The sequence below is a fragment of the Carassius carassius genome, chromosome 15 (genome assembly GCF_963082965.1).
Source record: "Carassius carassius chromosome 15, fCarCar2.1, whole genome shotgun sequence".
NCBI classification, from domain to species: Eukaryota; Metazoa; Chordata; class Actinopteri; order Cypriniformes; family Cyprinidae; genus Carassius; species Carassius carassius.
In genome coordinates this window covers 24,879,313-25,023,491 of record NC_081769.1, presented here as the reverse complement: position 1 = coordinate 25,023,491, position 144,179 = coordinate 24,879,313, and the positions used below count along the sequence as shown (strand labels likewise).

The following is a 144,179-nucleotide window of genomic DNA, read 5'->3' as shown; positions in this document are numbered from 1 at the left end:
AGATTAAACAAAGGGGATATTGTGCAAGAAACGAACAAAGGCAGGCTAATCCGTTGAAGTGATTCGTTAAATATTAAGTATAGGACAAACTTGTCATCTTAAATATGACCTGACAACAAGTCATCACTCGATGGTTGAAAATAAACCTCCAGCCCTTGTGTCTATCCGATGGGATTCAGGATCTCATCTGGAGACAATAGATGGCCGAGATACACCCTGAACCCCCATTATAACAGCCCTCAAAAATCAATGATAACTACAAACTATACTATATTACGTATCAATAAGACCTTATTAATGTTCAAGGATCATGTAAATATGGAATGAAACGCTTACAAATAACGATAGAGGTATTGCTGTCTCACGCATTTCCAACAAACCTGATCACACCCATCTCTCTCATTTCATACCAGACACAACTGCACTGCCCATTGTACAGAATAATCTCAGTGTTGACATGCAAAATTACGGTTCTATGTCTTCTAATCGATGTAATTGATATAACTGAAAGTAAATAACATTATTTGACAGCAAAGTTGGTGCACACATGCACACATAACGAAGACAAAAGGCGTCGAGACCCATTAGATCACCTGTCACTGTACTGTGGGCTATATTATGGAAATGTTAGGATTTTAGGTAAAACAGAAACAATAACTAAGAATATAAGTGATTTGCACTAAAAACAAACCGCAAAATTAACTAGCAGAGCTCAACTAAACGTGAGCCAGTTCGCTAATGTTGAGCTCGACCGTCTGCACAATTCCCTCCAGATGAAACAATAAACACAAAACATTAATGGTCGCGCAACGACAAGCATATTTAGATAGCTCTGCGTGCTGCTATTTTTTAATTACTTATTTAGTTATGGTTAGTTAATTCTCTAACCATATAGAATATTCCAGATGCCCTTGTCTATAATCTACATCCCCTCCCCAAAAAGGGAGGTAAATAAGGGTGTGACTGAAATTAAAATCGCAATCATTTGAATTTTTATACTTTAGATGTCTTCTCTTCCTGTCACCTCAAACACGGTTGAGATGTATTGCAAACATACATTCAACAACAACAAAAAACCCACCTTTAGTTGCAGTTAAAATTAAAGCTGGAGTTCTCCGCGCGCGCAGATTCCTCTCTGCCTCAGCATCAACCGTTCGCGCAAAAGAGGACCAAATTGTGTTACATCATATTTGGACGTGACCAATGAGCTTCGAGTAGAGAATTCTGGGATATGTAGTACGCGATGGAAAAAAATATCTGATTTACTTTTTATATTATTTGCTTAATACATAGGAATGCATTCACATTAAGAATGTACAGTGATTGTTTCTCAAAATAAATAGTCATGCATTATAAATGGATAGCCATTAAACAATTAATTTCTTTTAAATCTTTTTTTTTTTGTATTATGTTTTTATTGAACATAACCATTTTTATTATTTCCACTAACCACTGAACCACACATACAGAACTGTGGGATATCATAGCAAAAGATACATAAAACTGACCAGATATACAGTTTACTAGTGTACAGTGAGTATACTAGTATGCTAGTAGCATATACTAGTTTAAATTACATTGAAAGCTTAATTTAAAGTAGTAAAATTTGACAGCTTGTGACTAGGAAATTATTTTTTCTTTAAGATGAGTCTATAATGGAACAAGCGAGTGCTGACCTCACCCCTATTGTTAGTCATCTCACAACTAGTAGACTACAGCCCAATAACAAAGCAGCGACACGTCTGTGATCTCCTTTAGAAGATGTTTTTGGAGCAAAGCAATATGGCAATTAACAGTTCACTTGGCATTAGTGATTATTTTGCTTCTGTGCTTCAAATGCCTCAGTGAATCCTCTATCAGTGTATGAACTTTAGCTAAATGGCAGAGTTGTTAGTCTCATAAAATATCTCTCTAATATTTTCCTCGTAGGCCTCATATCTGTCCAAAAGTAGCTGTATCATCCTCTGCCAGTCTCCTCCTGCCCCACCCAGGATCTCATTCATCCTGTTTGAGGGGGGAGACATTTTGTAAGCTGCCCAAGGGAAGGGGGAGCAGATGGCACTTAGATGCCTCGCCCTGTCTAGGGTCTCTGGTGTCTTACACAAAGACACAAAGGGAGCTGAGAAACCCCCTGCCAAGGACATATTTTGGCTGTTATCACTGGGGCCAGAGGGTATCATAAAAGCTATATTAAACTAAATTTAAGTGAGTATTAATAAGTTCATCAGCAGGCCTTCTATAACTATAAGATATACTTGCTACACATTTTGCTTCCCACACATGTTGCTGACTGTTTGGAATTAAGCAAAGAATTGTAACACAGACACACATGTTTTATTTTGTGAAAAGTGGGGACATCCCATAGGCATAATGGTTTTTATACTGTATAAACTGTATATTCTATGGCCCTACACCAACCCTACACCTAAGCCTAACCCTCACAGGAAACTTTGTGTATTTTTACTTTCTCAAAAAAAACCTCATTCTGTATGGTTTATAAGCGTTTTGGAAAATGGGGACATGTCCTCATAAGTCACCCTCTCCTTGTAATAGCTGTGTCATACCCATGTCATTATACAAAGTTGTGTCCTGATATGTCACAAAAACATGCCCACATATGTGTGTGTGTGTGTGTGTGTGTGTGTGTGTGTGTGTGTGTGTGTGTGTGTGTGTGTGTGTGTGTGTGTGTGTGTGTGTGTGTCTAAACTTTCTGACAATCAGTCAGACAATGGTAGAGTATAAAAATGTCAATACATCCAAGCATTGATTTTCCTGTGTTATGTGTCGTCCTTATTATTAGTGGGCTAGACCCACTTACAACAGGCTGACACTCGATCTGTTAATATGTTTTTAAAGCCACTTTATCCAGAGACAGATGTGCACTTTGATTGACCCACATGGGCCAGATGTGCATCGATGAATGTATGCTGGAAGACTTTATGGCAAAATATTTTAAGATAAATGCACTGGAAAATCTATTGGCTAGATTGTGGATCGTTCTGCCTGCAGGCAGGCAGACAGATACTGTGTATTTCATTTCCCACTGCTGACAGTGACCCACTTTACAGAACCAATGTGCGACAGATAGACTGCCTCTCTCTCTCTCTCTCTGTGAATCCACACTAGCCTGAATGGGTTGAGCATAAAACACCTCTGCTTGAATGCTAGTATGCATTTAATATGCAGTGCTTGCTTTTTTTAAAGGATTTTCTCCGGCCGTATAGGCTGAAGTGATCTCATTTTTAGTTGGATGCATGGATGATGTCATAAAACGTAATGCCATATAGTGTTATGTAATGTTTCTTCTCTTTGGAGTGGGGGCTGTTATGCTCCTGTAAGAGTGAAGCTCCACCCCTATTTTAGCCACAAAACCATACTGGTTGCACATGCTTTTACACACAAACACATCCCCTCCCAATGTCTCTCTTCTCTGTCTCCCAAAGCCTTTAAGGTAAGTCAAAGGAAACCATTATCTTATTTTGAACCAAAATAAAACAACAAATAGATAAGCCACCTATCTTTGCATATTTATATAAATATGTATATAAAATAAAATGTTACGTGTATATAATATATCTACAATATATGCATATAGAATCAAACTGTCAAAATGTCTGATTTGATCATCATTTCTATATACGTATATTAAAATCTAAATGTTTGGTCTTTATAATAAACTTTATTTTTCTCCAAGGCAAAATATCTAAATTGATCATCATTTCTATAGTTAAGAATTAGTATGTGAGGGCCTGTCAGACTGGCTTTATCACAGTCATCCGTCACTAATATATTAAGCAGTTAATGCAGTGTGAAGCATTAGTTTGCCATCCCATCACTAGGATCTAAGTTTAACATGTGCTCTCTGCCGCCTCCATTAGAGGCTGAATAAGCTGGTGATGAATTATAAATAAATGAAATCTCTGAACTGGATCTTCCAGTCACTCTCCAGTATCTTTTTTTCATTTTGCCCTTGTGACCTAAGTTTAAACGGCTAACCTCCAGTGGATAGACTATGATGTTAAATGTTTAATTAAGGCACATACAGTCAAGGTTATTGTATATTTTGATGCTTATGTAATATGTAATTATATATGCATGACAGCCCAACAGTATTTTTCCCTTTCCCTCTCTTCTGTCTGTGCTTGCAAGGACTAAAGCATGTTAACAAAGTGTTTTTGAAATTGGTGTAGATTTATAATGTCACACATCTGGTGTTATAGAGTATTCTTGATGCTTTCTGTTATTTTCCACACACATCTGTCTCAATATAAAGTAATACTTTAAAATCAGTGAGATATTTTGTCAGAAAGTATTTGATGCAAATGTATGCAGCTTTTTTTCTCCATGCAAGTTTATTTTAGACCACTGCATATAGAATCCCATTTCCACCACAGAAAAAAAAAAAATACAAATACACAATAAAAATTTATCTCACTATTCAGACTTTTTTCAGAAATGGAAGTTTGCATCTCACAATACTGAAATTTTATTTGAATTTTGATATTATGAGAAATTAGTCTCAAAATCTTTAAGTAAAGTTTGAGAAAATTTTATTTGGACAAAATTGAAAATTGAGAAAATTCGATAATTTGAAATGTTAAGTGAAAACTGTTAAAAAAATGTGACCTTTTAAATTGTAAAATATACATAAAAATTTTAAATATCACCTTATGTTTGATTAACTATTGTGGATAATATTCATCCCTAGGCACAATCATTTAGAGGATTTTTACCATAAAGCAGGCTCTTCCACAATCAGATTAAAAATGATATTACACCCAACAATGAGACTAGTCTCTTCACAAGCTAAACTCTACTGCTCTCCTTGGCACTTTTCCTTTTGTGTCTCTCCTAACGGTGCCCAAGTGGAAAAATACCAGCATCTCCTAGGAGGGTGTGCTGAAAGGCTGACGGTTGCTCCAGTATAAAGTTGTAATGTTGGTAGGCGCCTCTTTCAAATTGCACAATGGAGAGGCAGATATCAGCTGCCTAGTTTTCCTCAGCCTAGAACGGCTCGCCAACATTTTAACAAAAGATCTGATTATAACGGTCAGAAAGCGGGTGAGCTGAATACCCGCCTAGTCGGTCACAAGGGATGGGGTAAATAAATTCTGTTAAATCTGTCTCCTGGTTTTTCATCCCTATGCAATGAATGACACCAAACACACTGGAAACCTATCAGGGGACTATACTGTTCTTAACATACAGTATGATAGTAACACCAAGAAATGCTTAAGGCATTTTTGTTTTTAGTTTAACAAAAACACAAAATATCATGCAAAAAAGACACTTAATAATTAATAATAATACAGTCTGTGCAGTCAGATACTGAGTGGAAGCAGAAACCACCGGTGTTCTGAACGCACACATTTGAAGCATGTGCACAGAAGGCTGTCACATGGCATGTGCATAATAAACTAATTTCTCTTTCATGTCTTATTGTGCTTAAACTGTCAAATACAAGTTTATGACATAAAGACTTTGGCCTTTATTGTGATAGGACAGTTAAGTACTGACAGAAAGTGAAGTGGGATGGAGAGCAGGGGAAGGGATCGGGAAAGATCCTCAAGGCAGGATTCAAACTCAGGATGCCCAAAGCACAGCTGGGCTATATGTTGCCATGCTGCCCACGAGGCTATTGGTGCTGACTTTTGCTTGTTTTTAATGGCTTCAGCAGCTTGCTTACTTCATTGTGCTTGACATTCACAAAGTATGTGGGTTGCCTTGGAATAAAAAAACCTTGACCTTGCCACTGACAATGCCATGGTGTTGCTACTCAATTCCCAGAACTCAATTTCCATTTAAATAAGCTGTTGACATACAATTGTCAGTCTCCTATGCTGGGCCATTCAGGCTGTTACCAACTTGAAGCTGCCCTTCTGAGTCAGAACATCAAGTGTCCAGAGGACAGGTCATCCACTTGTGTTCAGTGATTATTTTCAAATGATCCACTCATTCGTTCTCTTTGATGTCTGAAGATATTCAAATCACTGGTTCTCAAATGCAGGTGTACGGAGAAGAAACGGTACTAAATGCAATTAAACAAAATATAGTGCAAAAAAAGAAAAACACTTAATATTTAATAATAAAAAAGTACATTTGATTATAAATTATTATTATTATTTATTGAAGCATTTACATCTGCCTAATTAACTAGTAAATCCTATTTCTTATTGTAAAACCTGCTCCAAACCAGTGATTTAAGCTGTTACAAATTATAAACCAATGAAAAACATTTCCCATCTTGGACCACTATAGCTCAGTAGTAAATCACATATAGGAGTGCATTGAAGTTTTCGCCAAGAGGTATTACTTAATGTTTGTCTGCATGTCTTTTTCCATTATTGCACCTCTGTCTCACTTTTGCTCTCCCCTCCATCTCTTACTCTCACTCTCTCCACCTCAGGCAGTCTGACTGGCACGTTAAACGGCATGTGCCATGCGTCTGAGTGGGTACTGCCACCCCACGCCCCTGAGCTGTAAAAGCTGCCAATTATTTTTCATTGGCTCACATCAACACATCCTCATTTGAGACGACACAACAAATTCCTCTGCCCCACTAGAGCCAAACAGCCACAAAATATTATTAGGCTCAGCACCAAATAAAAGGTCACCCCTCAGTTAAGGTCTACACCTTTATTACGGAAGATCAGAGGGTGCTGTCAACTGCCTGGGGTTGTCACTAATAGCTGTGCTTTGACACAACATGTAGTTATTAACTAATGAAGCGTGCTTCTTGTCTGCGCATGTGGACAGATGTTATAGTATCTCGCTGCTGTGAGGATTTAGCCTTTGTTTTTCAGCTTTGCTTTCACCCTTTCCACACTGTGTCCCTCCATGTTGAGCTTCTGTAAATATGAACAGAATCACGTGATTCATGCAGGCTGCTCTTAGTGTTTGGCCCTCGTCCTAGCAAGATTTCCAAGTAGATCATATAAAAACATACATACGTTCAAAACATATAAGATCGTCACATCTGTAAGTGAGCTTTTTTAGCAATGTGGTGCATTTTCATAGCTGAGCCGGTTTCCTTGGCAACGTGTTGCCATAGCAACGGCACAGGCACCATTTTTCGTTGGCTTGTTATATAAGTGTGAGGCGGGGGGTGGGACTACACTCCCCCACATCATATTTTGGTGGCTACATGCAAGCTAACACCATGATCAAACAGCCAGACACAAAGTCAATGAGTGTGCTAGATGTGCCAATCTGCCATGTTTATCCCTCATATAAATAATAATAGATGCCGCTGACATTTAAAATATGGTGGATCTTGTCATCCATTGCGAAAGTTTTGCCATGGCAAGCACTATATAATGCAATAATATTATACATATTATATGTATGTGTGTGTATGACCCTGGAGCACAAAACCTTAGTCTTAAGTCTTAAGTTGCTGGGGTATATTTGTAGCAAAAGCCAAAAATACATTAGATTTTTCTTTTATGCCAACAATCATAAGGATATTAATTAAAGATCATGTTCCATGAAGATGTAAATTTCCATGTAAATTTCCTACTTCAAATATATAAAAACTTAATTTTGATTAGTAATATGCATTGCTAAGAACTTCATTGGGGCAACTTTAAAGGCAATTTTCTTAATATTTAGACTTATTTGCACCCTTAGATTCCAGATTTTCAAATAGTTGTATCTCGGGCAAATACAAACCATACATCAATGGAAACCTTATTTATTCAGCTTTCATATGATGTATAAATCTCAATTTTGAAAAATTGACCCTTAAGACTGGTTTTGTGATCCAGGGTCACATACATATTGCATTATATAGTAAATACAAAATATCCATAACATTGATTTCTCCAGTGAAAAAGTAATCTAATCTGATTTTAGGAAAGAAATATTCACATATCAAACACCATTTACAAGTGAAAGCAGTCCAAAACATGTATTATTATGTATTATGGTCAGAAGCAGCAATCTTAAAACAACTTGATGGATTTGTTTCTTACAAACACAGCTTTTCTGTCACTGGAATTTTACTGAAGTTGAATTGGAGACATGTGGAGTACTTTGGACAAATTATTAGAATGTTTTTTTATCAGCTGTTTGGACTCTCATTCTGATGGCACCCATTCACTGTAAATTATCTATTGGTGAGCAAGTGATGTAAATTTCTTTAAATCTGTTCTGAACTTTTCCTTTTAGGAACATTTTAATAAGCAAATTCATTAAGTGGTATATGTTGTGGATTTTAGCACAGCTGGAACAATTGTGTTGACCACTAAGAAGCCTCAGAAATTGGATATAGACTTCAGCCCATGCAGAATCAAATGAGTTTATCCAGTACTAACTCTGTTTTCTTACCCCAGAGGGAAGTTGTACTTCAGCTTACTGTTATGTGATACAGTGGAAGCAGATGCTTAATAACACATACACAAAATGTAGGCAACATTGTGTATCACTTACATTATGCATTTTGTTTGGTACTGTACTAATTTGACGGATTCAAATTCGAAAATGATTTAATAGATGAATATACGTTGATAATTAAATGACCAAGGCCAAACTCAAATTCTTAAGCATCCTTTTCATTGCAGATTCGTCACAGATGTTGTCTCAAACTGTCAGATGGGCAGGTGTTTAATAAGATCATGATTAGATCATAATTAGAAGTCTCCTTTAAGCTTGATTGGATGGAGTCTGGATGTTGTCCTCACCAAGCCTGCACTAGAGCGCCAAGAGTAGGAGGGACTCTGTTGTCAGCAGTATGTCACTGTCATCTCAGTTTAGTAATCAGTCAAAGTGAGACTGTATGATGAGCTTTATATGAAGACATTAAGGACGATTAACTAAGAGTGTGACAGAAAAAATACTGAGCAATGTCAGTGGTTTTCTATTTTTCATCTGTTTTGACCTATTAGGCCTGTAAAAAGAAAAAAAAATGTATACATATTTTTATTCAATGTTGGAATTCATTTTTTTTAACAGTAAACTTCTGTTGTGCAGCACTTGTTTGCAAAAAATAAAAGGGTTTACTTTAATTTGATTAGGATAAATTAATGTTTTCTGATTAAAAAATAAGAAGAACATTTTATAGAGCCCTATTGTTTACAAAAAAATTATAGGTTTAAAATACAGGCCTGTGGCTCTTAATTTCTTTTTATTAATTCACCATTTGTAAACTTATGTTTACTGTTCATGTTTTAGAAATATCAATAGCATTTTTATTAAAACTATATTCACTGAATGTAATCAAAAAAATCAAGAATCGAACCAAGAATCAAATCGAATCGGGACATCTGAATCAATACCCAATATTATGCACACACACACACACACACACACACACATATATACACACACACACACAAAATAACAGACAGAACAAAATTTAAGGTGTTTTCTATGGTGTACCATATTCTGGGGCAAATTATTCCTTCAAACAGTTAATGAACTTTTCACCACAAGACTTTTCTCAGAAGCTGCACTGTTGTGACTTGTTTCCTTCAAATCTAGATTAACTTCGACTGCCAGGCCTCACAAAGCACTCAGCGATCTGCAGAGCATCTCTGCATCAGAGGATTTTTTTTCACCCTGACTTACATGTTTATATCCACTGCTTGGATCCCTTACCCAGAAATAAATTGCTTTTGACCGTAGAGCCTGCTAAGATCAATCCATTTGTATTGATTGTGTACTTAAGAACAGCTTCGCATGCCTCTTTACTTCCTGTAAAAAGCCAAGCTAAATATATTATGGCATATGTGTATGACATTAGACGTTTATTGCATTGAAACACATGGTCACCCTCTTATTGTTTCATATTGACAACAAATAGCATGTAGCTTGCAATGTCCACGCGTGAAGAGTGGCTCCACCTGGTGGTGAACAGCAAGACGTAATGCATTTAAATGGGTTCTGAGGTACGGCAGGTTTCAATTGTTTTTCTCATACTGGCCCCTTTCAGTATAATACATTTTTGATATTTGTGTGTATACAGGTACAGCTTCACTGACTTTGTAATGTTAGATACAATACACACATTGTGTGACTTCATCGATGAGTTTTTAACAGCACAGTTACTGTAGTGTAAAAACAAACAAAGAAAGGCATTTGATCCCAGTTTGGCAATTACAACATATTACACTGATACATTTACAGTTATCAGTGAAGAGTATAAATAGGACGATACTGTAAAATAAACACAGAGTATTAAAATAGACAAAAATTGGAATCCCAAAGCACCCCACACTTCATAAATAATTACCAGTTTCACATGTATTTTGACATAGACACTAAAAAAGATCTCTCTGGACTTGTCAAACATCACAGTCATATCCCTCTCATCAGTTTGCATGTTTAGACTATATAGACCTTTAAAAGGCTATGGCTCTTAGACATCCTCACACCACACATTCAAAAAAAAAAGGTACAAGTACTCTTTTTTTTTATCCTATAGTTTGGATTAGCTCAATTATTCAAACTCGAGTTTGAATCAAATTGACATCAAAGATATACTAAACATAAACATATATTGTACACTCCGTTCGGTAAGCACACTCTATACAAAACTCTGTACAACACATAAAGTATGAGAGTTTATAGAGAATACAAAGAGGACCTTTTTTTTTTTTTTTTTAATAAAATCCTTTGGACACTGAGATTAAATTTGTTTAGCATTTTATTTATTTTAATACACTGAACCATTCAAATTTAGATAAAAAAACCTGTCTGTAAAAGGGCATTTTGAATAATTATTAAAACACTGCTAATTAGTTTTTCCTAGTACTGTATACTCTTAATTTTATGATTAATTATACTTCCCTTTCTGATTTATCCTTTTTCATACCGCATTTCATGTTTGGCAGTTCTGATATTTGTATTTGTAATTATTTGTATTTCAATTTTTTTTGCAAAGTAATTTTATGTTCTTTTTCAAATGTATTGTTATTATTGTTATTATTATTATTATTCTGAAGGCTGAAGATAATGCTACATGATGCTTGAATAAAAAAAATAAAAAAAACATCTGTTCATATTCGTTCATGGTTACCCTTTCCAAAAACTGAGGCGATATTCATAGACAGATTACTAAGATCACATAATATCATACAATATCAAACCACAACTGAATGTACACATAACTCACAATAGTTATTATTGGATAGAAAGCTCATAAAAAGAACAGCATTTTGTCAAACAAATGCGTCAAATTCCTTAAAGCATTCCCAAGCAGGTCCCCCCATGTTTTGGCTTGTCTGTGTTAAAAAAAAAAAAAAGTGAGGATTGCTCTTCCACATCCTCTTGCAATATTCTGCATCCTTTCCTGTTTTTTGGACATTCTGTTTCTTTTCATTGCACCGACCCTTTGAAGAACTTGTCCTTCATTTCACATTTTAGCTGCCCTCTGTTGCTTCCTATAATGCAGTCTGACAGGCATCAGGAACAGTCGGTAGAGGATGAGCTCCAGGGGAGAGGCGGGGGCGGCTGAGGCCCCATCTCTGCGGTCTAGGAGTCGACTCAGCCACCTAGGAACCCTCTTTCACCTCTGGGCTCTCTGTAGGAGTGGGGGGTTCCTCCGTAGACGGGGACTGAGCATCACCTGGACCGTCTGAAACAAAGAGACGTAAAAAATGACTGAGGAATAAAATATGTTTTTGTTGTTCATTATTGAAATTATCATTACACCTAATAACAGTTCACACACTTTTTGAATTTCCTTCAGATTTCCAATCAGTTGTGATAATTGGATAAGGATAATAATAATTCAAAGAATGTGTGATTCACTAATGAATCATTTGTAAACTAGTTTGATCAATTCATTAAGAAGAACTGACTCTAAACACTGATTCATTTTAGATGGAATAGCTAATTTTACTCTGTACAAGAACAACAGTTTTCGAATACATATTACATAACTAAACATAATTAGGGGAAAAAATTATTCCTTTCTGTGACTTTTCCAGACTGCAAAATAAATATTTCCCGGTTTACCATGACTGAGGAAACCCTATGTAATTAAGTATATGCATCAATAATATAATAATTGTTTACAATATTTGTAATATTTACCTTATTTTCACATTTTCAATATTTTTTGTCCATTTAGAGGTTATCATAAAAAGCTAATAGTCTAAATGTCTATAAGCCTGTATATAATTGCATACACATGCCATTCAAAAGTTTGGGATCAGCAAGAAATGTTTTTTAAAAGAAGAATCTTTTGCTCATCAAGGCTGCATTTATTTGATCACAAATAGAGAAGAAAGCAGTAATACTGTAAAATATTACTCCATTTCAAAATAAATGGATAAAAATGAATAAAATATATTATATTCCTGCGATCCAAAGCTCATCAACTGTTTTTTCATCAACCATTACTCCAGTCTTCAGTGACACATTATCCTTCAAAAATCATTCTGGTTTATTATCAACATGCTGATTTATTATCAGTGTTGGAAACAGTTGCGCTGCTTATATGCTTAATACATGTGATACTTTTTTCAGGATTCTTTGATAAAAAAAAAAGCATATTCAAAATAGATATCTTTTCTAACAACATACCTTAACTATAACTTTTTTATCAATTTAACACCTCCTTGCTGAATAAGTATTAATTTCTTTCAATTCTTAAAAAAAATTATCCCAAACTTTTGAACAGCATTGTATTTTTAAAATAAAATATTTTAGGATTGAATTCAATAAATGATTAGAAAATATTCTTATTTAATAAAAATGATATATACAGTACTGTTCAAAAGTCTTAGGCCAATATTATTTTCACCAACAAAAAAAGGTTGAAGTCAGTTATTTCTATCGTTTGTTGTTGTGTGTCAGTAAGAAAATATCAGTTTACATTTCCAAACATTATTTTTGCCATTAATTGTAATAATCCAGTGAGATTTTTGTTTGCACAAAGAGTCTGACAGCAGCCAGTGCTCCACACAGAGATCTGATCTGATCATCATCCAGTCCGTCTGGAATAACATCAGAACAAACTGAGACAGACTAAATCCAGAAGAACTGTGGCAATGTCTCCAAGATGCTTCAAGAAACCTACCTGCAAAGCTCCCTGAAAAACAATGCGCAAGTGCACCTAGGACAAAAGCTTTTTTTAATCGCATAGTGTTGTCACACCAAATATTGATTTAAAGTAGTTAAGTTAATAGAAGTTAATTAATAAAATCTATTTATAGCATTATTTTTGACGGCATCCTCACTTTACAGCATTTTTAAACAAGTGCATAAAGCTTTGCACAGTACTGTAGCTTTACAGGTTTCTTGAAGCGATCGTCCCACAGTTCTTCTGGATTTAGTCTGTCTCAGTTTGTTCTGTTTCTTCATATTATTCCAGACGGACTGGATGATGATCAGATCAGATCTCTGTGTGGAGCACTGGCTGCTGTCAGACTCCTTATGCAAACAAAAATCTCACTGGATTATTACATTTAATGGCAAAAATAATGTTTGGAAATGTAAACTGATATTTCCTATTGACATATTGGCACTTTTTTTATTGGGTTAAAATACTAGTGGCCTAAGACTTTTGCACAGTATTGTATGTAATAAAAATTATTTATAATTAAATATATTTATTATAATGATTATATAAACAATCATTCATTATAATACATAAATTATATGTTTATTTTTATAATTATATACATTTTTATAAATTTTTATTTTATTAAATATTTATTCTCATGTATTCTTATAAATAATATACATAGTTGAAAAAAGTTACCTGTGAGGGATAGTTCTGCCAGTTTAAGAGGCAGGTCAGGTGGGACTCCAACAGGAGACCCCAGGATGTCGGGCAGTGCGTTGCGACGCCCAGAGCGGCCCGATGAGGCAAAATCCAACACCGGCTCCACTTCAGTCATCTCTAAAGAAAACACAGAGCTCACATGAGGCTTGCAGTCAATACATAACACATATTTATCCAAATACTGTACATGCATTGTCTTTTCTGACCACTAGATGGCACCCCAGAAATTGTTTCTCACCCACAGGAGGAACAACAGAATTATATAAGCAAACGTTTTTATGCTTGACCCATCTCGATTGTTCCACCGTGGCCCAAGGCGTGTCTTTCACCAGCACAAATAGGCCACTCAACAGAACGCAAAGCCTTCCCAAATCACTCTCCATTCTCTCTCAGTCAGGAAGCAGTTGCCTTGGCAACAGGATGGATCACCTATATTGCATAGCAACAGGTAATCTCTTCTGACAAACAGTGCTGAGATGCACTTTTGCTCTGTTTTCTTTTGACACAGCTGTTGCCACAAGTAAGCTATTTTTCCACGTGAGCCCAGTCTCTGTATATGCACTCACATGCATGTGTACGTGAACACCTGGGTGACTTGACCATATGCATGCATTCACTTGCACTTGCTTGCCCAAAAATATGTCTGTGCATAAATATAACAAAACTTGCATGCCACGAGTGCATCTTCAGACCATCAGGACAAGCATCAATCCCCTGATTACATCAAGGCCTGTTCAACTGGTTTATAAGACCTGGTCAGGTCACACACTCTGTCAATGCAACTTTAAAAAAACAGCCCAATAAACGAGTGTGTATATACAGTATAAATAAATCATTAACACCTAAAGCCATGCTGAACAGGAACTGAAAATTGAAAGTAGGTCTTTAATGCAGAGATTGTCTTTGACACATATTACCAAAGATAACATATCTTTATGGGAGACATAAAACGTCACACTTCATTTGTTTTGATGGCATGATTCAAGTGTTTATTACAGTGTAAAGGTAGTATAATTTACACATAAGTTTTTATACACTGAACCTTTGCCCTCTGAGCATTGCAATTATTGTTTATACTTACACATAAATATACACCATTGAATATCGCATCATGCCATTTTATTATTTTCCTAAGCACCTTTTTGGCTGGTGGAAGATAAAACAACCATACAACATTGATAAACTAAATATAAATGTGGCCATAATTTTACAGCCTACTACTAATGGTCAAAAATGTAAATTCAAGGCTCTCTCAGCCAAGGAGCTCAAAAACTCTTCTCAGGCTATTAAAGGAATAGTTCAACAGATTTGGAGACATGGATCCAGTGGATCCTCTGCAGTGAATGGGTGCCGTCAGAATGAGCATTCCAACAGCTGATAAAAACATCACAATAGTTCATAAGTAATCCACATGACCAGTCCTTTAATTAACATTCATTAAGCACTGTTTACATGTAAAAACAGTACAAAACTGTTCTAAACAAATGAGGCTGTAAATTTAGTTTTAGGAGGACAACAGAGGATGGACCTTTTCACAAAAAAATAAGTGTTATTATGGATTTTGGCCAGAAGCGAAAGTTTAAAGTTAAAACACCTAAATGATTGGGTTGTTCTTACAAACATGCTGCTTTTCACTTCACAAAACATTAATTGGGAGACTGGAGTCCAATGTGAATTGCTTGTTGCGAATGATTGTGGTTTTTATCAGCTGTTTGGACTCTCATTCTGACGGCACCCATTCACTCCAGAGGATCCATGGGTGAGCAAATGCTGTAATGCAAAATTTCTCCAAATCTGTTCTGTTAAAAAAAAAAAACTCATCGACATCTTAAATGGCTTCAGGGTGAGTACATTTTCAGCAAAATGTCATTTTTATAATATATAAATTCTATTCACTGGTAAAAGCACAGCTAGGCATCAGTCCCTCTCTCATTCTGTTGGCAGGGAGCCTGACTAGCTGTGGCTCTTGTAGTTTTATAATCCATATTGTATGAAGCTGGAGGATTACGGATGAGAGACAGCACTGGAGTGGATCCACTGCACTCTCAGCTACACTTCGTATTTATTATTATTTATTTAAACGCCTTTATTTAAACTTCTCATTCTCACTTGCTTAACCACAGATTTTCAACTAAACTAGATGTCATTGCCTTAACGTGTAAGATACAAAGAACATTTTCTCTTAATTTCATCCAAAAACTCACCCAAGAGTCGCACACACTTTTATACTAGTAGATAATTAGATGGAAAATGTATAATCTTTTGCTTTCGGTAAGTGTGTGCCTGTTTCACGCAACGGCAGGAAACAGAGAATAAACAAAGTTCACAGTCACTGATTAACATTTTATGTACAAGTTGGAGAAGTGCAAAAAAGACAACAGAAAAGATGATGTTATGTGAAACTAAAAAATAAAAGAGTTTAATGTTTTTGAAAGAGGTGTCCTATGATCATCAAAGCTGATTTTATTTGATGTTGTGAAATATTATCAGAATCAGAATGATCTTTATTGCCAGGTATGTTTACACATACGAGCAATTTGTTTCCATGATAGAAGCTCCGCAGTACAACAGAATGACAGCTACAGAACATAAAACACATAATAAAAGAATAAAAAAAAATACAAATACAAATAACTAGGTAAGGAATGACAATATACAAATTGACAATTGTAGGTAGGTATATTACAAAAAGCAGTTATGTATGTACAGGTATTTTATGTGCAAAATTTAAGTGTACAACTAAGTATGTGTGTTAGATAAATAAGTGTATGTGTATATAAATATAAAGTGTAGTGTGTTCCACAGTTATTATCAATTGTTCATTAGATGGATTGCCTGAGGGAAGAAACTGTTCCTGTGTCTGGTTGTTCTGGTGCTCAGTGCTCTGTAGCATCGACCAGATGGCAACGGTTCAAAGAGGGAGTGTGCTGGATGTGAGGGGTCCAGAGTGATTTTGCCAGCCCTTTTGCTCACTCTGGATAAGTACAGTTATTACACTTTAATTAAAATGTGATTTATTCCTGTAATGACAAAGCAGACATTTCTGCAGTCATTACTCCAGTCTTCAGTGTCATTGTTATTATGTTATAGAAAAGTATACAATTATTATAAATACTTAATATTTTTGTAAAAGGTGTGATATGTTTTTTTAAGGATTCGCTTATGAATAGAATGTTCAAAAAATAAATTTATTAGAAATAGAAATCTTTTGAAACCTCTGTTAATTCTGATCAATGTAATGTGTCCTTGCTGAATAAAAGTTTTAATTTCTTACTTGCTTACTTAAAAATTTGAACATTAACTAGAAAACGAATTAACCCAGTTATCAAACCAACAATAATACTGAATATATCTTTAAAAGATATGTTTTGTACTTTTAAATCATACTGTACTGAAAAATTTGATGCCAACAATGGCTTTTTTATATAAGGTTCATTATAGAAATATTTACTCCTGTGATGGCTATTTTACCTGTGAACCTGTTTGTCCCTGACAACTTGGTTTTTGCTTAAAGATAAATCTGTAAATAACTCTTCGTTTGAGCAGCTTGTGCAAAATTACACCATCTGTACTTGTTTGCTTTCTCACACAAATAGTCAAAGAAAAGCAAAACACAATCTGTGTTTCGGTAAAAGAAACTAACCTGCTGTATATGTTAAACATGGCGCAGGTTGAATGCACTTTCTTTGGATGATGGGTTTGTTTTTCTATCAGACTCACATGATCAGTCACGCAACAGCTGGGAGCCCAAAGCAATGACCTTCAAACTGAAAACCTAATTCTGTTAGAGGAGACAGAATGCACCCAGATTACTGATGCTACATTCTGTTGAAAGATGTCATTTCGTAATTGTTCTATAGCCACAGAAAAGCAAAATATCAAGCCAGATATCCATCATTGTTAGTGTCTGTCCAACAAGAGTGCAAAGAGAGAGTGTTGCATAAGATGCACGGGAAGTGACAGACTTTATTTGACAGGCTATGTTAACAAATAGAGGTGGACCGCAAGGGTCACTTCACTTCTCCAAGCATTCACACTGAACAACTCTGGCCACACTTTGGGCATGGCCTCATAGTGTCGACACATTTAGACACTGCATTAGGGCAATCTTAGTATAACAACAAGGGACGAGACTAAAGTGATGTTAAGAACTGTAAGAACTTAAGATTTTTCTTTCGCTTAATTTCCCTGTAATCGAGTGTCTAGATGAAAATAACATAGAACATTTTAACTGTGAGCGTTATATTTTATTTAAAATTCAGGCCTTCAAAAATTGATCTTAACTCTGACAGAGTGAGGACGTGAATCGGAGCTTAACTGGAGCAGATGATGTCATGTTAATTCTATTAATTATGTTTTACCATAAAAAAAATCTAGTGACAATGCCTCACTGGCCAGATAATGACTTCTCAGGTGGTGTTGTGTATGAAGGTACTTCCTCTACTGGTTTCACACAGACTTCCAATGCATCATAATCCATTGTCTAATGGTCTGGAACTAATTCATGTGAGCTTTCGAAATAATTAGGCAAATTCCTTGCTAGAAATAGAATCATACATTGAAAAAAATTAAACAATGAATCAGTTTACTTCTTTCGGTTGTTCCAACGTGCAGGACTGTGGAACATTATCAACAAAGAAGGATATACAGTATGCTGCCCCTAAAAATCTGATGAGATAAAAGCATCTCAGTAAACAGTATGTTACACAAATATTGAATACGGTTATGGTTTGATCCTTACAGCCAAATACTGTTCATCAGCACTGACTGTATATTTGACAGTTTCTAACTGTATTTCATGTCAATTTAATATACAAACCTATTCAATCTGCAATCCATTTCTAATTATAAAAAAATGTGTGATGACGCAAATGGGACACATGATGATTTTAAAGTTCAAAATGGGCCTCTCTGGCAATTGTATCCAGCAATAAATTAAAAACAGAGCACAGTGTTACCTAGAAACACAAAATACAAGGTAACGTGCAGGATAATAAAATATGAAATAGCTCTTGTTTTTTTTTGTGTTATTTTTTTCATACATTTAAGCAGGTAATTTTTGTGTTATCTTATGAGCAGGTTTTTTTTGTGATATGTAAGATAAAAATTAAATTATAAAATGTTCTAAATTATTAGGTGATTATTGCTTTTTGCTTATATATATATACATACACATATACATATATATATATATATATATATATATATATATATATATATATATATATATACATATACAGTATATATATTTATATATACATACACGTTTATATATATATATATATATATATATATATATATATATATATATATGTGTGTGTTTGTGTGTGTGTGTGTATATAAGTAAAAAGCAAATGTTTTTTGAACATTTTAGAATTTAATTTATATATATATATATATATATATATATATATATATATATATATATATATATAAACCAGTTATATTCATTGAAGTCTACTCCAACATTTTCTTTTTTCATTTTTACATTGAATGTATTAAAGTTGCCCTCGGGTTACAGCTGAAATTGATCTGACAGCAGTACGTGCACATGTAGAAACGTTCATGTTGCACACGCGTCCCCTGATACCTCACATTTGCGCTGATATATCATCAAATATCGCAGTTCAACAGTTTTAATCTTAATAAATGCGTTTATTTATATATGTATAACTGTGCTGTCATCCTTATTTGATTTTATTCAATAAAAGGGGTGTTTATTCTCCCGATAAATCACAATACCAGAATTAGTCTTGAATGAATTTCAATGCAAATGATCGTTATAGCAAAGCCTCGAACAACGTCAGTGTTTCACCTTAATAATGATAATGAATGGATTTCATACACTGTGATGAAACACTAAGCTCGTGCAGAGCTCAAACAGCGGAAGAGGCGAGAACTTACCAGCAGCGTAGAAAGATATCCACAATATCCCTGACTGATGCAGATTATTCACGGCACTGATACATTAATGCACCGTTTTTACGGGAGACGGTGTGTTTTGAAAGCACCTGTCCCAATCCTCAGATTTGACAACATTTCGGCTCCCGTTTGCGATCGTGATTTTAGAGAAATAATTGACAGAGAGGCAAAGAGGACGATACCAATAATTATTCGTAGGGGAGACGGTACACTGCACTGAGAATGAATACTGGATAAAATCGTTGTTAATTCAAATATCCATGGCGTTAAGATGGCAAAATAACGATATTCTGATTATTGTTTATTATTTATCATATATGTGTTTTTTTTCTAAAATCGGATTAACGTTAGATTGATTCATAAAGTCAGAGAGGTGGGCCCGTGTTAAATGAAGCATACTCTACTGCAATTTATTATTATTATTAATGTTGTTGTTGTAAAGCCGTTTATATTTTGTTCTAAGCTTACATTTCAAAAAAAATATTCATAACCGATATTAATAAGAGATTAACAATATTAAAATACTTTATTTTAGGCTGCGTAGTTATATTATATATATATTATATATTATATATTATAACGTATTACATTATAATAGCCATGTTTGCTTTTTTGCATATGGACTTCAGCAAAAGCAGGAAACTAATATAAACAAGCCTTAGCTTAAAATCCTTAAGTAATATAAACATAGTATTTCAGAATACATAACATGCCACAAAAATATTGCATTTATACATCGATGTGTTTTTTTTTATTATTATTATTATTATAATTTTTATTTTTATTGTTTTGTTCAATATATTAGTTTATGGAGGAATCGCGAAAGAAGGACCTTTATTATGAAATATAACGCATTGCTCGTTATATTATATAGAGTCGACACCTTCAAACACCGGAATGAACTGACAGAACGAGAAATAGCTACTGCTGTAACGTTAACTGACTGTCAGTTAGTTCGTCTTCTGAAAGTGGTTTGGAGTCGTTTGTTTATTAATACAGAATGGGAGCCTGTATGGCGTTGTGCTCTCTTGCGAGCTGTGTAAGTGTTCTGTTTTATTTTTGAATGTTAAATTTTTAATGTTTAGCAAACCGAGCTGCTAACGTTAAGTTACCTAACAGTGTCGCTAAATCATTAACGTTAAGTGAACCGAAAATAGAGAACAATATAACTAAGACAACATATTTATAAAAGGTTAACGTAATGGACGGCGATATTTAAATAGAAAACGTGTGGTTTCGAAGAGATGTTCGCTAGAAAACAAAAGCACACGGAAGTGTACTTACATTAAACGTTATATTGAGATTAATCATAGCAGAGATCATCTATGACTTGCTTACAGATAACAGTCATTTAAAGAAAGTATACAGCAATGCAAGGGATGATAATCCCAAATCAGATATTAATGGTTTTTGTATTATGCAGTATTTGGTGTGATTTATTCTTGTAGCTTCGATGTGTTTTATTTAAGATGATTAGTTATATAATCGGGTTATACAGGTTTTCAGTTTTCAGAGTCAGTTTTTGTAACTGAGAATAAGAATTTGAGAACTTCGTTCATTTTCAGAGAACTGAAGCTTAATACTTAGAAGTTTAATACTTAAGTGTAAAAGTGAAGGAATGTAGATTAACTGAGATTTGTTAACAAGCTGAATTGCTTTCATCTGCTGGTTTTCAGAAATTTGGTATATTCAGTTTTGCATTTGTAACCCAAGCCATGCTGCTTGAGCCTCTTTCTGTAAATGTTTATCTACTTGCTGGTACAGCACACACTCCAAGAGAGTCAGATCTACTCTAAGTACAGTTCAAATACAAATACAAAGTACAAATACACTTTACATTATGGTTAAGATTGGTTATGATGTGTTGCAAAAGCAGTGTTTTTATTGGATGCTTATCATTTGTGCCAGTAAGACAGACTTAGTCTTTTTTGTCTTCAGTACAATCTTCCTTTTTGCTTGATCAATAGAAATATGAAATGAGTGACTATATATATATATATATATATATATATATATATATATATATATGTGTGTGTATGTGTTTGTGTGTATTTATTTATTTATATATATATTTTATTTATTTTTATTTTTCTTGTTAGATTTCCTCATTGGTTAATCAGCTGATCAGACACTCCTAGCATGAGTAATGGTCATGGTGATTGTTAAATGAACTTTTATTCAGTGCACATGACTGGATTTCTTAGGATCAAAGTCTTTAATGATGATTTCCTCACTGTTTCATGCAACAGAACAATCCTTCTTCCTGCTGCAGTCATATACTATTTAGGCCATGAATGGAATACTTTAATGGGGGTAAATCAATTATATCCAATAAAATGATTTTTCATATAGCCCATGAAAAAATTATAGTAATTTCTTTACTAGTCTTTGAAATGTAATTATACATGGTTCATATTTACACACCCTGTAGGTTCTCATAATCCCCAAAAAACATTTTGGGCAAAATTAAATTTTTATTCATTCAGGTTCACCAAATAAAATGATTATACATACATACATATAGGTGACCCTGGACCACAAAACCAGTCTTAAATCACTGGGGTATATTTTTAGCCATAGCCAAAAAAAAAAAAAAGAAAAAACTTGTATGTATCACAATTATCGATTTTTCTTTTATACCAAAAATCATTAGGATATTGAGTAAAGATCATGTTCCATGAAGATATTTCGTAAATTTCCTACCGTAAATATATAAAAACGTAATTTTTGATTAGTAATATGCATTGATAAGAACTTAATTTGGACAACAGGCGATATTCTCAGTATTTAGATTTTTTGAAACCCTCAGATTCCAGATATTTAAATAGTTGTATCTCGGCCAAATATCATCTGATCCTAATAAACCTTACATCAATGGAATCAATATTCCACTACACTTAAGACTGGTTTTGTGGTCCAGGGTCACATATATATATATATTATGATTTTTACAAACATTTTAAGCAGGACAGCTTTCAGCATTGCTAATAAGATTTTTTTTAAAGCATATTACAATGATTTCTAAAAGATCATATGACACTGAAGACTGGAATAAAATTTCATCTTTGTAGTCAAAGGAATAAGTAATATTTTAAAATGCAATAAAATTTTAAACATAAAATATTTACTTTAAAAGAAAAATATATATATATTTTTAAAAACTCTTATGACTGCAAATGATCTTTCTTCAGTGCTATATATATAAAATTGTAAAATGTTTTGGATATTCTTTTGTGAACTATGGCAATTAAACAAGAAATGCTTGAACTGGTGAAATGATTGCTCTTTCTCTCACTCCCTCCACGTTACAGGCCTCGTGTTTGTGTGGCTCCGCACCATGTCTCCTCTGTGGCTGTTGTCCTTCTTCCAATAACTCCACAGTCACCCGGCTGGTCTTCTCTTTCTTCCTCCTCCTGGGGACACTGGTGTCTGTAATCATGATCTTGCCTGGCATGGAGACGCAGCTCCGCAAGGTGGGCCCCCCATCAGTCTTTATCTTCCTCACTTGTGCTTTCAGTGCATCTGTTAATTGTCTGTTTTTAATGTCTCTTCAGATTCCTGGCTTTTGTCAAGGAGGAACCACAATTCCAGGAATCGAGAACCATGTTAACTGCGATGTGGTTGTAGGCTACAAATCAGTGTATCGCATGTGCTTTGCTATGGCATGCTTCTTTTTCCTGTTTTCCGCAATCATGATTCGTGTAAAGAGCAGCAAGGACCCTCGTGCCACTATTCAGAATGGGTAACCCTGATTTATTATTTGTGTACCATTATATAATTATGCTATTGTTACTGTATCCTTTACTAAATGAAATGAAATTTGCTTTTTTTTGCTTGACTATTTTGTCAGGTTCTGGTTCTTCAAGTTTCTGATACTTGTTGGCATCACTGTTGGAGCCTTTTTCATCCCGGATGGAATGTTTCATGATGGTACATTTTAGGTTCAACTATTCTGTTAACAGCACATAATAGAACAATTTCCATTTTCATATATGCACTTTGGGAAATACATAAAAGCAATGACAACATGACAATGATGTTCAGCTGTAAATGCAGCAGTAGTCATGATAATGTTATTCTGGGAAGCCATTGTCATATCGCAGGACTAAATTCCAAGGGATGCAGAAAACGCCTGGTCTTCTGCAGGGAAGAAGTCAATTACTTTTTAATGACTATTTTGAATGTTATGAGATGCATGGGAAAAGACCTTATTGAAATTGGAATCAGATGTTATTATTTTTTCATAGCATATTGCATTACTGTCTTGCCAGAATTCTCATGGTGTGGAATTAAAGATGCAGAACATTGTGTTTAGAGATCACGGTTAACTTCAAAAACAAGATCTTGACATTAGTATGTTTCATTGTGAATTTAAGTATGAAATTAAAGGCCCTTCAGAGATGCATGTTTTATTAAACATAGTTCTAAATGTAGTTTAAAGTGTTCACCAAAAAACTAAAATTCTGGCATCATTTACTCCCTCTCATGTCTTTCCAAACCTGTAGGACTTTCCTTTTTTTGTGGAACACAAATTAAGATATTTTGAGAAATGTAAAGAAAAAGTAACAGTAAAACAGTAAAAGTCCGTTGTCACCAGAAGTGTTTGGTTAACAACATTATTTTAAATATCTTTGTTTGTGATTCACAAAAAAAAAAAAAAAAGTCATACAAGTTTGGAACGACGTGAGGGGGTGTAAATTATAACAGAATTTTCATTTTTGGCTGAACTTTTTTTTTGTGACATTTTGATGAAAGAAAAAATAATAAGCACACACATAAAACCATTCAAAAGTTTTTTGAAAGAAAATATACTTTTATTCAATGCATTGAATTTATCAATGTTAACAAAATATTTATATTTTAAATAAATGTGGTTCTTTTGAACTGAAACCTGAAATAAAGTACAACGGTTTCCACAAAATATTAAGCAATACAAGTATTTTCAACACTAAAAATAAAAATATTTATTTAGCACCAAATCAGCATATTAGAATGATTTCTGAAGGATCATGTGACACTGAAGACTAGAGTAATGGCTGCTGAAAATTCAGCTTTGTCATCACAGGAAGAATTACATTTTATTTCACAGTTACTATTTTTACTGTATTCTTAATCAAATAAATGCAGCCATGGTGAGCATAAGAGATTTCTTTCAAAAACATATAAATCTTACTTATCCCAAACATTTGAAGATCATTGATGTTCATTTATTAAGATAGTAAAAAGGCTTGTTTTTATGTTTTATTATATTTTATGTTGAGGTTAGGCACATTTAACCAGTATGCTACTGAAGCATAATTTTTCTTCTTTTTTTTAATCACAGTCTGGTTCTACTTCGGTATTGTGGGCTCCTTCATGTTCATCCTGATCCAGCTCATCCTCCTGATCGACTTTGCCCACTCCTGGAATGAGGTGTGGGTGAGGAATGCTGAGGAAGGCAACAGCAAGTGTTGGTTCTCAGGTACGTAGAGAGCAGATACAATGAAAGACACCCTGTTCATCCCAGTAGGTTTACAAACAGGTGTGTCCAAATCCACTCTTTTCAGAGAAAGAAACCTGATACTGTTTTCTATGTCCACAGGTCTGTTGTCTTTCACTGTCCTGCATTACGCCCTGGCCTTTGCAGCAGTCGTGTTGTTTTATCTCTACTACACCAAACCAGACAACTGTACCGAACACAAGTTCTTCATCAGCTTCAACCTTATTCTCTGCGTCATCATATCTGTGGTTTCAGTTCTGCCAAAAGTGCAGGTAAAAGGGAAGTGCTAAAGCAGGTTTAGTGCTTTTCCCGTCTCAACTCTGCACCCAATTTCAAAACATTGATAAAAGGCCAAACAACTCCATCAACCCTCTACAATGTCAGTGCAAGGTTGGGGGTTCGATTCCCCGGGAACACATGATAGGTAAAAATTGATAGCCTGAATGCACTGTTAGTCGCTTTGGATAAAAGCATCTGCTAAATGCATAAATATATACATATAATATACTATATAATATATATAAGGTCTGGCAAGTAAACTAAAATATTTACTAGCCAGTGGCGATTTGGCTATGGTTGTCCATATTAAGATATGAAGAAGCATTAGGACCTTGAACTTAAGCAGCAAACAGGAAATGCTAAAACTGCTTTAACTAGCTGTTCCACATCCTGACATGAATGCTGATTTAAAATAATGTGCATAAGAAAACAGCCTCTCCGTTGTACTGAAGGTCATCTACAGTTTACATTAGCCTCCAGCTTTTGTCTTTGTAAGGAAACTTCTTTGTTTCCTTCTTTGCATGCAGAACATCAGTGCTGGCCTGCTACAACAGACAAGCTTTCTTTACTGTGCCAACCATTATGAAAATCTGAAGTTTATATAGGGTAGTTTCTTACAAATGTAGACAAAGTCTGATCTGTGCTTTTTTAAAATACGTTTCTTTATTTTTGTATGTGTTTTCAGGATGCCTCACCTCAGTCTGGTCTGCTTCAGTCCTCTATTATAACTCTGTACACTATGTACGTCACCTGGTCAGCCATGACCAACAATCCTAGTAAGTTACACATAAAAAATATATATATATTTACTGTCTGTCTCTGGTTTCTCTTTTTATTTTATGAGCTTTCCTTTTGTTCCTGCTCAGGTTGATGCAATATTTGGTGAGTTTTGTGCTGCCATACAAACCAGATGCTCAACCTTTATAGTCTCCTGATGCTTGTTACTAAATAAAGCCAAATTAAATGCTAGAATCCAGATTATCAATGTTAACCCACTATTCCCACAATCTGTTATGGTCTATTAAGTATACCTATTAGCAGCATATAGATTATCTTAAAAAATGTAATTAGCTGACCATTAGGTGTGATCATAGTCTTTAGTAGTGACGTATGTGATTAATTGGCGTATATATTATGTTTCTGTATGTTCACTTTAAATCTTGGCTCCACACACAGATCGTGAATGTAACCCTAGTTTGCTCAGCCTGGTGTCCAATATAAGCACAACTGAGGCCATGCCTACAAGCTCCCCTGGGATGGTGCAGTTGTGGGATGCTCAAGGCATTGTGGGATTGGTTATCTTCCTCTTCTGCACCTTTTATGCCAGGTACATTAAGCAAAACTAAAAAATATTTTTGAACATTTGAGTAACTTGTAACTGTCAGTATTTGCCTTTAAAATGTATAAAGAAAATCTCAAGTGCATTTCTTCATCAGCTGCTGTAGTTAACTGGTGTGTTCTATGCTTATTCATTGTACATTTCAATTTGACATTCACAACCAGCTGCGCAGAGGCATGGGTTGATTGATTGATTAGTGGTGTCAAATGAGGACACCTGTAGGCAGGGTCCAAAATTAATATTTGCCAAGCAGCAACTGTGAGCTCAAATTGGCCTTGGCTAGAGTCGCCAGTTAAAAGGTAACTTTACCATTTTCAGTGTCATTAAATGTGATATTTAATTAGTTATAGAAATTGTGATTCTTAAATATTGTGCTTCCTAAAATTTTCAACGTTTATGTCAGCATTTCTTTAGATTTTACAGAATCCAAAAGCTTTTAATAAAATAAAAGTTCAAAGGTCTTTGCAGGTTAAAATTTTCTTTCAAATCAGATTTGTATTCATTTTCATTCAGTTTTGAATGGCACTAATATACAGTATATACTTTTTCAAACGTTTGTGGTTGGTAAGATTTTTTTTCTTTTATATAAAAAAAAAAAAGTCTATAAAGCTTAAAAAGCTGCATCTATTTGATTAAAAACACAATAAAACAGTATTATTGTGAGATATTGTAACAATGTAAAATAACCTTTTTCTTTATATATATTTTAAAATGTCATTTATTTCTTTGATGGTGAAGCTGAATTTCAGAAGGCATTACTCCTGTCTTCAGTGTCACATGATCCTTTAGAAATTATTTTAATATTCTAATTTGATTCCTAAATAAAAATATTAACCTTTGACATCCAAATTTCCTCAATTTGCAATCCATTGGTAAGTGTGAGAAAATTATACATTATGCCATATCATAGCTCATCATCAATTAAATATGAATCTGAGAGAAGTAAACATCATTCTCATGCTAGTGTCCATATGATGTCTTTTCTCTTTTCAGCATCCGTTCATCCAGTAATGCACAGGTGAACAGGCTGATGCAGACAGAGGAAGGGAAGGGTACTGTGGGAGGGGAGGAGGTGGGCGAAGACGGAGTGCGGCGTGTCGTGGATAACGAAGAGGACGGCGTCACATACAACTATTCCTTTTTCCACTTCCACCTCTTACTGGCCTCTCTCTACATCATGATGACACTCACTAACTGGTACAAGTAAGTGCTCATTCTTCCACGGATTGAACCAAAAAGTTGGATTGGATTAAACCAAAAAGTTCAGCTATCATAGTTTAAAGGAATATCACTTATGCCCAATAATATTGTTCCAGACCTGTATGACATTCTTTCATGCAGTCACAAAGAATGCAACAGAACTGCACCACAGACTAGCTGAGGTCTAAATATTTTTTTTTATGTTTTCTGCCTTTTCCTCATATCTGTCTTCAGACCTGATATAACCACTCAGGCCATGCAGAGCACTATACCTGCAGTGTGGGTGAAGATCAGCTCCAGCTGGATGGGTCTGGGGTTCTACCTTTGGACGCTTGTGGCTCCTGTCATTTTACCCAATCGAGACTTCAGCTGAGCTTGAGTGGGTGAGACTCTGTCACCTGTACAAGCTGGCCATGTTTGTGCTATGTTAGAAATATTACAATCTCCAAAAACCATTAAATAGCCAAGACTGTAAGCAATTAGAATCTGAAACAGACTATTGTTATCTAGTCTCATAGACCTAGTAGGTACTTGCACATTAAAAATACATAGACAAAATCAAAAATATATGATGCCATGACAAGTATTTAAAAAAAATTATATTTAAGTCTGTTTCAGCTCTTTAGTAAATTGACACATGATGTGAGGATTACTGTTGTGCAGAAAGTCACCATTCACCATTAGCATACCTGAAGCATACATATATGTGTATATATATATATATATATATATATTTATATTTATATATATATATATATATATATATATATATATTTTGCATGCCCCTCCAAATTTTTTTTTTTTTTTTTATTTTTGATGTAATGCTCGAGTGAACACCAAATTCTGTTTTGCTTTGATTCCTCCATTCTTTTTATCTCATACTCGCATCCTTAAGATTAAAAAGCTAAAATGTAGGTAAAGGTAAGGTGGATGGACAATTAAGGAAATGAGAAGCACCCTTTTTGCTAAATGAATGATTCACTGCTCACTCATTTCTTACACTACCGTTCAAATGTTTGGCTTCTGTAAGATTTTCAAAATGAAAGTAATCTCTTATGCTTACTAAAGCTGCATTTATTTAGTCAAAAATACAGTGAAACCGTAATATTGCGTAAAAATGTTACAATTTAAAACAAATGTTCTGTTTTATTATATATTAAAATGTCCTTTATTTAGTGACAGCAAGGCTGAATTTTCAGAATCCTTTATTCCAGTTTTCAGTGTCACATGACCCTTCAGAAATAATTCTAATATACTAATTTTGTGCTCAGGAAACATTTCTTATTATTAGCAATAGTGAAAATAGCTATGTTGCTCATTTTTTTGGAAAAGCATTTATTAAGAATTTATTTGAAATAGATTTTCTGTGAATGCCATTTTGATCAATTTAATGCATCCTTTCTTAATGAAATTATTTTATGTAAAAAAACAAACAAAAAAAATCTTACTGACCCCAAACTTTTGAACAGTAGTGTACTTGGAGTTGCTGTGACTCCACACATGAAGGAAAAATTAATGAAATGAGTTATATAAATATTCGCTTCTACCATATTGTCGATATCCTGAATAATTCACATGTCATGGTCCTTAAGGGTTATTTTGCTGTCGTCTCTAACTCATTATGGCTGTTAAGTATATTTTATAAAGTCTATATTGCTCGTTTATCTTGTTTAGCACTACTCGCTGGTTTAACAGGTGCAAGCTACTCAAACCTAAAGCCACACATTTCCAGTTTGACACATACACACAATAACTGTCCTACAGACCATCAGCGTAGTGGTCCTAGCCATGAATTCAAATATGCATGATACTGCTGCTAGAAACCTACTCTACCTGAAGAAGAAACCTTTTTTTGTTTTTTTACAGTGATAGCATTTCAACTTCAGGGTTCAATGCATTGTACAATAGACATTCTATAATATACAATTTCACTCCGATTTAGCACTTTTTTTCTCAAGCAATGGGGAGAGAGGGTCATCTGAAGGGCTTAAAGAGGGGGCCGTTTTCACTCCATGTGTTCTGTAGAGCCCCTGGAACTTATGCATCTAGCAGATAAACCCAATCCGACACACCCTTCCCCCGTACAACTCACTACACCACACTCTGACCAGGGTCTACCACACTGCCATGAACAACAGACTGTGCTGTAATATTAATCGCTGATCCAAATTAATATATTATGGTGCTGTCAATCCATTGGAGGCACATGTTAGCATATCTAGCTTGTTGTTTGGCTGAATAGTTTGGTGTGGCAATAGATAATTTAGTGTAAAATAATACATTTAGATAGCACTTACATACAGTTTAAATGAACAGTTCAGGGCTGGTTAATATGTTGAAGTTGATATATTTAATCTGTTAATGTTTCTGAAAACTGAATGTTAATCCTTCCACCTGTGACACTTTGTGTTTTTTTTTTTGTTAATTTGTAAGCACATGCTGGAGTAAAATTGCATCAAGAAAATGTTCTAAAAGTGACCATACGTTTAGTTTACATTTGTGTAAAATTGCTAAAAAAGCTGTGTATGCAAAATATGAAGTTAATTTCATAAGGCTAAAAAGCTGTGTTATGGAAGCAAAATGTTAAATTCATTTCGTAAGGCGAATTTCAAAACTCTAAGTATTGTAGGTGTGTCTGCCTCAAGTCATTTGGTATTGCTTGTGCTATGCTTGTGACATTGGAGGAAACTGATTGTGAAGTATACTGTGTATTTAAAGTATATTTGAACTTTTCCCAAGGTAATACTTTGACAGAAGCATGACGGTTCATCTGTAGTCTATTATTAGGAGCAACATGCAAGATTAGTAATTCTTCATGTGCCTTTCTATGATAACTTCTTATCAAAAACGACCAGGTTTTTTACAGACCTATAAAAAAGTGCCTTTGCTGTTTTATAACATTTCATTTTTCACACCATGGACAATATTTCTCTTTTAGTTGTTTCTGTAGAAGTAGTTTTTCAGTGATATGGTGTTGTTCAGTATGTGCTAATGCTGTGTATATTTCAATAAACTGATGTAAACTGTTGCTTAGTCAGTCTTTACAAATCAGCTGTATTGATCTGACTGCCAAACCAAAAATTAAATGTCTTGCACTTTATTATTGGATGTAGAATTTATAACAGAGTTTAAGTTTGTTTAGGGCTAAACTACAATATATATATATATATATATATATATATATATATATACAGTCGTGACCAAAAGTTTTGAGAATTACATAAATATTAGTTTTCAAAAAGTTTGCTGCTAAACTGCTTTAAGATCTTTGTTTCAGTTGTTTCTGTGATGTACTGAAATATAATTACAAGCACTTCATAAATTTCAAAGGCTTTTATCGACAATTACATGACATGTATGCAAAGAGTCAGTATTTGCAGTGTTGGCCCTTCTTTTTCAGGACCTCTGCAATTCGACTGGGCATGCTCTCAATCAACTTCTGGGCCAAATCCTGACTGATAGCAACCCATTCTTTCATAATCACTTGTTGGAGTTTGTCAGAATTAGTGGGTTTTTGTTTGTCCACCCGCCTCTTGAGGATTGACCACAAATTCTCAATGGGATTAAGATCTGGGGAGTTTCCAGGCCATGGACCTAAAATTTCAACATTCTGGTCCCCGAGCCACTTAATAATCACTTTTGCCTTATGGCACGGTGCTCCATTGTGCTGGAAAATGCATTGTTCTTCACCAAACTGTTGTTGGATTGTTGGAAGAAGTTGCTGTTGGAGGGTGTTTTGGTACCATTCTTTATTGATGGCTGTGTTTTTGGGCAGAATCGTGAGTGAGCCCACTCCCTTGGATGAGAAGCAACCCCACACATGAATGGTGTCAGGATGCTTTACTGTTGGCATGACACAGGACTGATGGTAGCGCTCACCTTTTCTTCTCCGGACAAGCCTTTTTCCAGATGCCCCAAACAATCGGAAAGGGGCTTCATCGGAGAATATGACTTTGCCCCAGTCCTCAGCAGTCTATTCACCATACTTTCTGCAGAAGATCAATCTGTCCCTGATGTTTTTTTTGGAGAGAAGTGGCTTCTTTGCTGCCCTTCTTGACACCAGGCCATCTTCCAAAAGTCTTGGCCTCACTGCGTGCAGATGCACTCACACCTGCCTCCTGCCATTCCTGAGCAAGCTCTGCACTGGTGGCACTCCGATCCCGCAGCTGAATCCTCTGTAGGAGACGATCCTGGCGCTTTCTGGACTTTCTTGGACGCCCTGAAGCCTTCTTTACAAGAATTGAACATCTTTCCTTGAAGTTCTTGATGATACTATAAATTGTTGATTTAGGTGCAATCTAAGTAGCCACAATATCCTTGCCTGTGAAGCCATTTTTATGCAACGCAATGATGGCTGCACGCGTTTCTTTGCAGGTCACCATGGTTAACAATGGAAGAACAATGATTTCAAGCATCACCCTCCTTTTAACATGTCAAGTCTGCCATTCTAACCCAATCAGCCTGACATAATGATCTCCAGCCTTGTGCTCGTCAACATTCTCCCCTGAGTTAACAAGACGATTACTGAAATGATCTCAGCAGGTCCTTTAATGACAGCAATGAAATGCAGTGGAATTTTTGGGATTAAGTTAATTTTCATGGCAAAGAAGGACTATGCAATTCATCTGATCACTCTTCCTAACATTCTGGAGTATATGCAAATTGCTATTATAAAAACTTAAGCAGCAACTTTTCCAATTTCCAATATTTATGTAATTCTCAAAACTTTTGGCCACGACTGTATATATGTTATGTATGTCATTTATATTTGAATATTTTTGTTCCTTTATTTTTATGTTGAGCTGATACAACACACTATTATTATTGGTTATATTTTTTATATTCATTTATATTAATTTTTCACGTTCATTTCGAACTCCTTAACGTTCTGAATACTTTTGTAAATGTGGTTTAAATGTAACATATATTTCATTTTATTTCGTCTAAATAACGAGACTGTCCTCCTCCTAAAAACGACCACATATGTCGTTTGTGCAAGCATCAAGCGCCCTCTAGCGGCCTTATGACATTCTCGTTTGTCGGGTGTGTCGTCACCAAATGACCTTTGACTGTCGTTACCATCGTTACCACTCACAAAAAGGAGGAGTGACCCAGAGCCATATAGAGGGAATTACAGACCAATAGCGCTTACATCAAATTTATGTAAGGTGATGGAAAAAATAATTGTAAACAGGCTTAATTATATATTTGAGAGCAAGGGAGCCTTGACATCTAATCAATATGGTTTTAGGAAAGGACGATCAACATTGGATGCATTAGTAAAACTGGAAACCGATGTAAAGAAAGCTATAGCGGTTAAAGAGGGATTAGTGGCCGTTTACTTTGATTTGGAAAAAGCATATGATATGTTGTGGAAGGAGGGATTACTTATTAAAATGAAGAGCATAGAAGGAAGAATGTATAATTGGGTTTTAAGTTTTTTATTTGACAGAAAAATTCAAGTTGAAGTGGGTGGTGAAGTATCTCAAATTCTAAGTGTGGAAAACGAACTCCTCAGGGAAGTGTGATTATTCCTATAATATTTAATATAATGATTAATGATATATTTGGAAAATTGGCTCCGGGAATCAGCACTGGGTTATACGCAGATGATGGTATAATGTGGAAAAGAGGATGGAATATATCTTTTAATATGAATAAAATTCAAGAAGCTATAGAAGTAGTTGAAAAATGGTCGTTAGAATGGGGATTTAAATTCTCAATATCTAAAACATGTTACCAGATATTTACAAGGAAGAAAATTAAAGAGAATCAACTACTTAAATTATATGGGTCTTCTTTAGAGAAAGTTTCAAAATTTAAGTAGGAGTATGGTTTGGTGGCAAATTATCATGGAAGGACCATGTAAATTTTATATTAAAGAAATGTGGAAAATTTTTAAATGTAATGAGAGCAGTAGCAGGTCAAGATTGGGGTGCTGATAAACAGTCATTAAAGAGCATTTATGTTGGGCTTATGCGATCAACCCTAGACTATGGATGTATTGTTTATGAGTCGGCATCATCAACGTTGTTAAATAAATTAGATGTCATGCAAGCTAAAGCATTAAGACTAATTTTAGGAGCAGTTAAAGCCACGCCCATTGCAGCATTACAAGTAGAGACATCAGAAATGTCATTAAGTATAAGAAGACAGAAACTAGCAATGGCATACTGTGTAAACCTGCTAGGACAAAAAGATAGTCATCCTGTAAGGGAAGTTCTAAATGATTGCTGGGAAATTTTAAATACAACTGGTAAAGGATTTGCATGGAAAATAAAGGAGTGGGTTAATGAAGCTGGGCTAGAGTCAATATCATTTGGTCCAATAGTGGTAGTATCCCCAATTCCACCCTGGATAATAGATCAACCGGAAATAGACATAAAATTACATGAAAACAGAAGGGAAATGAATGACTCAGTTAGGTTAAATACATATGTATATGAGTATATAAAAAAATCATACTACACGTTTCTTCAAATTTATACAGATGGGTCAAAGAGTAAAGAGACTGGAATGACAGGGGCTGCATTCTATGTTCCAGAGTTCGAGGTGAGGAAGACTGAAAGGATAACAGATGGTGCATCAGTATATACAGCAGAGATGATAGCTATTTCAATGGCACTCGAGTGGTGTATGAAGTTAGACCTGATAAAGTAATATGTTCTGATTCAATGGCAGTCCTTTTGAGCTTACAATCATTGGAAACAAATAGAACTGACATTTTAACTGAAATCATGATTAGGTTATACGGTTTATGACAAATGAGAATAATAATTACATTTATGTGGGTACCAGCACATGTGGGAATTCAAAGTAACGAGGAAGCAGACAAGATTGCCAAAGAATCAATTAAAATGAAAGAACCAAAAATAAAGATTGCACTCAGTAGATCAGAAGGAAAACATTTAATTTTAGAAGCATGCGATAGGAAATGGCAAACAGTTTGGGACTTATGTGATACAGGTCGACACTTGTACTGTTCTCTATATATGTTTGCTTTCGAAGTGTGAATATATATAAACAGCAAGCCAAACTCTGCTCAAGAGCCAGGATATGAGCGTCTTGCTCCTTTAATAGTATTGCAGTTTACATGGGCAAAAACACCGGCCATTGAACCGAGTAAAACTGTAAATAAATGAAAGAAATATAAAAAACTTAATATAAATCAAAATGACATACTTATTAACAATGTAACAAGTAAAATGTATATAGATACATTGCTAACTCAGGTTAGAAGCATTATCAATACAGCGCACTAGCGCCAATCTGCAATAACATAAACATTTAAATATCACGTTTAAACTCCTGCAATATACACTAAACAGATAAATGATTCAAATTAACTTACAGCCAATGCTTACGGCAGGGATTAGAAGAAAGATTGACGCAAATGCAACAGAAACATCTCTCACGCGTTCACTGCACCATGAGCTCGTTATTTCCTGTTACCCGATGCGCATTGCTCGTGGAAACACGTCAAAATAAAAGTCCTAACATAGGAACTTGCATAATAGCGGCAAGTAAAATGAAACTTATACAGAATATTAAACAACTACGAAATTATAATATTCATAAATGTAAATGTACATCGTAAATTATACACAGCCTCTAACAGAGGCAGAACAATACTATTACAAGGTTCCAAAAACCATAAAGAAAAGCAAAATAATTCACAACTTAAGTAGAAAAAAGCTAGTTATTTTCAAGCATTTACGAACAGGACATAAATCACACTTTACACATTATAGGGAAACATGACACAGGTCTATGTGATGTCTGTTCAGTAGAGGAAACAGAGCATGTTATGCAGATATGCAAGACTTATGAAATACAAAGGAGGATTCATAAGGAAGAATTACAAGCAGTAGGATGCCAAGAATTTAATATAACTAGCTTATTAAATGATGGTCCAAATTCAAGGAAACAAATGCATGCAGTCATGAGATTTATTAAGAATAGTGGTCTATATAATAGGATATATTCATTATTTTTACACTCCATCACAGTAGGTGGCGGTATGCACCTTGGAAGTTGGTTCGCAACCCGGCATTAAAATCAAAGAAGAAGAAGAGCCATATGGCTAGCTATGTGGCTCTGGACTGACCCAACATTTTACCGAGCGTCGTTGTCCAGGTGTGTAAACTATTTTATTTTATGCTTTGTTTTTTAATGTACTGTTCTGATTCTCTGCAATTAATGTCAAAGTAAATGCAGTTTGACGTTTTCTTTTCAAATCTGTTGCGAATGGCAGTAAACGAATGTGTGTCAATCGCAACGAATGTGACCACAACACTTACCATATTATTTACCATGATAACTGTTTTACTGTGGTATTTATAGTTAGAACACATTAACCACAATGCCATGGCTTTAATACCTTTTTTGTAATGTAATTGTAATTCAGTGTTTTTCTTTTATTTTCTGTTTTGCAGTTTCTTCATATCACACACATCTCCAGCTCCTACAACAACATTCAGTGTCCATCAGCTCTTTATGAATCTCTCTCTCTCTCTCTCTCTGGTAAATGGTAAATTCACCATTTAATTTTGTAAACAACACATATAATCACAATGGTTGTTTTAATTAAGACATGAACATTTAGTCATATTAATTAAATTCAGTTAGATGAAGAGCAGGCAGAAAGCTGCATTAGAAGAGAATGCATGGACTTCATGCACAACTGAAGGTGATGAATCAAGGAAAGATCAACATGAATCCTGTTCTGTATTATAATGAAAATGATAATACACATTACTGATGTCTAGCACCTGAGGAGGACTAAGATGAGACATTCTTTACAGAGATTTATGAATTAGGTCTTTTATATTATGATTCTTTGCATTGCATGAATTGTATGACCTTTGCACCATAAACTGCACACTATCACACATTGTCTTACTGAATGACACATTGGCCTTGTATGAAAGTACAATAAGTGTCACAATATGTATTTGTTGTCTTTGTTTACTGTCAGCACTGTATTATTGCTCTTAATCTAATGAAATAAATTGAGCCTTTTCCAAATGGGCGCTTATGTAGATTTTCTGATGTCTTAATACTAAGATAAGTATGACGTCCAACTTACATAATGGTATGTTTTTGCTAAGACAATCTAAAAATGTGTCTCAACAGTTTGTTGCCAATGATGAGAATAGAGCTATGCATTTTTTCCCTGCCCTCCCATCCCCAGGGGCCCATGAGTCCACCGGAAGAGCAAAAAAATAACATTTCAAATGGCTGTCAATCAAAATCTGAATATAGTTTCAAAAAGAAAATTGGCAGGACAACTACTTATTAAACTAAATAATGTTGGGCACAGCTTTCAAACATTCATAGAAAAGTTCTATAAATGTGTTTAAAAAGTACTCTTAGTAAAATACCAAATTTCAGCCTGCCTCTCACATATGTCATAGATGTCTGCACAATCAACATGCTTAGATATCCCTTTGTTAAAAAAAGATAGTATTTTTCACAATTTCATTATTAAACATTTTAAACTACATTGCCCATAAACCTTAGCCATTCTATCGATGGAAAGTGAAAATCATGGCGCTCTTTTTTTGTAGTTCAATTAAGTTATGTTCAGGATTAGGGTTAGGATCTCGGTAAAGAGGTAATTTCTCACAATATAGCAATACATCATTGTTAACTGAAGATATTACTGATGTAATAATAACAGCAAAAATTACTTTGCAACATTCAACTTTTTTTTAAATTTGGGTTAAAAGAAAGTCCAATCACAGCGAGTCCTGCGAGTGCCAAGTGTACTTCAAAGCCAATGGCAACCCAGTTGAGCAGAAGCGTCACACTTACTTGTCCATATATGGTCATCCATGACAGGCTCTTCCAGGTTCTTGTGGTGAATGGAAAGATTCAGTTTATTTCCCCCCACTAAATATAAAACTAAAAGTACAGATTTGCATTGTGGAGTGAACCTGATTCAGCAATAGATTTTTTGATTACAGTTGTTTATTTTCAAACAAGGGCCTAATATTTCCCATTGTACACATTCTTTACACTAATATTAATTAATGTATAATATTTAAGCTCAACATTTTTGCATATATTGTATAAAAAATGTATTTATAGTGTATTGAATGTATACAGTCGTGGCCAAAAGTTTTGAGAATTACATAAATATTAGTTTTCAAAAAGTTTGCTGCTAAACTGCTTTTAGATCTTTGTTTCAGTTGTTTCTGTGATGTACTGAAATATAATTACAAGCGCTTCATATGTTTCAAAGGCTTTTATCGACAATTATGCAACATTATGACATTTATGCAAAGAGTCAGTATTTGCAGTGTTGGCCCTTCTTTTTCAGGACCTCTGCAATTCGACTGGGCATGCTCTCAATCAACTTTTGGGCCAAATCCTGACTGATAGCAACCCATTCTTTCATAATCACTTATTGGAGTTTGTCAGAATTAGTGGGTTTTTGTTTGGCCACCAGCCTCTTGAGGATTGACCACAAGTTCTCAATGGGATTAAGATCTGGGGAGTTTCCAGGCCATGGAGCCAAAATTTCAACATTCTGGTCACCGAGCCACTTAGTTATCACTTTTGCCTTATGGCACGGTGCTCCATCGTGCTGGAAAATGCATTGTTCTTCACCAAACTGTTGTTGGATTGTTGGAAGAAGTTGCTGTTGGAGGGTGTTTTGGTACCATTCTTTATTGATGGCTGTGTTTTTGGGCAGAATCGTGAGTGAGCCCACTCCCTTGGATGAGAAGCAACCCCACACATGAATGGTGTCAGGATGCTTTACTGTTGGCATGACACAGGACTGATGGTAGCGCTCACCTTTTCTTCTCCGGACAAGCCTTTTTCCAGATGCCCCAAACAATCGGAAAGGGGCTTCATCGGAGAATATGACTTTGCCCCAGTCCTCAGCAGTCCATTCACTATACTTTCTGCAGAAGATCAATCTGTCCCTGATGTTTTTTTTGGAGAGAAGTGGCCTCTTTGCTGCCCTTCTTGACACCAGGCCATCTTCCAAAAGTCTTGGCCTCACTGCGTGCAGATTCGCTCACACCTGCCTCCTGCCATTCCTGAGCAAGCTCTGCACTGGTGGCACTCCGATCCCGCAGCTGAATCCTCTTTAGGAGACGATCCTGGCGCTTGCTGGACTTTCTTGGACACCTTGAAGCCTTCTTTACAAGAATTGAACCTCTTTCCTTGAAGTTCTTGATGATACTATAAATTGTTGATTTAGGTGCAATCTAAGTAGCCACAATATCCTTGCCTGTGAAGCCATTTTTATGCAACGCAATGATGGCTGCACACGTTTCTTTGCAGGTCACCATGGTTAACAATGGAAGAACAATGATTTCAAGCATCGCCCTCCTTTTAACATGTCAAGTCTGCCATTCTAACCCAATCAGCCTGACATAATGATCTCCAGCCTTGTGCTCGTCAACATTCTCCCCTGAGTTAACAAGACGATTACTGAAATGATCTCAGCAGGTCCTTTAATGACAGCAATCAAATGCAGTGGAAAGGTTTTTTTGGGATTAAGTTAATTTTCATGGCAAAGTAGGACTATGCAATTCATCTGATCACTCTTCATAACATTCTGGAGTATATGCAAATTGCTATTATAAAAACTTAAGCAGCAACTTTTCCCATTTCCAATATTTATGTAATTCTCAAAACTTTTGGCCACGACCGTACATTTAATCACTTCTGTGTTTATTGGAGGTGTATGTCAGATCTTGCCATTCTTAGCTCTACCAGTTGAACTACAGGAATAAATAGTAAAATTATAATAAAAAAGAAAAATAAATACAATTTAAAAAACACAGGCATAAAAATAACACACATTTGTAGTAATTTCCATATTAGTGTTTATTTATATGCCAAACTTTTCAGACAAACATAATGCCCATAACACCATTCTCTCTCTCCAGTTTTTGTGTCACTATGAAGAAATAAAAACAAAAAAGTAGTAATTATAAAAATTATATTATAGTGGAATATAACAACTTTTAAAAATTACTGATTGATAAAGTAACTGATACAGACAGGAATATGTAACAGAAAAACCTCTTTAAAATAAAATGGGTTAATATTGAAAATAAATAAATACAAATTTTCAATTTGTTTGCAGAGAATGTAAGATAATAAGATGCCAAATAATATTTTTACAAACCCGATTCAAAGGTCATTTGGTGACGACACACCCGACAAACGAGACTGTCATAATAAGACCGCTAGAGGGCGCTTGATGCTTGCACAAACGACATATGTGGTCGTTTTTAGGAGGAGGACAGTCTCGTTATTTAGACGAAATAAAATGAAATATATGTTACATTTAAACCAAAGACTATAGAATACCCGTATGACTTTGACTGCATTCCAGCAAAAAATCCAGTCAGCATAATCAATTCCAGCAAAAAATCCAGTCAGCATAATCAAAGCATGATTGGTGTGTCGAGCATTTACAGTAGGCTATTATTTACAAAAGTATTCAGAACGTTAAGGAGATCGAAATGAAGGTGAAAAATTAATATAAATGAATATAAAAAAATATAACAAATAATAATAGTGTAATAATAATAATATAGAAATAATACGAGGGAAAGACGATCAGTTAGTTAATGGACTCACAAGACAATGATCAAATATTTTACTTGTAGACCTATTTTATATTATGCACTTTATATAACATTTATTCATGATAAACTTAATTTGAATGCTGACAATCGCATACAGCCCGGTAGACAAGGCCTATGGTCATTATAATAATTTAATAATAAATTCTTAAAAAAAAAAATTCTATAATATAATAATGTCTTAATTCAAAATAAAACATTAATGAATCCAACTCTGACAATACCTTGTTGTTATGGTCTCGAAGGTTTGTTTACGCATGAAACTCGTGGCCATGACATAATATCATATTTCCACGAGTTATTATGTCGTGGTGGTCATAGGTGCTACATGGTGCTACAGAAAAAACGTTAGATAGCAGCTAAAATTAACAACAACTGACATCATGTAAACTGTACCACACCACTGATCTATAATAGAGAGTGTATCAGACACATTTCTTCAATGAAGCTTAACAACATACAATTAAAATGTGTCGTTTAAACAACATAACATCCCTCATTATAACCGAGTGGAAAAAAAAAAATATATATATATGTATGCGGCAGCCATGCCTTACCGTAATAGCCCATATATAGCGGACAAAGCATTACAGACTCCTGCCCTGTGAAGTGAGCACACGCTTTCGACGTGCCATTTTGAAAACACTACGAGAGCGCACGTTCCTTTCGCCTGTTTTGATACTTCAAAAGAGTTTGCACCGCCAGTTTGGTTGACCTGTTTACACGTTCAAAACGTGCGTTTTGTTCGACTCAAAACGCACGTCTTGGACGCCCATTTCTATTATGATAAACGCGCGTCTTTGGTGACTCCAAAGCGCACGCTAAGAACGCGCGTTTTTACAGTAAATCACACGTTGAGGACGCGCGTTTGGATTCACCAAAACGCGCGTTTGTGGCGCGCGTTGTCCACAATCCCAAAGTGCACGCTAAGAACGCGCGTTGTTATGGCAAATCGCGCGTCAAGGACGGGCGCTTTGCTGTTAAATCGCACGCTTTTGACGTGCCAAGATGCAATCAGACGCCCGAGCAGGCGCTTGTGACTACTTTGGCTTGCCAGTTATTTCAAAGGTATGCGCGCTCATAATGGAAGCGACGCGCACGCGGTGCGACGAGCTCGTTTTTTTCCAGGCGCGTCCGCACCGCATCGAGTTAAAAACATCTTAACTTTTCAGAATGCCGCAAGCGCACTGCAGGTCATGTAACTTCCTCACCTTTTCCGTAACAACGTTGAAAGCTCAGCCAAGATGAAGGAACAGCTGATAGCTGTATGTGGATTTTTAAATTAATTTAGTAGCAGTGCTACTGCAAGCAGTTTTTAGTGCTGCAAATCCATTTATCCATTGCTGAAATTTCCGCGTCTTCATGGAGAGAGCAGGTCATGGTTGCTTAGCAACGGCAGACTCCTCAGGAGCGCAAGTGCCCGAAGGCTTTGGGGGGAAAAAATCTGAAAGCGGCGCACCTAGCGTTTTCCACACGTTTTTATACGCGATATGTGAACGGCCCCTTATAGTACGAAAACTCCTGCGTAATACAAAGAGTGACGATGGCGGAGACAGCAAAACGTTCCAAAGTGTGGTTATACTTCACTAGAGTTGATGCAGACAACGCTGGTTGTCATAAGTGCAACAAAAGTTTTGCATGTAAGGGCGGAAACACAAGCAATCTGTCAAAGCATCTTTCAAAAGTGCATTATGTGCAGACAAAGAAATGCAAAGTTTTCGACTGCCTAACACAACACAAAGTAACACAACACAAAGTACCGATAAGAAAACCGTTAAAGTACCGGACCGTTAAGCAGTATCGGTAAGACTAGTAATACCGTTAAAACCTTAAGGATACCCATCCCTAGGTGGAACTGATGTTCTGTTGATTCTATCTTCCTGTCATGGATGATATTCATTGTTCAATCCTGATGGTCATCACTGGCCAAGTAATGTAGCCTTTATTGACTTGATACTACTCCAGTTATGTAATTTCATATCAGCACTTTTTCATAGAATTAAAAAAAAAATCACACCAGTGATATTGTTTTTACCTCCACCAATGTGTCATGCAAGCGCTGTTGTTCCTGTTTCTCCGTCTATGTTTATGCTTTTTTTGTTTTGTTTACCCATTTTAGTCTCAGTGCACTAAACTGGCCTCTCTGACCATAAAACCCTCTTCCAGTTACAAGCAATTATCACGCTCACAATTGTGTAGCCTTTGGCAGCATTTGCAGCAAAAACTTTACTTTACTCTAGCCAGAGAAAACTAAGAAAAGCAGGCCTAGAGAAAAGCGATTCCAAAAGGGAGCGTGTTTGGTGAATTCCTCTCAGTGCTGGAGATGTTTTGGGAGACTTGTGGATAAGGAAGATATTAAACATTAAGTGCTTTGGGGTCCTGCAAATCAGGCCCCTCTTCTCAAATGTGTGGTTTATCAGTTGGCAGCTTGACTAAGCATAGATAAAGCTTGCTTATACAAGAGTGTTTTGCTAATAGTGTTGATATGTTTCTGCACACTTGTGTAACACTAGCGCAGTCGAAAGGATGGCTGAAGTCTGTATCTGTAGGCCAGGGTTCCATAACTCTTATGATTTTCCTTTAGAACCAGGTGGGTGTGTAACAGACCCTAAAGATGACATCAAGAGCTCAGCGGTGCTTTATTTACCATCTCTAGGCAGGCTATGGGTTATTTCATGTGGTTTTATGAGAGCATTGAAGTTTAAATATTGAATGGCATACTATGCAATATTTATGATAGTTACCAGTTGATATTTAATGCAATTTCTAGGATTGGCCTTGCTCTTAACCCAAGGGTTTAGTACATTAACTAATGGTCTGTAAGATTTTCTTGCATCAACCGTTCTTACAACTTCGAACATAAAAGAGAGGAGATGTTGTTCCTAATTTTATTTTGTATGATTTATCATTCACAAAGAGCAAACTGCATGCCTGCAATATTTTGATATTTCATAAAAAACAATGCTGAAATTACTTTGCTTTTCTGCTAGAAAATTTTGGGCAGGGAAAATAATGTTGAAGAGAGAGAGAGAGAGAAAAAGTCTATTTAGACAATTTTAGGCCCATAGGTTTTTAACCAGGGTTCTGCAGAGAATATACAGTAGGCTATGTTTATAAAACGCATTCCATTTTCTAAAAGAATTATGATGTTTATAGCTATTTGGATGAGTTGATTGTGAACTTGCTTTTAGGTCTCAAATCTGATATGAAACACCTTTCATAATCAAATTAGCTCCAGATAAATAAAATCAAGTCTCTCCCTATTATTATTATTATTATTATTACTATTACTACTATTACCATTTTTATTATTAAACATTTAGGGTCAATTTAATTATTATTATTATTATTATTATTGTTTTTTTTTTTTTGAAGGAAATTAATATATTTATTCAGCAACATTGTTCCCAGACAAAATCTATTTTAAATAAATGCTGTTCTTTGACACGTTCTATACTTCATCCGGGGGGGGGGGAAATGTATCATGGTTTCCACAAAAATACTAAGCAGCACAACAGTTAACAACATTGAAGATAATAGTAAGAAGAAATGTTTCTTGAGCACCAAATGAAGGATTGTGTGACACTGAAGACCTGAGTAATGGTGCTGAAAATTCAGCTTTGCCATCACAGAAGTAAATTACATTTTAAAAGATGTTAAAATAGAAAACAGTTACATGAAAGTGTTGTAATATATTACATTTTTACTGTCAAATGCAGCATTGTTGAGCATAAGACACTTCTTTCAAAATCTTACTGACCCCCAACTTTTAAACAGTCACATTACTGAAGTTAAAATGTTTGCAAGTTTCACTCTGACTTAAAATCAAAGAGAGTTAGAGGATTGAAATAGCCATAGCTATATTTTACCGAACAGCCAATGAGGAGAGATAATAATGACTCTGATGCTGAGTAATAAAGACAGAGAGCTAATGTGTGTTTGCAGAGATAAAGCATCCCAATTAGCAAAGAGATATTGACTGAAAGCGCTGTAGGACATTACTTTTGATCCACAGAGCTGCTGTGTCACAGAAGTCTCTCTCAGCTCAGCTACCAGAATGTAGAGTTGATTTTGGCTGCTGTAGTGGAGTGTAACATTTCACATTGTCTTTGTCCTCATTTTAATCAGGTCTGTCACGCAGCTGATGCCAGAAACCTTCGGTTTCTTCTTGTTAGAGTTCAGCATCTTGGGACTCTGCCTAGTATGGGACAGAAGTTTTAAGAAATATGTACTTGGTGCCAACTCAAAACCAAAAACCAAAACTCAAAACGGTCGGAGGATAATAAATGTGTCAGGCAGGGTGTGTTTCTCTCTTTCTGCTTTTCAAATGGAGCTTTGCAGCTGTCCAGTGCAGGAACTATGTGTCTTTCTCCATGCCAGACTAAAACAAACATGATATTAGATGAAATCAGGGTAAGATTGAAGCATTCTTCTACGTTTTTACTATTAGAATGACAAATGACAAATGTCCCTTTAATGATGCCTCAGAATTAAATTCTACAGGAAAAACTGCTTTGCTGGTCTTAACTGGTTTTTGATAGTCTCCCAGTCCTGCCAACCTGGTGTTTAGATGGGTGGCCATTTGGTCTCACAGCTTGAACCCTCTAAACCAGAAAACATATCAGAGGTTTAAGCTGGTTTAACATGTAATTTTATTTATTTATTGTATTTTACAATACTGTACCTCTGAACCCCAAAAATTTGGGTTCAGCATGATATTTTTAAAAGAAAGTATTATTTTTATTCCTCAAGAATGCTTTTAAATTATCAAAAGTGACAGTAAAGTCTTATATGGTTGCAAAAGTGTATGATCAAAAAAGGCTGTTCTTTTGAACTCTCTATTTATAGATATCAAAACCAAATATTAAAAGAATAAAAATGCATGGATGAACTGGATTAGTGGCTTCTGAAAATTCAGCTTTACCAGAATAAATTAATTTTAAATTATTAAATTTTAAATGTATTTAAGAAGAAAGCTGTTGTTTTAAAGTGTAATAATATTTGTTTTTATTCTATTTTTGATCAAAAATGCAGCCTTCGTGAGTGATAGATTTCTTTCAGAATCAAAAAACCATACCAACCTCAAACTGTTGAACAATGATGTATGTCTTTCCTGTTTTCTTCTTTAACATTTTAGAAACACCAACCTAATATGGTTAGCTGGTATTTCTGGCTGGCCAGCAGGTTTATTTGAGGAGTTTTGGGTGCTTTTTAGCTCAGGAGACCAGTGTAAACCAGCTAGGACAAGCAAACCATGCTGTTTATTCATCAGGGACATTGTTGAGGTTTAAGTCTGTGTAATGCAGTGTTCTACCCTGAATTCTGAAGTAATGTGTTCTCACTGTATCATTTCCCAGCCCACTCTTCATCTAAAGGCTTGTGTTGTTCTCTCAGAGCTGCACTCATAATATCTTATTGCTATATGAGAAACAAACTTTGGAAGAAGCATAAAAGAAAAATAACTCCCCTCATCAATTCATATAAACTACTTACTCCTGTCTGGAAACTCTCCATCTCTGGCAGTCTTGCCTAACAATGAACAAGGGAGAGAGACACATCAACAAAATGATCTCACTCCCTCAGCACCAGCACACACACACACTGACTCAGCAGTGCTGCAGGATGTTCTGTCTCTGCTTTGACCCACTCTGCTCATGAGCTCCCAGAGCCAGACTGGTAAGTGTATCTCCAAGGATCCCTTTAACCCAGTGTGAAATCACAATGCTGATACTTGACCCACTGTCAGTGGGATGTGACGTGCAGTTGTGAATTATAACAACATTAGTTTTGCTAAAGAAATTCTGCATTGGTCATTGTCATCAACATCAGTATATAATTTAAGTTTTCACAAACCAAACTTATGCAGAGTACCATAGTATGTTATTCTGTTTGATCATCCGAACAACCAAAATAACAGTAAATTGTATATCTTTCTATTTTATTCTATCCGTCTATCTATCTATCTATCTATCTATCTATCTATCTATCTATCTATCTATCTATCTATCTATCTATCTATCTATCTATCTATCTATCTGTCTGTCTGTCTGTCTGTCTGTCTGTCTGTCTGTCTGTCTGTCTGTCTGTCTGTCTGTCTATGCATGTATGTCTGTCTGTATCTGTCTGTCTATATCTATCTGTCTGTCTGTCTATCTGTCTGTCTGCATCCATCCATCCATCCATCCCTGTCTGCTTGTATCTATTTATCTGTCTGTCTATCTGTCTGTCTGTCTACCTATCCATCTGTCTGTCTACCTATCCGTCCGTCTGTCCATCTACCTATCCGTCCACCTATCCGTCCGTATCTATCTATCCATCCAGCTAGCTAGCTGTCTGTATATCTATCTGTCTGTCTGTCTGTATTTTTGTACCGGTCTCTCTGTCTGTCTCCCTGTCTCTGTCTATCGTCTGTCTGTATTTACTGTAAACATATTTACCCACCCAATAAACTGTGATTGTTCATGCATCAGTCAGATGCCCCTTTCGTGTCTAAGTGGAGGGTTTACTCCAGGATAAGCTGCAGTAAGATCTATTGATTGGCTTTGGGAGGCTACTACGTTCCTAACATGCTCCAGGACTTACACCACAAGCAGAAAGAAGATTTAAAAACAATACGTTTTATTTCCTGGGAGTCTCCTGTTTTTATGTGACCATTTGAGTCTACAAAACTAGATGTAACTGGTTTTTAGAACAAAATTTTTTGAGAGGAGAAAAAAAATCATTTTGAGAGTAACTGTACTCAAAGTGGCAGGAGCTGCTCTTATAGTGAAATGACTGAAAGCGGCTGTCAGAGGTGTAATTGCATTCTAAGTGTAAAACCCAAGCACATTGGATTACACGGCAGTATGTTGCAAAGCTAATTGAGTTTTGGTCCTGCTGGCACATGTGTGCTGGAAACATTTACCCAACATTACCACCCATTAGACTCCACACAGCCCAGAGTCTGGCAGCATAGTGGCAGAGGATTGTGATGCCTTCCTGCAAGGGTGGATTTATCTGCTCTGAATCCCAAGAGCAACCGCCTCTAGCTTTTGCTGCACTATGCAAAAATACTACATTAATTATCCACATGTGCATGTGACAAGAACAACTTCTTAGGGATTATAAAGGTCATAAATGAAAACACAAGAATACATTTGGGACAATATGAACTCCATGTAGGGGAAGGGGAAGTCGTGGCCTAATGGTTAGAGAGTCGGACTCCCAATCGAAAGGTTGTGAGTTTGAGTCCCGGGCCGGCAGGAATTGTGGGTGGGGGGAGTGCATGTACAGTTCTCTCTCCACCTTCAATACCATGACTTAGGTGCCCTTGAGCAAGGCATCGAACCCCCAACTGCTCCCCGGGCGCCGCAGCATAAATGGCTGCCCACTGCTCTGGGTGTGTGCTCACAGTGTGTGTGTGTTCACTGCTCTGTGTGTGTGCATTTCGGATGGGTTAAATGCAGAGCACAAATTCTGAGTATGGGTCACCATACTTGGCTGAATGTCACTTCACTTTTCACTTTCACTTTAATGGGGAAGATGTACGTGGTAGTTCAAGTAATGAACAGTGAAATATCAGATACTACAAGGGTGATGGTGTACATTACCAACCAAGTGAGATATATTATATATTGCAATCTATTGATTTTACTCTGAGCTATTACGTTGCATGTGTATCAAAATCAAATATTTACACACATGATATTTGGGATCATACAGTATATAATATCTCATGTCCTTTACAGAAAGTACTCTGGAAGTAAGGTTTTATCAGTCTTGCCATTGTTAACTAAAACTAAAATGAAACTGAAACTATGAAAATTGTTGATTTGTTAATCATTGACAAATGTTCATTTAAATAAAAATTACAATTAAATAAAATATAAATATTAGATGAAAAACTTAATAGAAATGTCACCATGGTAACTAGCTCAGATAAAATAGATTTAAGTTGAAGTACTAAAGTTTCTACAACTAAAACTGAAATAAAAATAAATTAAAGGTCAAAATAAATGTAACAAATATGAAATTAAAATTACCTAAAACATTACCTAACAAACCTACTAAAACTTAAACTAAAGTTAAATAAAAAAAAATGAAATTATAGCTGAATAAATATACAAATTAATATATTATATAGTATACTATAAAAGACAATTACATACCGATTTATTTAAACCTGGATCAAAAACTGAAAGTCGGGGACTTTTTTTTCAAAATGTAACCAAATTTTTTATATAATATAATATAATATAATATAATATAATATAATATAATATAATATAATATAATATAATATAATATAATATAATATAATATAATATAATATAATATAATATAATATAATATAAGTAACAGTCCTGGACTCTTTGACCCTACTGTCTGCAATGGTACTGAATAATTTCTGAGTAACAGTATTGCCATTGTATGTACATGCCCCCTAAACAATGGTTCAAACTATAGTAATACCAAAATACTTTTTTGTTTGCATTAGCTTGATTATTTAATGCATTACTTTTAACATTAACCAGCTGATAGTATCCTCTTCCGAATGTTTTCTTTCACTCCTGCATTATCTTTGACTCTCTTTGTGTTCCTGCAGCAGGCAGCATTGTTTCTCTCTGTCTCACTCTCCATGTCTCTGTCTCTCGCTCTCTTTGGCAGGCTGCTGTGTGCCGTGCACAGGCACAGGCCAGCTCTGTGGGGAGGCTGATCTAGTTATATAACAGTCGGTGCAGCCGTTGTCTGCTGGAAGACGAGCATGCAGGCATCCCTGTTACATAAGCCTGTTAGGATCATATTGTCACACTGTGGAGCATTCACAATGCAGTGTCCTTGCTACTGTGCTTCCCTCTCTCACTCTCACTCTTGGGAAAGAATAGCCGACAAAAGGGTGGTCCAGTGCAGTTCAAAGAGCGTAAACTTTGCAATCACACGTCGACCAATCAAAGCAGACCTCTCTGCATTGCCTAAACCACCTAAAACCCCCACCCACGCAGCTGTCACGCACCTCACAGCCTCACGCCCAGTCAGGTGTCCTGCTTGACTCAGGCGAGGACGGCGGCTGTCATGACGATGGAGTCAGCAGCCCTCTCGTTCTCCATGGGGAGTCTGAATGACAGTGGCATGCAGTGACAGGATCAGGCAGCAGTGGGCAATGACTCATCATCTGAATGCCAGGTGAACTTTACGGGACACTCAAGAGTCTCCAGGAGTCCGTCTAAGCCTTCTAAATACACACCGCTGGCCCCACTGAGTTGTTGAGCAGCTCACCTTATCTCTTCGCTAATTTTAGAGCCAACACGTTGACCTATTCAACAGCAAGACATTCAGTCCGACATTATCATGGCATCACTGGACATTATGGTGAGAAACCGAACAATAATGGGCTGGTTTTATCACGCAATGTTGCTCTAATTGACCCCACGGTGACCTTCTTACGTTTTCAGGTTTTGCTAGTTTTAACTCAGTTTCTCAAGCAAAACTTTTGTGCTTCCTTAAAAGTAATTTGACTCTTTTTAAATAAATATTAAAAAGAATAATAACAAGTTAGAGGCCCGTAACATTTTTGTTAATTGAAACACAGCTGAAATAAAACCAAATATGAAAACTTGAACTTAATTAAAAAAATAAACAAAAACCTATTTAAAAAAGGTAACTTGGATTGGTAGCGTACTAAAATGACTATAATATAATATAATATAATATATATGGTGACCTTCTTACGCATTCAAGTTTTGATAGTTTTTGCTCAGTTCCTCAAGCAACACTTTAATGCCTCTTAAAAGTTATTTGACTCTTTTGAAATAAATATAAAAAAGAAGAACAAGTTAGAGGCCCAGCAGGGATACAGTTGAACTAAAAGTAAATTGATTCTAAAACTATCAAAAAACATTTCTGTTAACTGAAATAGAACTGAAATAAAAAAAAAAACTTAAAAACCTATAAAAAAGGTAACTTCACTTGGTAGTGTAAAATGGCAAACACTAAAATATATATAAATGAATAAAAATAGTATAAATTAAGATCGATTTACAGTGAATAAAAAATAATAAAAATGATAAACACATAACAAACAAAGTAAAAATCAAATTGAAAACTTTTACTTTTATAAGTATTAATAAATACTATAATATTATTTTAAAAAATCATCTTAAAATAACACTGAGTAGGATCAGATGTCATTTGATGGTATTTGGTATACAGTGGAGTCCAAAAGTCTGAGACCACATTAAAAGTCTGCTATTCAAAATCTTTGGGGATTTTGAAAATTATTATTATTCTTACGCATTCAAGTTTTTGCTCATTTCCTCAAGCACCACTATTGTGCTTCCTTGAAAGTAATTTGACTTGTGAAATAAATATAAAAAAGCATAATAATAGGTTGGTGGCCCAGTAGGCGTAGAGTTTAGAAAGCTATATTTATGCTCAGTAATTAAACTGTCCTTGGGGTATCGACCCAGCACTGTATTTGCATCTGTTAAACAAAGCATTCCTTTGTCAACCGTTTGTCATATAGTAGTCAGGGTTACTGTGTTTAGATTCATAGAGTGTTGTGAATACTATAGTATATTCAGAGACAAACAACAGAACAGATGCGTTGAACTCAACTCAACACGGTCTGGGAATTTTTGAAGGCTAAAGGGTGGGTCAATGAGGAAGAAATCTGTTTGGAAATATAAATCCAACAGGAAAAGTGAAAAGACAACTTATTCCCAACAGGTATGGTGTGGCTTTGAGCTTTTTAGCACTTTTTTTTCTCAGGAATTGGTATACAAAGGGCTTTGGAAAGTTTGGGGAAAACACTGAGTGATAATTTGCTACTTGGGTCTGTTTTTTATGATATACTTGGGAATAATCATTTCCTGGGAGTTTAATAATGTTCTGGTTTACTTTTCCTCCATGCCCCTGGGAAAGGGTTAAATGAATTAAAGTCCACACTGATGGTTGTTAACCCCATTAATAGTCCCCATGTGGGCCATGCTACCATTAGTCCAAACTGCTCCTTTAAAATATTAATATATACAAAAATATATAGGAGAAACAAGACAAACACAGGAATATTGATTGTTAAAAATATCAACACAACTTTTTCAGGGTCCCCTTGAAATGAAGAATACCGTGACAAGGAATTTTTGGAATGTTCCATGACGTCACCTCGCAGTGGCTGACTGAGAGGAGGGAGCTAAAAATTAAGGTACTTTCTTCGGCCAATGAGCGTCGCTGAAGTATACTACCTCATGATTATTAATCATCCCTAGAACTGTGAGAATATGGGAGGGGGCGGGGCCCCCGGGGCGTCGCGTGCAGGGTGGTGTGGTGTGGTGTGAATTGTTTGCGTTGCGCGACACTGTGGCTGTTGTTGTTGCGCTGATCAGCTGAACGCATGATTGCGCTTCTAGTTTGACAAGCAGGAGGGGAAGCCCTGTTGGCTCGCGAGCGTCCAAATAACACCGAGAGAGGCGTCAGCAGCGATTCCGTTTGACAAGCGATGGGATGCAGACCACGGCACGCTGCCCTGGAGAGTAAATGGCCACAGCAACGCCAACAGCTGTGTCAGGTATGTTCTAGCGCGTAAATGTTTTGTGTTTTACATATACGTCTTAGTCGAGACTGAATTAGTAAGCATATTTAGAAAGTATTTTCCGTTGATGTCTCGATTAGGCAGTAATAACATTTTATGAAGTCTCTTAGTAAAACTTAGACGTGGCGTTTTGCAGGAATTAACCTACTATTTTAACTGAAATTCGTAGAAACTGTTGCACTTTTCGTATTTTGAATATGAAGATTTACTTCCTGCAAACAATGCGGCACAATAGGAGTCAAATCAGCTGTCTGGGTTTTTCAAACAAGTTGAGAAATGTAGCGCAAGCACACATTTTCAGTCCATGGTTTTGTCCCGACGGTCAGCCAAGAATAACGTTTTGCTACATTAGAGTAACATGGCAAACCACTCACCGCAGGAATCTGACACTCTTTCCTAATTCTTGGAAATGACAGAACATAGACGGAGTCCCCTGTGTGTGGGGTAAACAGGGAGCACTGGACGTTTGCTCACGGAGAAAAGATGCTTAAAGGAGAAGTTCACTCAAAAACTGCAAATGCCGTAATTATTCACCCTCTTGTTCGAATTACTTTCTTCCGTGGAACACAAAGCGAGATATGAGCCGAGGCATGATGTAAGGGGCTGACAGCCTCAGTCCCCACTTCCATTGCATCTTTTTTCCATACAGTGAAAGTGAGGCTGTCATTGTTCCTAACATCTCATTAAATAAACTCATACAGGATTGAAACAAGGTAAGGCTCAGTAAAATTTAGGAGAATTATTTTAAATGCTCATTTCCATTTTTCTGATAGATTTCTCAGAGGAACAGTTCAAAAACGGCTTGAAATGAAAATTCACCCTTATGTTTTCTAAATGTTTATATTATTATTGTGATTGTGTACCATTACTTTGCGAACTATCTGTGTGTTAAATTTTTTAGAAATGTTTTGACCACATAATTAATGAAAATGTCATAATTTGACTTTTTATGCTGACGTATGTGGGATTTATCCAATCATTTCGTCCGATAAAACCCTGCCCCTTCAAGCTCATGTTCATCTGCCTCCACTATTCACATCTCAAAATCTTAAGCATAGAACCAAGTTTCAGCCCTACATTTTTCTTTTTCTATAAGCGAATCGATCTCAGTGTTTTTGCCGGTGTCAGTGTTTTCATGCATTTGAAGTATGTTCCATATGCACTGTTCTTGATGTCAGCATTTGATTCCGGCTGGTTTTGTTTGGAGTCAACTCTCTAATGTGATGCAAACAGTTTCCATCATATCAAGTAACTTAAAAAACTTGGCTTCGTTTGCCTCCGACACACTTGGCTAGAGCTAGTTTCTTTTAATGCAGTGTGTAGTGGTGAGGAGGGAGAGCTTAATGATATTATTTTTGAGTGTATCAGCACAAAGCGAAGAACTCTGCGATTGAGACGTGTTATTGCTTGAACTAGAGCTTGAGCAGAATCTGAAGGGAGGAATGGTGTTGGCCTCTTTCCTTTTTTATTTACCATATTGTCACAATTGTTTGAGTATATCATGAGCAACAATTTTTTTAAAAGATGGACAGTTTGTTTATCCGATACCTAGGAAAAATGTTTGCTTTTAGCCTGCTAATTTGGAGTTACACTGCAGTCTGCATTAAATAATCCATCTTTTTAAAACTTTAATCTTTCTTAAATGGAGTAGAGACTAAATTACTCATTGTCTCTGAATGGCACTATATGCAGCGCATTAAGTTAGTCTGCTTTTCATTTTCATTATGAATACTTGTTTGCAATTTGGAAATATTTTTAAGTGATTTTTTGGCAACAGTGACTGAAAACTATGTGTTGGTAGCTGATGTGAGCAAACTTTCAGGTGTGATCATGGAAAATATTTATAACGCTTGGATGAGTAGTTCACTCAAAAAAATGAAAGTTCTGTCATTTATTTACTCCCCTTCATGTCATTCCTAACTTGTATGCTGTTAATTTTCCCGTGGACTAGAAAATTATTTATTAAAATCTTGCAAATGGTCTTTTTTCCATAAAAAACAGCTCATAGTGACCAAAATTTGTAAACGAATCGGTAATTGCATCAGAAATGCATACCTAATTACTTGGAGAGTAATAGGTAATTTGAATTTAAATAATTACTTTTATTTTTAAGATTATCTTTTATGAAGTAATGAATGTAATCTGGATGTGCTACATTTTTTGTTGTCATTGTCATGTGACCTACCGTGTAGTGTCCGTTGTGGTGCTTCACTATTCAGATATCTTCACAGAAAAGGTAGGCCATCTGGGTATTTTTTGCATAATGTTAAATGCATGGACATGCAGCTCTTTCACATACTTTTTTAACTACTATTTAGTAGGGAATTTTGTAGGGCTGCAACTAACGATTATTTTGATAATCGATTAATCTGTCGATTATTTTTACGATTAATCGATTAATCGGTTTATGTACTTATATTTTAGTTTTTCCCATTTTTTCCCCAAGTAAATTATTAATAAATGGTCTTTATCCTTCAGCATAGATTTTTAAGAGATTTTAACCATTTTGCACTGTCATATCCTAATCAAAAATATACCTGGAGTTGTTTTATTGTGTTAGTCATCCTTTGTCGGCCTTTGCTAAGCAACCATGACGTGTTCTCTCCTTGAAGACGCGGAAATTTCAGCAAAGGATAAATGGATTTGCAGCTCAAAAAATCGCTTGCAGTAGCTCTGCTACTAAATTTATTTCAAAATGGAAATCCATATACAACTATGATCAGCTGTTCCTTTCATCTTGACTGAGCTTTTAACGTTGTTACGGGAAAGGATGAAGCTGATTGGTTAGTTCTTGTCACATGACCCGCGATGCGCTTGCAGCATTCTGAAAAGTTGAGATGTTTTTAACTCGATGCGGTGCGGTGTTGGAAATAACGAACTTGAGCGCGCAAAAGACGCGATATGTGAACGTCCCCTTAAACAGTTCAGTAGTGCAGAGTTTACAGGTTACTCTTCTTTTTTGAAGGCTCAAAGTAAAGTACTCCCAGTCTCCCACATCCCGCTAAATGCTGCAGAGACGCTGTTCGGGAAGCACGTGACATAAAACGAGGCCAGCTATTGGCTATTCGCTACTTCTCCTGCTGTACTGGCTGAGTAAAACCTCCGGTGGCTCATTACTGCCACACTTTGATCACCGCAGATTTGAAATATGCACGAAATGAGCCGCTTATGGCAAATAAAAGTTATTTAGCAACGAATCGATGACTAAATTAGTTGACAACTATTTTAATAATAGATTTTTATCGATTAAATCGATTCGTTGTTTCAGCTCTAGAATTTTGCATATTTGGATGCAGCCATTCTGATTTATGAATTGTTCATTAGTCTGATTTTTGAACTGTATCAATTGATTTGTTGAAAACAACTCATTCAGTATGCTCCTTGCATTTGAGAATGCTTACTTCACTACTATGCATACTATAAAGTGTATATATATATATATATATATATATATATATATATATATATATATATATATATATATATATATATAGTTTGCAAAAAAAATTATATAATGGTCTGTACTGAATACACAGTATTTATAAATACCTAAATAAATACTTCCACAATATAGCCTACTATTTTCCACATAGAAAATAAAGTTTGGAATGACATAAACATGAGTAATTGACAAAATATAGATTTTTCATTGAACTGTCCTTTTAATAATTTTCATAGATGGTTCTATTATGTTGAAGTAAACTATATTTCTAAAGAAACAGAATTTTTAATTGCGTATCTTCCTTCTAATGGTTTTATTAGAAATGAGCATGGCAAGGTCCAAAAAAACATTTGTAACTTTTGTAGTCAAACTCTCTTTAAATCCACTGAGGTTGCCTAGGTTAACGGCCGTGTGTCACCAGTAAGTGTGAGAGAATCTTTAATGACCATAGCATACCTCGTTAGGCAGGACACCGCAGCACCTGTGGTGCGCTCTAACCATCAGACTAATGAGCTGTTGGCGGAATTTCGTCTTGAAGTTTTCCCTGGCTTTAACTGCTCCATTTTCCATTTCTTTCACATGTAAAATGGAGGACATGAAAGATTTGTCTCAGTAAAACAATGGCATTGAAATTCACACTGTGAGGGGAAAAATAATGTTCTCTACTGATGTTAATGTCCTTTGTTTCATGCCAGCATGCCACACTGGCACCATCAGTGGCGGATGGCATGAAGTGTTGTAGATCTGAGGAAGAGCTCACTGGCCATTATCACAGTATGTGTCTAGTGCCTTGTCCTTATCAGCCCTCACGGCTTCTCTTTTTCCTTTTCACCCCATCCTCAAATGTGTTCACAAACAGAAATGCACTGGCTTGACATCAAGTTCACCGCTTGCTTCTCTGCCCACACTCTTTTAGCAAGGGGTGTTTTTATTTTTATTTTTTTAATTAGAACAGGCTTTCTCTACCTAAGACAGGCTGAATTAAAAATACTTTTACAATTTTGCTTGAATACAGAGATAAATTCCTCCAAAATAACAATTCTTAAAAAATAGTGGTCCATGAAAAAAATCTGTTCTGATTTTGACACTGATTATTTAATTTTTCAGCAGGTCCATACTTCTGGTAACAAAAATGTTTTCTTAAGTTTTTATTTTTAATTATAATATCCCTGTTTAACAGGGTCACTTACTGTAAAAACTATCGCTGTACATAATTGCAGTTAATTTATCATTTATAATAAGTTCTGATCAGTTTTTCCCAAGCAGAATGATATTGCAAAATTGATCAAATTTGGTCAGTGTAAATGAAAAGACATTGTGTAGAAATGTAGAGTACACTTAACTTGAACACATTTTACTTTATTTAAATGCAAATTTCTGTATTGCATTAGACAGTAAAAGTTATAATAAAATCTGTAATTTTAATATTGTATTACATTTTTCAGTACCGGTATTTATATTTTAATAGAAGTGCAATAATGTAAACAATTCTGAATTCTTAATGCTATTTGGATAAACTGAAAAAAATGGACTCTGGACTCTCTAAATATGGACTCTGGATGCTTTATATACAAACTGCTGGGTGGTTTGCAACGGTTTACATTTTGTTTAGAAATCTTCCAAATATCTGAAATGTAGGAAAGTGTTCTTTAGGGACACTGTATCAGCAGTGCAGTAGGAAAACAGAATCATCATCCTGTCATGTATGTTATTGCAGATAGATAAGAACTTAGCCGTTATCTTAAACAACCCAAACTGATTAAATGGCCAGTCATCACACCACACTGTTCCCTACTGAGGGTCCTCCAGTGACATATGGCAGCCTGCGAGGAGAGGAGAAATGAATGGGAATGTCTGGAAAGGGCAGCAGGTGCTATAATTCCACAGTGAATGAGCCTGATATCCCTCGTCGCCCATCAGTCAGGGACTCACTCTGTGTTTGCCATGCCACAGGGAAAAATGTCACCTGAATGCTCACTCCCTGCTCTTTGATTTACTGCCTGATGAGTAGCAAAGCTCTGGGAGATCCACTGATCACTGGGTTTTCATTTTTTTTTCTCCACCTTTCACATCCACCAATGCTGAGCATTTTATTCTTGTTTTCAGTAGCAGGAAATTACAATCTTCTGTTTTTCGCTTTCATAAGAATGTGATGCCTCTGGTGTAGTAATGTAATGGCAAGAAGGACAGGAGGTGATTGTCACCATAGTCTCTAGTCTGGCACCTCCCTCATATTGGCATCCTGTTTATGAAAGCATTCCTGCTGCTGGAGAAGCACATATAACGTTGGGCCAAAAATCTGAGAACAAAGCTAAAACTATTTTACATTTTAATTCAATGTTAAAATGCATTTTATATTGTTGTTTTAAAGGAAAACTAAATGTAATATTTAATTCACTTTTACTTTTATATTTCCGGTTACCTCTTTGCAATTTTAGTTTGTTTTAGTAATTTTGTTTGGTTTTTTGAGTAATTTTAGAATTGTAACTTTCAATTAATAAAAACGATTTTTAATAGCTTTAGTTTTAGTATACAATGACAACACTGACTTCCATTGATAAGATTATACTATAAATAATATAATTTGCATATATAATATAATTTGAATATATTATATTTATCATCCAATTTATGTTTAATTAGAAAATATTGCAAAATATTTTGTTCAGCTAATATAATATAATATAATAAACATCGAATTTGTGTTAAATTAGAAAATGCTTCTTTTGGATTTTGGACCCTACTGTATTTGCATGATGTGTATTGCATGCATCACCGGTTGTCTTTTTCTGTTTCCTTTGAGAATTTAATCCACTTTTGGTCAGTCTACCCCAATAGATGCCATTTACACACAATTACTGCACACTTTGGTGTAAATAAGCATGTGTGCCCACAGCTGCAATGGTTTAATCATTAGTCCTTCCACAACAGTTCCACATACCAGTTTGGGTGCCGTCACATACTTTACTTTCCACATTCCAATTACTCTCTCTGCATTAGGGCTGGGCGATATACAAAAAAAAAGATATCTCGATATTGTCACAATTTTTACGATATTCGATATATATCTCGATATGTTTGCATTTGCATTTAAATAATAAAAAATAAAACATGATTTTCTTTTGCCCATTAAAAAAAAAAAACTATTTAGATTAAATAGCTAATTTAAGCAGTTAAAAAATCTAGACCAAGAGATCACTTACTGCTTTTTATTAAATGAATACATGTAGGCCTATATGTAACTGAAGCAGTGCAAATTAAGTAACAGTTACAGAAAGTGCATTTTTCTTTTTAGTGCATGCAATTCACAATTTAAACTATGCAACTGGGATAAGTATTTTATTTAAATTTTTTAACAAGTTTTTAAGCTAAGAACACAAGTCTGTCAACTGTCTGTGGTTTTAAGAGAAGCTCTGTGGCATGAAACTATGGTCCTACTGACACTAAAAACCCTCTTAGATGGGGAGCTAGTTGCTGAAGCACATAGCTTTTTCTTATATATATAAATGAATACCAAAGACTTTTGCATTCTCTCTGTCTATATTATGGAAACTGGTAAACATATCAGTGATTCCAAATGGCCATAGCCTATGTTTCTCTATTCAAACATCAGCGGTCGAGTAAGTGCATTTATTTTGCGATCACAAATGCAAACAATACAGTTGAGATCTCACGACAGAACACAGACCGGCTGAACGACGCTTTCATTAAATCGCTCAATTCCAGCTTGTTAGTTTATTTTTTTTTTTTTTCAAGTTTATTTATTTGTATAGCGCTTTTTACAATACAAATCGTTACAAAGCAACTTTACAGAAAATTATGTTTCTACAATATTTAGTAGTAGCTAGTAGTTTGTGCACGTTTGACAGGATTTTAGAAAAATAAAAATAATAATAATAATACAAGACGTAGTCAGCTAGATGATGAACTATCAATATTATTAATTAATAGTAATTATATGATGCAGTCACACATGTAGCAATAATTGTTAGTTCTGTTTGTTGATTCAAGGTTAGGATCATCTGGGGTCCTCTGAGGGTCAGCATCATCTCTTCTCAGGTGTTCTGGATCCAGACTGGAGCTTGTGTAAATCCTAGTTACCACGGGATGTAAATCCCGTGGCAAAACATAGAAACAAGATAGAGACATCATTAGCATAGCTGCTGATCCAACAAAGTAAAATTAGTTTAACCCAAGCTAAAGAATAAAAATGCAGATGCAACTACACTCACAATTTAAGAGATACATTATTCGAATGCTTGGCGAAAGAGATGTGTTTTTAATCTAGATTTAAACAGAGAGAGTGTGTCTGAACCCCGAACATTATCAGGAAGGCTATTCCAGAGTTTGGGAGCCAAATGTGAAAAAGCTCTACCTCCTTTAGTGGACTTTGCTATCCTAGGAACTACCAAAAGTCCAGCGTTTTGTGACCTTAGGGTGCGTGATGGGTTGTAGCGTGGTAGAAGGCTAGTTAGGTACGCAGGAGCTAAACCATTTAGGGCCTTATAGGTAAGTAATGATAATTTGTAACAGATACGGAACTTAATAGGTAGCCAGTGCAGAGACTGTAAAATTGGGGTAATATGATCATATTTTCTTGACCTGGTAAGGACTCTAGCTGCTGCATTTTGGACTACCTGTAGCTTGTTTATTGACGAAGCAGGACAACCACCTAGAAGTGCATTACAATAGTCCAGTCTAGAGGTCATGAATGCATGAACTAGCTTTTCTGCATCAGAAACAGATAACATGTTTCGTAGCTTGGCAATGTTTCTAAGATGGAAGAATGCAGTTTTTGTAACATTGGAAATATGATTTTCAAAAGACAAATTGCTGTCTAATATAACACCCAGATTTCTGACTGTAGAGGAAGTAACAGTACATCCGTCTAGTTGCAGATTGTAATCTACAAGATTCTGTGTACTGTTTTTTGGTCCAATAATTAATATCTCTGTCTTATCCGAATTTAATTGGAGAAAATTATTTGTCATCCAATCTTTTACAGTTTTAACACACTCTGTTAGCTTAGATAATTGGGAAGTTTCATCTGGTCTCGTTGAAATATATAGCTGAGTATCATCAGCATAACAGTGGAAGCTTATTCCGTATTTTCTAATAATATTACCAAGGGGCAACATGTATATTGAAAATAGAAGGGGACCTAGGACGGATCCTTGTGGCACTCCATATTTTACTGATGATAAATGAGATGACTCTCCATTTAAGTAAACAAAATGGTAGCGATCGGACAGGTAGGATCTAAACCATCTTAGAGCCTGCCCTTGAATACCTGTATAGTTTTGTAATCGATCTATGAGTATGTCATGATTAGTGTTTTCAGATTATCGTCAGCGGCTCTTTCGCAATGAGGAGTGAGCACGTGCGCATGGTTGCCAGATTGCTTAAAATAAGCAAACACCGGGCAGAAAATGTATCCTTGTAACAGTGGAGCTCTGATTCGGAGATTTAAACTCTTGTTATCTGGCAACCGCTATCATTACAGCTCTCGTAGTAGAGGGGCATAGAGCAGACAGCAGTTACAGGTTCCTTTTTTGGACATTCGGCGCGTTCTTTTGGGAAAGTATGCTTGGATTTGAAATATTAGATATTCCCGATATATTCAAATTGTATATCGTCGTCAAAATTATTCCGATGTTATCGCTAATATTCGATATATCGCCCAGCCCTACTCTGCATCGTACTTTAACAAGTCAACGGCTTTAGCTTCACAATGCATTACATTAATGAGATTTTGTGTTGATCTTCTGGGTTTCAGAGTGTTTGAAAGCATATTTTCAGTTTATAGTTTTTGTATTGTGTTGGAAGTTTTTCTCTTCTTGGTTCAGCCTTGATAGTAAAATTTAAGGAATAGTTCACTCGGAAATGAAAATTAATTAATTACTCACCGTCAAGGCATCCTAGGTGTATATGACTTTCTTCTTTCAGATAAATTCAGTGGGAGTTATATTACTCCGCTTGGACCTTAGTCTGACCAAGTAAAGCATTTATATTATTTAACTCGACACATAATACATCATGGTCTTTGATCTTTCAAACTGGTTAATGGCAGTCAGCAGGTGTTGCGGTGCATCAGTCCAAAAGAAGTTAAATAAAAAGCCACACATAATAAAAAGTGTCTCACACGGTTCCGGGGGTTGAACAAAGGAGTCCTATAGCGAATCGATGCGTTTTTGAAAGAAAAATATCCATATTCAAAGCGTAATAAGTACTTTAATGTGGCTTGCGCCAACAGTTGTACACGGAAGCAGCTCTAAGAGGATGAGAAAACAAATGTTTGTAAACAGGAGCAAAGGAAGCAATGTTTCCTTATTTTAGCAGAGGAAAACCAGTCTCCTCTTGGCTTATGAAATCCTCCCATATTCTTCTTTACAAATCCTTGTTTTGTATTTCTAATTAGTGACCGTTGTTTTGATCTCTTTCTTTTGCTTCCATGTTCGTCACTTCACCATGCGCAAAGCTAACCTCATACGTCATCTGCCCGGAACTGCTTCCATTCACAACAGTGAGCACAAGCTTGATTAAATTTATTATTATAGGGCTGCACGATAAATCGCATACGATATTTAATGTGCATCTTGTCAGTAAAGCCGGTTCTATAATCGTTTGGAAAATCTCCATCACTTGAGCATTTACTTCTCCATGTGAAACCACACAGGTGATGGATATTTACAGCTGATTACAGAACCGGCTTTACTGACAAGATGCACATTAAATATTGCATGTGATTTATTCGCATTAAACCAGACCTCATTTTTACACTGTTGGAATAGTTCCCCGTCGTCTACATTGTGCACTACGAGCCATTCACTGTACATTAAATTCTACACTGTGAACAACTGACCGCTCTCAGCCAGTGCTTCAGCATCTATTTATAGTGCAGGGGGCAGGCGCTTCAGATTGTAGAAAGCATTTGATTGGTCAAAAGATTTGATGAAAAGATGAAGTACGATGCAAACTTCAAAAAAATAGTTGAGCTGTTTTGGTGGAAGTGATGAACTGGAAAGCTTTTTCTTGTAAATGTGAATTTTGTCACCGTTTTGGAGCACACTGCCTTATAGATAACCTTAAGACTTAAATATTGATACTAACACCCAAAAAAGTTATTTACACATAGGATTACTTTAGGGTGAGTAATTTATGTACAAATTTTCATTTTTGGGTGAACTAACCTTTAAGATGGTTTTTTATGAAATCCAATAGCTTACTGACCCTGCATAGACAGCAACGCAACTACCACATTCAAGACCCAGAATGGCTGTAAAGACATCATTAAAATAGTCCATGTGACATCAATGGTTCAACCATAATTTTATGAAACTATCGTTGTGGTACTCTCGTGAACACGCATTCAAGACTGACACGGAAAAGAAGAAATTGTTGAAAAGTCTTTTTTTGTTTTTGTTTTTCTTTGTGCGTAAAGGTATTCTTATACCTTTATACAATTAAGGTTGAACCACTGGTGTCTATGACTATTTTAACAATGTCCTTGATACCTTTCTGGGCATTTTAACGGGGTAGTTGAGATTTCATCAAAAATATCTTAAATTTTGTTCTGAAGATAAACAAAGGTCTATGGGTTTGGAATGACATGAGGGTGAGAAATTAATGACAGAATTTTCTGAATTTTGAGTGAACTATACCTTTAGGGCCTTTGTTTATCTTCGTCTTAAAAATATCAACGTGACTATTGTTCATATGTTGGTCTGACAAAGTGAGTCAGAATAAAATGAAGTAATTGATTTTCAGTGAGAGTTAGCAATGTAAGAGGGGATTGGCAACCATTGGTGATGCATTGGGGGCATGCCCACTGTGGAAAAAGTTTTGAAAAGTTTAACTTTATGCAAACGAACAACAGAAAACCTTTGGAGTGCAATTGGGGTGAGTTTGCTTTATGCCTTAAACAGCTCATGACTTTAAATTGCATCATTCTACGCACAAACCTTTAGTCGTATCATTTAGCAGTGTCTCATTGTGCAAAATTTGGGTCAGGTGTTTGTTTGCGCTATGCAGTTGTTAAACATCATCTGGCATGATCCCAGGGAACTTTTGGCTACCACTGCTGATGAGGATTGCATTTCCTTGTCTGGTACTGGCAAGGATGGCCAGCTCCCGCATTGCAAATAACTATGAGCATATCCATCACTAATGACAGTCTAAACAATAACACATCATTGCTTTCTATATTTTGTGTTGCATGTTTATTAAAGCAGGCAGACGTAGATCAGGAATTATAGCTAGGAGTTAATGAAGTAGGAGCAATCATTCCTCACTCTTCCCTCAGGTCTCTTGTTATTTTATTACTGGTGTTTTTTAATGGTTCATATTTTGTCCTGCAGTTTCACAACATCAAATGGCTCTCGTTTATCAGAGGATATCCTAGACCATACCCCAAAAAATACTTCTATTGGCAAATGTAAAATCGTCACCGCTTATGCAGTGTAGTGACAACCAACTAAGCTGTAACAACTTAATAATATTAAAGGAATAGTTCCAAAAGTGAAAAACTGATGGAAATTTACCCCAAATCTGTTCCAATGAGGAAACAAACTCATCTACATTTTGGAGAAATTTAACATTACATTACTTGCTCACCAGTGAATCCTCTGCAGTTTATGGGTGCCATCCAAACAGCTGATCAAAGCATCACAAGTAATCTGCATGACTAATGTAAAATAATTAACGTCTTGTGAAGCGAAAAGCTACATGTTTGTAATAAACAAATTCATCAATTAGGGATGGGACGGTATGAAAATTTAATATCACGATTATAGTGACTAAAATTATCACGATTATCAATATTATCACGGTTTTGTTGAAACGAGATGAAAGTGTTCAAAAATAGTTGATGCTCACACTGAAAACATTTCAGCAAGTTTTATATTTAATAATCAACAAACAACTAATAAAACAAGCAACTCTATGCACTTAATTTAAAGAAAGATTAAATTCTGTGGCATTTCCTTCCTTACAATGAAAAGTGTAGAAGCATAGAAAAGCATAGAAAAGTCACTGACTTTCGCCATTCCTTCTCGAAAAAAAACAAAAAAAACATTGTGCGCTGCGCTTGCATCAGACTGTTGCTGGCTGGACATGATTTAATAGTGAGTTATTAAAACCGCGACAATCAAACACGGTTTTAATGATAATTCATTTTTAAACGATATTACTAACCTTCAGCACATTTTATCACGGTTATCAATAAAAACCGGTTATCGTCCCATCCCTATCATCAATAAAACATTCTTAAATTCCTTTAAGCATTGTCAAATTTTTGCCAGACTAAAATGGAGATACTTGGTGTTTTATGTGTTTTCCCAACAGTAAATAAAATGTAATGTGGAAAGTTTGGTGTGAATTTGACTTAAAAAAAGTAAAAAATTCATTGCCACAACTCATTATACATTTTTATTATACCAGTGGATAGATCTCTTGCTCAGTTGACCCTTATGTAGTCTGCATATAAATATTTTGGTTCAAGGACAGAATTCAGTCCAATAGGGTTTTTGGATTGATGTACTTTGGAATAGCTTCCAGACTGACTTTGTTAACTGTCAAAACGTTACCCAAAAGTAACTTTTCAGTTATTTAGATTAGCTACAGCTGTGAGATTTGCTGGAGTGCAAAGACATTTGTCTGATGGGCTTTTGTCCGATGTTTGCGGTTTACTTGCATAATTATTGATTGGTCTGAAATGGATCGTATTGAACGGGAGGAGAACACTTGGCTCTTTCAGGTCTACACTGTTGTACTGTGATATTTTAAACTGTCTTATCTTGTCGCTCTTAGGGTCAAATGTATACAATTTCCCAGGATCTGAGTGCTGACAACCAGGATCGGCTCTTGACTTCAACGTCATACAGAAATAAGATTCTCTACCCCAAGGAAAGCCGATACAAAATCTCTAAGACTTCTCCGCCTCTTGTCCTTTTCTCCCTGAAAACATGGTTATCTGCATGTGTCTTCATGCTTGACCTGGCCTAACTACTTCTTTGAATATTGGAGAGCTGTGTGTGTGTGTGTGTGTGTGTGTGTGTGTGAGAGAAAGAGAGAGAGTGTGAGGCGCTTGACCACGGCTGAGCTCAACAGTCAGAGACAGACTTTTACTGTCTGCTTCACTCTCACACACATTCCTCCTCCCTACATCCCTTGCGGTCTTGCTAGGGATGAAATAAACTGTGTTTTCAAAATTTACAAAGTACAAATTACGTTTACATGCACAGTTTAATCGTACTACAGCTAATGCATAGAGTGTATGTCACATAGAGTTCGCCATTCTAATTGCATCAGTTCTGCTAAAAAAAAAAGTCAACTAGTTCATTATCAATCAGTTCTTACAATCTGATGCTTCTAACACCTCTGTCCTACAATAAAAGAAATATGGTGTAGGATTTACATTTGAAACAATTTTCACTCAGAAATTGGTAGTGAACATCTTTGAACTATCATTAGTCAGTGGCGATTACAAAATGGGTAGGTGTGGCTCTGCCGCCTTTGACATTGGAAACATTTCTTCCATTCAGTCCATCTATTTCAGATGCGATTAAAAACATGAACACAATTCAGGGGCTTTGTAGTAGAAAGTGAAGTTGTAATTCTAATGGAAAGCAACACTGACACTGTTTTCACAAATCTGCAACCTACTGTATAAAGTGCAATATAAATAAACGTGACAACTTGACAGTGGCAAATTGTGGAACTAGTGCAAACATATCCAACTATGATCAGATGCTTTCTTAACTGCTGTTTTCACTGGCATTTTGGTTATGTGTTTATTTTGTTATTGAGAGGAAAGTGCGCTTCACATATTTACATATTCATTTAAAGGGGTGGTTGATTGCGATTTTCACTTTTTTAGGGCCCTATTTTAACAATCTAAACGCAAAGTGTAAAGCATACGGCACAGGTGCACTCTGGGCGTGTCCAAATCCACTTTTGCTATATTAACGATGGAAAAACGGTTGGCGCGCCCGGGTGCATGGTCTAAACAGGTTGTCCCTCTTCTCTTAAAGGGTTAGTTCACCCAGATAGCAAAATTATGTAATTAATAACTTACCCTCATGTTGTTTCAAACCCGTAAGACCTCTTTAATGAGTAATGAGTGTTTTTTGGGCGTAACGTGGAATAAACCAATCAGAGTCTCATCTTCCATTCCCTTTAAGAGCCAGTTGCGCTCTTCCATGACAGATTTGGTATTTACATGGTGGAATTTGGCAAGCGCAAAGACAGAACGTGTCTCCGAGATGAAACGGAGCTGCTCGTGTCCGAGCAAATAGCCTAATTCTGATACGTGATGACTATCCATTATGACATGTAGGCATATATATATATGACTACAAAAAAAATCTTAAGCATTGCAATCCTTTAATTTTTTATATTTGGCATGTTTGTGTGCTGCTGTGCATTCCTGTGTTTAATAAGCAGCGTGTACGCTCTTTAAATAACTAAGAAAAAACATTGCCCCAGACTTTAGACCAGGTTTGAGCTGGTCTATGGTGCAGTCTATTTTCAGCTCCTTAAAATAGCGTTGCGCCAACAATGCACCTGAACACATCTCTTTTTAGACCAGCACGCCTATGGGTGCAAAAATGAGCGCAAATACATTTGTTAATTAAACGACGTGGCGCTGGATGGGAAATATACAAAAGGCGCCGGACTGAAACTAGCAAACACACTTGCGCTGCGCCTTGCGTTTCAGCTCCTTAAAATAGCATTGCGCCAACAATGCACCTGAACACATCTCTTTTTAGACCAGCACGCCTATGGGTGCAAAAATGAGCGCAAATACATTTGTTAATTAAACGACGTGGCGCTGGATGGGAAATATACGAACGGCGCCAGACTGAAACTAGCAAACACACTTGCGCTGCGCCTTATTCTCTGCATCGTTTTCCATCGTTAATTTTCTACCTATTAGATTGTATTTTATTAATGTCTACACCTACACCTACCCCAACCCTAAATCTACCCTTTACAAAAATGGAAAAAAAATAAAAAAAGTAATTATTGTTGTACAGTGTGACAAAAATTATGCTGTATTGCTGTAAAGTAAACAGTCTGTCAGAGCACAGTTCGTCACCCCACAGAAGAGAGGGGAGGGGTGAGCAGAGCTCATTAGCATTTAAAGCAACATTCAAAAAACGGGTTGATTTCTGCAGAGCTGATTTTGACAAGGTAAAAAGGTTTTTTTTACACTACCATTGAGAAATTTTAACCAAAGTATGTTATAGACTTTTCATTAAGACCATAAAGAATCATATCAAGTTGTGGAAAATGGGCATCCGATGACCCCTTTAACCAGAACATGTAGCAAAGGGGGCGAGGCCATGTTGTACTGCTTTAGAGAAGTGGAAGAGAAAACAAAGGTTGAATGTTGAAAAGAGTGGAAATGGAAAGCAAAGAATGGAAAAACTTTGCCAGTATATCTGGAGTTATTAGTAAATCATCCAAAATAGATAATAAATGAGCATAGAGGAGAAAAGAAATATGTATAATTTGACTGATTAATAATATGTTTTAGTTCAGTGGAAAGCGGCGCACTGATTTGGTGCGGGGCTGGTGATCGGCCATGTGTCTAGAGCTGCTTCTTATCTCTTTGCTCAGATGGAAGGAGGAGTTTAGGGGGCTTTGGTTGGTAAATCCCCAGGCGCAGAGGGGATCAACAGCACCAGGCTGAGCTCCAGCAAAGCATCTCTGGCATCAGCACTGTCATTAGCATGGGCCGCTTCAATTCCCTAAATCTCTGACAGGCCTCTCAGCGTGATCTAGTTGTGATATCCCGCACCTGTGATTCTGAGTTTTGCCTGCCTTTAAAGCTTCAAGACGACTTGATTTTTGCTGTGTGCACAAGTATGGTACTGTGGAAAACAGTGGTTAGGATTGCAAAGTGGAGAACAAATTGCACATTCTCTGAGAACATGATGTTTTATCCATTAACCTACTGCACAGGTTGCTGGAGCATCTCTGGGCCACCTTTGCTTATTTGTATCAAGTGTCAGTCAGTTCCTGTCCTGGTTGCAGAGCCACTGATGTTAAACTAGTCTGAAATGATGTTGATTGTTACATAACCACACGTCCTACAAGTCGCTCGTTGCTGCAGCTGTCTGCCCAGCTGCCAGCAGTCAGAGAGCTGCCAAACATCCTCACAGTTCAACAGAAGCTGCCTATCGCATAGAAGCTGACTTTACACCTTCATTTGACAATCCAGTCTGTCACATCTCATGCCTTGTTTTAATGAATGATCGGCCCAGAAACACTTTCATTTAGTCATTATTTACTCAACCTCATGTCGTTCCTGACCAGTGTGAATTTTTTATTTTTTTCTTCTTCTGTGGTTGATTTGCTCTTTACTGTGAAATTACAAGCATTGTTGACCAAAGCTTTCAAGTTTAAAAAACATGATAAAATTGTTCTATACAAATTTTTATGCTTTATTACAAGTCTTTTGAAGTCATATAGCTTTGCATGAGAATCAGAATGTAATTTAAGTCATTGACTGTAAACTGTGACATCTGTTCTAGCTCTTTTAAGCAAGTTCACAAGAGAAGTATAAATGTGTCATTTGTGAAATTATCGGTTTTTTTTTCAGTGAATCAATCGTTGAATGTTTAGATCACAAAGGAACTGATCCAGTTCAAGTGATTTAGTTATTCGGTTAAGTTTTTCCCCTGGCAGCAATGTTGGTTTAGTATTCAATATACATTTATAGTTTCAAGTAATATTATAAATTATCATTTATTTTTATATTTTTAGTTTTCATCCTAATTTATTTTTCATTTATTTATTTTTAATAAAATGTCTGAATACTTTTATAAGTCAGTTTTAGGTTTTCGGTTTTAATTTTATTTCTCCTAGTAATTTAAAATTTTCCAATTGTTTAGGCTTTGTCATCTTTTTTATATTTTATTTTATTTTTGTTTCAATTAACCAAAATGTTTTGTTTGAGTTAATAACACTTTTTGGAAGGAGTTTCTTTGTAAATATTTCGTTTTTTTTTTTCTCACACAAAGCTATCAAACGACCCTTGGAATTGCATGAAAAAAAGCAACCATTTATGTTCTTCAAACTTTCTTCTTTCATGTTCCACAGAAGAAAGATTTGGAGCAAAATTATAATGTTTAATTTTTGTAAGCACCTGGTAGAAAAAGATACAAAGTAAATACTAGCTAAAAGCAAATGACAGTATTTTGTGATTTGCACTTAAGCTCAATAAATGTGTACTGTACAATGGATTACCATAATGTACTTTTGTTTGCATCATCCATCACATTGCTTGGTCACAGGAGCAACAAACTTGTGACTTGTGTTTGTCTGAGTATTTACACTTTAGTGTGTTTAAAGATCAGTTATCAGTTTTTGTGTAATGTTGTTATCGACTAAGTGCGTCCTCCATCAGGTCAAGTCATACTCATAAAAAATAGTGTGCGATGTCCTAAGAGTAATGTTGTGGTAATTTCCTAATATCCTTTCAATATTTAAGGGTAGTGTACTTCCCCCATGGCTTGCGTCAGCACTGGTCAATGCATTGATTTCTATAAAGTGAAGCGTCATCTTCAGTTTTTGCCCCTGTTGTTTTTCCCTGCGTTTACCTCTCATGTCACTAGCTCCGCCCTTGCACCATAGCTTGTGACTGGAAGAGAAGAGGAGTAATTTTTAGGGGGAGGTTAATATTATTGATTTAAAGATTACTAGGGCACATGAATTAAATAAAAATAATGAAGTGCACAGATAAATTATTTATAATAAACACAGTATTTCATTAAAAAATAAAAATATTCAATTTTGATTTCATGGTGACTTTAAATGAGGGCTAGCTGCCTCTTGACATAGTACAGTCTGTTTGCAGCTGTACTGTCTGTTGTTTTTTGTGTCGGCGAGTGAGAGGGAGAGAGAGAGGGCACATTTTCAGACTGTGCCACCTCACGCATGTGCCAGACTACGAGAATAACCTGATTTGGATCTACATGATTGGCAAACAAAGCCAAATGACAACAAATTTCGTAACCATCTAGTTAGCATCCTTTTTATGTTTTGTCTTTGTTGTTTATATGTTGAATCATTAGCATGTTAAAATGGCCTGTGTTTTACATTTTATTTTTAGTGAGATACAATTTTTGAAAACATCACATTGGAATCATGTAGCTTTTCTGTTGCAAATTTATAGTGAACAGTGCTGATTACTGATGCACTTACATCATCATATATGAAATAAATATAAAAGGAATTTATCCTTGCACTTGTTATGAAAATGTGAAGACATCTAGTAGGGCTGGACGATTATGGCCTAAAATCAAAACCTCGATTAATTGAACATTTTACCTCGATTACGATTAATGAACGATTATTTTGTTTTGGTTTTTTTTTTTTTTGCCCTCATAGTTCAAGGTTTGTACTGTAAATATGATTGACTATCAGCAGTTATTTTATCTATGTTCGTAACATTTCTTACTAGGGTTGGGTATCGTTTGAATTTTATCGTTTCCGATTTTTATCGATTCCTAGTTTCGATTCCAATAAGATAAAAAATCCAATATAAAAAAAATTAAGTCAAACATTTAGATGTCAAACATTTTTACAAAGCATTATGTTGCACCTGAATAACATGTGCAAAAATAAGCAGCCTACAAAACACTGCAAGAGGAATTTTGCCTGTGATTAAAAAAATACCATAGCAAAAACAACTAGATTAATATAAATTTCAAATATTCAAGTGTTAAAGACAAGTAATAAGATAGGTCAGTAATAAGAAAGGAACAAAAAAATCAATACGCAATATCATAAATAAATACAACTAAACTAAATTTCAGGTACAGAAACTATAATTAAAAGTTTAAAAACACTGCATAGTTTTCTTTTTATAAATAAAATAAAGATTAATCAAGTAAAGTTATTAAATATATTCAGTCAAGATCAGTGAATGATTTTCTTTTGTTCTTGGATTAACATTAATGACAGGCAGCGCGTTTATTAGGCTGTTGTCTTTTTAAGTAAAAATACTGCACATGTGTGATTTATGTAGAGTTAAGTGGATCTAACTTAACTAATAAACACAGAGACACAAGTCCAACATGTGCTCTCTAAGCATAACTTTATTAAAGTGCTTATTTTACCACTTCCCCCACCTAACCACAAGGGGGCAACGTCACATCATGTGTCCTATAAAATCCATTACCACTACATCCCCCTTTCTAAGATCAGTAGTACTGATATATAACTCAAGATTAAACTAACTATATCAAAAGTTAAGTGTTCCCAATTCAAACTGTTGCACTATGCATAAGACAACATGACCCATTGTCTTTTTCCTCAGATATTCCTGTAAAACTGTAAATCATATGGTATCTTATGAACAATAAGCAAATGAACATTAACTTAAAATCTAAACTAAGAAGGTGGGGTAGACTACCCGATTTTTCTACTGAGTGTGGGGGTTTATTCTGCCCAGTAGAAACCACTCAGTCTCACCAGGGATACCCGCTATTTAACCACAAAGTCCTTCAGGTACCCTGGAGGTCGTCTCTCTCTTGCAGGGTAACGTGCCAGAGGCTCAGGACTACATGGTTGAACTGGGCCCTGCTCTGCATGCTCTAGCCTCACTGGCTGACCAGTAGATTGCTCTGGCTCTGGTAGGATGGTCTGCGCTGCTGGCGCCACTGGCTTACAGACAAGGTGCTTTCGGTTTCGGCGCAGGTTTCCTCTGGGAGTGTCAATGATGATTGACCTTGGAGCTTCCACCTGTCTTATCACTGTCTCCTTCTCCTTTGTGTCCTTTACCGAGACATGGTCACCTGGAGTCAGTTTTGTGATCTGTTGAGCTCTGTGTCTTTTGTTGAAGTTCCAACTCAATCTCAGTCTCTTTTTCTTTTCCTCCTCTTTGAGTTTGGTTATGTCAGTCCAGCCTGGGTCGAGAGATGACAGAGTGACCGGAACTGTTGTTCTGAGCTGCCTGCCCATCGACAGCTGTGCTGGACTGTACCCGTTAGCGAGTGGTGTGGCTCTGTAAGCCATGAGTGCCAGAAATGGGTCTTTCTCTTTCTGGAGGAGGCCTTTAACTGTCCGCACAGCTCGCTCTGCCTTTCCATTGCTCTGAGTGTATCTGGGGCTGGACGTTGTGTGTGTGAACCCCCCCTGTTTTGCGAACTGAGTGAAGCATTCAGATGAGAACTGGGGTCCATTATCTGTCATGACCTCGGACGGTATGCCATGCCTGGCGAAGATAGACTTGCAATGTTCCACTACTGCTAATGAATTTGTAGATGTGAGTTTAGCTACCTCAATGAAACGGGAAAAGTAATTTACCACTAATAGATACTGGTTATCGTTCCACTGAAACAAGTCAGCACCCACCTTTGCCCATGGTCTATCAGGGAATTCTGTAGGCAGCAGTGGCTCTTTGGAGTTGATTCTTTCTTTTGCACATATGTCGCAGCCCTCGACCACTTTCTGAAGCTGGGTACACAGTCCCGGCCACCAGACAGATTGCTTGGCTCTTCCACGACACTTTGCTATGCCTTGGTGTCCTGCTTGCAGTTTCTGAAGGATGTCTGTCTGTAGCAGCTTGGGAATAACTAGTCTACATCCTTTCATTAATAAGCCGTTCTCCACTGATAGCTCTTCCGCGACATGTGTGTATGGTAGGTAAGCTCTGTCTATTGCGGATCTGTCTGGCCAGCCCTCAGTACAGTACCTTTACACTTGGCTCAGTATTTCATCACAATCTTGATGTTCCCTTATTTCTTGTAGCCTCTTTTCCGTAGCTGGGAGGGTTGACATGATCATGTTTACATACAGGTTGACTTCCTCTTCCTGCTCCGGCTGCCCTCTGTCTCGCAACGGTGCCCTTGATAGCACATCCGCCATGGCCAACTTCTTGCCGGCTACATGGGAGATGGAGAAACTGAAAGCCATCAGTCTCATTCGGAGTCTCTGAATGCGCGGCGGGAGCTCATCCAGGCTCCTGGAGCCTAGTAATGGGACCAGAGGCTTGTGGTCCGTTTCAACGTGGAATGTGATGCCCACCTGGAAGTCTGAGAAACGCTCGCATGCCCATGTGATTGCCAAGGCCTCTTTCTCAATCTGTGCGTACCTTTTCTCAGTGTCTGTGAGTGCTCTGGAGATATACGCGACTGGCTTGAGGTGTCCATCCTCCTGTCTCTGGAGTAGCACAGCTCCCAGTCCAAATGATGACGCGTCAGCTGAGACGACAGTCTCCGCCTTTGCGTTTGTAGAGCGCCACCCCAGGTGGCGTGCTCAGATCCTCTTTGATGCTGTTGAATGCTCTTTGTTGATCATGCCCCCACTTAAACACGTTTTGCTTCTTTAACAGGTCCCGGAGTGGCTGTGTCTTTTCTGCCAGATGTGGTAAATACTTTCCCAGGGGATTCACCATTCCGAGGAATCGTCTCACTCCACTCGCATCCTCTATGTCAGTCACTGCCCTCACTTTGTTAGGATCTGCTCTCACGCCGGCTGCATCTATGATCTGTCCGAGAAATTTGACATGCCCTTTTGAGAATTCACATTTCTCACCTCTCAGCGTGACGCCTGCCTCCTGCAGCCTCCCCAGTACCACAAGCAGTCGTGTGTCGTGCTGGGTCTGTGTGTTTCCGTACACGAGCATGTCGTCCATTTGGCACAGGGCGCCATAGAGTCCCTCCAGTATCTGAGACATTTTCTTCTGGTAGTGTTCAGGTGCTGAGGATATGCCAAAGCAGAGGCGGTTAAAGCAAAACCTCCCAAAGGGAGTGAGGAACGTTGTGAGGATAGCAGAATCCCTGGGCAAGGGGAATTTGCCAAAACCTGCGTTTGCATCAATTTTTGAGAATACTTTGGCACCCTCTAGCTGTCCCAAGTGTGTGTTCGACTGACGGGAGCATATGTCTCTCCCTCTTAACTGACTCATTCAATTTGGTGAGATCCACGCAAATGCGCACCTCATCTTTGCCTGGTTTTGGGACAGTGACCATACCGGCGCACCAGTCTTTGGGTTTTTCAACCCTTGAGATTACTCCCATCTCTTCCATGCGCGTGAGTCCTTTTTTTACTTTAGACATGAGAGATAGCGGGATTCGTCTTGAGGTTGATATGGAGAATGGTTTGGCGTCTGCTTTAAGCTCTATCTTGTATTCACCCTCCATCTTGCCTAGCCCTTTGAACAGTGTGGGGAACTGTACACCTACAATGTGACAGCAAAAAAGACAGAGCAGGTTACTTATGTTCGAATACAAAGTCTTAACATTTACATTTTGTATTTTTAAAGAAATTTAAACAATAAATACCATTTTGTGGCTTTTTAATGTATTGTGAAAGATCTCTGTAGTACCCCAGTTCATGCAGCACATAAAGCGAACATCTCTTTGTATTTATGAAATAATGAAATAAATAATTTATGAGCATGAAATAAACATGAATAAACATCAGACAGTATTTTATTTCAGCCTTGGAAAGACATCAGTCCACACCATCTTTGAAGTTTAAGTCCACCAACATTGCTCTCCTGTCTGATTTGTTTGGCAGACAAAATGGTGATTCAGCGTTATGATTGGCCAGATCACCTGTTAATCAAATTCTCTATGAAGGGTCAAATAGTTGTAATGGGTGTCTTTATTCTTATTATATTACTAGCTGCTTACTTTTCTTCTGTAAGCTTGAGAACTTTTTTCTTATGTTAGTTCGGTGAGCATAGTATTGTATAGAATGTATATTTCTGACTTTTCAGTGTCATTATAAATTTTCGCATTGTAGCAACCATATTTACATTGGGATATACACTCATAGGCCACTTTTTAGGTACACCTTGCTAGTAGTAGGTTAGATCCCCTTTTGCATTCAGAACTGCCTTAATTCTTCGTGACATAGATTCAGCAAGGTATTGGAAACATTTGTCAGAGATTTTACATTTATATATATGCATTTGGCAGAAGCATTTATCCCCAAAAAACTTGCATTCAGGTTATACCTTTTTTTTTTTTTTTTTTTACTTTTTTTTTATCATCAGTATGTCTATTCCCTGGGAATGGAACCCACAACCTTTTGCGCTGCTGATGCATTGCTCTACCACTAAGCCACAGGAACACATTTTGGTCCATATTGACATGATAGCATCTCGCAGTTGCTGCAGATTTGTCGGCTGCACATCCATGATGCGAATCTCCAGTTCCACCTCATCCCAAAAGTGCTCTATTGGATTGAGATCTGGTGACTGTGGAGGGCCATTTGAGTAAAATAAACTTATTGTCATGTTCAATAAATCAGTCTGAGATGATTTTAGCTTTGTGACATGGTGCATTATCCTGCTGGAAGTAGCCATCAGAATATCGGTACATTGTAGTCATAAAGGGATGGACATGGTCAGCAGCAATCCTCAGGTAGGCTGTGGTGTCTAAACGGTACTCAGTTGGTACAAAGGGGCCCAAAGTGTGCCAACAATATATCCCCCACACCATTACACCACCAGCAGCAGCCTGAACTGTTTAGACAAGGCAGGATGGAACCGTACTTTCATGTTTTTTTACGCCAAAATCTGACCCTACCGTCTGAATGTCACAGCAGTAATCAAGACTCATCGGACCGGGCACCATTTTTATAATCTTCTATTGTTCAATTTTGGTGATCCTGTGCAAATTGTAGCCCCTGTTTCCTGTTCTTAACTCATAGGAGTGGCACCTGGTGTGGTCTTTTGCTGCTGTTGCCCATCTGCTTCAGGGTTCGACGTGTTGTGCGTTCAGAGATGGTATTCTGCACACCTTGGTTGTAACAAGTGGTAATTTGAATTACTGTTGCCTTTCTATCATCTCTAACCAGTCTACCCATTCTCCTCTGACCTCAGACATTGAAAAGGCATTTTTGTCCACACAACTGCCACTCACTGGATATTTTCTCTTTTTTGGACCATTCTCTGTAAACCGTAGAGATGGTTGTCTGTGAAAATCCCAGTAGATCAGCAGTTTTTGAAATACTCAGACCAGCCCGTCTGGCACCAAAAACCATTTCACGTTCAAAGTCACTTAAATCCCCTTTCTTCCCAATTCTGATGCTCGGTTTGAACTTCAAGCCGTCTTCACCACATCTAGTTGCTGCCATGTGATTGGCTGATTAGCAATTTGTATTACCAAACAATTAAACCGATGTACCTAATAAAGTGGCTAGTGAGTGTATATTGTTGTGAAATAAAAGTACATGTATTGCGAAATAAATTTTAGGTCATATCACCAACCTATAATAGTTTCTCCCGAACTATAATACTGGAGTTATATACTGTGACGTGTGGCCCGAGCTCTCATCAGTGTCGCCCTGGAAACAGAGCAGACACACCTGCACCTGCTCATTATGGGCTGAGCGGTCACACCTGCAGCCCATCAGAACAGGGCTTTATAAGCAGCGTCTTCGAACACAGAGGTGAAAGATGTCTCCAGAAGACTCAGCTAACAATTCTCTGTGTTTCCACTCCAGACAGCAGCGTGTGACCGCCAGCCCGCTAAGGACACGGACCTCACGGACCCACACAGCACTGCGCACCAAAGTAGGAAGAGAAGGCTGAGCACCGGAGAAGGCTGAGCACCGGAAACCCCTCACGTTGGCTATTTTTCCCTACACCACCTTAATAAAATCCACCCTTCGGCGGAACTTACCTTGACCTCATGTCGTGTGCTTCTTCACCCCGTCACACTGGTGGAGAATGCGGGCATTACAGTGAAGAAGTCACGGACCAGGGTCCCACTATGACACTGTCACCGTTCACTTGGTTTATTGACGGACGTTTTTTTTCCGGGCTTGTTTCTCACGTCCCCTTCCTGTTTCCCCAGCTGGCGCTCCTCCCCCAATGATGGAGGTTCTGTTAAAGCACCTCACCGAGGTGAGCATCCGCCAGCAACAGATTATGGAGCACTGGCGGTCGCCCCGTGAACTCCGCTACCTGACCCCCGAGCCCAGTCTACTTCGTGCTTACCCCCGAGCGAAGCGGCTCTTACGAAGAATTAAAAAAGGAAATCTTGGGGCGGGTTGGGCTGTCGCCCATTGGTGCCACCCAACTATTCTACGACTGGTCCTATAACCCACGGCAGCCCGCCCGTGCGCAAGTGACCGACCTCTCACGCCTCGCCCAACATTGGCTACGGGCCAAGGGTCCCACTGCACACCAGGTAGCGGAGCACGTTGTAGTGGACCGCCTTCTATGGGCCCTACCCCACCCTCTCCGGCAGGCGGCCGGGATGCGGAACCCCACCAACATCGGCGAGCTGGTGAAGGCCATCGAGCTGGCGGAGGCCACCCAACACCGGGAGGCTGGGGAGCAAGCACCGCCCTTTCCCCGAAGGGTGGTCCAGGAGCGATGCGTGCCGGAGGGCAACCAGTCGGCAGGCCGGCGGTTCCCGGGCCAAAGGATGAGACCATGCCCACTGAAGCTCCTCACTCCCCTGGACGTGCTTGGCTGGCAGGCCACACCGAAATCCCAAAGGGAGCCCTACAGGCAGAAGTGAAAATAAATGGCTGGCCGGTCCTCGCCCTCCTTGATTCAGGCAACGCCGTCACCCTTGTCCGGCCAACTGTCCTTCCTCCACGGCCGGAACCCAAAGCCAGACTACCCATCACCTTTGTCCACGGAGATACTCTAAAAGTACCGGCACGGTGCGTCACCATCACGGCGCCCCCTGGCACCTGGCCGGTAGAAGTCGGGATCATCAAGGATCTGCCTGTACCGGTCCTCCTCGGCAGGGATTCGACCGCCTCTTCGCCTCCGCGAGCCAGCCTGTCAGCCCCACCGGGAACCGCCCCCCACACCGGACGACCACGAAGCCCCGACGGCGCCCCGTGCTGCTGCCCTCGAACAGCCCCAGAGAGGGTGAGTCGTCACATCATAATCCTAACCTCTATTATGACCTCTTCCAGCAGGTAACTAGGGCTGGGGCCTTTGCCTGAGAGCAGCACGAGGATGACCGCCTCAAACACTGCTGGGCCCAAGTGAGGGTCGCCGATGGGAAGGACCTCCAACCGGCACCCCACCCAACACCTCACTTCGTGGTCAAAAACGGCCTGCTGTACTGTGTTGCCCAGCGGAGGGGGGAGGAGAAAACTTTATTGGTGGTTCCACGGACCAAAACAGGAGCGGTGCTGGAACTGGCCCATGCCCATCCTATGGCCGGCCACCTGGGGGCCCAAAACACCATCCAACGCATATGTGACCGTTTTCATTGGCCGAGCCTGGAGGCCGAGGTGAAACGTTTATATCAGGCCTGTCCCACCTGCCAGCGGACGTCTCCACGGATCCCTCCCCCAGCCCGCTAATTCCGCTGCCCATCTTTGAGGTGCCCTACGAGAGGATCGGAATGGACCTAGTGGGGCCGCTGCCAAAGTCCGCCCGGGGACACGAACACATCCTGGTCATCCTGGACTACGCCACCCGCTACCCTGAGGCCATCCCACTCCACAAAGCCACCGCGAAAGCCATCGCCCTGCTCAGCTCTTCCTGTTGAGTAGTGGGGTCAGCCTACCATCCCAGATACTGACTGACCAGGGCACCCCCTTCATGTCCCGGGTGATGGCTGACCTCCAAATAAAACAGCTCCGGACCACTGTATACCACCTGCTGTATACCACTGGAGGTACCCCAGGCGTCCACCGGGTTCACCCCTTTCGAGCTCCTTTTCGGCCGACAGCCCCGTGGCCTGCTTGATGTCGCCCGAGAAGCCTGGGAGCAGCAGCCGGCCGTCCACTGCTCCACCATCCAGCATGTCCGGGAGATGCTGGAGAGGATTGACAGGGTCGTGCGCATCATCCGGGAGCACCTCGCCAAAGCCCAGCAGGCCCAGCAACGACATTCCAACAGGGCGGCCCAGCCACGGGAGTTTCAGCCTGGAGACCACATTATGGCCCTAGTCCCCACTGCCGCCTGTAAATTCTTGGCCAACTGGCTGGGACCCTATACTGTGACAGAAAGGATCGCCCCTGTCATCTACCGGGTCCGGCAGCCCGGACGACACAGAGTGGACCAACTGTACCGCGTGAACCTTCTGAAGCGCTGGGTCGGGACCGGGCCCCAGCTTGCAGCCCTTGCTCAGCGACCTCCCGTGGCTGTGGACATGGACCCCCACCTCTCGGCCACCCAAAAGTCGGAGCTGCAACACATGGTCAGTCAGTTCACCGATGTGTTCTCTCCCCAGCCAGGGCGGACCCACGTACTCAAACACGATATCCGCACAACCGGAGTGGTCGTCCGGCAGCGGCCCTATCGTGTTTCGGAGGCTCGGCGCCACGCCATTGAGGAGGAGGTACAGGAGATGTTGAGGTTAGGAACCATTGAAACATCTCGCAGCCCTTGGTTCAGCCCCATTGTGATGGTCCCAAAGCCCGACGGCACCTTCCGGTTCTGCAACGACTTCCGCCGCCTGAATGAAGTCTCAGAGTTTGACGGTTACCCAATGCCGCGGGTGGACAAACTCCTGGATCGCCTAGGGAGGCCCGGTATATCTCGACTCTTGACCTCACCAAAGGTTATTGGCAGGGAGTGTGACGCGAGCTCTCATAAGCGTCGCCCTGAAAACAGAGCAGACACACCTGCATTTGCTCATTACGGGCTGAGCAGTCACACCTGCAGCCCATCAGAACCGGGCTTTATAAGCAGCGTTGTCGAACACAGAGGTGAGAGATGTCTCCAGAAGACTCAGCTAACAATTCTCTGTGTTTCCCCTCCAGACAACAGCTTGTGACCGCCAGCCCGCTAGAGACACGGACCTCACGGACCTACAAAGCACTGCGCACCAAAGTAGGAAGAGAAGGCTGAGCAATGAGCACCAGAAACCCCTCACGTTGTTTATTTTTCCCTACACCACCTTAATAAAATCCACCCTTCGGGGAACTTACCTTGACCCTCGTGTCGTGTGCTTCTTCATCCCGTCACAATACTGTAGTTAAAACTCTAATGCCAATGTTGTTTCTCAAGTTCAAATTGAGCTTTATTGTCATTCCGCTACATATGTGGACATGCCGTGGAATGGAATGTTGTGTCTCAAAGGACCACGGTGCTACATAAATACATAAATACAGACATACAACAATAAAGTAAAACAGTATAAACCTATACACAACTAACCTACTGACATATTTTGACTATAAATACTACATATAAATGTTTACCTATGCATGAGTTAAAAAATCCAGACTATACGAATGCTTCACATAATACTATACCTATGCACAGCTAACCTACTGACAGACTTTGTGTGCAAAATGTGTCCAGTGCGCATAGAGGAGAATTGCACAAAAAAAAGATTGTTTCAGACAGTTTTTTTGTGATGTGGAAAGTTTAGGGGCTGGAGGAGGTGAGGTGGTCCATTTTTCAGGAGGTAGTGGGTTTGTGTGGGGTTTCAGAGAAGGGTGGAGTAGTTTGAGCTCAGGACTCTCATAGCCTGAGGGAAAAAAGCTGTTGAGCAGTCTGCCGGAGCGGACTCTGATGCTCCAGTACCGTCTTACTGATGGTAGGAGCTGGAAGAGACTCTGGGAGGGATGGGTGAGGTCCTTCACGATACTGTTGGCTTTTCTGGATCATTGTGTAAGGAAAAAATATCCAGGATGGAGGGGAGAGGGGCACTGATTATCTTTGCAGCTGTGTTCACTGTCCGTTGTAAACTGTGACAACAATGGCCGTGAACTCCTGCAGCAGATAGAACGGTCGTCACTTCACAAACATAAATTCCACCAGCGATGAACAGCATTTTGTCACTACCACAGCATTATTACACCACTCTTTGTTGACATACACCCACAATCCACCTCCATGAGCCTTACCAGACAGTTGTTTGTCTCTGTCCGATCAATAGCAGGCAAGTCATTGTAGCTGAATAGCAGAGTCTAAGAAGTTGTCGTTTAGCCATGATTCCCTGAAAACAAACACACAGCAACCCCTTGTCTCATGCTGTGTAGACCAACTGAGTTGAATCAAGTCCAGTTTATTTTCCAGAGAGCGAACATTTGAGAATGTGAGTGATGGAATCGCTGGTCTAGTGGGGTTAGCCCTTAGCCTAGCTCGTGTGCCTCCATGCTTGCCGTGCTTCTGTCCCCTCTTGCACCAGCGGCGTCAATGTTTTGTGTGGGTGGCTTCAGTAGGCGACGCCGTGGTCTCTGGGTTCGGCTTCAGCAGCAGACAGAGGCCTCTAAAGCCTGGCTCACACTACAGGATTTTTTAAATCACACATTAGGAGAATCTTCGCAGATTATATTCCCTCAAATTTTAAACATGCACACACTACAAGATTTGAACATCACGGCACAATACACACTACAAGATGTCATTAAGATTATCATACCAGAAGGAGCGCGTCACGTGATCTCACGCAGCAGTTCGTCACTGATATTTGTTTACATATGTTAGCTAGCATGCTAGCAGCTTTCCGCACTCACCCAGTGCATTCAAAACTGAGGCGGTTTTTACTCCAGCGCTTCTCTTCTACTTACGGTTGTGATGCATTTTCGACACATTATACAGACTGACGTGTTACTACAAAATGTCAAGAAACAGTTTCCTCTGTCTCCATTATCCAATGGAACCGTACACCAGCTGTTTTGCGCATTGGCTGTGAAAGTACTGATGTAATCATATAGCCATCATCATCCCGATTTAAATCCTAAATATATAACATGTTTGATATTAATCGGGGCTGCCCCGATTTGTGTACGAGCAGATCGGCAGGTGCAAGATTCGATCGGTGAACGCCTCACATTACCAGATAATCCACGCCAAACATCGGGACAGATCGAGGTGCTCGACAAGATGTTTGCTCCGATTCTCAGGAGGGGGAAATCGGGCTAAATCGGGCAAAAAATCCTGTAGTGTGAGCCAGGCTTTAGCTTCTCAGTAGTCTCCGGCGAAAGCTTCTTTTGGCAAAGAGAAGAGCAGTTCTTATAAACGTTCTATTAGATTTATCTAACTTTTTTTATTTGAGCTAGAATGGTGGGAAACATCCCTGCCCTTTATCATGTCCCAATTCCATTCTCTCTTTCTTTTCTTTTTTTTTTATGTGGCAAAAGCTTAAAATAAAATAAAACGCTAATGTTTATTCTTAGAATATTTGAGATTTGAGAATATTTTTTTTCAGCTCTATAAGAACCACTTTACCAGTTAAACAACATCTTGAATGCACTAGATGATTTCCTTCACCCTGAGATCCAATAATGGCCCGCGCTGCATTACGCAACACCCGTGTGGTATTTCAATGGACAGAAATATTCTGACAAACGAACGCCTACTCATGTCTCTGCTCTGCTTTTCTCACAGTTCATCTTTCTATAACAGCAGCTATTTTCAGCACTGCCGTAATATCACATTGTATGGCATGAGCCAATAGAACGGATGTTAGCTTATAAACTGCCCGCCATTAGCATCAAATTCATTCCTATTCCCTCAGGCCAAAGAAGAAAGGGACCCCATTTGTTATCCAGCTGAAGTGCTACGTTTCACAGCCAAGTAGTGATAATGTTTTCTTAAATGCAGCCAGATTTATCATAAAGAGCTTGAATCATTTCATAACATGTGTATCAGTGTATTATAACCCTGTATGCATGCTAAGGGTAGTAGTTCGTTTCTAGGTGTATGTTTTTATATGTGTTAGGGCTGTGCAATTAATCGTATTCGATTGTCATGCGCATCTCATCAGTAAAACCGGTCCAGTGATTAGTAGTAAACCTCCATCACCTGCTTTCAGATTGAGCGGCATTCACTACACAGAGCCGTAGTTCACTGACAAGCTAGTTCACATTCGCGTTCGAAATTCAGTGCGATTAATCTGCGATTTATGAATGCTATATTGCCTAATTGTCAATGAACTACTGCTCTGTGTAGTGAATACTGCTCAATCTGAAAGCTGGTGATGAAGATTTACTACTAATCATGGAACCGGCTTTACTGACGGGATTCGCATAACAGTCTATGCCATTAATTGCACAGCCCTAATATGTGTGCATCTAGTGTACATTGCTGAAGGGTCTCCACACTGTGGGACAACATGGCCCCTCAGGAAATCCTCTAAGACCCCTAGGAAGGCATGGGTGTCCCCCGTTCTACCCACTGACACAATATACTGCAGTAATTTGCAAAATACACCGCAAATTAATGCTAGACTATGCAGCATTTATAGATTTTTTTTTAGATCAGGTCTGTGAATGGTGATGCTCTATCTCTGAGTGCACCCACTCCATGAAAATACAAAGACAGTGATTTTGTTCCCTTATGTTCTCATTTTGGTTGCTTAATATAAAAAAATTCTGAGTTCTGGAGAAGAAAAAACTTGAGTAATCTTAGAAAAACTCCAGGTAAAAGTTTTTTTGTCCTGCGAGTACCGGTTATGTTCTTTAGTAGACTAAGGCTATGTCTAATCCAGATACATTGGAACACAATGTTTTCATTTTAAAATGTTCTCCATCAATACTAGCGTTTTCAAGCATTCTCCAAAAGTTTCTCATCCACACTAAAACGTCAGAAAATGTTAAATTCACTTTACTGCGCAAGCCTCAAAGGCACTCACTGAGATGATACTGATGGAACAGGCATGATATGTTTTCACACTATTCTTCTGGCAGAATCATTTTATATAGGAAAATATCACTTCAATTCTCTGATGTGACTCACTCATGATTGTATGATCTGATCTAAAATGCAAATGTCCTCATGTTTGGCCATAAAGAGCAATCTTGAGTAAACTTTCTGTCATTTTTGCAGAACTGTGATATGAAGAGTGTACAAAGTAACACATCTGTGGCTTGATAGTGTGAAAGTGAATAGCACATAATAGGCACAATACCCATATAAACATAGATATCAATATTAGTACAGTATGTGTTACATGAATAAACAAGCGTCATCATTTTTAAAAGCCTCTATTTTCACAGTCCACACTACAATGTGAGAATGGCATTTTCAAATGTATCCACTTTGGAGAGTGTTTTGAAAAAGCTCAGTTTTTCCTTGACAAAAACACTGTGTCAGTGTGATGCAGTTTTTTTTTTTTATTGGTGTGGAAAAGGCCTAGATCTATAATTTTTGGTCATTGTTTTGTTTGATAGAAAGGCTCTGAGTTTGAAGAACAGGTTAGGAATGACAAAGGCAAAAAAGAGGCAATAAGTCATAGAAACTTTTTTCACAAATTTGTCGATTTCCAAGTTTGGACCAAAAATACAAAGGATTTGATTCAGGCTATAGGCGAGAAAGAAAGTTCCACTGGGTTAAAGTTGCTGTTTAAGAAAAACAACTAGAACCAATCTAAGTTGGTTTCCTGATCTAAAATTTACATTTTTACATTTTGCGTCGAAACATTTTTACACTAGGGCTGTGCAAAAAAACTTAGTGTTGCCAAGTCTGCGGTTGTTTTTCATATCTGCAGGTCGAAGAGACCCCAATACAAATAGCGTGATGTTTAGCCCCTAAAATGCAGATGTAAATGCCAAATAATTTGTTTTTTATCGCCCGGAATGAAATGGGATTGGGCTAGTTTTGAGAATTGGGCAGGTTTTGTTTTCTGCAATCCTGATCTGAACGCACGTGCTGGAGATATACTACTAATCACAGGAGTGCCTTTACTGACAAGATGCGCATGAAAATCGCATTCGATTTTTTTGCACAGCCCCATTTTACACTATCCCTTTAATCTTATCTGAAGCGTTTTATAGTATGAACTGTTGTTATATATAGTTTTAGATTTGTATTTTGTCAAAATAGGTAGCATTTAATTGCTTTGTTGTGGTTTTGCAGCAGTGGGTCTTTTTGGTTTATGACCACTTAAGTCTGGTTTAAGATGTTTTTAGGAGGACTGTAAGACAAAATAGATGACTTGCTCTGTCTTAGCCATGTGCTCATTTTTGGCTACGATAATCTCACTAAAATTGCATTCATGAAATTAACACAAGGAAAAGTGTTAAACAAATATCATACCAGTTTCAGGCTTCATCTAGGCTCTATCTTTACCTAACTGTGCTGATATTAAACTTAGCAACCTAAAATGAAATGAAAACCCAGACACACTTGCTAAACCAGTAACCATGGAAACACACTGGAAATCTCAGATAACTCTTAACTCCAGCTCAGATCCCAACTGTTCCCACTCATGAAAAATAGACTGTTTTGGAAGGTCAGTGAAGTACCCAGTTGAATGTTTTGGCAGCGATCTCTGATTTTGAATAGGCTGATCTTTGACACGGCGCTCGCTCGAGACTTCAAACCCGAAGCACCAACGCCACATTGACTGAGCCTTGGTAAAGCTCAACAGACCTATGACTAGTCATGAGTGTATGCTGGGTCAGCGACAGACAGTGAGGTGTAAAGAAAGCATGTCTGGCTCAGTCCAGTCATTGGCGCTTGGCTCAGAAATGAATTTCACCCTGATGTGTTGTCCAGTCGTGAGAAACCGAGACACATGGAGTATATGTGTTTTGCTTTTGTTTTGTTTTTTGGTTTGGTTTGGTAGTTTTTTTTTTTTGATTGGTAAATTTTTACTATTTTATTTATTTGAATACTGTGAATTTGATTTTTTTTTGTCAGTGACCAAACTGTAACAGTAAAAACACTAACACTTTTTTTTTTTAGCAGTTTTCACACCTGGTTAGTGTTCTGCTTTACAGTCTCTCTGTATCAGCTTTTTGCAGCTCTTTAGAAACATAAAAGGCGATTTATACTCTCCCAAGCCCTGATGGTCAACCTAGTAGGCCATTTGTAATAGCATTGTGTTTTTGTGAGGAATTCCCTCTGCACATGAAGATGGATGGGTTTGTATCTGCCTCATCCTCCCAGCCCACACCTGACCCAGCGGAGATCACAGGATGCAGTTTTGCTTTCTGCATGCAGTGCCGTTCGCCAGAGAAATGTCTGTTAATGTTTTTGTTACAAGATCGAAAGTAGGCGCAGTATAAGATTGAGGAATTTCGCTTATCTGAATGCCTTTGAATTTCAGGAAATTGTGCAGTGTAGCACAATCACCAGTGTGTGTTTTTGACAGTGCCTTTCTTTGTCTGTGTGTTTGAATTGGCATGTACAGGCTTACATGCTGCGAACACATCATGCAGATTCTTTCGTCTGAAGTTCGTCAACCCTGCCAGGCTGTGACAGGTCCTCTCAGCCGCCAGCAGGAGAGAGCGGAGTGGATGTGTACATCCATTATTTTCTTTCACTTCATCCGTTTTCTCATCTTGGAGCAGCTGGGCTGTGTCAGTAGTCTATGGAAGACAGTACCGGAACGTCTGTGCTTAGTCACTGTAGAGGTTTTTCCCCCAACCTCTTTCCAGCTATTTATACACAATTCAATAGCATTGTACTCCATTTTGACTGTGGTGCACCAGATTAATTTTTTTCAATGAATCTGTTGATCCAGTTCACAAATTTGGGCCCAAGTATGCGTTTATGAATTTATAGCTGTTATGGAACTGAAGCATAGCTGCAGCTGAAATTGCAAAGTAAAAGATTCAGTTATTTGTTGTAGATCATTCCTTTAGAAGACTTGTCACACTTCTATAGTGATGAACAGAAACTACAATATATATAATTATTATTTGTGCAGTCATTTGACTCGATAGCAAAATAAATCCACAATAGCATTGCTATGACTATTAATAGAAGGAAAAAATATACGGACATTGTTTTGGTCAGAGGAGATAAAGTACAATTTGAACTTAAAATTTGAATTACAAACACTCACATACAGCAACTTTTTATATTTTAATGTCACGGTAAAAAAAAGGCAAAAATTAAAGTGTTACAAATGTATATTTACATAATAATAATAAAAACTAGATTTGCATATTAGATTTGAAAATTTAGATTTACATGTAAAAAAAAATAAGTATAAAATATTGATAACAATATTGATATTATATCAAATTGTTTATATATAATACTGATCTAAAACAAGACAAGTATACATTATATTATTTTATAATGTTATTTATTTATTTTGGTTTAACTCTTAATTGAGTTTTGTGTTGCTTTGTTAACAGAATCGTACAAAAAAGCCATGGTCACATTAGACTGAGCACGCAATAATTATACACACACTGCAACAGTTGTAATTTGACATCACACTCTTTGGTGTCTTCTTAAAAAAACAAAATAGAGGTCAAAAGATATGTTTTTCAAGGCCGATACCGATTATTATATATCAAGTAGACCGATAACCGATATTTTGAACCAATATAGATGTCTGGTGTATAATTTAAAATGAATGTCAAAATGACAATAACTGCCTTCCCTGGTGTTGGTTGAGTGTTGTGCTCCCACACTGCACTTCTTACTCTTGTCTTACTCTGTGCATCCATTTGTAATAAGGGTAATATAAAGAGAGAGTTAAAAGCAGGGCCACTGTATGCTTCAGCATGGGGAACAAAAGCAACAGCTTGTGGAAATTTAAGTATTTGGCTTCAATAATTTACATGTTAGAAATGTATGTGTAATAGCATAACCTCTCATAACTCCACATTAATTATTTTCTGATGACTAAATAACCTACAAGAGGTGACTATTCAATTTGATCATCTAATGCACATCAATTGATTAACTTGTTCCTTTTACAGGTACACTTAGTTCAGTTTCCTATTTAATTGTCTCAATTTTTTGTCATCTTAATCTTGGCCTGTGTGACACTAGAAATTTCAGTTGGTTTTCAATTAACAGTGCAAATGAAGGATTAGGCACTTGTCCTCCTAATTAAAAAAAATTAGGAGCACCTTCTGATCAATAATCAAAAATGTACCTTTCTAATACGAGGTGAAATGTGACTTAGAGGAGTATTTTCTTTTAACCTTTGCAATGGCATCATTTTCATCTTTCAAATAAAAAAAAGATATGTTTAAGTTTTTTAAAATTTCTATTTAAAACAATATAATATAAAGTAGAATAAGACAAATAAGTTACCAATCATATGAAATTAGTATTAATAAAAAAATAATTGTACTACAGAGTGTGCACAGAAAAACACAAAAGTGGCTTGTAGGGACATTTTCAGACATTTAATGAATACAAAAATATTAAATGATTTAAATAACTGAAATTATACCTAAAAATTGAACTGAAACCACCAGCAGGTGGGGGCAAGTTACTTATTTTAACAATGAATCATTCATTCAATTGATTCGTTTGAATGGCTGATTTATTTAGGATTTAAGCAATGAGTCTTTATGAAGGAGTAATCATGACTCACTGACTAACTAGATTCATTCAAAAATGCACTTTCATTCATAAATGAAACATATTTGGAACTATTTTCATTGATGAAATGAAGCGAAATCATAGAGTACTTATTTATTTGTTGTATTAAATATCACATTTGCAAACTCCTTTAATAATTATTAAAAGCTGTCACTCTCCTTATCGCGATTTGTGGGCACACAGAAAATGAGAGCGAGCGAGTGAGCTCTTATGACTCAAAAGCATGTGCAAATTAAAGTGAGTAAAAAAGTGAAGTGACATTCAGCCAAGTATGGTGACCCATACTCAGAATTTGTGCTCTGCATTTAACCCATCCGAAGTGCACACACACAGAGCAGTGAACACACACACACACTGTGAGCACACACCCGGAGCAGTGGGCATCCATTTATGCTGCGGCGCATGGGGAGCAGTTGGGGGTTCGGTGCCTTGCTCAAGGGCACCTAAGTCGTGGTATTGAAGGTGGAGAGAGAACTGTACATGCACTCCCCCCACCCACAATTCCTGCCGGCCCGGGACTCGAACTCACAACCTTTCGATTGGGAGTCCGACTCTCTAACCATTAGGCCACGACTTCCCCGAAAAAAAATGCGGTGTCAGCCATTCAAGGCGCCATCCAGCTCGTCGGGAGCAGCTGGGGTTAGGTGTCTTGCTCAAGGACACCTCGACACTTGGTCAGGTGGAACCGGGGATTGAACCACCAACCTTCCGGTTTGTAGACAACCAACATGAACCACTGAGCCACTGCCACTACTAATAAGTAGAATTCTTATTAATAGCTGCAATCCCGCACCACAATTCAAGTCCTGCTCCGTGTTCTCTGCTAATAACCCGACTGTGAATGATGCGAGAAATATTATGTTGTCAGTGAGAAGCTCCAGCCGTGGCAGGGATAATTTTTGGTGTGCTACATGTTTCTATTCCCCTCATTTTTTCCAATTGACAGAAATCCTTCCGTCTTAGTCACGGAAAACTTAAATCCCTGAGTAGTATTATGTATATCATACTGCACCACAGTAATATATTTCTGATAATATCTTAAAGCTAATGCAAACTTACATTTTGACAGGTTGCCATGAGGAACGTTTAAATTTCTGTAGCCTATTTAGATGATATGACGATAGTTTTACTCAAATGAAACTCACAAATGCTAATGAAGTGACTCTTAGAGGGAATCAGAGCAGTTATGGAGATGTTGTTCATGTATTAATGTCATCATGTAGTGAGACAACAGAAGCTGAAATCACAGTGAGGGTTGCTTTGTCTGTGTAGAAAACAAAACTGTGCATCTGTATTTACATACTCCGAGACACGCAGTACATGCTGGATTCTTATTTAAATGGTATTCTTGTGGCTTAATATTTACAGATATTAGTCCATATTGTAACTCTATTTAAGTGTACTGACCTACTTTTGATTAATTCATCTAAACTTTGACAAATTCCGTGACATTTAGTGTCATACAGTAAATTCCATTTATATGACTGGATTCCGTGAATCCATTCGCGTTCTCTGCATCGCGGAAATCATAGGTAATATTGAGGTGTTTTGCAACTTCATTGTAACGTTATTGGGATGTGATTTATTGCAACTAAAGCAACCTCTGCTGCTGCCTTTCCTTTGAGAGAAAACTGATGCGTGATTGCTGAACCAGCTCCAGTTAGCAAGTGCTTTCGGAGTGAGAGTGAATTCCGCATTGATTGGTTGGACTAGTGACTCCCAACAAATCAGATGGGCAGTGGGCGGAGATTGCTTTAGGCCACAGAGTGGTGATTTGTGACAGCTTGCATTAGAGTCAAATAGCGTGTTTTTAAAAATTCAGTTATTTTATCGGTGAATTGGTTTTGAAAATGACCGATATCCATAATCATAAAAATGCTTAATATCGGCGCCGAATATTCGGTCGACCCCTAAAACACAATTCTAAATATAATACATCCAAAATGTACAAAAACTATGTAATCTGCATTTTGCACTTCAACACTGCAATCCTGCAGATTTAAAGGTTTTTTTTTTTTTATTCCACATGCATATGGAGTCAATAAAATAAAAAAATGTAGTGTGACGTTTAGCCCTAATACAGCTCAGTGGAGGCCCTGTGCAATATGTGTACTGGATGTGACTGACCCAGGGGCCCTTCTGTCTCCTGATGTGCTGGGTGTGACTGGATCTATCCATCATGCTCTTGGCATTGTGTCTTTTAGAGCTGACTTAGCCCTTCAGTCCGCCTGGAGAAGACCTCCCCAACTCAACCCCTTACAGCCATGCTTGCACCCAGAAAATGGACATGTCAGCTTACCAGTAAATAAGAATAAGGGTGATATGTGTATGTGTGCTGGAGTGTCAGGGAGGGTGGCTATGTATGTGTAACTGGATGAGGGCCAGAGGACAGGATGCAGCCCTGTTTTGCAACAGTCAGCCTGTGTCTCACACTTTCTACTCACACTCTCAAGCCCTTCCCAATTAGCATTGAGTCCTCCCATGTGTTTCAGCTTGTGGAATATTGTATTACATCATTTAGAAAAGGTTCTTGAGCTCTTTCTGTTTTGTGGCCATCCATTCCAATGTTATTTCAGTATTACTAATGTACTATAACAGTGTGTGTGTGTGTGTGTGTGTATATATATATATATATATATATATATATATATATATATATATATATATATATAACAATAGCCATAACTACCCCTAGGAATCAGTTGTTATTGTGCTCTATTCCTTTGCATACTGTATATTATTCCATTGAAAAAGGTGTATGTGTTTATGCAAGGATGCAAAGGTCTGTTTTGAAATGTTTATTCTTCCCAAATTAATTACAAAAATAATGTTTGCTTTTGAACTGGTTTTCATAAACAGCCTCAGTAAGGTGTAGCCTGGCCGCAGCTCACATCATTAGATGACATGTCAGACTCAACAAATCAGAACAGTGATTTGAAATCATCACAAAGGTTCAGTGTTTAAATTCTTTGGGAAGTCATTCTACTAATGTATTATTTATAATTGTCTCTGCACATCAGCCTTGGTAGAAGAATCTATTGTGTCATATAACTGCCTTCGATGGCAAAGGGCTTTAAAAGCTTTTAATGTTTGGAGTTTCTGTAAAGACGTTTACAGGTCTGGACACATTGACCTTTTCATTAGTGAAAACTTATTGGAGCTGCATCGCTGTAAGTTTTTACTTCAAAAGCTTCAGATATTTTAACATGGTAACTTCACTTGCACTTGACTGATCGCCTGGGTACCTTTCCACGGTATAAAACGAGAGTAATAGACAAATAATAAGTGTGAACATTCGAAATTGTTACACTAACAAAATATTGTATTAAATACTGTTAATGCATTTTTTAATGAACACTTAAAAGAACGTTTCCAAAAGGAGGTTTTAACAGCAGGTGCCATGCAAGAACCATTTTGGATTCCTCAAATTCAAATCCATTTTTTGCCAGAATGTTCAGTGAACATTTTAATGTTCTGAAGAACTTTTTCCTCTATAAAGAACTTTGCAATTAAAATTATCCAATTATCTCTCTCCCCATATTACTGAGGGATTTTGAACACTTTTTTTTGTAATAATTATGGACAGTAGCTAACTAGCAGTTGACTAACCTGTAGGACATGGTGAAATGGTGGTTTTCAGATCAGCAGATATGACCAAAAGCATATTAAGGCCATTAAAATGGAAATCTGTGCTCAAAGTGGACATTTAATCTGAAGCACATTATTGTGAACCAATACTTTTTGTTACTGGGAAAAAGGTTTGGCATTTCAATCAAATGACCTTAAACATAGGCCAGATGTTATTATATTCAAGTATTCGCTCACATTTAGCTTTCATTCAACCTTACAGAAGAGATATTTTTCTTCTTCTTTCTTTTTCCCTTGGTCTCATTATACAGTAGTTTGGTTTTAAGTCAAAGAAGTTGATCAGTTCCTTGAAATAAAAAGATTCTGGCTGGAACTCAAGATTGGTGTGCTCGATAAAACAGTCTTGATCTCTGCTTCCTCTGTGTGCTCTCCAAACTCAATACACACTGTATATTGATTTCTGAGTGCAGTGCTGGAGTTGAAGGCCTTGGCCCGTTCCCATTCTGTGGCAATTCACGAGTAGAAGAGTTTGAGAGAGAGAGATAGGGAGAGAGAGAGATAGGGAGAGAGAGAATGTCTTTTCTTTGTCTCCTCATTTCTTGCTTGGAGCTGCTGAGGTCATTGGGTGGGATCCAGAGATAAAGGCCCTGGGATATCAGATATTGTGGTTTAGATTCCCTATATTGGTTCTCTCACTTTTCTCAGAAAATATTATGTTGTTAAAAATTACTGAGCTTTTAGGGGTTATACAAAAGATCACAATCATTAGCAAGTTTGAAGCAGTTTTAAAGTTGCATCTGATGTTTTCTAGGAACGTAAATGGTAAAAGCATCATTCCAAGTTGCTATTTTTGGTTCACACACCCTTAAAGGTATAGTTCACCCAAAAATCTAAATTGCGTCATCATTTACTCACCTTTCATGTCATTCCAAACTGGTTGGATTTTCTTCCTTTACAGTACGCCAGTACGGTCAAAACAAAAATAAAACGCCAATGTTGCGTTCCATTCTGCCATCTTAAGCGAGTTCCAAATCAGAATGGAATGTACATGTATTGTTTGAAGCACCCTGAGAACAGCATAGGGAACAAGGGAAAACATACCAGCCAGTCCTTGCGTATCACCTCAAGGTATAGTTCACCCAAAGATGAAAATCATCATTTACTCACCCTTATGTTATTCCAAACATGTATGAAACCTATAAACACAAAGTTGTTTTGAAGAATGTTGGTAACCAAACAGTTTTTGTTCCCAATGACTTCCATTGTATTTTTATCCATACATTGGAAGTCACGTCTAATCACCTTTATTTTAAATGCACTTTTAACCATACAAATTGTGTCAAAGCAAATGTACAGCATTAAATAAGAAAACAGTGTGTCAATAATGCAAAAGGGCTGTTCATCATTTGATTCAGTGATGTCATCATCCAGCTCAGTTCAGTTTAAATAGTAACTGTGCAATCAAAGAGGCGATAATGCTGGAAATTAAGTGTCCCCAACTAAGCAAGTCAGAGGCGACAACAGCAAGGAACCAAAACTCAATCAGTGACAAAATGGAGAAAAAACCTTGGGAGAAACCAGGCTCAGTCAGGGGCCAGTTCTCCTCTGGCCAGATGAAACCAGCAGGCAGGAAGTCAATGGGAAGTCAGTTTAGTTCCAGCATTATTATCACTGGCTTTAATTAGTCCCAGGTGTGTTTTGTACATGGTTGTTTGTGGGTATAAAGTGAGCAAAATGCAGCTGTATACTCATGTATATGTTATAGACAAATGTATATTAAATGAAAGTACAGTAATTCATATTACTTTTGAAGTGAAGTGACATACAGCCAAGTATGGTGACCCATACTCAGAATTCGTGCTCTGCATTTAACCCATCCAAAGTGCACACACAGAGCAGTGAACACACACACACACACTGTGAACACACACCCGGAGCAGTGGGCAGCCATTTATGCTGCAGCGCCCGGGGAGCAGTTGGGGGTTCGGTGCCTTGCTCAAGGGCACCTCAGTCGTGGTATTGAGAGCACTGTACATGCACTCCCCCACCTAAAATTCCTGCCGGCCCGAGACTCGAACTCACAACCTTTCGATTGCGAGTCCGACTCACTAACTATTAGGCCACGACTTCCCTTAATTCCCTTAACACCCAATGCATTTATTTACGGTCATGTATTATTATTATTATTATACATCAAACTCCTCTGATATGTGCAAATCGAGTTTTGTCTGTGTGGTGACACTGCAGAATGTTGTGTATGAATGCATTTTGTCAAGTGAACTGAAATTTAACAAAAATCCGAATGCTCAGGGAGTAGGGAGCAGGGAACACTGTGCAGAAACCCTGCCAAATGGAACACACATCAAAACATTTCAAAAAATGTTCCACAGAAGAAAGAAAATCATACAGATTTGGAACAACATAGAATTTTTGGGGTGAACTATCCCTTTAAAATGACTGATATTTGTGCACATGTACCATTTAGACCCCATCAGAATCATTCAGATGTGCCCGTGGATCATCAGGAAAGATTAATGAAGCATTATGTCAGCGTTCAGACAGAAAACTGTGACTATGTCACTCTTGGCTCCATAACAGCAGGATGTCGTTGTACAGCACATTTAGGGTATAATGAAGACAGGCTGTGAGCTCAGTGGATCAGAGCCCTTCCTCATCTACATTTCCTCCACACACACACACACACACACACACACACACACTTATACATATCGCTGCTCTTCAAGCAGCAGGTACATCAGAGACAGAATAGGCAGTGTTTTAAATTGTAAAGCGTCTTTATTGGAGTTCAGTGCTTGACGGGTATTAAATCGGTTTGACAGCTTGAGGCCAAAGTTAGCAACCCAAGGACCTATAAAGACTGCATCATAAACCTCAGGTGTTTTATCATACGTGAATGTTGTAGGATTTAAAAAAAGATTACAACCAATGCATTTCATTTTTTGCAACTAAACTCATTTTTGGCCGGCTGGAACGATCTCTCTGGGGTTCCGTAACATTGACATCCTCCTACAGCTGTTATCCTTTGTCCTTGTCTCTGCTGTATGAAAAAAAGTATGCCTTGCTGAATACAGATATGCATTCTCTCCAAGCTAAATTTGGATATGTTGCCTCTCGAATTGTTACACGCCTTCCTTCTGACTAGGTGTGATGCATCAGCGTGTGTGAGGTTATCTAGCCTGATGGCGTTAAAAATAGAGACCAAGCATCCATCAAAACTTTGATGTGCAACACTGTTGACAGTTGTGGCTGGTCAGGTTAACAAACACTCAGATTAACACGATAGAGATGTCATTTATCACTTGATAGTTTATTGTTAGGACATTGCACTGCTGCTACCCTTGTTTGACATTTCTAGTTTACTTGAGTTTCATCCAGTCCTCTAAAATGACATCCTCCTTGGCCTAAAGGTGAGGGATGATGGAGATTTGGCAGTGAACAAAGGTTTTGGCAGGCTACCGGTGTATAAAGTGAATTCACTTTTGCGCCGAATTGAAAGGAGATAACATAGCTTTTTTTTTCATTGATAGAAAGTAAGTATTTGTTTGTTCGTCTGAACTTGGGTTGATTCTTCTACTGTAGACAGATTTTTGCATTATAATGAATGAGACTGAAGTGTTGTAAGATTTTGGTTTGTTTTGCATCAGACTACAGGTCAATTAAGTTAATTTTTGATGAAATTTCGCAGTCATAAAAATGTCCATTGTCAGTAATGAAGTGGTGTTTTGAGCACAGCTTCACTTTACAGAATCGCTTTCAAACCAAGCATCTGACTTGATCAGTTGTGAAATCTGTGGGCAAATCTCCGGGTTCGAGAGGCAGACACTGTGATGAAGCTTGTATGTGTATGTGTTTGCATTACACAAGCCAAGGATGGTTAAGACAGGTGACTGTGTGACCTGTCTCTCTCTCTCTCTCTCTCTCTCGCACACACACACGCACACGCGCACACACACACACACACACACACACACACACACACACACACACACGCACGCGCAAAACTCCACATTTGAAGATTGCAGTCAAGTCACCTTTATTTATATAGCGCTTTTAACAATATAGATTTTAACAAAGCAAATGAACAGCATTATATAGGAAAATAGTGTGTCAATAAAGCAAAAAGGCAGTTCATCATTGAATTCCATGATGTCAATAGCAATAGCAAATAGTTAAACTAATTACAAGACATACTTCCAGTAGCTGATTTCGAAGCGTCAGATTGCGCCAAATGCGTTGCAGTTGTAAGTAATTGTGACGAGTGGGGCGGGGCCGAGGGACATGGGAGCGAGGCCGGTGGAGTGATTGGAGATGAGCTACACCTGTTCGACCCACCGGTCTCGAGGCCCACGGAGGAGATGGAAGGATATAAAACTGGAGCGACGACAGTGAAGGACGAGAGAGGACCAGGCCTGGGCTTTTAGTTGTGTTTTTGTTTTTTTTTGACAATCACAATGAAACTTTAATAACAAAATAAACACAAAACAGCGCACCAGCCCCTCACGGACGACTGGTGCGCGCAAATAAAAACCAAAACACAACTAAAAGCCCAGGCCTGGTCCTCTCTCGTCCTTCACTGTCGTCGCTCCAGTTTTATATCCTTCCATCTCCTCCGTGGGCCTCGAGACCGGTGGGTCGAACAGGTGTAGCTCATCTCCAATCACTCCACCGGCCTCGCTCCCATGTCCCTCGGCCCCGCCCCACTCGTCACAGTAATCTTACTTAATCTTCTAAGTGCTTTTGCTTTCGCCTAGATACACACAGCATCTCCATGACATGACTGCTTCAACACTAACTGCAGTTAATGAAACCACGCCTTCTTTCTTTGCGTGAACATTTGGGTGGCATTACGCAAATATTTCCACATATTGATGTAGACATGTGGGGGTGTGTTTGAATGAGCTGATTTAGGGGGGCATGGCAGAGTCTTAATTTTGAAAAATAATATCTCTTTTGGATTTGAGACTTTAGTCTTTCCAACTTTACAGATCTTCTTCATGCTCCAAGAGCTTGTAACACTCCAAAGAGAAAGGAATAATTGAAATCACATCATATGACTCCTTTAACTATTAGTGTTAGCTGCCTGCAAAGGTAATCTAAATATAAAAATAGAGAAAATTATCAAATATTGGCATATATATTCATATTGACAGATAAAAAATAATAATAGTAATAAAAAATGTAATATTCTCCAATACCTGAAATTCTACAGTACATAAATATTGTGCATCCTTAATGGGGGTGGGGGACCTAAATAATGGGGTAAAACAGAGGTACGATATTAGTAGTAGAATTAAAGTTACTCAACTATATATGGTGTGTAGTTTTATTTATTTATTAAGTTTTATTTTGATCTGCCTACTTGCAGCATTTGGTTCCAACTGTATTTAAAGTGAATCCTGTAGCACCAAAACCAGCTAGCTAAACTCTATGAAGGTGCATCTTCGGAGATGATTATTCCTTCTCTACACCCATTTGTTCCCAGTGTTCAAGTAGTAGTCTCCTTTTCCTGTATGTGTTGGTATTGGTTGACACATTGACTCGCACACACAAAGGAAAAAAAAAAAAAAGAGAAAGAACAAAATCGATACAAAACAGAAGCTCTGAGCCATCAAGCAGAGACACTTGTACTGCATGTGCCCTCCTCCCCACAAGCTCTGAGTCAAAGTGAGAGGGAAGATGAGATCCTAGGGGTTTTGTTTGAGAGCTGCTGGGAGCGACAGGCCACGTTGGAAGTGAGGTTAGATTTCTCTTCACAGATTTTTATGAGTTGATGACAGCTGCCAGAGTGTGGTGCCAATCCCCCTGACAAGTCATGTGACCCCTGGTGCAATTACTTGAGACAACCCTTAGCTTCTCAATGACACATGTGGCATAGTATGGAGATGTAGGCTAAAGTTGCCCTGTCAGCAGTCATTCAAAATGCATTGCTTGTACAGTAGATCAGGGTTTTTGCTTCAGCCCATGAAAGGGATCCCCAACCACTCCTGTTCTTCTTTGCTGCAGCGATGTTACTCCAAATCCACTCGCTCATATGGTAGATAACGTTGCTTCTGGTGTATGTGACCACATCTCTGGAGTCCATTCTGACCTGATTCCAGACCACCAGCAAGCCTAGCTAGCTCCTCTGACACACTTATGCCTTGTTGATGGTGGAAAACTGGGCCAGTTGGGTTTGTAATTGAGAAGAATCTTTCCCTAAAGCCAGAAAGGATTAGTACTGCCATATCACATCATGCCAGCTTCTCTTTAATACATCCTCATATGACCATCAGCCACCCCATAATTTTTTTTACATATGTGATAGCTGTTTAAGCTTATGTGTATTTGTTGCCAGGAAGTATACAACAGTTAAAGCGGTCATATGACGTTGCTAAAAATAACATTATTTGGTGTAATGCAATGTGTTTGTAGTTTAAGGTTCAAAAAACACATTATTTTCTACATACTGTACATTATTGTTGCTCCTCTATGCGCTGCCTTTCTGAAATGCACAGATTTTTACAAAGCTCATCATTCTAAAAAAGCGAGGTGTACGCTGGTTGGCCAGCTATCCAGCTCACTTTTGCAACAATGATTGATTGATTGATTTGCCAACAGGAGGAGAAGTTTCAAATTATCTGTTCATCATGTTTTCTCTCCAAAATGCAGTATTAGTGTTCTGGTGGTGAATGAGTTTGCTTGCCCTTAACCCCTGGGGTGCTTTTCAGACCCCTACTTGAGAAATACCTTGTTAAATGATATTTGTCTGCATGTGTGTGTTCGTACGCCAGCCGTATGCTCCCCACAGAGGCCTGCAGTGGATATCAGTCACAGTCAAACCTCTGTTTCTCTGCGAGCTCTAATAGTGAGCCAGGAGACCTGAGCGAGAGAGGATAGAAATAGATGCCAGTGTCAGGGGAAAGTCCTCAGGACTGCGCTCATCCAGGAACATAAACCACAGAACGTAAAGTAACCTATCCTGGCTTAATGTGTCTCTGAACGACAGCTAACTGTGAATTAGGCCTCATTTTGTTTAGGCTGTTTGTATAAGAGAAACTACCACCAAGTCACTGACATCTAACCAGTGTGCCCTCTTTGAAAGCTAATTAAGCGTTTCCAATGGGCAGATGAGAGTTGTTGTTTTTTTTTTACTCCATTTAGCTTGTTTATGTCTGAGGCTCTTCCTTTTCTTTTTCTTTCAGGCAGTCATTTGTTGGGCATGAATGTGCAGTTTATTTGCGAAGACTAAACTGCGGTGATTTTTGCACTGGAGCTGCACTGCACTGATGGCTGCTATCAGTGATTTAATGTGCGACTGGCTGAACTGTCCCTAATATTATTGTCATGCGTGATTTACAGTGTCTTTAGCTCAGCACTCGACGAGAGATGGATAGCAGATGGTGCACAACTGTAGATGTCTGCTGATTAGGAGAACTTGATGAGAAGATATCTGCTGTCTTGCAGGCTATGTTAGTGTGTTTGATTAACGCAAACAGAGATAGCCCTTTAGGAATGAGAGCCTTAGGGGAAATATGCTGTGCATGATATGAGCTGTGCAAACAGCTGTGCAGGCGAAATGAAATAGATTCATTTTTCTATTAAAGCTAAAAGTGACTTGAATTCCTAAAATGACAACTTCTAGATGATTGCAGCAGGTTGTATGTGACCCCACTGCTGTACATATGAATAGAAGAGGACGATTTTGTCACATGAACTCTGATTGGCTGAAAAACACTTGAAAAGCACTGGTAATCTAAAATGTAACATTTGGACATAAATCTAGAAAGATAAACATGTCTTTCAGCAAAGAATAGGCAAACAGAGAAAAGTATATGATTGAGTTAAATGCCTGTCTCCATCAGTTTTACTGTACAACCCAATGCTAATGCTCTTATCATTAACCCGATATATATTAAATTTACAACCATGTATATTATGTCCTTTTGAGGGTTTACAGTAGGTGTTGGTCAGTGACCACTTATGTGACCACATTATTTCATTTACCATTCCATTGGCAAGCCTTAATAAAAAAATATTTTTTACGTTTTCAAACAAAAGTTATTTCACCACGGATGTATAATTTTATTAAAATACAGGAAAAACAGTAAAACTCTGTACTACAATGTTTTCTATATGAATATATTTTTCAATGTTATTTATGAAAATGTATGAAATTTTAACAGCCATTATTACAGTCTTGTTATTACAATGCCACATAATTCTTTAAAAATAATTCTAATATGTTGATTTGGTGCTAAAGAATGAATTGCAAGCTCAAAAGAGCATTTATTTAAAAAAAACAGCTTTACTATAATCCTTGTTAATAATTTAAATCATTTATTATAAAGTTTAAATTTTCTTTCAAAATAAAATACAATTCTTACTGACCCTATGTTTGAACAGTGGTGCATATACAGTATGGTTATTACACTGTATAATGTATTGGACTAATGTTTCATAGATATTAACCCTCTGAAGTCGATTAACACATATACGTGTTATGAGGCATTTTCTCCTTAAAAACCCGAAAAGAACTTAAATTACACTTTCAGTTTTGATCATACAGATAAGAGCAATACATCAATCGAATCTTTAAAGGGTCTCCTTTTTTTCTATACAGACATAGTAACAAAACTTTGTGCACTTATAAAGTAAAGATAACAAACAAGGTGTGCTGTCTGCAGCCTTTGTCTGCGCTGATCTTCATTTAGACACTCGTCATTAAATTTGATCTGTAACTCCGTGAATACTCAACGAAGAGACATTAGAGATATATCTGTAGAAAGTCTGACGTGTCTACTTTTAAACTAAACAAGTGCTGCCGAAAACAAATATTCTGTGATAATGTAATCCATATGAAAACAACGCGATGTCCGTTTTTCACGTCTCCCTTCATTATATCTAATGTGACCATGCCCCCGTGCTGAACGCCGTATTCAGATTTTAATGTTTCACTGAAGCGCGTGGCGTGAATATGCCCATACCAGGGGCGCAACTATCCAGTGTTAGAGGGGTATGCAGCAAAACATTTTGGCGCCCCACCCCCACTTCTAAATAAATAATTACGCCGGACATCATCATGTATGGGCTTTTAAATAATAAATGTTTATTTTGAAGTATATCAGACAGCCACTGTAAGCCTACCATAATTATATGGTATATATATGTAGACACACACACACACACACACACACACACACACATATATATATTATTATTATTATTGGGGTGGCACAGTTCAAATTTTCACAGTTCGGTTTGTTTCATGGTTCAAGAGTCACATTTCGGTACAGTTCGGTATGTGTTATGTTTATGGAGAAACTATAATTTAAAAAAAACTAACTATGAGCAACAGCAAAAATAAATACAATAGAGTAAAGAGGTCTAGTATTAGTTTTTAGGTACAGAAATTTAATAAAGTAATCAAATGTAAAACAGCATAGCATATTTGACTATAAATTAAAGATTCTTCTTTATTAAAGTTACAAAACCTTTTTTTTATTTTTTTTATATATATATATTTTTTAGATATTCTTTTTATTAAACATTTTAATTATTACAAACAAAAACATATTAAAACAAAAACACAGCACAGGAAATAATTAACATTCATGAACATGGACAATTTAACACTGTAAAACCCGACAAGTAACTTAACTCGAAACCGCTTGAGTAAACAGATATCCTTAAAAACCTGACAAATTAGGTTTACTCAAACCGTTTGAGGAAACCGATTGCCTTAAACCATTTAAGTACTCTGAACTTAATTCAGTTGAGTTCACTGAAAGAAGATTTACATTGCAATTAAAAAATGAAGTGATAAATTGAGTGATAATTGAGCCTTAGTGATGAACACCTGCTGTTAACAAACAAAATTAATGAAGAAAAGAGAGAAAGGAACTACAACTGACTTCAGACACAGCCTCACTAAAACCTGACAAGATATGTTAACTCAAAACCATTTGAGGAAACCGATTGCCTTAAACCATTTAAGTTTTAAAACTAACAGTTATAAGTACTCTGAACTTAATTCAGTTGAGTTCAGAAAAAGAAGCTATACATTGCAATTAAGTAATTAAGTAATTAATTGAGTGATAATTGTGAATTAGTGATGAACAGCTGCTGTTAACAAACAGAATCACTGAAGAAAAGAGAAACACAAGAACTACAACTGACTTCGGACACAGCCTTAGATGAAATCAACTGAAATAAAATACATGAAATCTCTCAAGATCTGGTTAAATAACCCCATAAACAGCATCACCAGCTCCACTTATTATTAACCAGACTGACTTTATTTCTGTCAGACGTCTAGAGAAGATCTTATTGAGAATGAATTTAGGTTTAGATGTTGATTTATTGTTTCATTTGAAGTAACCATGTTAGAAATTAGTGTTAGCTTTTTTGTTTTGTCCATCTTTTTCGAGTTTCAACGACAACGCACTAACGTTACTGCTGCTTACTCAGCGCTCACGGCGCCCCATCCACTCGCGAGGTTCTAAATTCTATGATGGAATATTATGAGGGCACCTGCGCCTATTAGTCCTCTAAAATTTATATATATTTATATATATATATAATATATATATATATATATATTATAACTTTTAATATACATTTTTATTTTTTATTATTAAGAAAAAAAATGAACCATCGCTTTGGCGCCACCCATGGCGCATACCCACTTTTTGGAGATAGGTCTGACTGCAGAACCGCTGAACCATTTTGTCATAACAGTCTGAGGACGACAGAGCCAGCACGACTGTCTGAGAGCGGAAGTGGGCGTTAAGGAATTACGCTACTTCCGTGTTTTGGAACGTTTTAAAGTTTAAAACAATGTTATTATAAAGACTTTGTTTTAAACGATTTAATTGAAAATGTATATTTAAGATTGATTAACAATATTATACATTAGACAAAGCATAAAATTAAAAATAAATAATCCAATGAAAACAAAGCTTGAGAGTTTGAACATTTTATTCAATTGAAAATAACTTTAAATACTCAACCAACATAGACCACCATACACAATAATATGATGGACTGAAAACACAAAAAATATTAATTTAAATAAAATGTGTTTTAAATAAATCACACACTAGCTGTTTTCTAATAAAATAAAATTACAAAATCAAACTAAATAAATAAATTATATAAAACAAAATCAAACCAAAAAATAAATCTTATAAAAGTTATACAGGCACAAATTTGACAACTATAATTCTCAAGAGAAAAATAAATAACATAAATTAAAACTCCATACACATGGAGTTTATTCTGAGGTGCCTTTCGTCGTGACATTTGAAAAGAAAAACTTCCATGTCCTGTTGAAACTGGAACCGAAACATGAAAGGCTCTTTGGCCAGTTCCAGATCATCTTTTCTTTCCGACCGATCAAGTTAAGAAGGGCCTCTTCCTGGTCTTCCTTCTCTAGGTCCAGATATGACGGCTCTTGTACAAAACCTCTGAAGGAGTGGTAGTTGTTCCGCAGCCATCCAATTGTGGTCCTGAGGTGTTTGACCCTCTGTGGTTCCTTCATGAGAGAAGAGTACAAATATTTTTTTTTACATTTTACACATTTAAAAAAAAAGTTTTTTTTTTTTTTTTTTTTTTTTTTTTTAAATACAATTAATGCAATTCTCATGGTCAGAAAATTTAACAAATGCTGTAAAATACAACGCCAACAACAAATTAAATCACAAACCATGAATATGTAACCCAACAAAGTGATACTGTGATATTGCTAAGTATTAGCCTAACTTACAAAAAAAAAAATGTCAGTACAGAGCCGTTTTGTATAAGCGTAACGTTATAATGTTAAGTATGTTGCATCTATCAAATATATAACTTCTTTTTACCTCTTTCTCTTCTTCTTTTCCTTGATCTACAGTGTGCTCCGCCATAGTTAAACCTTTTATTGTCTATCTTTTACTGTCTAAAAACCTTTTACTGTCTAGTCTAAACAAACACGTCTAAACATGAACTCCGTACACTTCCGGCATCGGACTGCTACCCCGCCCACTTCCGCTCTCTAAGAGTCGGGCTGGCGCTGTCGTCCTCAGACTGTTATGACGTAATGGTTCTGCGGTTCTGCAGTTGGTTATTATTGACTTTTTGCGCCACTGGCCCATACAACAGAAGACCACGCAGAGAGACTGTTCAAGGTTTTATTTTTTTTTTGTTTTACTGTTGAGAGGAATAAGACATAATTCACCCCAGGATTTGAGATTTGGATTTCCTCAGAAAAAAGAATGAAGCACTTTATTCAGCAGAGATCATAAACATGAGTAGGTCTCTTTTTATTTATTCATATACTTGTACTAGTTTTCACATAACGTGTAAACATTTTACTAGTTAGACTTTTTCCAAAGACGCTTTCCAAACTATAATTCCTGACTAAATGTATAATCAAGTGAAACATTATGAAGTTTCAATAACAGTATACACTACTATACCATTCAAAAGCTTGATGTAAATAATATAAATGTAATAAATAAATGTAAATGTAACAAATGTAACAAACAATGCTGTTCTTTCAATTTATCCCCAAAAACCTGAAAAAAATATTCTCAGCTCTTTTCAACATTAATAATAATAATAATATATATATTTTTTTTTTGTAGAAAATAAGATTGTTAAAAGTAGGCTTGGGTATCGAGAATCGAGTATCGATTGGAACCGGGACTAGCTTTGCGATTTTCCCGGAATCGTTCAAAAGTTTACATTTCGATTCCTAGTTTCGATTCCTAGTCCGCCGACCAGAAGAAGAAGAAACCGCTGAACATCAACAAAGAAGCGTACACCAGAAGTGTTGGCATAATCGAGCGAGTTTAAGTGTGGTTTCACTTTCTTAAACAGAACGAAATCTTGGCAAAATGCAACATTTGCATTAAGATTGTTTCGTGCATGGGAGGGTGCACGTCGAACATGATAATGCACCTCCGAGTTCATGCAGTAGAAATAAATATGTGCCCCGTCTTCCGTCCTCCACTGCCTCTTTTTTCTCCTATTTATGCGTTCAAGCTTCTTCTACACCACAGCAGGAGATAATAAAGTTATCTGTCCAGAACGCTCACGCATCCTGCCTGAGAAGGCAGATATGATAATTTTCCTAAACAAGAACTGTTTCTGATTTTATACTGTACCTGCTGCTAATCTATACTGGGTTTTACAATTTGTTTCTTATCGTAAGACCCTATGATTTCCGCGATGCAGAAAATGCGGACGGAATCGCGGAATCCAGTCATAAAAATGGAATTTACAGTTTAACGCGGAATGTCAGATAATTTGCCAAATTTTGAATGAATTAATCAGAAGTTGGTCATTGCACTTACATCAAATAGCGATATGGACTAGTATCTGTAAATATTAAGCCGGAACAGTCTATTTTAACATGAATCCTGCATGTTCTGCATGTCTGTGTTAATGAATGGCGCAGAAGCGCGTCGTCATTCATCACACACACGGAAGCGCGCGTGACGCTCGTGGTGATTTCAGTCTGTCGTCTCTCTAAATAAGTAAAAAAAAAAAAAGTTAAAAGAAAAAAGTAAAAAGTTAATAGAATTAAAATTGATGAAAAAGGTCAGACTATTTCCTTCAGAAAGACCGTTGGTTAGCTAGATCATTTAAAATATCCTAAACTTTTTTTGACCCTGCCTCTTAAAAGAATCAGAATCGAGAATCGTTAGGAACTGGAATCGAAACAAGGAATCGAAATCAGAAACGGAATCGTTTAAATTCATACGATACCCAACCCTAGTTAAAAAGATTTCTGAAGGATTGTGTGACTGGAGTAATGATGCAAAAATTCAGTTTGAAATTCAGCTTTGATTGTTCCTAATAAACTGTTTAACTGCACTCACAAGTGAATATTAATTTATGTTGTGGGATAATTAAATATATTCTAAATAAACTACAAACAAAAAATTTTATGCATTTATTTTGTCCTCGCATTCTTTCTTGTAACTCTTCCCTCTCAGTCACACAGCTGACTGAAAGGCTCATTATGCAGCTCATTATGCGGGCCTTCTTCTTCTCAGGTGTAAATCACAATGATATTCATGATAGTTGATGCATACTCGCATATGACTTTTACCAACAAAAAGTGTCTTAGAAAATTTTAATCAATATATTGTTTTCTGTGAGTAAACAAGATGATTTTCACATCATTAAGAAAGAAAAATTCTAGGCTACAAGCTCCAGTTCTCAAAAGTCCCAAAGTCAAAAAGTCAAAAGCCTTATTCAAGTGATTTAACATTTTTAGTTTTTCACTAACCATGCATAACATTTTTTTTCTCAAAAACAGAATCATGTACATACATGCTGCTCACATATTATTATAGCCCAGTTTGTGCTGATTACAGTGAGATTAGACTTTAGCCATTAAGATGTTTATAAGTAACTGAAAAAGCACAAATGTCAGGGCATGAAAAAACTTCTCCAGACCCCCAAAATACCCTTAGACCTCAGAGGGTTAAATCAGCTGTTACTATATCGATCAATCACTATAGATATAATTACAGATATTAACTTGTGTCGTCAACCAGATAAGAATGTTGTTCAACCCCTAACCTCAGCTCGAAGCTGAACACTAACCCTAAAAGTTGAATGGGTGATGCACATTTAGCACCTTTAGCTTGTCACTGGGATAGTACCCTTAAAGAGATCCTTTTGTACATTCCTTTTCTCTGTTCATAGAGGGTACATATTATAATTTTTTGGAAACCACGCACACAAATGGGGTAGATGAGGCGCAAAGGTGTAATTACTTTAAGGACCAAAAAGGATACTGTTCCAGCTGTGGGTTTAGATCAGTCACGTTCAGCATTTCTTTGACCCATTTTGATTGTTTGGTTTGTGTGATGTACTACTCACTACTCACTGGACTAGTCTGGTGTACTTGATTCATTGGAGCCAATGCATGCAAAGGATGGAGTTTTAATATGTTTGTTGTCATGAATGTGTTTGTTGATGTCAAAAAAGGTGAGTTCGTCTATCGTGACCTTGGTTGTGTTTGTTTTTTCTTCACACGTGTTTGGAGAAGCTCTGTTCTTGTGCCAAGTTAGAAATCAGACTTGCTTATTTTATGATGCTTCCGTTATTTTTACACTGATGAATTCCCTCTTGGATCATGGTCAGGTTGATGTCTTTAAAAGGAGCTAATGTCTAAAATAATGACTGGTAGAGTAAAGAATTAAAAAATCAGCTGCTGCTTGACGCAGGCCGCTACAGATGCCCTCACCTTGTGCAAGTGAAACCAGTTTTGTTCTTTCTGACTTCATGCCCTCTCTTTCATCAATGTAACTTCCTGCCTAAGTGACCACTTCCTGGTATTGACGGTCATGTCTCAGCAAGTTCAAGTTGTTGCTGGGGAGTGTATAGAAGAGTGTGTGTTGTGGTTTCCCTGTGTTTTGAGTCTTGTCACCCACGCAGTGACGAGTGAAACTTGTCAGCTTCGAAATGAGTAGGTGGCTTCTAAAAGTGTGACTTCCTCCTTCTATTTTTATCACTTGTGTTCTCTTCCCATGGCATGTCATGCTTATTTCTCTCTCTCTTGCTTTTTTTTCTCTTCTGCTAAGTAACTTGAGATTCTGATTGTTGCCATGACAGCTGGAAGTTTGTGCCAGATTGTCTCATTTTCCCCCTCTACTTTCACAGACGTCCTAGTTCTTTTTTTTTTATGGATGTTTTCTTAACATTGTTTTCTCCCATCTTCTCCAGTATTTTTTGTGTTTTTCACAGAGAGAGCTTTTTCTTGTCCCACATAATGGCAAGACAAGCAAAACCTCTATAACGTAACCCACAGATGCCGACAGTAGTTCCTTTAGCTGAACTGGTAACACCGGGGTCATGTGTCCAATTCCCAGGGGGGACACACATACCAATAAAATGTATCTTGAATGCACTGGAGTGTCTGCTAAAGGCATAAGTGTGATGTAAATGATAGGGGATGATGCACAAGTGCTGTATTACACAACACATAACACCGGAGAACTTCACTCCTACTCATGCTTCGGCTGAAATCTTCAAGCTGCAGTATTGCACTGTGCCACCTGAGTTTGAACAGTCTAGATTTATGTTTATTTTGAATTTGGCATTAAGCCCAAAACTTTGGGGGAATTTTGGCTGCTTTTCTGAATACTGTGGCTCAGTGAAGAGAATTGTGAGGGATATTGGTTCTCTAGTGCGATGCGGACTACACACAGAATCAGGATTACTATGTTCAGACATAATCATATCACATATCCAAGCCAAAGAGCCGCCTTATTGATCGATCATAAAACAAAAAGGGCTTGCATGCAGCAGTCCATCAGGATCTCATTCACATTAGGCCAAAAGGGTGGGAGGATATCCATGTGCATCCCTGTCTGTTTGCTCGACTTATATGTATATATGTGTCTTTGTGTGTGACGTGTAGACCAGATGTTTGGAATAATGAAGTTTTTTTTTTTTTTTTATGTTTTTGAAAGAAAAAGTCTCACAGATGCTGCGTTTCTTTTTTTCAAAAATATAATAAGAACATGAATATTGTGAAATATATTTATCATTTAAAATAACTCTTTTATATTTTAATATAATTTAAAATGTAATTTATTCCTGTGATGCAAAGTTGAATTTTCCTCTGTCATTACTCCAGTCTTCAGTGTCACATGATCCTTCAGAAACCATTCAGATATGCTCAATTGTTATTCACTTATGACTGGTGATTAATTATTAATAATGGTTATAAATGGTTCTATTAGTTACTACGGCATAAGTCAAATGTAGAAACTTTGGTTGTTCAATGAACAGAATTTATCTGTATTAAATAAAACTTATTTTTGTAAGGTTTTTTTTTTTTTCAAATCATACCTACTCCTGAACTTGCATCACAGTCTCTGCAAAAAAAATAGTAAGAAGCAAAAACTGTAATGCATCTTGAGCACCAAATCAGCATATAGAATGATTTCTGAAGGTTCATGTGATACTGAAAAAAATTACTGCTGAAAATTACTGCTTTGCCATCATATCCAAATATAAAAAAATATTTTAAAATGTTCCTGTATTTTTTTTAATCATAAATCATAAATTATTTATCCACTTATTTACAGCTATGTACATTCTGTACATTTTGTGTTTTGTTTGCATGAATGCATTTGGTGGATGCTTTAATCCAAAGTGACTAGTCCAAATGTTCATGGGAAATGGTTTTCTAGTTCTAGCCAGTTGAGCTACAAAAGCAGCTACTATAGTAGAGCTACTAAAGTTGCAAGCTCAATTCTAGGTAGGGGTAATTGAAGACCTGGACTTCAAGAAATCAGAGTCTTGGCCCACAATCATTGCAGATAAAAAGCAAGTTTCTTTAAACCCGAAAAGAATTTAGGAATTGCTGGTTTGTTCTTTTCTTGAACCCCAAAAACCTTTTGTCTATTTAGTCTGACATTTGAAATCTCTGTGCAAATATTTTCATAAGCAGATCCATTTTTACCTTTAACTTTTTATAGGTCCTCATTTTGTGGGCAGCAGTGCAAAAATACATTTCATCTGTCTGCAAATCCAAGACCACTAATTTGATTTAAATTACAGTCCAGGATTGGGCCAAAATGACATAAATGTCCCTTGTAAAGCTTGATACATACACGTTGCATCACATCGCCCATCTAGCATGTATAACTTATGTTGAAGTTACAAGATTACCCATGCAACCTTAACAACAGATAAGCCTGTCAGGTTATGAGAGAAAATGGTGTGGAATTACCCACATAACGGCCACAAAGAGGGGCACTGTGAATGCTAGTTCCAAACCAAACTACTATCTCTGTGTGCCATCAGGGGTGTTTATTCACTTTTTCATGTGTGGGTGTTATATCGTTGGGGATCGGGCTATTTTTGACTTTCAGTCCCCCACCTCTAACCATCTCCCCTCTGGAGAGAAGCTGGGTGGTGACAGTTGAGGAGACAAAGGCCTCCTATACCGCTCTCGCTCAAAAAACAAACCATCATCACTCCCACTACAGGAGAACACTAATAGAAGTGAGGGTTTAGCTGAGGAGGCTGGGAAAGTTTTTGCCGTAGTGCCAGCATTTTCAGTCCAAGAATCCCTTTTTAAATCCCTCTAAATCTGTGCTCTCTAATGACATTGATAAACGATGGATTCAATTCTTCCTAAAGAGCCACTTCAGCTTTTGAATAGGTGACACATTGACCATGTTCACTTAACAGTAGAATTTGATTGTCAGTCCTGTTTTAGGGTGCTTAATACATTTTCTGTACACGCACAGTTTATAGGGCCCTATGGAATACAATTTATTTTTTCCCAAATTCTATTTTATTTTTTTCCAAATTCAATTTTTTTAGACTGTTTTAATTGTTAAATTACATTTTATTAATCAGAAAGCGTGTCTGATTAATTCATCTCATGAAAATGTAAATATTAAACAGCAATTTATTTTCACCAATTTTTGTCTTCAATTATTTTATGTATTCCATTTTAATGGCTTTATTGAATATTAATAATCAAAAGCATATCTATTTTTTTTTAATCCAGAAATACTGTGTTTTTTCTGGTTTATATATTCAGGTAAAAAAAATTCTGGCAAATATTTGTGAAAAAGTTTTTATTTTATTAGCAGTACTAGTATTACATTTAAGTAATGTTTTTTTCATGGTTTCTTCAATTTAAACCGAACATTTGTTTTGATGGGTTACCTTGAACACCGTTTCTGTTTGAATAAATTGTTTAATTTGTATATTTGTTTATTTGTACACAATTTTAAACAGGGTCCACAGGTAAAACCTGCACCGGAGCCCCGCCAACCCCAGCTACAGCTTCAAGTCAGACACACAGCTGATGCTGCCACCTTATGACGACAAATTTACACTTCTAATTAGTCTGTATTCGATGACAGAAGCTCATTGGAAAAGGATTGAAAATGCCCTTGATTTTGTTTTTGCACTAATGAAGGCTGCTGCCTGCCAGCTGCAATCACCAATAAAACATTGTTGCATGTTTATATATATATATATATCGTCATAAATATTGTTATTGCAAATATTCTTGAAATATCGTGATATCATTTTGAGGCTATATCGCCCACCCCTACTGGAGCCTATGATTCCATCCGCGTTTCCACATCGCAGAAATCTAAGGGCCTTAAGTTTAATTAAAACTGAGAATGGTGTCCGTCCATATTCTATAAATTACTTCCTTAAATTTTCAGGACCCCTCCTGTTTAAACTGTTGCTTTAGTGCCTGCAGCTGAATTTCTGGAGAAAACGCATTAGTTGCATAAGAGCCTAAATGAGAGTAACAAACAGGAGTCATGTGGAGATGTCACCCTGGAGGTACAGACTAATGGCAAGCTTTTTTATGCATGCCATTCCACCTGAAGGAAATGTGATACCTGACTTTCAGCAGCCACAAAAAGCTCATTATTAGTAGTAGTGCTCACTAATTGCTATTGCTCATACTTTGGGTTAGGCAAGGGCAGGATGACCAGGTGTAAAATGACCAAACATGCTTCCTATGAGACCAGTCTGAAAAGCTGAATTTGAGCTTTGTACCACAATAGTCTGGGAATGAGAATTTCATAGAGAAGGGCGGATGATATTTGTAGAAACTTCTATGTGGAATCTTTGTGTTACAATACCACTCCCTTGAATTCTTGACGTACAAGGTGGTGTAAACACCTGACAAGGTAGTGGTCCTTACAAACTCTTTCATGCTTCTACAAATGCTTGAGCAGTGAGGAGCCTCAGCCTGGATCCTCTTCCTAGATTTGTTTTAGTTTGTAGAAACAGCACCGTCTCTAAATCTACTTTTATTTTGTAATCTCTGTAGCTTTTATGATATCAAGGTTTTCCAAGAGTTATTTTCATTTCGGTCAGGTATGGATAATGTTCTAATTCAATGCAGTTCATTTTATTTTATATGGTATCTAACATTGTCAACAAGGTCCAAGGACCGAGCTCTCTTCGTATACTGTGGCAACGGAGATCTCGCTCTAACAGGACAATCCGTCATGCAACTGTTGTATAGCACTCGGCCTGTTGATCAGATTTACAGAGCCTCTGTTGTCCCATATCTTCTTGGAAAAACAGAAGACAAAGAGATGACGGAAATGTGAGTTCCCCTCCCAGAGGGCTACAGTATGGGCAATGCCTGGCCACAGACCCCCCCCCCCTCCTTTAAATAGGCTGACCATGGCCACAAAGATCACATTCAGACAGACACAATACACGTACGGCCCCAGGGCCGGCACACTGCCCTGCTCCACATGACTCTGAAGGTCACACAATCATTTGGGATAATTGATAAAACGGACAGAGAAAGAGAGAAAGAAAAAATGAAAGAAATAAAGAAATGGGGGGGAGGGAGGTGGATTAAAATTGTAAGAGATGAGGTAGAAAACCAAACTGTAAAAACAAGTTGACTTTTATCTTTAGGGCTAATAATGTTGCCAAAAACTAGTTCCAGGGTCCGTATTACTGTATTAGGATATATTTATGTCCATGAAATTTGCATAAAATCTGATTTTTGAATTCTATTAATTTTTTTTTTATAATTTATTTTATTTTAACAGGAAAAAGTGTCTCCTTAAATTAATTCCAGGGGCCAAATTCGACCTTTTCTGGCAGCATTTTATGTATATGTGACCCTGGACCACAAAAACAGTCATAAGTAGCAAAGGTATATTTGCAGCAATAGCCAACAATACATTGTATGGGTTGAAATTAGCTATTTTTCTTTTAGTCCAAAAATCATTAGGAAATTAAGTAAATATCATGTTCCATGAAGATATTTTGTACATTTCCTACTGTAAATATATCACAGCTTAATTTCTGATTAGTAATATGCATTGCTAAGGACTTCATTTGGACCACTTTAATGCGATTTTCTCAATATGTATATTTATTTATTATTATAATTTTATTATTACAATTTTTTTTTTACAACTATTCAAATATACAAACTATACATAAATGGGAAGTGTATTATACAGTATATTCAGCTTTTATATGATGTATAAATCTCAGTTTCACAAAATTGACATTTATAACTGGTGTTGAGGTCCAGGGTCATAAATATACAATATATTTATGTTAAATATTCCCATGAAAGAAATATTTAACATTGTGTTTTTATTTTATTATTTATTAAAAACAGTTCATATTAGCTACACATTCAACAAACTTTGCCCCTGCATTTGAAATATGTCAGGGGCTAATTGCTTTAATTGCAAGTGTAAATGACAATTAGATGCTATTTACAATTGCTAAATAACACATTTTCTTAGCTATATCAATAATTTCATGTAGTGTAGATGCTATTTATTATAGCAATGGATTCAATTTACATGAAGTGACAGGACTTTACAGTGCAACATTATTTGCACATGCTACGAAAAAAACTGGTCTGTGAATAATAAATTTACCACTGTAGCACATGTGCAATTCATAAAGTTTTACATGTTCATTACACAGCCGCTCAATAGTGTTAAGTGATTTCATTGTGCTTCTTTGTGTGTGAGATTGATTATACTTTGTAGTTATTGTAGTTATTTTGTGCGATATGCAGTTTTTTGATCATGGATGATTAAAATGTCTCCTCATTCTGCTTTTGAAGAAATATCGTAGTATCATGCCAAAGCGCACGTCAGCTGCAGTTCTGGCGCCTCCGTCTCAATCTAGTGTACAATTCCACATACATTCACATCAGTGTTAAAAGTGGTAGAGTTACAGCTCTGTGGGGTCTGCCTTCTTTGTTGTGTAATGTTGAAGTGTAAGAGGTGTTTTTGCACTCCATTTATAGCAAAATCCTATGATTGTATTTTTTGTGCTCCGTATGGAACATCAATGTCTGTTTAAATGATGAACTCCATTACTTGTGTTTGTTTTCAGACATGATAGCAGATGTTTTATACTTGTGCTAAAACTGTTTGAACTGTGCTACAAAACTTTCAACCTCTGCAGCACCAGTGCTATTTGCAAAAAAATTCACATACAGCCCTTAGTGAAAATAGCAGTATTTTCTTAGCTATATGCTATTTTAACTAAATGCAAATAGCTATAGATTATATTTACACTAGATTTTTTTTCTATTTATTCTACTTATTGCAAATAGTAGCAATTATCTATACCTCAGTATTGTAGTACATAATAAAACAATATGCAATAGTAAAGTATTGAGTGTAAATTATAATTTGAATTCAAATTATTAAATGGATGCCACCATTTTGGGACAGTATAAGCCCTCCCTACCATACTCTGATACTTTATTTTCAACTTTTTTATTTTTTTCCTTCACTTCAAATACCTTTCTGATGTGATATGACATTTGAAAAGGTAAGGGAAAAAAGTTTGGCAAAAGGCGGGTTCGAACTTGGATCGATTGCATCAGAAAGACAACACCATGCGCTTTACCATCTACACAACTGGATCTGTTGTTAAACTAGTCATTTGTAGTGTTGACCAGCCAAGTCACATGTTGGGGGGCAAAGTTAGTGTAAATAGCCTCTGCCAACAAGGCGGGCTATTTGCACTTAGTGTAAATAGACACTCAGTTTAAATATCTATTCAGTTATTTTTTTTGTTTGTTTATTAATCCAGAAATTTGTCACTTTCTCTAGTAAACAAAGGGTGATATCAGTTAGTCAAAACTGCTCTTTTTCATGCTTTCTTATTAGATTTTGTTTGCGTTTTAGCTGATCATTTGTAATAGAATGTGCTGGTGTGAATTAGCAATCAAGAATCAGAAAAACCTGTTGATTAAAAGCACATTAATAAAGTGTTTTGGTGCCAATGGTGTCATGAGTAGGCAGTTGAATTCTCCCTGGATTCTTAGTGCTTGTGTCATTCGTTCACTGGGAAAGCCCCATTTGGAGTGTGTTGATTCATCGGCCCACAATGCACCATTACGGCTCTCTGTCTGTGCAGCAGGAACATTTGTGAGTCACAGCCCTAGAGGAATTTCCTATAACTGTGAACTGTTTTCATGCTCAGGAGCTGTTGTGATGAGTCTGGGCATTCGCACATGTGGATATGTGTGTGGACAACTACAAGTTCCGAAGCTGGGAGAGCTCCACCCAGCCAGTGGTCTAGCTCATCATGATGTTATCATACAAATATGGCTGCACTTTTTAACTGAACAGTGGAAGTTCAGTGGAAAGAAGGCCAAACTGAGTTGACATGACAGTAATTCACTAACCATAAACCTACAAATTCCCATCTGTGTAATGACATCATATGATCTCCTCATCTGTAGTTCTCAGTAGTCACTGATTCATATGTACTGAGACATATGAGACATACAACGTATCATGTATCTAAAGCATTAAAAAAAAAGAAGAAAATCTAATAGTATAGGCCCTAAGATCTTTTAATAAATTAGTCAGATTTCTGAAGAATCATGTGACATAGAAGACTTGCCATATCAGGAATAAATTACAGATTAATTTCCAAATATATTAACATAGAAAACATCATTTGAATTGTAATAATATTTCAAAATTGTATATATTTATATATTTTATCAAATGCAGCCTTGTTGAGCAAGACGAATCTTTTGAGAAAAAAAAAAAGTTAATGTTCTAGTTATAATATCTGATTCATGTCAAAGTGTAAATGTACATACATAACCGTTACATTACCAATTCTGCATTCTGGCTTAGCCAGTTGGTCATCACAGCAATAAATCTCTTAGCTGTCCTTGTGCATGGAGGAGAAGCCTGTTATTCAATCACTGTAACCGTTTTCATTCACACACCCTTTCCGTCACCTCGTTCCTGCCATGTGTCTCCATGTCTCTCTCACACCCACTCGATTTCTTACTCCTTGTCTTTCTCACTCTTACTCTCCCCCTCCCATCTCTCTCTGTCTTTCTCTCCTCCTCCTCCCCCTCACTCACTTCACAGAAGTACACCCACTAAAACACAAACATTCATATCCGCTGTGTCGTTTGGTGGCTTTCATTCATGCTTTAGCAGTGTGAGGTGGCAGAACTCCTCAGGTAATGGACGGCACTACCTTCCGTCTATCTGATCGTATGCTCTGTTCTGTTTGGAAAATGAACGCTAACTGGAATTACTAGACATAAAGAGATCAGCTTTCAGAGTGAGTATTTCACTGTTTTTGTTAACGGAGCGTTTAAGTTTAATGTCACAGCATTTTGTGAGTGCATGGTGTCTGAGTTACATTACACAACACTGTGTGTGTGTGTGTGTGTGTGTTTCAGTCTTCTTTTTCAATAAAGAGATCTAAACATCTTATGCAGTTTTCAATTTAAGGCATAATTATGTACCTTGAAATAATGACATAATTCCCCTTAAATGAAAGTCCTGTGATTATAAACTAAAGCTTATGTTATTCCGAAAGCCTTTGACCTTCTTTTGTGCTTCTACTTTGATTGTGTGAAAATAAGCAACTTGGACAATCTGTTAAATATCTCTCATTCAAGAAACAGATGTAAACAGGTTTGAGACGCCATTAAAATAAATAATAAAATAATTTTAGTTTGTCATTTTATTTCACTTAAATTGGATGTCAGATCTTTATCTACAGTACAGACCAAAAGTTTGGACACCTTCTCATTCAAAGAGTTTTCTTTATTTTCATGACTATGAAAATTGTAGATTCACACTGAAGGCATCAAAACTATGAATTAACACATGTGGAATTATATATGGAATTATATACATAACAAAAAAGTGTGAAACAACTGAAAATATGACATATTCTAGGTTCTTCAAAGTAGCCACCTTTTGCTTTGATTACTGCTTTGCACACTCTTGGCATTCTCTTGATGAGCTTCAAGAGGTAGTCACCTGAAATGGTCTTCCAACAGTCTTGAAGGAGTTCCTCGAGAGATGCTTAGCACTTGTTGGCCCTTTTGCCTTCTGTCTGCGGTCCAGCTCACCCCTAAACCATCTCGATTGGGTTCAGGTCCGGTGACTGCGGAGGCCAGGTCATCTGGCGCAGCACCCCATCTCTCTCCTTCTTGGTCAAATAGCCCTTGATGCCTTCAGTGTGACTCTACAATTTTCATAGGCATGAAAATAAAGAAAACTCTTTGAATGAGAAGTGTCCAAACTTTTGGTCTCTACTGTATATATATATATATATATATATATATAAGTATGCATGTATGTTATATAAAAATATATTCAATAAATTCATGAAACTACAAATTAATAATAAAATTAAAGCTGCAAGCAGCATTTACCGGGGTTCAAGCATTTAAGGCCTCTGAGGTAGTCACAGTCAGACACATGCACTGAAATTAAATGATTAAACTAGTTTTTCAGAGTTTAGATGTCATTTTCAGGTTTCACTGTAATCATAATGTGGCAAACATTTAAAAACTGATATATATGTATAAACAAAATGGAAAACTTTAACTCAATGAGATTTAAAATTTTGTAACTGTGTTTTTTGATTGTTTAGGCATGAATTAATGAATCCTTTCAACAGTACTGTTTAACTTAGCTGAATGAGCCCATTATTGGTCTTCCGCTGCCATCTAGTGGTTATAAATTGCATTTACTCAAACAACAATTTGTTTTTAAACATAACTGTTATAGTGTTATTTTTTTTTTGCCAAATCTCTCTTAAATTTTGCATGCTTGTTTAGAATGAAATTATGCATTATTTTACAGTTTTGATAATTTGTGGGCTTTCTTGTTTGTATTAATAGGCCTTTGTGTACACTATGCAAATAACATATTATAAAATTACTGGTTTATAGTTGTCCAAATGCAATTGTTCAACATGTTTTTGATAATTATTGACCTTCAGAGTCTAGAGAATTGTACTTCAGTGGTGTTATTGATTTTCAGCTTAAACCCTATCACTAGTTTGCCAAAGTAACTTTTTAAAATAATCTTGAATATTTAATTAACAGCTTTATTGACAACATTGGTCCCAGAGGCAAAGTTGTTCAGAATGAGGAGATCTATCATATGATATGAAGATCTAGTGTTTTTGAGTGAATATATGAGCATTTTCAAACAATTTGAGGGCATTTACCATATAAATCTTGTGTTTTGAGACCTTTTCTACTGTTATAGCGCCACCTATGGTCCGATCTTCATGAAACTTTGCATGCTTGTTAAGAGTCACCTGTTACATGATTTCACCAAGTTTCATAAAGTTTTGAGTTTTCGTTTAGGTTTTATAGGCTTTGGGGTGTGTTTGGCCACACCCCTTTTCTAAATTACCCCTTTAAAGCCAACCAAAGTACAAAATTCAAATTTTTTTTGATAATTATTGATCTAGAGAGTCCACAGAATATTACTGCAGTGGTTTGGTTCCAATCGGACAAAAAACCTAGGACTAGTTCGCAAAAGTAGCTTTTTAACATATTTGTGAATAACAATTGATTGATTTGATTGACAGCAATGGTTCTTGAGACAAAGTTGTGCATTATGAGGAGATCTATCAAATGATATGCATATTGTGTTGATATGTGAAACACCACGTGATTACAGAGCCATAAAACTCGTTAGCGCCAACTAGTGGCCGATTTCTTTCAAAATTCTTACAGACCTTAAGGTTCATGAGTCGAACGTACCCAGCGAGTTTCGTTCCGATCAACATCTGTTAACCCTTTCAAATAGGTGCCTAAAAATTTTTGGCCAATGGCGGCCATGTTTTTTGAGATATGCAAATATCCTCATAGGTACTTGTGCCCCTTCAGACCAAGACACTGCATACCAATTTTCAAGTCGATCGAGCCAACGGTTGCCTAGTTATAGCCGTTTATGTGTTTTTTCTTTTTATAGCGCCCCCAAGTGGCAGAGGTGTGCAATTTTTTTTATTTGACCAAAGTTTAACTCATAAAAATGTTCAGCAAGTTTGGTTAAGATATCTCATTTCATTCATGAGTTATAGCCTGTTGCGTAAAATTGGTCCTCGACTTTCAAACATTTTGGCATCCCATTACGACAGTGAGTCGAGATTTCTACTTTTTTTTGATAATTATTGATATTCACTGGCCAGAGAACATTTCTGCAGTGGTTTGGTTCAGATTGGGCGAAAAACCTAGGACTAGTTCGTAAAAGTAGGTTTTGGACATACGTCAAATTTGCGAAAAAACGAGGCCTCCTAGACCCAAAATCAGAGTGACCGTTTTTCATTTCGCATGACCCAAGGATTCCAGAAATGTTAGATTTTTGGCTCTATCACAAGCGCTTTAGGAGCTATTAGCTAAAACGCATTTCCGATCACTGTAGCGCCCCCTATTGGCCAATTGGGCTGAGACTTTGATAGGTTCTCCCCAAATTGAGCTCTATCATCTGACCAAGTTTCAAGTCTCTAGGCCTTACGGTTTGGGCTGCACGTTCAGTTTTAGGGGAGAAGAATAATAATAATAATAATAAAAATCCTAACAAAAACAATAGGGTTTCAGCACTGCGTGCTTGAACCCCTAATAAATGATATTACACAATGTGGCAAAAACGTGTATATATGGTGCTCCACTTATGACATGAAGAAGAAAAAATGGCTATCTTGGCCACAAATTAATAATTAGTTCCCATGACTTAATTTTTAGCCATGTTGTATTAATTAATTTTATTTTAACTTGCTGCACTGATTTAACTGAACCTAGATAGTGGGAACAAATTGCAATGAGATCAAATCATGATTGTGGGAGCAATCATGGCCACAGCATATTTTTTTTCTTAATGAGGTTTAGTAGGAAAATAAAAATAATGACTAAGAATGCAAAAAAAAAATTGCAGTGTTTTCACATGTTCTTTGCATCCAGGGAAATTCGTCATAAATGACTCCTTCCTTCATTTGTCTTGCATGTTCTACACGTTTTCAAGAAAACCTGTTAACTAAACATTTTCTAATGATCTGTTGAGTTGAAACCGCCTGAGGCTGTGTGATTGTAGGCTCTTTAGACTAAACACTATTTCGCACTCGGTGTGCTAGTGTGTCAAATCTGATGAGCTTGAACTCTTAGCAGTATCTGAGGCCCTTATTTTCCTTGTCTTAGTTAGAGAATCTCTCCATCAGGAAGAGGATGTGGAGTACAGGTAAAGTGCACTTCTGAAAAGCCCTAAAAGGCTTCCTCATTAACGCTGCTTTGTTTTTGGAAGGTTAAAGCCAGGAGAGACCTGAGAGGTGGCGGTAACGAGGGAATAAAGAAGCTCAGAAATGCAGCCAGAGTATGACTAATCATATCAGAGGGCTCAGCGGCGGCTGTGTGGGCCGGCCCGTGCACTTGTTAGAGTTCTGGGGGCCATCTGATTCACCGTCGCTCCCCATTAGAAGCACTGTTTGATTCACTTCCTAATGTGGGTGGAATTTTCCTATCAGCCCTGTGCTCTGAAAGCCGAAGGGTGAGGCGATTGACGGGCCCGTGAGCACGATGTTGTGGGTGGCTTTGAAGACTGAGCCGTTCCACTTGTTCCTCTGTGAATGTAAATGAATGAAATTCGCACAGCTCATCTTTCTCATTCTTTGTCTCGGGTTACTATGGAAGCCCTGAGTGGCCGTGTTTAGCAGTACACTTGAAGTAGGCATGTGTCACCCAAGTATTTATTTATTTCTTTTTTTTTTATCTTAACCTTTTTAGTTAACCTAAAAATTACAAATGCTTTTATTTACACATTTGTTGCAAAATCTTGTGACATTTTATTACAGTTGTGTAAAATGCAAAAAGATTAATTTTGAAGAATGAACTTTAAAGAGTAACTAAACCCTAAACCAACTTTTTTTAGTTAATGATCTATAAGAATGGGGCTTTATTAGTGCTGTACATTGATTCAGGTAACTTTTTTGACATTTGAGTATAAAGTGTTTTAATTCTACAATATATGGTGTAAAAACGTCTGAGTGCTGCCCTCTTCAGGTTGAACGGTGGCTACTGCAGTTGATTTTTCCTATTGGATGTTGCGGTGGCAAGTGACGTAAGCGGTGGCAGGTGGCGTAAGCAGTTTCCAGCTCACCACGCCCCTTGGTACGAGCTACCACGCACTTGGCAGTATAAAACCATCAAAATCACTGTAGTGAGTCAGGAGCTGGAATTGCGAGTATTGGTAACGACCAGGATAGACTAATATAGCATCTGTTTAGCATAGCAATTATACAGTTTAGATCTTCAAGTTAGCGTAGATTTATCTGTATTTAGTACAGTGGTCAGGATGGTACGGAGGTGTGTGGCTGGTTGCGACAGCACTGCTGGACTGCATAGTTTACCAGCAGACTTTAAAATTAAGCGCCAGTGGTTGCATGCATTTGGCCTGGAAGACCGCAAGTTCCCGCCTAGAGCTCGAGTGTGCAAACTGCGTTTTACACGGGATTGCTTCTCCAACGCAATGGAGGTGGAAATGGGCTTCTCCACACAGCTCGCGCTGAAAAGCGACGCGGTGCGGGAGTTAAGACCGCAGTTTGAGCCAGCGGCTCGAATTGATATGAACAGACACCTCGACACCCTCCACTTCAGGTAAAAGTGGGGGAGAGAAGTCCTCTACTTCAAATGATCGCTCTGTTGCAAAGCTACTTGCGTCATTACAGTCACTCTCCATTTTAGCGTCTCTGACAGCAGCTGTCAATCAATCCGTCACTGCGGGTCTCAGGATCACGCCGCACTCGCTCAGCCCCGCCCTAGGTTCGTCCCCTCTATCTCCGCTGTGATCTGCCCACTTTTCAGCATTTTTCAAATATTGTCAGTGGGTGGAGTCAGGCTCTGAGCAGGGGTTTAGTTACACTTTAAAAAAAGAGGAAAAACACTATAAATGTATGATAAAAGTCATTCATATGGCTTGTGTACGGTTTTTCAAATCTTCTGAATTTAAACTCTTTGATATGAGGAATGGACCAAAATGCATAAATTTACTTTAATTGTGACTCGCTTATTAAGTCACTGAACTGTATCAGTCTGGTTTGTGAATGAGTCATTCAAACTGGTTTAGTGCATTGGTTTTGAAAGAATGATTTGTTCATAAACATCTCAGCTTCTCTCAGGATCTCTAAAGATGAATGTCAAAGACTTTTATCTAATAACTATATTAATTTTGGGCTGTTCCACAAAGAAAACAATGACTTCAGAAAACCTAGAAAGTATAAAGTAGTCGTAGACCACATGATACTTTTATGGTGCTTTTTGAATCTTAGAAGTATCAGGAAAACGTTTTTTTTTTTGGAAATGTAAGAAGTATTAACAGAATTATTTCGTTTTGGGGAACTATTCAATGGAAAACCATTAATTTATGTTCTAACTAAGGTGAGGCTGAACAAATAAAGTGATCCAGCATGGCTTGTGCTCTTTTGCTGATATGCATACCTGCTCAGAAACAAGTACCCTGGGCTGGTGAAACTGAAGACCCGCTGACCTGATTTGCCCTTGTTGCTCCTTAATCAAAGTAAACACAAAAAGCCTCTTGAAGTCCTCTTAACAAGTCTGTCTGCCAGCATCTGAAGCTCTGTGAGGTCACTTAGTCACTTAGCATGTGTGGTGCTTTACATGTGGGGTCTGTCTTGTGATACATGGTGAAATTAGGCTCATTTTAAACGTAGCCCTGAGTTTAAAAGGCCTGTTTATTGTGTTTATTTTGACTAAAAACTGAAAAGTTTGGGGTCTTTTTTAGATTTTGTGTTTTCGAAGTCATTTTCACATTTATTTGATCAAAGATTATGGTAAAAACAGTAAAATTGTGAAATATTATTAGAACTGTTTTCTATTTTTATATATTTGAAATAGTAATTCATTCCTGTGAAAGCTATGTGTATATATATATCTATGTATATATATATATTTTTTTTTTTTTTTTTTGATTTGATTGATTGATTGATTATTTACCTTTATACCAGGCCATCCTTAAAAATATTCTTGTTTGCCCTAACCCGACCAACCCTGTCAATTTAGGACAGACTCAGATTTTTTTTTTTTTTTTGCTTTTAGTCCAACCAATTTGCCGGTTGTACATTTGCGTTAAGACCGACCAATTATTTATTTTTTTACTCTTCAAACAACTAATACAAAAGCAAAAAAGTTCTGGAAAAACTGTGCCCAGATCTTTCCCATCCCTTCTCCCGTCTAGTCTAAAACCGTGACCATGTCGACTGTCACTTTATGTTCGAAAATCTATTGCACGAATCAACCAACATAAGTTTCAAAAACGAAAATAGGAAATGGATTTTAACGACCTTCTCTCAGAGTTTTTTTTTGGAACACGCATCACAGAGCAACTGCAGCCTCAGACACACACGCATAATAGCAAATAATACTTCTGCACAATGTTTCTCTTTTTTACAATAGAAATGTGAATTCTGCCGGTATTCAGACGGTCTCATGCATACAGATACAGATTCGGGCGAGAATCGCCTATGCGATTTGTTGTTGTTGACATTTCTTATTGTAAACACAGCCATGTTGAAGCCTGCAGTAAATGATTTCCATTATGGCAGTGCACTCTGCTTATTGTTTTTCGAGAATGTTGCACTCCTGTTTGTCATTGTGCATGTAACTTCACGCCAATAAATCATCAGAAATATTGGTCTTTACCAATATATTGAATCTTTACATTCGTCCTGCCTGTTGTCTGTGGATTTACCTATATTTGGTGTTATTTGCTGTATAAAATGCATCTAGACATGCTAAGTAGATTCCACAATCAATTCAATGAACATTCGTCCTGCCTGTTGTCCAAGGATTTACCTATATTTCATGTTATTTGCTGTATAAAATACATCTAGACATGCAAAATCGATTTTACAGTTGATTCAATGAACACTTGTCACTCAAATCAAACAGGATTTTTTTTCACAAAAGTGACAACCCAGGAAAGCAAAGTAAACGGTCTCTCATTTGTAGGTTGCATTGACACCTAGCGGTGGATGCAAGTAAAACAGTATAACAGTGCCTCATTTTTTTTTCTTCTCACCTGAAATTCATGCAATAAACATGTTTTTGACAAAGATTTCAATTTGTTTGTGGCCTATATAGCCTGCATCAAAATGAGGTTTGCAATGATGCGCCCAAAGGCACAGGTTGAAGACCCAGTCAGTGACGTCACGATATGCTAATTTGTTTAAATTCATACCTACGTAATCACCATTACCAACATTTTACATTGAAACTTTAAAAAAATATATAGACCTACCTACCCTTTTTAAAAAGATTTTTTACTGTTACTGCAAACCAAAATATTTTTAAGGATGGCCTTACTTTTTTGTAATCCTAAATCAAAAGCTTATTCATTTGTTGTACTCCTTTGTCCAAATTCAGCTTTGCTTTTGGGCTGAATGTTCACACAATGTTGGAAAGCTCAGGCTTGCGACAGGGTGTGGCATGTGGATGTCCACGTGATGTCCTTTTTTATAAACAGTCACATCATGTAATTCTGTGCTTTTACGGTAAACTATACATAAATAGTTTGTGGCTGATTTGCATAAGAAAATAATTTTCACATTGGCTGCCTATTGCTCTGTAAATAAAGCTGTGTAGCATATCTTTCTAGTCAAACAAGTCAACGGTGATCATTTCATTGCAAGAAAGGATGTTGGACAGGGACGATAACCAGCACGGTTCAGAGGGGTCGTGATGTCTTTCCCCCCATGATCTTTACTGAACGTTGATGTTTGTGCCAGTACAGGCGGGGTGTTGAGGTGTGCCTCTGACTCCTGCGGTGTGACATTCAGGAGGGGCCTTCTGGCGGCGTGGGCCAGCAGCACCGCCTCCTCCGGTTTGTCTTTGATGAACATGTTGAGGTCTCAGCGAGGGGACACGTGGGGTCATGAGATGCTGCCACTGGCGTGCGGAGGTCAGCCTGTTTATCTACTTCCTCTTGCCTGCGTGCCACTACACTCAGATAGGATGCTGGGGGACAAATTTAGACCTCCAGCTCACCCTCCATCTGCCGTGGCTAGCTGTAGGCCTGTCTCCATGGGAACCGGAGCCAGGTTGCCAAGAGTAAGAGCTGGAAAGAGGAGCGCTAACTCTTTATCCGTCATTCTGCTCAACTAATAATAAAAAAACACAATTTTAATGGACCTGACAAGATGGAGACAATGAGTCATTGTCTTCATATACAGTGTGATTGGATTATTCTGATCGCTTAAAAGCCAGCGCGCTGCCTTCGGTTTTGTAAGTATTGTTTGTAATTATTCAAGCATTAGACAAAATGAGCTCCTTGAATCAAGATGGTCTCATTATTTACTACAGTCTTGACAAGCCGCCACGTGGCCTCGAGAGTCCTCGAGTCTACGCTCAGCTCCATTAAAGAGCCCATGTTTTACACCAGCAGGGTCAGCTCACCTGGAAACCACTAGAAACAAGCCAACTTCATCCAGTCTGGAGATATTTATATCATTCTTGGTGTTGCAGTTAACATACGATGAACAAGATGATATTTCTGTTATCAAATCTGCCGATGGCAGAGAAAAAGCAAGATGTGAGAGCTTTAAAATGTGTTTTTCCACTCCTGTCTAGATGCCTCTGTAGGCTATTCTAAGAAAAGTCTTGACGATATATTTCATGTACTCAAGCACATTTGACATTTATTTCAATAAAATTCTAGTCTGTAAAATCAATTGTATTATTTGTATTATTTTACACAAGGTGAAAACAATGCATAGCATTGGTGAAAGTAATTATTTAAATTATTTATTTATTTATTTATTTATTCACTTTTAAAATGCATGTAAATTACAAAATAGAAAGTAAGATGGTGTTTGTGGTTGAGCATATGCAAACTTCCTTTCAGTATTTTCTGTCTGCTTGAAAATGCTGCAATAGAGGGTCTCCCAGTCCAGTGCATTGCACATAGACAGCTATGAATAATTCACATAGTGTTCTCCCCATCTGAAACCCTCTTAATCACCCTGTTTAAGAGTAATATCAATACCTAATATCAATACCATGTCAGAGGTCATTAAGCTGTCTTACACTTATTTTTGATGTATGAACAGACATCTGTTATAAAGTGATAACAACAAAGTCTCCTATCTACATTTGTCTCTCTCTGCCCTTTTAGTTTACATCTGTTTGTATAAATCCTGATAGAAATTCAAACAACCAAGCGGTGTAATTCTATAATAAACTGTATGCCCCATTCGTGGTAATAACCCTGTGCAAATCAGGTGAATTCATTATAAATTTGTGGTTCAGTCCTTTTGCAGTCAAATATATACCTATTTTATCATGAATAATGATGAAGGTCTCAGTATTGTTATATATTCTATAATTGCTTGCTGATGATAAAAACACTGTGTAACCAAAGCCTACCTCTGCTCTGAGAATGCTCATTAAATTGTTGCGCATCACTCAGCCAGGAGCAGCTGTTTGAGAAGGCAAACTCAGTCAAGAATCTGTCAAGTTATTTCAAGAGGAAAGTGTTTTTTTTTTCTTTCATCTCAGTGTTTTTCCCTCAGTGAACACCAAGTAGTGAAAACCTAAGATGCTATAGTTTTTGTGAACATATGGAAAATACGTAAGGCACCTCACTGAAACAGTAAATGATTACACAAATCTAATATTTTTGTTGTTTTCCAGTAAAATTACCTAATGTAATTTTGTGTAAAATGTAATTTACCTAATGTAAATTTTCTTGAAGCAAATTTATCTAAGATAGTAAGACTTGTTTACAGATACAATATATTGAATTAAGCATATTTTTCTTTTTGTTAGATTTAGGCTTAATTTATAGGCTAAAGTCAATTCTAGATATTTCCCTGAACAAACAAAAAAATTGTTTACTTCAGAACAAGCCTTAAATACTAATTAAGAATATTTTTTTACAGTTTAGTCAAAAACCTGGAACCCTGAATTTATTCACAAAAATTAATTATTAGTTAAAATTAACATTTTTTTTTTTTTTAGAGAGTAGGAGAAAAAAGAAAAAAAAAATTCAGAAATAAACTATACAACTACTGTTTGTTTAATTTTTGTCCATCTGAAAATACAGCCAAAATACATGGTCTCTGATTGAATTACCTCTGGTGGATAAACATCATTGCTCATATAAGTTTTACCCACAGTGTTCATTTTGTGTTATAGTCTTGTAAATTCACTAAAGAGATGGTCCCTAGCACTCCTGGCTGAGAATGTTTTAAAGAATTATCTGTCAGGAGTTCTCTTATAGCAGTTTAGAATCAGGAATAGGAATTTATGATTTGCAAATTAATCTAAGTTGATTGATTCAAATAATTTAAAATGAGCTAAGCAGTAGTTGGTTGCTGCATTTTTTAATAGCTTACCCAAAACTAACCACTTCTTTTGTTTCTTTGTCTCTGCAGGGCTAGTGAAGTTCTTACATGTGACAAGCTGAAGATGGGAGACAAATAGGTCTTAAAAATTTTTTAAATGTCAGCAGAGAAAGTGCCTAAAAAGCATCTTGAGGCATTCTTTGCCAAGCCCCATTGCCAGGCATCAGCCCAAAAGACACAAAAAGATGAATTTCACCAAGGCTGTTTGTCAACAGGAGAGGCGACATTTAACACAAAACCAGCACTCACGTATATGGCGGCTGCATACTGACATGGTTTAATTATGCCTTTCTCAGTTAAGACAGCATCCGGTATCTTAGATTAATTATGGCATAATACAATTAGCCCCCTAAAGCAAGTATAAAGTCTTTTTCCCTATCGGAAGAGTATTGATGCAATGATGTTTATCGGATTGATGCTCAAAGCAGCACTCCCATTGTATCTTTGAGGCCTCCTCCCCACATCCTATGGAGGCGGAGGAAAAGCAGTTGGCCGATGGAGAGCAGTCTGGTGGGCAACAGCAGCCATCAGAGTCTTTGTTAGCAGCGCAGCTGCCTCAGTTACAGCAACAAACTACCTCACAATCTGTCCATGGATCACGTGGCCGCCCTCAACACAGGCAGCCAAAACGCTTTGAAATGCTTCAAAGGCAGAAGCAGCAGCAACAGTCACAGGCGGGAGGATCATCTTGGCAGCTTTCAGAAGTACCTGGTCCTTCAAGAGGCAGCTGTTCTGCCCTGGGAGATCCATCTCCCCAAATTCATAGTGTTAAGCAAACTCAGTCTCTGCACAGTGTGGAATTACAGGAAGGCACCCCATGTAGACGAGAACGTAAACCCCAAAAACCAGGGAAATATGTGTGCACATACTGCGGCCGTCCTTGTGCTAAGCCTAGCGTCCTCCAAAAACACATCCGATCTCACACTGGAGAGAGACCTTATCCATGTGTTCCATGTGGCTTTTCCTTCAAGACCAAAAGCAACTTGTACAAACACCGCAAATCCCATGCGCATCGAATAAAAGCTGGCATGGCCTCAAGTCGTGAAGAAACCAGTTTCATTGGGCCGGAAGGTGGAGCCTTAAGAGATGAGCAAGAGGAGGGTACAGAAGGAGAGAGTTCAGGTTCTGAGGATGAGACGGGGCAACACCAACCATCTACCTCACAGGGCAGGCCAACTTTGAAGAAAAGCAGTAAAGTGGAATTGTCATTTATAGAGGAGGGTCCCCAAACTGAGGATTCACAGGCAATCAAGCAAAGGTTAGCTATGAGGCTAAGCGAGAGGAAGCGAGCTCCCAGAGCATCTTCAGATGAAACGCGATCCTCACTGGGTCCCGGCAGCAAGGGGAGCACAGAATCTGGCTATTTTTCCAGTTCTGGAAGTGCTGAGTTTTCTCAAGTGAGCCCACCAAATGCCAGTGCTAAAACATATGCTGAGATAATTCTAGGAAAGTATGGACGCCTAGGACAACAGCAACGAATTTCACATCAACAACTGCAATTATCATCATCTTCAGGTCAACAGGAAAAATCAATCCCTTTCACTGTTCCTAAGACACAAGTCATTGAGCATATAACTAAGCTAATTACTATAAATGAAGCCGTGGTGGATACAAGTGAAATTGATAGTGTCAAACCAAGGCGTTCTTCACTCTCTAGAAGAAGTAGCATAGAGTCTGTAAGATTCTCTTCACCCAAAGAACCCTGTGTTCTTGAACCAAAAGCGGATGCCCCAAGCTCTTGTGGCGCCGCTGTTCAACTTATTCCTGGTACTTTTGCAAGTGAATTACCTGACTCATACTTGGCTGAAACAGAAACACTGACTGGTCAGAGCTCCAGTGCTCTTCTTTATAGGAGTCAATCAGTGCCATCTTCTCGTAATACTTCAGATACAGCTTCACGCGGCTTTCGTTTAAGTCATTCTTTTGATGATCAGCAGGCCATAGCAGCTGAAATGAGGATTGGGCCACATCAACGTATGTTACGACGCCAACCAGCTATTGAGGTGCCAGTTGGAGTGGACCTCATTAATGAGGATGCAGGTCCTTCTTCTAGTTTGAAAGAAGTAGAATCGGGAAAGAAACAAGACAAGGAATTACACCTTTCTGAGTGTGAAATTTGTGGCACTCACTTGAATAAGCAGGACTCTTACACCGCACACAGATTAGTTTGTACGAGTAAATCTCCACACTGTCTGCAAAGTGAGAAAGGCAGTTTTTTTATTGAGAATCAGCCACAGATTATGAGCTACAAGTTCAAAGCAATGGCCATGGCTGTGCGCAAGAGGAAAAAAAAAGAAGAAAGTCTTGAGGAAGACCCTCCCAGTCCAGGTCCAACAGCAGTGTCTTTCAGCTCCCAGCCTCCATCAATGCTAGGCAGTATTGATAATCAGGGCACACCTCATGGCCTTTCACAGAGTGAGGTAGAAAAAAGGAGTTCCTGGAAAGAAATTTCTGTTATCCAGCACACCAGATCCTTTGAAAAACAGGAAAGCATCTCTATGGCAAATCAGGAAGCAGAGTCAGAACACGAGCAATCACAGGAGCCAAAACCAATCTCTACATCGCGGTTAATTCGTCAACATAACATTCAAGTGCCAGAAATTCTTGTTACAGAGGAGCCAGATACCGAGATGGTCATTCATCCAGCGTACACGTACACCTCTAAAGAGTCAGAAAAGGTGGAGGAATTCCAGTGGCCTCAGCGTAGCCAAAGTATGGCTCAGCTCCCTGCAGAGAAGCTACCACCAAAGAAGAAGCGTCTCCGTTTAGCTGAGGCAGCCCAATCATCAGGAGAATCTAGCTTTGAGTCAGTATCCTTGCCACACAGCCCAAGCCAAGAGAGCAATGTTTCCCATGCCTCCAGTCGATCTGCATCCTTTGAGGAATCTGGAAGGCCAGTCACAGTGATGCAAAGTGGTACCTGGAGCTCCCAAGGCTCTCACATGCTGACTGTTCCATCAAGTCTCCACCAGCACCATCATTCTCACAGAGAGATGCGCCGCTCAACCTCTGAACAGGCAACTGCAAGTCCTTCACACCCTGCACATGTAGAGGAAACAAGAAGTAAGTCATTTGACTATGGCTCCCTCTCTCAAGAGCGCACTTTTGCTTCTTGGAAGGAGAGGAGGAAATGTCTCTTGGTGAAGCACGGAACCCTTGGTGAACCTGATCAGGAGGAGCCATGTACTAAACCTGGCATCTCCGCTGTTTGCCAGTCCTACTTAGGTCATCCTCCATTCAAATACACAGAGCATAGAATAGAAGGCAGGACCCAAGGGATTAGCTCAGATCATATAGGGAAGACCCTGCAGCTCATCCAATCCCCTCTTTCACTCCCACCATCTTTTTTCCCCCTACAACAAGCAAACCCAGATTTTTGTTCCCCAAGTCAGCTCTCTAGATTTCTTCCAGTCACAACAGCAGTAATTTCTACCCAGATGTTTCAGCAAGCCTTCCTTCACAGTGAGCCACCTCCACCACATCCAAGACCCATAGAATATGTAGAGCGCCTGGGATTACCCCTTCAACCACTCACCACTTTATTCCCGCTACAATCCAGTGATGTTGCTCAGGCTGTTTGCTTTCCCATGCCAGGTGGTCTGACTATTCAGGTTCCCTCAGGGCCTCTTTTCAGTGAGTCTAGGTCATCACCTTCCTCCTTGCATACTCCCAGTCATTCAGAACAGCAGCTAGTCACCCGCCACAACCCCCGTCCTGTGATTGCCCCTTGCCTTCAACAGGTAATGCCAGTGGTGTCTCTTGTAGTGCCTGTGCGCTTACAGACTCACATTCCTACCTATGCTAGTGCCATGTATACAACCATCTCACAAATTTTAGCCACAACGCAGCATCCAGTCTGCTGCACAGCTATGGTAATCATGGGTAAGCTGGAGGGAGACAAGCTTCAGAGATCTCACCTTAGGCTGCCCTCACCTAGCCCCAAGAGCTATATTCCCTTGCCGCTCCCTGTTGAGCATGGAGCAGTTGCTTCATCTGATGATAGCTGTGGACACCTTGGTGCTGGAGGAAGTAAGCGAATGCTGTCACCTGCAGGTAGTCTAGAACTCAGCTTAGAGGCACAAAGGCATCAAAAACGGGTGAAAGAGGAGGAGGAGAAAGAAGAGTGCAACAAGGAAGATGACGTTAACAAATGTGACAATAAATCTCAGGAGGTAGGTCAGGGAAAAATTAACAAGAGGCTAACAGTGGAGACAGCAGGGAGGGCCAAAGATCCAAGAGAAGTACCTGAAACGGAAAGGTTAATCAAACAGGACTTAACCCAACACAAATCTGAGACCTTGAAGGAAGAGGGAAGGAAAGAGGCAGGAGATCGGTATGCTCCAAGGGTAACAAGTCCAGAGAGAACCGTGAACTCCTCATACCCCAGTTTGCATACCACTACATCCGTCAGCTGGTGCTACTTGAATTACACAAAGCCCAACCCCTCTACACACAGAGATTCAACTTCTGTCTATTCCTCGTGGAGTGTTAGCATGCATAACCCCAATATACCTGGCTTGTCCACCAAAATATTACTGTCCCTGCTGCACTCCAAACAGAAACATAGTGCTGAGACATACACTTTGGCTACAGCTCCACCATCAACCACTGACAAGCTGGTTCCTACTGACGGCAAGACAACTAGTGCATCAGAGGTAAACATCACTGTAATTTTTCATTTTAACACATTGCAGAGATTAATAAAAAAAATTTTTTTAAACTGCCTGCTGGTAGTGGTGGTGTTGTGTATAGATTTACTACAATGTTGGTAAATTAACCTGTCTGTCTGGAGTGTAGGTATGTGCTTCTCCACCCAACACACCCGTCAAAGTAAAAGAGGAACCAACAAGTGAACAGGGCGATAAAGAGAAGAAGAGTGCTGATGACATGCCCACTACTTCAACTCAAAGTGAGACGGCACGTATTCGCATTTTTGAGGGCGGGTGAGTAAATTCTTACTCGCTATTTTTGAATCTGTAGCTGGTCAAGATAAGATAAAATAGTTTAGATACAGTAAAGCTTAAATAGTTATACTACAAGCTACTAACAATACAATATTGTAAAAATAGCAATGCAAAGTTTTGTCATACTAGACTTCTATTTATTGGAACAAGTAGCTTGTCACTGAAAATGCATCATTTAAAAATAGTTGACCTTCCCTGTATACCTTGTTGCAAAAAAAAAGGGTATGCTGATTATATATCCTGTTTTGAAGCAGGGCAGCTGGTTTAAGCTGGTCCTTAGTTGGTACTTAGCTGGTCATGAGCTGGTTTAAGATGGTCATGTGCTTGTCCTAAGCTAGTTGAGCAACTAGCTCCTGCTCAGGACAAGCATAAACCAGCTCATGACCAACTAAGGACAAGATTTATCCAGCTCAACCCAGCTGCCATGCTTCAAAACATACCTAACTAACATATTTTTATCAACAGGGTACAACATTCATCTATAGTATTAAGTAATAATTATATAGCATTTGCAGTTTGAAGTCATGTTAAAGTCAAAGAGTACTAATAGTGCAATTTATTAATTATCTTCCTGCTATGAAAGTGAATTTTTGTAAGTGCCAATTACAGCACATTTACCGCTCAGCTTGAGGTTTTCAGTTTATTTGCTGTGTGAGTGACAAAGACATGGTACTACAGGTGAGACTACGAACCATTAGGGACTTCATTTATCCTGCCTTGTTCAGTGTTCTGCAGAATTCACACCTTGCTCAAAGGTTTGAATTTGGATGGAGCGTAGAGGGAGTGCTGATAACTTAGACAGTAGCTCTGAAGATTTATTTTTGAAGTCTGCTGCTCATTAGTGTGGTGCCAACTAAATCTGCATACTGTAGCACAGTTAACAAGTAACAACATCAAGATTAAACATCACCTTGAATAAATAAAATAACTACTGAATTTCATGTCCGCACAACTTCACAGTGAGATAATCATTTGTTAGTTTTTCGTAGGAACAATAACTAACCGTTGTTAAATTTGTTGAGATAAGATAATCAAAATACTACACAACATTAATATTCATGAGTAAATTATGAAGGGAAACAATGATTTGTCATAATCATGAAACCCTAGTTTGTAGTAGATTGTTTTAATATCATTTTTAGTATACAGAAAATTAACGGACAGAAGATTGATGGATGAATGGATAATAAAAAGGAGAGAAAGGAAAGCTGACCTGTAAATATCAAAAGCTTTGGATTCATTAGCTGGGTCTCTTGAATTCATCTGCTTATGCGGGGATCTCAATGTGGCTGAGTGCTTAAACTGCGGCAACAACTCACTACAGCCTGCATTTTTATCCCTGCTTCCTTTGTCTATCTCGCTGCCTTTATTTCGCTCATACGCTTCTTCCGCCTTGCACACCCACGCACTCCCTAATCACATCAGTCTCTGCGCTCTGTCTCACTCACTCACACACAAACACACACACATACACACACACACACACACAAACACACACACACACTCCATTTTGTCTCCAAAACTTCTCACATCCATCAGCACCCTTTTGTCTTTGCCCCCCTTCATAACTGTATTTGTTGTTTGCTTTCTTCTTCATGAGCAGAACACTGTCTTACTGAAGGACAAAGTTGCCAGTTTTTCTGTAGGCACCAGCCCCTTTCAAAGACACCTTTCTAAAAATAGTCGACAGGTGTGTTTGTATATTAAAAGACTTTAATGTCATCCCTCTGATTGCATTTGCAGTGTCCTGAATGCAAGCTGGGTCCTACAAAATGGAGTGTACTAGATTCCATTTTTTTTTAATATATACCTAGAAACAGATGTTTAGCAAGTCGTTTTCTCTCCACCCCATCCATTTTTACACTTTTCATGAAAGCCTACAGACAGCTTTCAGAATGCATATGCTGTCTATAAAAACATATCCCATCCTGCTGCTACTGTAGCTGACATAAAGCAGATCCGGATTCATACTCTAGCAGTCAATAATGCAATTGTGCAGTAATATATTCTCTCTGACTGTGGTACTCGCTGCATTGCCTCCATAAGCCTGTAACAAAGATTTTCACATCAAGCTTTTGAACAGCGAACTTTAAATATATTATAAATATTATTAAAAATATAATAATAAATTATATACTTATTATTGTTAAATACATAAAACATGTGCTTATTTTTTATTTTTCACTTTTCTATATTTAATGTTTTTATTTAATTTGTAAGTTTTATTATGTAAAATTATTTATGTTTGTTGCTAGAGTATATATCAAGTATGTTTGTTAACCCCAAGAGGGTAATTAGGACCATTTTGATTGTCTTATATCAGCCTAAAAGGTTTATTTTACTGTGCTGACTGACTCTGCAGTTTTCTGCTTATTAAATAAATATATGGATATGAAATGAGGATTTAAGTTATCTTATTATCTTTAATTAGGTTAATGTGTCTGCTAAATAGATTTGTCTAATACAACAAAAATCAGCCTAGCAACCACCCAAGCACTGTAACAGTATTACAAAATGTATATATCATTGTTAATCTTTAACACAAATTACTTTCTCTATGGACTAGTTATCTAGCGTATTTAGCACTAATGTCTTTCTCATTTTTTCCTCTCTCATCCTACTTTTTTTGTTTCTAGCCAAGTTTACTTTTAAAAGCATTGTTTTATACATTCCTGATTGTTATAGAATATAATAGGAATATAAAAATATGAAGGAATGCCATTAAATACAACTAAATCTCTTGTGCAATACATTGTTCATTGGGTAAACTTGTATTTGGTAAGAAACCTTCAGTATGATATGACGCATGATATGGACTTAATAAATTTGTATATATGGCCAATTTTATCTCTCTGTCCCCAGTTGGAATTGTCTTGCCAGCAAAAAACACATAATTTGAGCCAAAGCATGGTTTCTTGAGAACATCAGTGGTCTGACAAGTGCTGAAAATATATAGTGGCAGTCCAGACCTCTTCTAATGAGGGATTCAGTGTTGTGGAAAATTTATATCAGGATCCTGCCGAAGTGAAGACTCTATCTTTATATTATTCATCTTAATGAATCTGTTATTTTTATTAACCTATCTGTCTGTCTGTCTGTCTCTCTCTCGATCTCTCTCACCCTCTCTCACCTGAGCAGCTATAAGTCAAATGAGGACTATGTATATGTTCGGGGTCGAGGGAGAGGAAAGTATGTGTGTGGAGAATGCGGGATTCGCTGCAAGAAGCCCAGCATGCTAAAAAAGCACATTCGCACTCATACAGACGTCCGTCCCTATGTCTGTAAGCACTGCAACTTCGCCTTTAAAACCAAAGGTAGGCATATATCATTTTTCAAACACATCCCATCCAGCTACATCACAGTTCCTCTGTGTTTAAGTTCTTGTCACAAAAAACGATGTGATTTTTGTATTCTGTGTAATGGAGAATACCCTTTCCTAAAAGGGAACCTTACCAAACACATGAAGTCCAAGGCCCACGGCAAGAAATGCCTGGAGATGGGTGTGTCAGAGTCATCTGTGGATGAGCCGGAGTCTGAGGAAGCAGGTAGAGTCGCCAAAAAGAGTTTTTATGGTTTGATGAACATCAGGGGTGGGAGTTACCATATGTAACTGCAGTTTGATGATTTGAGCCATATTCCACAGGCATAGTTTATTATTGTGTTACATTACATTCATATGATACTTCACACATTGAAAATGTAGATGGCTTATGCTATAGTCAAGTATACTGTACATTTCAAAACCTTAAATTGCTCACCCTTTGGGCTACAGACTAATTCTAGAACATATTCCACCATATCCAGATATTTTGTAGCTTGTTTGCTTCATTGGTGCAAAAGTGATGTCAACCTTGCAGTGTGCATTCAGTCTTGAAAGTTGAAAGAAGCCAATGAAAATAGTTTGCCATAAAGAGAAGCAAGACTGACCTTCAGTTTACCGTGTTTATATAAAGCCAGAACTGAAAATTGCCTCCCTCTCTCTCTCTCTCTCTCTCTCTCCTCTTTTTCTTGACATTTTTTCATTCTCAGTTCATCTAAGAGCTGCAAGGAGATTTCATTCAGTCACATTCCATTCATTAGATTTTAAATGTAGCTGGTGAATGAAGCACAACTCAAAAACATTTTTTTTATTTTTTTTTATTTGAATGTTATATATAGCTTTCCCTGGGAGATTAATGAGAGTTTATGAGAGGAGACTGGGGCTAGTTGTCACAAGAGCTTTGAGTCAAAATGGTTTATTTTTATATTTTTATAACTATATAGTTTTATAATTATTACTTTTAACTCTATTTTTGAGCAAATAAATGCTGACTTGGTGAGCCTAAGTGACTTCTTGTCAACCCCAGACCTTTGAACAGTAATACTAAAATGACTTTCAAGAATGTGTCTACAACTATAAATATTAAGTGGATTAAAAAGTGTGACAGCTGACCTCAATCTCCCCTTTGGTTCATATTTTGATCATTTTGACTCCTTTGTTACATTAATGAATGCATTCATTTCTGTCCAACAGGGGGCAGTGAGGAGCGAGTGTGTGAGTCAGAAGAACAGGAGGAGCACCAGTTTTCTGATGTTGAAGATTCTGAAGCAGAAGATGATGAGGATGAGGAAGAAGACTTCTCTTCCCATGATGAACCATCTTCAGCCTGTTCCACTGATACTCGTCAATCCACTGGTGACCTTTCTGAAAGTGGCCAAGGCTCACAGACCGAGCCCTCTGACCCTACAGCCAAAGAGGAACACTCCTCACCCCACAGACCGTGGCCGGGCATACGAGCCTCGTCTCCAGGCAGCAAGAGGGCGTCGTTCTCCCACAGGGGCTGGGAGGTTTCCCTGAGAACCTTCTCCCCTAGCAGTGAAGGCTCTCCCCTTAGAAGCCTGTCTCCAAGGCTTGAATTGTCCTCACCCAGCCGTCATCTCTCTCCTTCCCCAGAGAGGGGTCCGTCACCCATCAGAGCGCTCTCCCCTCTCTCACCTCTGAGGCCTGTATCCCCAGCACGGTACAGGAGAGCAAGAGCCATCTCCTCTCATACGCCCCTAAACCCCCAGCATCGGCCGCACAGCTCACCCGCAGGGCTCCACTGGGAGCCTAGCACACCAGCTACTGAGGGTCAAAAGGTTGGAAACGCAACACGATTTAAATAATGTTTTCAATATTACATTTCTTCTCTGCACTTTCAAAGTAAAATGTCCAGTGAGCGAGCACAAAAAAAGAGATGAACATGAATGTGGCAACATTACATTATGTTGGTTGTTGTACATGTATCAACAGTTCAGATGATTGTGTCACATTTGAAAACACCATAGCACCTAAATTACTAAACCCTGCCTAGCAAAAACTAATGTGAGATAAAAACAATGTCAACATGACAATGGTCACATTTGAAAAAAAAAACACCCAGTAAACCCTACCTAGCAAAAGCAAATGTTTCATAAAAGCTCAGTTTTCTTAGAAAACAGATGAATGTTATTGTGAACATTTTACTGTATTAGTTCTATGTATCACGTCAAAGGCAAACCTGAGATAGAACAGCATTTGATAGAGCAGTTATGCCATTCAATTCAATTCAAGTTTATTTGTATAGCGCTTTTTACAATACAAATCGTTACAAAGCAACTTTACAGAAAATTATGTTTCTACAATATTTAGTAGTAGCTAGTAGTTTGTGCACGTTTGACAGGATTTTAGAAAAATAAAAATAATAATAATAATAATACAAGACGTAGTCAGCTAGATGATGAACTATCAATATTATTAATTAATAGTAATTATAGGATGCAGTCACACATGTAGCAATAATTGTTAGTTCTGTTTGTTGATTCAAGGTTAGCATCATCTGGGGTCCTCTGAGGGTCAGCATCATCTCTTCTCAGGTGTTCTGGATCCAGACTGGAGCTTGTGTAAATCCTAGTTACCACGGGATGTAAATCCCGTGGCAAAACATAGAAACAAAATAGAGACATCATTAGCATAGCTGCTGATCCAACAAAGTAAAATTAGTTTAACCCAAGCTAAAGAATAAAAATGCAGATGCAACTACACTCACAATTTAAGAGATACATTATTCGAATGCTTGGCGAAAGAGATGCGTTTTTAATCTAGATTTAAACAGAGAGAGTGTGTCTGAACCCCGAACATTATCAGGAAGGCTATTCCAGAGTTTGGGAGCCAAATGTGAAAAAGCTCTACCTCCTTAAGTGGACTTTGCTATCCTAGGAACTACCAAAAGTCCAGCGTTTTGTGACCTTAGGGTGCGTGATGGGTTGTAGCGTGGTAGAAGGCTAGTTAGGTACGCAGGAGCTAAACCATTTAGGGCCTTATAGGTAAGTAATGATAATTTGTAACTGATACGGAACTTAATAGGTAGCCAGTGCAGAGACTGTAAAATTGGGGTAATATGATCATATTTTCTTGACCTGGTAAGGACTCTAGCTGCTGCATTTTGGACGACCTGTAGCTTGTTTATTGACGAAGCAGGACAACCACCTAGAAGTCCATTACAATAGTCCAGTCTAGAGGTCATGAAAGCATGAACTAGCTTTTCTGCATCAGAAACAGATAACATGTTTCGTAGCTTGGCAATGTTTCTATGGAAGAATGCGGTTTTTGTAACATTGGAAATATGATTTTCAAAAGACAAATTGCTGTCCAATATAACACCCAGATTTCTGACTGTAGAGGAAGTAACAGTACATCCGTCTAGTTGCAGATTGTAATCTACAAGATTCTGTGTGGTGTTTTTTGGTCCAATAATTAATATCTCTGTCTTATCCGAATTTAATTGGAGAAAATTATTTGTCATCCAATCTTTTACATTTTTAACACACTCTGTTAGCTTAGATAATTGGGAAGTTTCATCTGGTCTCGTTGAAATATATAGCTGAGTATCATCAGCATAACAGTGGAAGCTAATTCCGTATTTTCTAATAATATTACCAAGGGGCAACATGTATATTGAAAATAGAAGGGGACCTAGGACGGATCCTTGTGGCACTCCATATTTTACTAATGATAAATGAGATGACACCCCATTTAAGTAAACAAAATGGTAGCGATCGGACAGGTAGGATCTAAACCATCTTAGAGCCTGCCCTTGAATACCTGTATAGTTTTGCAATCGATCTATGAGTATGTCATGATCTATGGTGTCGAACGCAGCACTAAGATCAAGTAAGACTAGAAATGAGATGCAGCCTTGATCTGACGCAAGGAGCAGGTCATTTGTAATTTTAACAAGTGCAGTTTCTGTGCTATGGTGGGGCCTAAAACCTGACTGAAATTCTTCATACAGATCATTTTTATGCAGGAAGGTGCTCAATTGAGCAGACACAACTTTTTCTAAAATTTTAGACATAAATGGAAGATTTGAAATAGGCCTATAATTTGCCAGTACACTAGGATCTAGTTTTGGTTTCTTAATAAGAGGCTTGATAACCGCCAGCTTGAATGGTTTTGGGACGTGACCTAAAGATAACGACGAGTTAATGATATTGAGAAGCGGTTCTTCGGCTACAGGTAACAGCTCTTTTAGTAATTTAGTGGGTACAGGATCTAATAAACATGTTGTTGGTTTAGATACAGGGATAAGTTTATTTAGCTCTTCCTGTCCTATATTTGTAAAGCACTGCAGTTTATCTTTGGGTGCGATGGATGAAACTGAAGTGTAAGACGCTGTAGAATCTACATTCGCTATTGTATTTCTAATGTTATCTATTTTATCAGTGAAGAAATTCATAAAGTCATTACTATTTAACGTTGGTGGAATATTTGAATCAGGTGGCGTCTGGTAATTTCTTAATTTAGCCACTGTGCTAAATAAAAACCTTGGATTGTTTTGGTTATTTTCAATGAGTTTGTGGATATGCTCTGCCCTAGCAGTTTTTAGAGCCTGTCTATACCTGGACATACTGTTTTTCCATGCAATTTTAAAAACTTCCAAGTTAGTTTTTCTCCATTTGCGTTCAAGACTACGAGTTACTTTCTTGAGAGAGTGAGTATTACTGTTATACCATGGCACAGTACGTTTTTCTCTAACCTTTTTCAATTTGATGGGGGCAACAGCTTCTAATGTATTAGAGAAAATAGTGCCCATGTTGTCAGTAATTTCGTCTAATTCATGTGTATTTTTGGGTATAAATAGCAGTTGAGATAGATCAGGCAGGTTATTTGCGAATCTGTCTTTGGTGGCTGGAACAATAGTTCTGCCCAGACGGTAACGCTGAGACATATAGTTAATATCAGTTATACGCAGCATGCATGATACAAGGAAATGGTCTGTAATATCATCACATTGGGGTACAATATCTATAGCAGTAAGATCGATTCCATGCGATATAATTAAATCTAGTGTATGATTAAAACGATGAGTGGGCCTGGTGACATTTTGCTTGACTCCAAAGGAGTTTATTAGGTCAGTAAACGCAAGTCCTAATGTATCATTTGCATTATCAACGTGAATATTAAAATCTCCCATGATTAGCGCCTTATCAACTGTAACTAGAAGGTCTGAGAGGAAATCTGCAAATTCTTTTAGGAATTCTGTATACGGCCCTGGTGGTCTATACACAGTAGCCAGAGCAAGAGATACATTAGATTTCTTTTGCATGTCTGACAGTGTAACATTTAGCAGAAGTATTTCAAAAGAGTTAAACCTGTATCCTGTTTTCTGGGTAACATTGAGAATATCACTATATATTGTTGCAACACCTCCGCCACGACCAGTCTGACGGGGCTCATGCTTATAACAGTAGTTTGGTGGAGTAGACTCATTTAGACCAAAATAATCATTTGGTTTTAGCCAGGTTTCAGTCAAGCAGAGTACATCAAAACTATTTTCTGTGATCATTTCATTTACAATAACTGCTTTGGGTGTGAGTGATCTAATATTTATGAGCCCAAACTTTAAAAATTGTTTTTGTTCATTTACTTTACATTTTTCTGGTTTAATTACGATAAGATTTTTTCTAGATCCTACATTATATTTTGACCTCACTATTCGGGGAACAGACACAGTCTTAATAGTTTTTTTTTTTTTTTTTTTTTGCCATTTTATCTTACTTTTACAAGTCTTGGTGTTTCACGGGACTCGTACCCAAGTGTTCTGCATCATTCAATGCTGTTCCAGTTGAGCTGCCAAGGAAGTTTACTTTGATAAAAAGACATACATTTGGAGCAGTTTATGTGATTAGTTAAAAAATTATGGTCATAACATAGTATTATGCAAGGAACTGCAAATTTTTCTTGTCAGTCTGTGTGAGATTTATTATTATTATTATTAAATGTTGACAAATGTTTTTTGATTGTATGAAGTGTAAATTAAATGATAATCAGAAAATATTTTAAACTCAAACCAAAAAATGTTACATTAGAAATATATACTGGCTAGGAAAATATGATGAAAAAAAGAAAGACAAAAAAAATGAAGTTTCAGTTATTACAAAGGACTATACAAGTTTGATTGCAACACCATGTCTCCCCCTACAGGAAAAGCCTGGTACTCAGCCAACTCTACAGGAGCTTATGCCCCTGGATCCCTGCCTGCTTTCCCCATCCCTACACTTCTCTCCAAGTGAGTCTTTCCCTCCGAGTCCTGGGATGCCACGGACAGTGGACCGCATGTTTAGCCACCTTCCTTTACACTCCCAAGATCAAGTCCGCATGCCCTATCACATGATACCCATTGGGGGCATCCAAATGGTTCAGCTCAGACCCCGAGCACGCCCCAAACTGGAACGACAGTCATCCTCCACCCCTTCGCCCACCTCTCCCAAAGAGGACTCCCCTTTTTCCCTCACCAGGAGGGATTATCCATGGATCTCGTTTCCGGAAACCAGTCCGCAAAGGACTCTGGCGAACACCAGGACAAAAAGCCAAGATGACGGAGCCAGCTGGTCTGACCTGTCTTGTCCCAGTACAAGCTCGACGTTTCCCAAACTTCTGCCTTCACAACAAGGTGGAGGGGAGCAATGGACTGCAAAGGTCAGAAAGCAATATGGCAACTCTAGCTCCGCCACTAAGACTTTCACCTCCGGTCCCGAAACATCCAGGAAAGCGGCGGCAGACAGCGATGAAGGAGCTGAGAGGATCTTGCAGGGGGAAGTAGCGAGTTCCTCTTGTGAAACGGAAAAGCCTGTAGCAGCGCCACTCGGGGGATGTGGCTTTTTTTCAGAAGGATGTTCAGGATCTGGCAGTGCTCCTCAGAGCCAGGACGGTGATCCAGATAGCACTTAAAAGCCTCTGTGCACAGTGGTGAAATGCTTTCTACTGCTAATACTACTATTGTTTTTTTGTTTTTTTTGTAATGCGCTTATTTTTATATATACAACATTTTCAATACTATTGGTAACTTGGTAAATGTTTGTTCTGCAATATTCAAGATTGTAATATGATGCACTTTTTTTTTTTCTTGAAAAAAATATTTCTGTAAATCGATTTTGTCTGTCCCTCCTGTATCTTTATTGACATTGCAATCTTAATATATCTATTTGAATATGTATATGTAAAAAAAAAGAGCGAGAGAGAGAGAGAAAAAAACTTGTACTTGCAAAATATTACGAATTGGTATGATTACATTTCTAAATGACCAAGATGAAAACTTAAATCGAGAGTAATTCCAATATTTCATCTCTTTGTCCAGTATTGCGCAAATTCTAGTGATGTGTGCCTTTTTCTGTCTTCTATGCTTGAAGTGTCAAAGATAAAAAGCTGAGTTCTTTTTGTGGATATAGATTTTTTTTGTGTGTTTTTAAAATGAGCTGGTATTTGAAGAAGCGAAAGGATTTTCTTTATACATTAGGGTAAACGAGACAGACGTTGCTGTTATATAGACAAGAAACAAAGGTTTTGGCAGCAAGCCTTGCAGGGAAATTGCACTGAAGTCATATTTTTTATAATACAAGTGATTAAATGATTAGATAAATTGTCTCTGTACAGATAGAAAGTCTATGGTCCATATTTATTGCCATGTGAAAATATGAAAATGCCTATGTTTTGTTTACTTTGGTTTTCAAAGGGATTTCTATTGTCATTTTTATTATTATTTACACTTTTTTGTTAATAGTTTTTTTTTGTTATGACCTCAAGACTTGAAATGAAGAAACTGGACAGGCTTTTCAGTGAAGTCGGTCAATAGCCGAAGTTCTGAGTGGATCAGATGCCCTCCAAATTTGTCAGACATTTTACATTTCTGAACCAATAAAGGTACACCAGGAATTACTAATCCTGCTTATGATTGTGTCCAGTGTTTTGTAACCAGCAGATGGTGCAGTCTGTTCATTCATGCCACTTTCATTCTCATTTTCGAGTGTTCCCACAGGGACCTGAGCAGGTGGACTTCTGTGAGCTGTGTGTGAGACATTCACTGCCTGTTCCAACCAGCTTTCCTAGTTTCCGGGAGAAAAAAGATAGCAGTGTAGAGTCAAATATCTGGGCTTCCGCAAGATTTCTATTCCCAAGCGAAAAACATTCAAGTCTGAGACGTGGCAGATCATCTGTTCACTTCCTAAATGCAGTTTGTCCAAGGCTATTTCAGAAGTGTCTCTTTTTTGAGTTCATTCTTCTTGAGACTTTATCAAACTCAGTGATGTCATATTTTTTTTGTTTTATCCATGTAGAGTTCCACAGCTGTGTGTGACAGATGTGTTTGCTGTGGAGAGCGTTGCACAGACCTTG

At 37.6% G+C, this 144,179-nt stretch overlaps 3 protein-coding genes across 5 annotated transcripts in view; 2 read left to right on the top strand and 1 right to left on the bottom strand.

Annotated features, from left to right (window-relative positions):
• Nucleotides 1-1,178, bottom strand: part of LOC132158671 (stathmin-like) — a 3,011-nt gene extending 1,833 nt beyond the window's left edge. The window contains exon 1 of the mRNA XM_059568182.1: nt 1,082-1,178. The gene's annotated coding sequence lies outside the window, so the exon portion shown is untranslated. The remainder of the gene's footprint in view (nt 1-1,081) is intronic.
• Nucleotides 1,179-20,552: 19,374 nt separating this feature from the next.
• Nucleotides 20,553-28,601, top strand: LOC132157812 (serine incorporator 1-like). Its single transcript, XM_059567085.1, has 10 exons — nt 20,553-20,693; nt 22,966-23,127; nt 23,209-23,396; nt 23,505-23,584; nt 24,978-25,115; nt 25,236-25,405; nt 26,098-26,188; nt 26,589-26,739; nt 27,745-27,954; nt 28,186-28,601. Exons 1-10 carry the CDS (start codon nt 20,655-20,657, stop codon nt 28,322-28,324), a joined length of 1,368 nt encoding a protein of 455 aa, XP_059423068.1. The 5' UTR covers nt 20,553-20,654; the 3' UTR covers nt 28,325-28,601.
• Nucleotides 28,602-51,837: 23,236 nt separating this feature from the next.
• LOC132158670 (transcription factor HIVEP3-like) lies at nt 51,838-143,727 on the top strand. 3 transcript variants are annotated; one of them, XM_059568181.1, is made up of 7 exons: nt 51,838-52,107; nt 127,575-132,199; nt 132,342-132,487; nt 135,647-135,822; nt 135,952-136,053; nt 137,022-137,626; nt 141,993-143,727. In XM_059568181.1, exons 2-7 carry the CDS (start codon nt 128,012-128,014, stop codon nt 142,737-142,739), a joined length of 5,964 nt encoding a protein of 1,987 aa, XP_059424164.1. In that variant the 5' UTR covers nt 51,838-52,107; nt 127,575-128,011; the 3' UTR covers nt 142,740-143,727. The 3 variants fall into 3 exon arrangements, with proteins under 3 accessions (XP_059424164.1, XP_059424162.1, XP_059424163.1); XM_059568179.1 differs by having other exon boundaries at nt 135,934-136,053; XM_059568180.1 differs by lacking the exon at nt 51,838-52,107 and adding an exon at nt 116,271-116,444 and having other exon boundaries at nt 135,934-136,053.
• The last annotated feature ends 452 nt before the right edge of the window (nt 143,728-144,179 follow it).

What these genes read in the sequence shown, in the direction of transcription:
- LOC132157812 (XM_059567085.1), top strand. Translation starts at nt 20,655, where the DNA reads ATGGGAGCCTGTATGGCGTTGTGCTCTCTTGCGAGCTGT. An exon ending in GGATGGAATGTTTCATGATG is followed by an intron (nt 23,585 to 24,977) that starts GTACATTTTAGG and finishes TTTTAATCACAG; the next exon opens with TCTGGTTCTACTTCGGTATT. An exon ending in TTCTGCACCTTTTATGCCAG is followed by an intron (nt 26,740 to 27,744) that starts GTACATTAAGCA and finishes TTCTCTTTTCAG; the next exon opens with CATCCGTTCATCCAGTAATG.
- LOC132158670 (XM_059568179.1), top strand. Translation starts at nt 128,012, where the DNA reads ATGGAGGCGGAGGAAAAGCAGTTGGCCGATGGAGAGCAGTCTGGTGGG. An exon ending in GCCGGAGTCTGAGGAAGCAG is followed by an intron (nt 136,054 to 137,021) that starts GTAGAGTCGCCA and finishes TCTGTCCAACAG; the next exon opens with GGGGCAGTGAGGAGCGAGTG. An exon ending in CAGCTACTGAGGGTCAAAAG is followed by an intron (nt 137,627 to 141,992) that starts GTTGGAAACGCA and finishes CTCCCCCTACAG; the next exon opens with GAAAAGCCTGGTACTCAGCC.